Raw genomic sequence first — 124,853 nt, forward strand, 5'->3', positions numbered from 1 at the left:
TAGAAAGACTCTCATATATATATATATATATATATATATATATATATATATATATATATATATATATATATATATATATATATATATATATATATATATATATATATATATATATAAATCCCTTCATATATATATGTATATCGTTTAATTATTTTTTTGCCAATTTTGCCCTTACACAAACTTTCTCACCACATACTTCATTTGATACCTCAAGCACTTAATAATTTCATTTGATTTCTTCATATGCCAAAATGCAATAAAAGCGAAGAATAAAAAGACACGAATCAAACATATAATTGTCGTATTATTACATGATCAAAAGGTAATAACAACATGGCTATTGTGCAATTTTCTCTCTAGTAACCGAAAACCAAAAACGACGTTACCATGCTCGCCAGAGGAACCGAGATGTTGTCATCGACTATTCTATTCGGTAGCGATTCCACGAGTGTCGCCACAAATGCAACCAACGCAACTCTTTCTACTGTCGGAACCCACTCAAGTTGAATATATCCAAGGGCCACAAAGTAATAGAGCATTCTGAGTAAAAAAAATAATAATAATAACATTGAGTAATAAAAAAAATCGAAAAAATAACGGCAAAGGAAGACGAGAAATTGGATTTCGATATTTATACGCACCCGATAGAAACCAAGAAACCGAATAGAAACATAGAAATGCTACCAGCCAAACTCTTCTCTGGATTATACGGAATTTTTACGGAGCCAAATCTTCTTCCCATTATATCAGCAACGCCTACAGCTCAGCTAATTTAAAGTTCTTACGAAAGTATAGTTTTAAAAATAATAAAATAAAATAAAATATAGAAAAGGTATAATTACCATCGCCACCACACATCATCGCTAGTGAGATCATTCCAACGGGGGATTCACGCCAAAATAAAACCGCGCATAAAATCAATACAAGAACGTAGTAAAGAGGACCCTTGAGTAATTCTCTGTTAGAAAAAAATCGAACCCGAAAAAATTTATATGATTTCTCTTGTTACTATCACGAAATTCGACGATGATTTGTAATGATATATGTTAGAGAATTACTTACTCGGGTTTTCCCAGTCGACTAACTGATTTTGTGAGCCCTTCGTCGGTTGTAAAGGAAAGACCGTTCAACACGAGCCTTAAGCAATTTAACGAAGGCACTAAAGAAGCGAAGTAGCGGGCTCCAGCAGATGTGCTAATCTAAGATCAAATTTGTCAGCTGAAGTTTCTGATATAATAACATGACATTGTTAACATAATAGAAAATGCAGAATGCAAACAAAAAAAATAAAAATAATAAATAAATAAATTCAGCAGGTTACCTGAAGATCGGCCACGATGCTAAAAATAGCAACCCCGACAATATGTGGACTAGTTTACGGCTCAAGTTCTGTTAGGGAAAAAAAAAGTTGTTGTAATAAGCATTAGTTAGAAAATAAGCAGAGTAACCGATGTGGTTTTATCGGTTTTCAGGAGGTGTACAATGTGTGAAGTTTTATTATTCCAGTAGGATTTCTTGAATTATTGCTTGCATTAATGATAGTGAATATCATTTAAGGAAATCCGAGTAATCAAGAATTGAACAAAAAAATTATCGCCATTTGTGTTCGTTTCGTAGTGAAACTATTTCTATGATGTAATGATCCTATAAATTGATAATATTCGACATCCTTGATACATTCGACTGCTACACTAAACAACGTTACTTTAATTTATGAATTCCTCCATTAATACACCTTTTTAGAACATGATTTGAGTTTCTGTGAAAATACAAAATAGGGTAAATCACGGGCACCCCTGATGTAAGGTTAAATTACGAAAACCCCCCTCATATTTGGGTAATTACAACCACCCCTCCTCAACTATGAATCTTCTTAGACGTCCACCCTTGTGATATCAAACAGCGGAATCTTCTTCTAGATTATGTGGAATCTTCTCCTATTTGTACCAATTTTACCCTACCCGAACTCCACATTTTGAAACAAAATGATCTCAAGACGTGTCTTTTGGCTTGTAACTATTAGATTGTGGTGCGTCAGAAATTGAAACGAGTACAAACTAAAGAATATTTCACGGAATCTACAAGATTGTGTTGAATATGACACCATAACGGTGGACGTGGAAGAAGATTCGTAATCGAGGGAGGTTGTTGTAATTACCCAAACATGAGGGGTATTTTCGTAATTTGACATTACCTCGGGGTTTCTTCAAGAACAGTTTTCTTTTTCTTTTTTTTCCAGAATAGGATATGAAAATAGTATACAAAGAGGAGCTAAGAACAGAAATGGGGTAGGAATTAAACATTTAGAATAGTGACAAATTTACTGCTGAGAAAATACTAACTGTTAGATCTCTTTTGTGTTCCTTTATTTGCAGTCTGTCTTTCCACAGTTTCAAATAAATTTAAAAAAAAAACATCAAAAAGGGGGAATCTGCTTTTTACCCTATTTGGGTAAAAAATTATCATACATGCACATGGGGATTGGGGAAGGTACCTGTTCGATGATGTTGCGGCGCGTGAGGTTGTCGAAGGTGGAGACCAGAGCGTACGCGCCGCCGAAGACCAAGGCGGTGGCGCAGGCGTCCTGCAGCACGGGCCCGCCGTACGCGGCGGCGATTGGGCGGCGGCGGCGTAATCGACTGGGATTTATTCGAAGGAGAGTGGTGGTGGTGGAGGAGGGGGTGCGGCGGCGGCGGCGGTGGAGGAAGAGCGCGGAGGATAAGGCGGCTCCAGTGGCTGGTGCGCACAGTGGGCTCATTTTAGCGCTGCAGACCATCTCTCTGTTTCTCTCTCTCTCTTTCACACACGGCGAAAACTGTGTGTGTGAGAGAGATTTGATTTAAGTTACGGTGCGGTGGGGTATCTTACGGTACCATCTTTTTTGAGCTATTTCACATGTGGTACCGCAGGATAGAGTTACTGGGGTTACCAACATAGACATTTAATTACATTTTGTTCTGTGTCTCTCTATATGTTCCGATGAAAACTATGACAATTCCTAATTTGCATGTATATAATATCATGGGTTAATACAGTTTGCACCCCTAAAGTAAACTCTCTGTAACACTTACCCCTTAAAGTATCATTTGTAACACTTACCCCCTTCAAACACAATTTAATTTGTATTTTAAATTTTACTACCTTAAAAAAATTATGTTATTGAAAGGAATAACTAAAAGAATAATCAAATTATATAATTAAAAATATATGTTGAAAAATACAATATTTTAAAATTTAAAAATACTATCTTGCGTTGGATATTTATTCAATAAATAACATTTAAGTGTTGTTGGACCAATTAATCGAAAATACTCTATCGATAAGTTATAAGAAATCAATACATAACTAATAGAAATCTTAAGTATTTAAATTTATTTTAGTTCGCTATTTTTTTTAAATATATTTTCATTCATTATTAACCAATATTACTTTTTAATTTTTTTTCATTAATTAATTTTAGTTGCTTTTCAATTTTCTATGAACCGGTAATTATTAGATTGTTATGTTTATTATTTTTAAAATTTTAAAATATAAAAGGGCTAAATACAGTTTGCACCCTTAAACTATAACGGTGGTAACACTTACGGGCCATTTTTTTTCTACAACATATGGGCCAACTTTTTTGCAAACTAGGACACATTTTCAACATTTTTTACTACTACTATAATACGTCATTTAAAGTGACGCTTTTTAAGAAGCCGCCACGTGTAAGGTAATTCTGGGCCATTTTGTATTTTCTTTGAAGTAAAATATTGATGGAAAAATAAAAAATGTGGGCCCCACACGGTAAAAGAGGAATTGGAAGTGGTGGGTGGGTTTGGGGGTGAAGGGCCGAGGGGGTGTATGCTTTTTTTTTTTGATAAATAAATTGAGGGGGGGTTGGGGGGGGGGGGGGGGGGGGGGGGGTGGGGGTAGGTATGCTAATATAATTATTATTAAGAAAAGAAAAAATTTATACTCTTGTATTTTTTATTTTGCATTTATTTTATTTTGAATAAGAAACTAAAATTCCAAAATTATTATAATTTTAATTTTGAAATTATTTTGACAATATCAACATTTTTTTAATTTAAAAACTTGATATATTATAAATTTTCGAATAAATTTGGGAAACGTAACTTTAGAATATCTATAAAATTTTGAAAACTTCTACAATTTTGAAATAAAAACAGATATAATATACTTTTTCTAATATTTTTTAATTATTTTATAATTTCAGAATTATGGGTTTAAAGTTTAAAGAATATATTATTATTATTATTATTATTATTATTATTATTATTATTATTATTATTATTATTATTATTATTATTATTATTATTATTATTATTATTATTATTATTATTATAAAAGTTTTCACAATGTTTTGAAATTTTAGAATAATGGTGAAATTATGGAATTCGGAATTAGGGTCTAAAATAAAAAAAAACAATGTTTTGTAATTACTTATTACAAAATTATTAAGTAAAAAAATGCAAAAATGAATATATGTTTTACTTAATTATTTTTTTATTAGTTATTCAAAACAAATTAATTAAATAAACAAATTAAAAATGCTATAAAAAGGGTCCCACATATATCCTAACCCCCAAACCCCCATTCGGCTTCCTTACCCCCAAGGCCCAAACCCACCAACACCAACTCCTCTTTTACTGTGTCGGCCCACACATTTTTAATATTTCCATTAATATTTTACTTGAAAAAATACAAATGGCTCTTGACACGTGGCAGCTTTTTAAAAAGCGTCACTTTGAATGACGCATTATTGTAAAATTAAAAAAAATTGAAAATGTGTCCTAGTTTTCAAAAAAGTTGGCCCACCTATTGTAAAAAAATAAATGGCCCTAACACTTACCCCCTTAAAGTTACAAATGTAGCACTTACCCCCCTCATTAATGAATTTAAAGATATAACTTTGACTTTGAATGATGTGGCATTTTTTCTTCCCAAATTGTCCTTCTAGCCATTAAATAAATAATGAATATGTAATAATAAAAAATTCGGCAACTTTGCCAAAACTTAATTTTATTATTTCAATATTGTAAATTTATGAATGAAAAAAATTGAATTTTAGTTTATTTTTGTTTTACCTTGTGTTCATTTGTAGCTAATAAAAAGTTAACGATTATTCGAATTGTAATTATAATTTTATAGTTTATATAGTTATTTTAATGCGTATATGACTCTAATATAATCATCTCACTTTTTACTTTGAGAATCACAAAATGTATTCAAAAGTTAATAAGAAATTATAATTTAAACGTCTAAATATTTAAATATTATTTTATTAAAATTTATATTTAAGTAACTTAAATAAATTTTCAAATCAATAATTATTATAAAAAAATTGGCCATTTAAGTCTTGAATATTTTTTTCTTGCGAATGTTTAACGTATTTTATATATTTTTTAAAATATTGAGATTTTTATTTATATTAGGGTCTATAGTAATTAAAATGTGGAGTTAAACATAAATCAAAATATTTTTTTAATAATTATTATATTTTATAAATTTTAGTTTTTGATATAATATTGAAAATATTTTATTATATATGCACCAATATAATAGCTAGAAGGACAATTTGGGAAGAAAAAATGCCACATCATTCAAAGTCAAAGTTTATCATTAAATTCATTAATGAGGGGGGTAAGTGTTACACCACTATAGTTTAAGGGTGCAAAGTGTATTTAGCCCTAATATCATTATACCATACTTATTAACAAAAAAAAATATCTTTTTACGTTGTGACGCTAAGCTGGACTTGAACCTCTGAAAATTAATACAGTCAGAGAATTAGCAAAATTCTGTTAATTTATGACATTATTAAATTATTGAACTAATAATTTAATTAAATCGATGAAATTCCTTATCAAATCGCACACCAAGTGCAATAAATTGGGCATTTATATGAGGTAGTCTATAATTTAAAAAAAAAAATAATTCAGTCAATGAAATTCCTTATCAAATTTCACACTAGCTACAATAATTGGGCATTTATATGAGGTAATCTATAATTTTCAAAATTAATGCTTTATATATATATATATATATATATATATATATATATATATATATATATATATATATATATATATATATATATATATATATATATATATATATATATATATATATCTCGAAATAAATTGGATTAAATTATTATTTTTATCAAATTATTTATTATTTATTCAATAAATACAATACTTATTACATTGTATTAGATTTTTGGGATTATTTCACAAAAGTCCCCCATTAGACAAGTTCAATTACACTAGGTCCAAAAAAAATTCTCAATTTTAAGATAAATCCAAAACATCTTTTATTAATTAAAAAAAGTTAAAGTTTCACCATTATACCCTATAATTATTTATTCAACCCTAATTTTATTGCGTACAACCTCCTCTTACTCAAAAATAAAAAATAAAAATCACAGCCTCCACCGGAGAGAAATGTCTCCGCTGCTGGGATGGTAGCAGAGTGGTGGTCGGGAGGCACGAGATTCTGATTCAACCGTGGCCGCATCCGGATCTGGCGGAGGAAGAAAGAAAAAAAAAAAAACTAGAATGGCGTTGTGGAATTTAGTTAATCTGAAGGTGATTTACAATTTTTTGGGATGGATAGCTTTTGTGTGTGTGTGTGTAAATTCTTTTTCTTTTATACATTTGCAGGTATTAAGAAAGTTTGGATTAAAGAAATACGATCCGGGAAACGAAGGTTTTGATCCAAACAGGCATAATGCCGTTTTCCAAGTTCCAGATGCTTCAAAACCAGCAAATCATGTTGCAGTTGTTCTAAAGGTACATTAGACTAGGTTTTCTTAAAAACAGTTTCAAGATAATATAAATAATCTCTTTTTCGAATACTGTGTATATTCTGCTAATGTCTTAATTATGCTCTTCTCATCATTACTCATCAAGCAATGACCGAAAGTCTTTGATTACCAATACAAGCTGGATATATGCTTTACGACCGAGTCATTAGGCCCGCTGAAGTTGGTGTAACTGTTGCAATGAATTGTGTACATTATAGTGGTTTTCAATATTTCACATAAACTACTATAAAAATTTGTACAAGAATTATAGTGGTTTTCAATAATTTTTGTACAAATTTTTATACAACTCTATATACAGAGTGGTTTTATGTTGACATAGTTGATATATAGAGTGGTTTTCAAGTTTATATAGTTATTATACATAGTGGTTTTCATGTTATATAATTGTTATATAGAGTGATTTTTATGTTTCTATAGTTGTTTATACAGAATGGTTTTCATATTTATATAAAATGGTTTTTATTTAAAAAACTAGAAAGAAAATTAAAAAAAAATCATTTAAAAAAAAATTCGAAACTAAGAAAAAAAAACCATGAAAAAACGAAAAATAAATATAAAACTGTTTTTTTAAATTAAAATAAAAAAAAATGAAAAATATAATAAGAAAAAAAATAATTTAAAATAAAAAGCCGAAAATAAAGTAAAATAAAATAAAAATAAAATAATTACAAAATTTTCTTTTAAATCGAAATAAAAAAAACATTCAACAAAATAAAAAAGAAAAGGAAAAAAAAACTGAATTGGCGTGATGAGGGGAGTAATTTTTGGAGAAGATTTGGGTGTAGATTATGGTGTATTTCCTTTTAAATTAAATAATTACACTAATTAATAATTAGTGGGGGTATATATGGTTTTTCAGGCTCATTTGATTTATCTTAAACATCATTTATAAATAAATGATTTGTCAAAAATTAAAATTTCAATGAAGGGTGTTTGACATATAGCCCCTAGATTTTTACGGGAAAAAAAATTCTTTTAGTCTTAAAAAAGAAAATAAATAAACCGGGAATTTATTGAATCCCAAGTAAATCGTTCGCACTTGGTAATAGTTGAAGGAAACAAATATTTTGGAGGGAATTATTCAAAATAAAGCGCAGTCCACGTCATTGTTACCAGCGGCACGGCGGGGTTGGCGGCGGGAGTGTTATGATGGTGGTTGTGAGCGGTGGAGGAAATATTTTGCAATAAGCCTAAAGAAGCCCCTTTTTCCCTGATGGGCTTTTATTTTCATCCCATTATATGGCCCAATTTAATAGCTAGTTACATGAAACCCAATCCAAATTATAAACTAAGTTTTGATGTAAATTAGGACCCGTTTGGCTAAGATTATTTTATAAGCTCATAAGATGTATTAAGAGCTGATTAACTATTATATTTTATTTTTAAAATTAAGGGTAAATTTCACTTTTCCCCCTTGTACTTTGACTGAATATATTACTTTACCGTCTTGTATTCCCAATTGCATTGATTTGCCCCCTTGTACTTTGATTCGATATCACTTTACCCCATTTTACTCTCAATTCATCGATTTGCCCCTTATACTTTGGCTATATATCATTTTACCACCCTCTACTCTCAATTGCATCGATTGTCCCCTTGTATTTGAAAAATTGTCTCGATGTGGCCCTCGCCGTTAGTTTTAAGACCTTTGACCTTAACACCGTTTGATCTAAGTTTGAAAATTACAAAAAGACCACTCCTCTCATTTTAAATAATTATTAATAAAAAAAACTGTGGCTGGCGTCGTGGACTATGTTTTCTCGTTGTCTTGAAATTTTTATTATTTTATTTTTTGTTTCTTATTTTTATTTTTTTAATTTTTTTAATAATGATTTGAACTGGAGGGGTGTCATTTTAGTAATTTTCCGACTTAAATCAAACGGTGTTAAGCTCAAAGTTCTGAAAACTAACGGCAAGGGTCACTTTGAGACAATTTTTCAAGTACCGGGGGGTAAATCGATGAAATTGAGAGTAGAAAGGGGTAAAGTGATATCGAGCCAAAGTACAATGGGGCAAATCGATGAATTAAGAGTACAAGGGTGCAAATCGATGCAATTGAGAGTACAAGGGGGTAAAGTGATATCCAACCAAAGTACAAGGGGAAGTGGAATTTACCTTAAAATTAACTTTAAAAGTGTTTCGATAATGAACATATTTACTATTTTTATTAATTATAACATCTTAAATAAAAATGTGTGTAGAAATACTTATTATAAAAGATTATATTTATTTTTCAACAATTTTTTTTTTAAATAAGAATTTTTTTTTAAATTACTAAACACTTTGGAAGAGCTTATAAACTCTTTTTAACATCTTATAAACTTAGCAAAATAATGATATATATCTGTTTGAGAATTAAAAACTACACATTTGTAGGCATCTAAAATCACAACATAGTTACACTGCAAAATAATAAAACAAAATATCATTGGATTCATCAACCAATAACATCTAGCACGATGGTGATAATTAATTTAATTATTGTTTATTTTCCAAAAAAATAAATAAAAATAATTGTTGTTTAATTAGTTGTATCATTGGAATAACTATAGCATATTCTATTATGCTCCCCAACATGGGTTTAGTCAACAACAAATGAACCGTTGACTTCACAAGTTAATATACCAACAATCAATTACTTGAAATTTACAAACGCCTCATTTAATAAAGTTTGAAATATTAATTGTTGTGAAAACTTATCTCACATGCCCAAAAAATTAATTAAACTATATTTTACATTTTACGTGAAATTCAATGTCACAATCTAAGTTTGAATATATTTTTTTTTAATTTAATTTAATATATTACGTATATATTATGAGTAATAAATAAATGATGGATTAAAATTATGGAGTACTATATTGTAGTGCGAATGGAATTGGAATCACTAGAGCATATTCTCCCAATTATGGGCTTAGTTGACTTTACAAGTTGACACCATATAAAAATTAGCAAAATCAATATAATTTTTTTTAGCATAAAAAAAACTAAAATTCATTTTTTCCCAAGTTATTAATTGTGTGAGGTATTTATCGTGGAATTAATCCAAATATAAAATATGGAAAGTAGGTACAAATTTTATAATTTGTGTTTTAATTTTTAATTTTTTTTGTAATAAACACTTAAATATTATTTTGTAATTATTTTTTTGAAAAGTTTTGATCACTTAATTTTAATTATCTTCAAGTTGTTATATGAGTGTATTTATTTATTTATTTATTTTATTATTGCTTAAATTCACATGAATTTATGAGTTTTTCCCATCTCGGTACACCTCGTTAGCATGCGGGTGCGGCACACAATATAATTACCGGATTACATATATAAATGAATTCAACAGACGCGGTTTTCAATTTCAACTTCCATTAACGAACCAATTTCCAAAATCCCCAAATCCCCAAAATCCCTATTTTGTAATTTAGGTAGCCGAGGAGAGAGATGGACGGTGGCGATTCTCCGGGACAGGGAACAGTGACGTGTGGAACGTGGATTCGGCGGCCGGAGAATAAGCATTTGGTGGTGGTCGGTAAAACGACGCCGTCTTCTCTCGAGATATTCTCCTTTGATCCCGAGACCACCTCACTCTCTGCCTCTCCCAAGGTTAGGTTAATTTTAGTACTAATTTCTCTACTGTAGTAATTTCCCCCAAATTATCGTTATACATGCTTGATTTTTTTTTGGGTACTGTTTATGAAGGCTGTTCGGTTATATTCCGATAAATTTGAATTTTTGGAAGTCGATTAATCTCTAGAAGTTCAATTAGTAAGATATTGTATGACAAGGTAGGAATTGTTGAATTTATCGACGATATGTCGTATTTATGTGTGAGTTGTTTATGTATCTATTGCAGGCTAAGTATGAATTTGAAGAAGGGGTAATTCCGGTAACTATCTCGGTGCACCCCAATGGAGAAGAATTAGTTTGTTCAACCAGTGCTGGTGATTGCAAGTTAGTGGTTTTTTATATATTATATACATGAATATTTGTTGATACCCATTTCATTAAGCATCAAATTCCATGATCAAAACAATTATTAGTATCTGAATTATAGGATCAAACGGTTTGTTTTGCACCTTCATGTGTTGGAAAATAATTAAATTTAATATGTGAGAGCTATTGGACAGAAATTATACTGTATTAGGTAAGTGACGTAAATTGAATATTAAAGTTTTTTCAGGACTAGAATTACGTTTTCTGGATAATAAGGTAGAAATTATGTTGTTTGATGGATTCTCGGTCAGATATAGAGAACATGAATCCTATTATCTAAAATCCAACTTTGTGCTGCTGGTTCTGTATTAAGAATATCCGTAAGAGCATCTATTCGGCTTCGGCCAACATTTGTGACACGGGAGAAGCTGTCAACTGCTATATTATTTTGAAAGGAAAATGATTTTATTATTCATGTATTTGAGCCTAAGTTGGGTATTTGGGGTAAGGGGGGTTATGCGGATAATTTCCAGAGGTATTGGACCAAAACCGTTGGTATGCCCAGTTTTTTTAATGAATTTATAAGTGCAGTTTCGGGGCATAAATATCTAGTTCCTTATTAAAAATAATAAATAAAGTATTTAACTTGAAAATTATAAATCATGTTAGCTTATGCATACATTTTACAACAGTAATTACTATCTGATTTGTTTTTTCTTCCTTTCTCTTTTGCTTCTCTCTTGTTAAGAAATACGTTCAAATAGATAATTTTTTATCACAACTTTGTGTTCAGTTATTGATACCTGAGATATATACAAATTACAGATTGTTCGAGTTGAGTGATAAGGAAGACAAGATAAAACTTACTGCCAAAGAACAAATTCCGCTGCAGGGAATTGGCCTTCAAAAGTGCTTAGCTTTTAGTGTTGATGGGACTAGATTCTCTACTGGTGGAGCTGTAAGCTTTTATCATGACATCACTGCATATGAGTCTCTTCACTTATGATTATCTAGAAAGAGCTATGTAAATATTTACTATTAATCTTTCAATTTGAAGGATGGATGCCTTAGAATATTTGAGTGGCCAAGCATGCGCATCATCTTAGATGAACGAAGAGCTCACAAGTCGTTTCAAGACATGGATTTTAGGTAAAATGAGCTTTTAGTATAATTTTCGTTTATTTTGAGCAAATTTAAGTGAAAATTTAGTTAATTCTTTAATGTTCAAATCTTATGTATAGATTTACCGACATGATCTTATTCTTTATGTGAATGATTTAGCATGTGGTTCTGTTAGTAACAAAGTTGCTTTTTGAGAGGCTTAGTGGTTGTTCCATTTCCGTTCCTCGAGCGAACGAAATTGAACTCTTTTGCTGCCTTCTCCCAGTTGGTGCTTGTGTTTTCCCGTATGATGAACTCCTCTTGTTGAGCCTATTATCTCTGTTTTTTCAAGAGACCTCTTATTGGTTCTTTTCTTATGCATTCACTTTTAGAGAAAATCAGACTATCTGCCATGTGGTTTAATACGTTGGGTCTTCATATTGCTCTCTTTGCAGCTTGGACTCAGAATTTTTAGCTTCAACATCAACTGATGGTTCAGCGAGAATATGGAATACAAGTGATGGTACTCCAATTACAACCTTGACACGAAACTCTGTACGTTTCTGTTTATTCTTAAGTTCTGCATTTCACATTTCCTTATAATTGGGATTTCGATGTTCATCTTTTCTTTGATCATGTTGCAGGATGAGAAGATTGAACTTTGCCGATTCTCTAAAGATGGGACAAAACCATTTTTATTTTGCTCTGTTCAAAGAGGTATGCCGTGTTATAGCTTGGTTCATAGAAAATGCGGTCACATATGTGTTTTTATTGAAGAGTTATTTTCACTTTACAGGAGATAAACCACTGACGGTGGTTTGGGATATAAGCACCTGGAAAAAAGTTGGGCACAAGAGGTTACTTAGAAAGCCTGCTTCAATAATGTCTATTAGTTTGGACGGGAAATATCTTGCTCTGTAAGTGCTCAGCCAATTCTGGATCTCTTTTTTATTTCCTATCTGAAAATTGCTTTACTCTGTAAGCAAAAGTATGACTATGAGTTTACCTTTGATTTGTTTTCGTTTTAGATGTGACTAATTCTGGTAGATTTTCTGAGGCTTTAGTTAAACGGAGAATCCCGTCAGAGAGAAATTAATTGTATGCTAAGTTATTTACTGTGACGGCTTATTAGAAAAAATATATGGTTGACTGCATGATTTACTGCTCTATTTCATGATCAAAGGTACATGAAACGAAACATCTATACGTTTGTGGTGAAGAAAAGTTAGGATTAGTGTTCCTCGTTTATTCTTTAAGAGACTTGCTAGAATCAACTCGATTAAATAGAGTAAACTAAAAGCAACATCATCAGCTAAGTAGAGTGAGTGTGTCACTGACTGTAACGGGCGAATAGTTGATGAAATTAGAAACCTTTATTTATTTTTCTAAAAATAGGGGGACCAAGGATGGAGATATATGTGTTGTAGAAGTGAACAATATGGAGGTCCGCCACAGGAGTAAGAGGCTTCACTTGGGTTCTGATATCGAATCATTGGGTTTTTGTCCTACTGAAAGGTAAAATTTTGATAGTTCAACAATTTTCATTTTTGACGCATTATTTTCTGTTCGAAAGAAAAATAAATTCTCGTTTATTTTCATTTAATTTGAGAATGATGGTATATTAAATATTCTTCCTCGAATAATTTTCTCTGAATTTGCAGGGTAGTACTTACTACTTCTAAAGAATGGGGGGCAATGGTGACGAAACTGACTGTTCCTGCTGAGTGGAAAGGTCTTTCTATTCATCCAACTCCCCTCTCCGATTTCTTCCAATTGAATTTTAGACTAATGTTTTGATTAGCTCTCGTTTTTCGTATTTACTTGCGCAGAATGGCAGCTTTATTTACTACTCTTGGGAATGTTTTTGGCATCACTCGTTGCATTTTACATATTCTTCGAGAATTCTGATTCGTTCTGGAACTTTCCTCTCCCGAATAACCAAGCTGCAAGGCCCATAATCGAACCCTTTTTGGGCGATCCGCAATCTGATCAACATATTTGGGACCACGTGGACCTCTAAATTTATGTTCAATTTTTTTTCGGATACCTTTTTTAGTAGAGGTGAAGATCAAGGATTTTGTTTTTGGATTCAATAAACCTTATTTTAGTTTCTTTTCTTGACAGTAAAATTATTTTACTGATTAGAGAAATTTTACTTCTAGGGGTATTTTTATTTATTTTTTTTTATTTATTATTTTGGATGTTGCTGTGTAGTGGTGAAATTTGTAATTTTCTGTGTTCTCTTTCTGTTGTTTTAAAGGATTTTGTGTAATGTTTTCTACTGAATTTGATTAAGCTTGTTTGATTTCAGATTATTGTTTGAACTCGATTTGTTTATGTAACGAATCAAGTCTGGAAACATATTTTTGTTCTTTCGGCTCGAGCTCGAATTCGAAGATAAAATATTTACAAAAAAATCAAGATACATACAACAAATCGAATTTCGAGTAGAGTTGTTCAAGCTCGATTCAATTATCAAACACAACTTTTGATGGAGGTAAATTTGTGATCATTTACACGTGGCAACAGATGATTGATTCTAGCCATTGTGATATTTTACACCACACACGAAAATCAAAAATAAAAAATAAATTAAAATTAAAGAAAATAGAAAAAAGGAAATAAAATTAGAAAAGGCCACTTGTCGCTCATTAGACGGCGCAACATTTGAGAAGCGATCAAGCAAAAAGTTTAAATTCTTTTATTTATTATTTATTTATTTATTTATTTTTGTTTATTTATTACGTTACACGCCAAAAGCACCTAAGAAAATATCCCAAGTACTGAACTTACACACAGTGATAAATTATATATATAGTTTGATATACATATATAAATATATATATATAACACTCGTATATTTTGCTCCACCAAGCACACTGTTTCTCAATAATCAATGAATTGCCTTCAGAATCTCCCCAGGTTTTTTTAAATTTTTGTAAATATAAATATATAATTAAATATAATTTTTGATTTTGATTTTGTTTTTCTGCGCAGATCCTCAGCTATTCCTCTGCAAAATTTGAAATCCTATTCTGGAAGAAATCCTCCATGCCATGTGAATATACTGGTAAAACAAAAGGAAAATAGTATATATATATATATATATATATATATATATATATATATATATATATATATATATATATATATATATATATATATATATATATATATATATATATATATATATAATGTTGTAGTTACAGTGAATTATGACGATTCGTGTGATAACTGGGTAATGTTGATCCAATTTTGATTCAGGGGATAGTAAACGGCGTCGGTTCATCTCGGAACCGCATTGTTGTTGCTAAGGTATGAAGATCTCGGGTTGGACAAACGATTTTAATTTTAATTTTATTTTTCCCGAGTGATTTAATTTTCCTTCATTGAAGTTTTTAGATTCAGATTTTGTTCTTCAATTTTGTTTTTCCTTTTTTTTTTTAGTTAGATATTTTTAGTTTCAGTCTTATGTATTTCGATTGTATTTGTAATTTCTTTGTTTTTTGTAGCATATGTAAAATTATTTTGGTTCTAGCTCGAAACTACTACACGATTTTTTGTCCGCGAATTCTCTGCGTAACTGATTTTTTTTATGACATGATTTTTGTAGGCGGTGTCTGGTTCTGCACCGAGTGCGGAGAACCAGACTTCCAAAATGGACGAGAAATCGGATACATACAGCAATGACATGACTGTAGCTATGGGAGCTGGTAATGTGCACCATTTATTTATTAAACAGTCTTAAACGAAATAAACGACTATTTACTGCTTCGGATTTTTTATATTATAGTGCCGTTATATTCGACTTGGTCAGCTTAAAAACTGTAATTATTGTATCGGTTTTTGGATGTCTGGATGTAATTTTTGGAAGGGTGCTTCCGTGGATGTAATTACCATAAACAGTTGTGTTAATTCACATCTTAATTACCTTTGATTTACTTTCTTTTGGCTTTATAATCTAACTGTAATTATTTCTCGAACGCAGTCTTGACCTATAGGCATGAACTTGGAATAAACTATAACTTTATTCGACCGGACTTGATCGTGGGGTCATGCCTACAGGTAATAACCATTTCTTTAACTAAATGTTGCAAAGCATGTATATTCTTTTTTTTTTAAATTATTATTTTTAATTGTGATTATTTTGTGCTCGGATTTGTGACAGACTCCAGCGGATGTTGACAAGCTTCGCAGTGCTGGAGTGAAAACTATATTTTGCTTGCAGAAAGACTCGGATCTCGAGTATCCTAACAAATAAGTTTTTTAATAACTTTATTTTCGTTCTGATTTTCTTAACCGTTGGATCTTTTTATGAAATAATTCTGATATATCCTCTCAGTAGACATGCTCTTGGGAAATATAAACTTTTACAGATGCAACTGCATTTTTGTTTTAGCCCTTAATACAATTCTTCAGTTACTTTGGGGTTGATATCGGTGCCATTCGTGAATATGCCAACAGTTTTGATGACATTCAGCATGTGCGTGCTGAAATTAGGTTTGTGGCAGAATTATTTTATTATTTTTTTCAATTCTTTTGTATTTTATATGTATGTATTAATTAATCTATTTATAAATCAGGGATTTTGATGCATTTGATCTGCGAATGCGACTTCCAGCAGTGGTAAGTACACTGCACAAAGCCGTAGAGAGGAATGGAGGTGTGGCCTATATTCATTGCACCGCTGGTCTTGGAAGAGCTCCTGCAACTGCTGTACGCATAATCAAACCTTTCGATTTATTTCTATTTGCTCTTCTTATTTTTCTTTTTTAATTACTAAATTTCTGTCAAGTGCCCTTGCGGAGTCGAGCAAAAATTAAAAGCCTTTTTGCAAAATTTTTATTTGGTTGGGCAAAATATAACTTATGGTTGGATCATTTAGTTTCTTCAATCCGACACTATTGCTCGTTGCACTTTGAATTAATTATATGGTAAAAATGCAGTTGGCTTACATGTTTTGGATTCAAGGCTATACGCTCAAAGAAGCACACACATTACTCATGGTAATTTCTTACTTCCCCACTGTTTATCTGTATGCATGTCTATTTTGCTCATCATTATAAAATGATAGCAATTGATTCTTTCGTTTTCTGCCTCACAAATTGCCGATTTTCGTTATATAGTGAAGTCCTATAGTTTCATTCACCGGTTTCCTGGCATGTCTCATGAATTCCGAAGAACAAACATTACTAAGAATTAATTATTATTTTTTAATATGTTTTTGTCCGTTGTTTGCAGAGCAAGCGGTCATGCTTCCCGAAGTTGGATGCTATCAAAAGTGCAACTGCTGATATTGTGAGTCATGGTTTCCCTTACCCATTAATTGTACTTGAACTCTTGTTTAAAGAATCGAAATGAATGGTCTGGGTAACCAAAAAAAAAATCATCTTTGATAATTAGTTAATTTAAGTTTCCTTTTGTTTAAAAGCTTACAGGCCTTAAAAGGAAGCCTGTCAAATTCACATGGCGAGGCAATTGTTCAACAGTAGAAATTTCTGGACTCGACATTGGATGGGGTCAGGTAATTTATAATATAATACTTAACACTTGACAGTCATATCTTGGCCTTTAAAATTGTTTTATATGTCTGAATAAAATCCGATGTTATAGTTTGATATCTCGTAAAATTCTTAACAGAGAATACCTTTGTCGTATAATGAAGAAGAAGGTGCATGGATTCTCCACCGAAACTTGCCCGTGAGTGTATATATTTATATATATATATATATATATATATATATATATATATATATATATATATATGCGCATCTTGTCTTTTGTTTTGAATATGATTCGAGTGAGAATCTAAAAAGAACAGAACATAAATATTCAATTATTTAGCTCCGTTTTTCGTGGGCAGGAAGGGCATTACGAGTACAAGTACATTGTGAATGGCGAATGGGTGTGCAATGTTGACGAGCTCATTACTAATCCCAACAATGATGGCCATGTCAACAACTATGTTAAGGTACATCTCTCTTTTTTTTGTTTTTGTTTTTGTTTTTGTTTTTGTTTTTGTTTTTTACTCTTCAATTATAAGGTCTCGTTTCTATATTACCAATCTTGATCAAAATGTACGGCCAGCCACTCTTCAATTATAGGTTTCTTTTTTTCTATGATTTGACGAAGAAAATCTCTTATGTCGCATTTGGGTTTCAATAATTTGAATTTGATGAATTGATTTGAGCACAGAATTTAAACGTTACAACGGTTAACTAAAAACACTTTGATTTTGTGTAGGTTTTGGATGAAAACCCGAGTAGCAACAATGCTGCAATTAGGAGTAGATTAAGTGGTGACGACCCTGATCTTTCTGCCGACGAACGCATCATAATCAGACAGTTTCTTGATACTTGTCAAGATGAGGATTAATTGTGTGATTATTAGTTTTTTTTGTCATAAATATAATAAGCTGTAAAAGTTGTATAGGCATGTTTAGCTCACAATATAAGAAAATAACACCACATGTTATATAGCTAGCTGGTACTATTATAGCATAATCGCTAGTATCCTATTGACACTTTTAAGGTTTAATTAATAATAAATAATTAATAATAAAAAAAATGATGGTGTAGTTCTCTACATAGTTTTAATTTCACCTTGCACCATTGAAATGTAGCACTTTGCACCCCAAAAATAATTTATGGTACTTTACATTCTAAAAACATGTTTAATCGCTTAAATTGCACTCCACTTTATTTTCCAGCAAGAATTTCCATCATTGGCCTATTTTCTGATTGTCAATAGAGTCATTTTTGCTTGAAAATACATTTGCATAATGCATTTTGAATCCCGAAGGAAACAAAACAATTGAATACACAAAAATGACCGTGCTCATTATCATAAAATAAGTCAGATGACGGAAAATCATGGCCAGAAAATATACTAGAGTGCAGTTTGAATGATTAAGCATGTTTTGTGGATGAACAGTGTCAAAATAGTAAATTTCAAGGGTGCAAAGTGAAATTAATCCCAACCAAACGAGTCATAACTCGATTATATTGTCTATCAATTATAAAATTCAATCATAATTCTCAAACAAAGGCCAAAAATAAATATAACACATTAGTATAAATACATAATAATACACATCAACTTTAATCACAACCTAATATAGGCTAGCAATTTGAGGACTACAAAACACCAAAACTTCATCAATAACAGCCCTAAACTCATCCCCAAATAAAGATTCCTTCCCATCAAGCCTTTTCCCATAAGAAAGCCCCAACCTAGACTTAGCTTGCCTCAAATCACCGACACCCGAATTCGTATCGGGCCCCGCAAACCCCCCCATAACGGGGGCCAACGGGGGCCCGATCAAAAGCCCGTCGGCCCCAAACTGGGGCCCGCCTCGGGCGTAATCGAACAGGGCCGCCCCACTGCCTCCTACTTTAGGCAGAACGATCGGCCCGGTTTCGTCACCGGACTCTTCGGGCCAGTAGAAGAGGAATGCGTCGAACGTGTCGTAGTAGTCGTCCGTGCTTCGGTAGCCCTCGGGATTGAATGCACCAAATTTGAGTGATTTGTTGGTGTAGCCAATTATAACACATGGTCCTTTGAAGTCACATTTGGTGTGGAAATCTGTTGCACTAAATCCATCTATTGTGGCTTTGTAGCAGCATTTTAGTTCTTTGCCTAAGATCAAGATTTTCGAGATTATAAAATATCATTATCAAGATTTTGCACTCCTTAAAAAATTATATTTTTTTTGAATACCTTTCAAGAATGTTTTGGAGACGAGAGAAGGAGGGAATTGAAGGTCGATTTCGTCGTAATATTTGTGCTCTGGCTGTGAGCTTCTGCTTTTGCCAAAATCCCAATTAAAAAAGCTCTTTGTACATGACTTGTATGCAGAATTTGACACACAAAAGCAGCTCTTCAAGTTCATTTTTTGTAGCAGCTTATTCAAATTAAGTTGTAATAATAAGCTAAAAGCTGATAAAAATAAAAATCCTTTTGTGGGTGGATGGCATTTATCTATTTTGTTTCCTCATTATTGGGTGGTGGTGAATAAGGTGCCATTTTAATTGAGCAATCTAATGATTAAAAAAAAAAGAAAAAACACTAAAAATTGTCCTTTATATACTCGCATCAAAAGGTGAAATCAGTACTCGATCCTAGAATCTTACATCAATTTATTGCCTCGAAATCGGCTGAACTATATACATGCGGACAAACTCCTTCATATTGTCCTTAAATATATTCAAAAGCTATAGGAAAACAATTTATAGAGATTTTACTAAATAAATATGAAAATACTTATAAAAGTAATTGCTTCATCATTTCTATGTCAAATAAATATCTTAAAATTTACTAATATCTTGTTTAATTTTGAAGATAATTTATGAATAATTCGGTAAATTTATATAGGGTAAATAGCACTTAACCCCTTTGTGGTTTGGGCATTTTGCACATGACCCCCTTGTGGTTTGAAATTATGCACATAACCCCCTTGTGGTTTTGACATTTTGCACATGACCCCCTTATGGTATGAAATTAGGCACATAACCCCCTTGTGGTTTTGACATTTTGCACATGACCCCCTTATGGTATGAAATTAGCATATAATCCCCGTGAATAGAAAACTGGAAAAGACTAAATTACCCCTATCAAGTCAAAAGTTCTTGTTTTAATTTAAAAATAATTATTCTATAAAATAAAAAGCTTAATGTACTTTTTTGTAAAATGAGAAATATAATATATCATCGTATTTTTTTAAATTTTACAGCACAAAAGGTATATAATACTAGTTATTGCACGATTGACAATTTATTCGATTTTAAAAATCAATTTGAAAATCTTTAACATTTCATTAATTATGATTATTATATTACTGTTTTCTATATAATATATTATATTATATTTGTTATCGAACTTTAATTTTTTTAAGAAACAAAGTCTTTATTTTTTTTATGGAAAATTCGAAAAAATTTCTCTATAGTTGAAATGAAAATTAAATTAAAAAAAATATACATATGTGCTGTAAAATAGAAAAAAACACAATAATATATTATATTTTTATTTTACAAAAAAGTACATTAAGCTTTTCATTTTATAGAATAATTATTTTTAAATTAAAACAAGAAATTTTGACTTGATAGGGGCAATTTAGTCTTTTCAGTTTTCTTTTCAATGGGGTTATGTGTTAATTTCATACCATAAGGGGGTCATGTGCAAAATTTCAAAACCACAAGGGGGTTATGTGCCTAATTTCGTACCATAAGGGGGTCATGTGCAAAATGTCAAAACCATAAGGGGGTTATGTGCCTAATTTCAAACCACAAGGGGGTCATGTGCAAAATGCCCAAACCACAAGGGGGTTAAGTGCTATTTACCCATTTATATAATATTCGATCAATTTTTTCATTGATTTTAAGTGCTTTGTTTATAACTTCAACTTTGATATCAACAAAGCACCATATTGTCACATAAATGCTACACCAAATTGCTAAAGTATGTATAATAACATTTTCTATTTATTCTCACACAACAGTTATATTCATATGAATGTGTGGGTAAAAAGATTTATTTATTTAAAGTTATATTTCATCATACAACATATGTATGTCTTCTCAAATGGAATTGGAGTTAGCTTATTCACAACATATTTCGCCCCAATATAAAAGTACAATTCACAAAATTAATAAACAAATAGGGTAAATTATGTCCATGCGGAGGTACGGTCAGAAAAATCCCTTATATTTGAGTAATTACAACCACTTCCTCAACTATGAATCTTTTTACATGTTCATCTTTGCGATGTCAAAATTAGTGGAATATTGAACATTCTAGATTATGTGGAATATTTTACAGTTTGTATCTGTTTTACTCAATTTCAGCTCAACATGTTAAAACAAGATGATCATAATATGTGTCTCTTGGCTTGTAAATATCAGATTGTGTTGCATCTGAAACTGCATTTTTACACAAAACAAATACAAACTAGAGAATATTCCATGAAATCTAGAAGATTCCGTTGAATTTGGCAACACAAGGATGAACATGTAGGAAAATTTATAGTTGAGGGGTGGTTGTAATTACCCAAATATGAGGGTTCTTTTTGCAATTTGATATTACCTCAAGGGGTGACCATAATTAACCCTAAATAAATAAATATATAATTGGCATTTATTTATATCTTATGACAAAATAAAAAATATTTAATTTCAAAATTGTAGTATTGGGCCACCTTCCCTTCAGCGAGTTAACTCAATAGGGTTTATAATTGGAAATATAAACCCCAATTGCCCAAACACCCACACTGCACTTCTGCTCTCCCAACTCAACCTATTCTACCCAGGTAAAACTTTCTCAAATTCTCACTTCTCTCGTTGTTTGAATTCATGCTTCGTTCTTTTCAGAATGTGTTTCGCGCAATTTTTTTTGCTTTTAATTTTCGTTTCGTTTGTTCGAGTAATTTTCCCTGAATTGTAGCTCTTTTTTTTTTTTTTTGAATTTTAATTTTCCGTTTCTATGTGGTTAATTGTAAGAAATGATTGAACGTTTGAAGAGAACGAACGAAGGAAAATTCAAACTTCTTGTCATCTTAATTTTTTTTTTATGTAAATTTACAGCATCGGTAATTTTCGAGATGTTTTCTCAAGTTATTTTTTCTTGCTAATTTTCCTGCAAATTTTTTATATTTATTTTTATATTCATTGCATTTCTGCATTTTTGTGTATAATTTAGATCTTTGTAGCTATGGTTCTATGTTTTTATTTACTTTTATTTTTTGAAAATTTGCTAATTGGGTTAGAACAATGTCTCAATTGAGCTTATGTTTGAATTGTTTATAATTATTTCTTATTACATTTTCTAGATTTGCACCGTCGTAATTGCTGCATATTATATAAGCGATGCACGCGGCAAAGAGTTGTTGGGCCGGACAAGTATTTGCCACCGCTTCCAACAATGACTCGGCGGGGAAAAAGTCGAGGATTCGAAAGTCGAAAGAGGAGAGGAAATCGATGGTTGAATCTTTCATTAATAAGTAAATTTTCACTACACTCATTTCTCTTCGTTTACACCTTGTATGCATTCTGTTTAACTAGATACATAAACTCGGATTTGCTTTCAGATATCAGAAATCAAATAACGGGAATTTTCCATCCCTCAACCTGACCCACAAAGAAGTTGGTGGCTCGTTCTACACCGTACGAGAAATCGTTCGAGAGATAATTCAAGAAAATAGAGTGTTGGCTCCACCTAAATTGTCTCTAGAAGAAAACGGCCATTCCGGATTCCTCGAACAACACCCTCTTGGATCTATTTCTATAGAACCTGAAATCGATTTGTCGGCATCGGATATAATTCATATGGCTACACACGCTATGCCAAATAGTTATCAAATTACAAGTGAAGAATACATTTCTATGTCGAGCGTGCAGTACAATGGGTCGTACAATATGGAAGTGAACGATGAAGAAATCATTAAAGAAGTTGGCCAAGCTGTCGTAACAAATGTCGACCATCAAGAAAATAGTGACGTCATTCTTCAATATGAGCAATCTCACACAGAAAACGGACAGATAGTTGATAAAATCAATGAATTTGGGCAAAGAATTTATCGAGAATCGGAAGTTGCTGTGGAGATTCTTGATAGAGAGAACTATGGAGGCGAAGAGTTGGAAACATCACAAGCGAACGTGAAGTCTGATGTTGCTGTGGAGATTCTTGATAGAGAGAAATATGGAGACGAAGAGTTAGAAACATCACAAGCGAACGTGAAGTCTGATGTTGTGGTGGAGACATTTCCTTTGAGGCCCGTACTTCAGACAATTCTCACCATGGACGAAAAATCTGGTAACTTACACGAGACAGCTGGCACTTTGGAGAAGGGTGAGGAGAAGCTTCTAGAATCGACAGTGGAATCGAACGGAGAATACAATAATGAAAAAGTGGTGATAAATCTTCAACTCACGTCTCTGGAATCTTCAAACGATCAATCGGGTTCCAAAGTTAGTGTGCTTGATACAGTTGACAATGCAGATCTCGAGTCCAAGAACTCCTTACCCGATGGAACTAAGGTATTGTTTTCGTGTAAGGAGCATTTCATTTGTAATGTGCTCTTTTGTATTTCATCAAACTAGAGGTTTTATTCGTGCTAACTGGTTTTCCCTCCGCGGATAAGGGTTAGGGGTTAAAATTGGGACGGGGTTTTCGAATTCTGCCAATTCCGATCTGAATATTTCCGATTTTGGAGCAGTATTCATTCCAAAATCCAAAAGTTCGATTTCCGAGTTTCCGAACTTTTCTTTGGGAAGGAATTGGAATACATATTAATTTTAATTTTCGATCCGAATTTTAATTTCGAAAATATTTCCGAAAATAACACTTATAATATCAACATTATTATTAGTTTCTACTTTCAACGTTAAAAATAATGAAAATTTCGAATTTCACTGATTCCAATCCAAAAAATACCAATTTTTTATTAAGTTTGTTAATTCCAATTTCCGATTTGTTTTTTTGGGAAAAGAGTTGCAATTAGTTTTTCACTTTCCAAACAAATGGAATTTTCTGAAAGTGCTATTTCCAATCCGACGCGTCTGATTTCCACCCTAGTAAGGGTAGTTCTTTATTAAAGTTGTTACGGAAAATCGCATGTGATTGTTCATCGTCATTTTCTTCTGTCACATACTTTGCAGGCCAGCAGTTCTAAGGAATGTTTGATTTCCGAGAACTCAAGTGCACTTGGAAGGAAATCGAGCGATCAAGAAAAGAGCAATTTGCCCAAAGGAAAAAATCCCATGTTGGATAGAATCAATCTGTAAGCCTCACTATTCCTACTGTTTTTCTCTTGCACTATTTTTTTTGTCTTTCACTTTATTAATTTTTTTGCCATCTCGGATAAAATTCGATTTTTTATGCATTTTTGGCAGTGAAACCTGGGAAGGAACATCGAAGAAAGCTACTCGACCAGAAAATAATCCACTTCTAGCATTAGTAAAGGCGTTCATCACTTCTTTCGTGAAGTTTTGGACTGAATAAGGTTTCTTCGTCTTCTCCGTTTAACAAATCGTCTCATCTTAGAAAACGGTTAGTCTTCTTAGGTCATTTGATGTTTTATTCTGTTTTGTTCAAGTTGTAGTTTGTAATCCCTTAAAGTATGCATGTCTTCCGTGTGCTTGAGTTATCGAGACATTTATTTTCGATCATTTTTTTTAGAATTGTTTTAAGTATTCTTTGCTATCTTTTTTGTTGAAGAATACAATTAAAAATGTTTGTATAATAGTTCTTACTTCGTTCGAAATTTAAATTCTCTTTCGACATACTTTGAAAGTACTCGGTACACAAACCATATCGATACTAAGTTTGTTATATGATTAATGTGGAGCCAATTATTTTGTTCATGAATGATAAAATGGATATGCCAAGTTTTTATCAAAGTTTTGTTTGAACTGGAAACATTATGGTATACAATTAATGAAAGGGTAAATTACGGTTAACCCCTGAGGTAAGGTCAAATTACGAAAATCCTCCTCTTATTTGTGTTATTATAACCAACCCCCTCAACTATGAATTTTCTTACATTTTTACACACTTATGGTGTCAAATTCAATATAATCTTATAGATTCCGTGGAATGTTATCTAGTTCGTACTTGTTTTTGTAAAAATGTAGTTTATGATACACCACAATTCGATATTTACAAGCGAAGGAATACATTTTATGATTATGTTGTTTCAAAATGTGGAGCTCGAATGGGGGTAAGACCGGTACAAACTGGAAAATATTCTAAATAATCTTAAGATTTCACTAAATTCGACTCTGCAAGGGTGGACGTGTAAGAAGATTCATAGTTGAGGGGTGGTTGTAATTACTAAAATATAAGGAATTTTTTTTTTGTAATTTGTCCTTACCTCAGATGGCCGTAATTTACTTTTAATAAAAATGTGCTTCTTTTTGGACCTTTTGAATGTGCTGGTTTTGACTGATTTATAATTTATTACTTTGGTTGGTGAACAGAATTTTAATTTTTTTTCTTTTCAAAATAAATTATTTGAAAACATATTGGTATAGATATCCCACTAGAATTGATTATGACATTTTACCTGTTCTGCATTAATTTCTAATTAATTGTATATGTACAAAATAGTGCGCAGTACATAAACCTCCCATGAATGAATTATTCCATAAGTTTTTGGTAATTATAAAATAAAAAAATAATTTAACAAATAACATTTATTAATAAATGAAATACAAAACGGTTTTGTCTAGATTAGATGAAGAAATTATATTCAATCACGGATCCCTATAGTATAAGAAATAAAGATTCGGGCTATCTTTATTCTTCACTTGTGATCATCATAAGATAATACTTTTTAGACCCTCAATTTCGGAAGAATGTGATAAATGACGTTCGAGTTTTAATAATACTGTTTTGATGTTAACCACGATTTTTATTATTTTTTACTCAAAATTTTGTAAAGCCCGAAATAATATAGAATTTGTAGTTTTTTGAGTCAAATTTCTAATCGAACTTGAATTACCAAAATTGGATGTCGGGTGAGAAAAATATATGTTAATCAATGAACATTACCTACAACATTGATGTACTGAGTTATCTAAAATTCAAAATATGACTCATTTATGTATAATTTTGTCACGACATCCAATCTAGCTGATTAAATATGGATTAAAAAGCTAACCCAAAATACTACAGTTTTGATGTTTCGAATTTTGCCAAAATCAGGTTCGAAATCAAAACGGTATTATTAGAATTGAAACGATATTGAACATTTCATATTCTAAAAACTATTATGTATATTTAATCTTGCCCACTCTTACAACATCATACTCCTAAGTGAAAAATGTAAAAATAATGGATCAAAATGTAAAAATATTATTAAAGTAACCTTGACAAGAAATTAACAACCTAGTTGTCAGCTTAATCCAAGGATGAAGAGATAAATACAATTACCGAGGGGAAACATAATTTTGTTGGCACAATCATTGCACATGATTCGATGCAATTAAGAAAAAGGTAAATTACACCCACCTCCCCGAGTAAAAGTGTAATCACAAGAAACCCCTTCCTTTTAAGAAATTATATCCAGCCCCCTGTAGTTTGTAAATTTCTTACATCCATACCCTACAAAAGGGTATTAATGCAAGAAATCTACAAATTGTAGGGATGATTGTAATTATGAAAAAAAATTGAGCATTTTTTTTAATTGTAATTTATCCTTTAAAAAATTATCATGAAATTCACCACTACTTAATCAATTACTAGTAAACCCCACCACTATTTCACCTATAATAGGAGAAAAATTATTGTATTGAACCAAAATCATTATGGTATCACTATAAGTATGTAAACACAACATGGTGTTTAGCACGCAATATCAAATCTTTTTTTTTTTCTTTAAATAAACTTTTTTTTTCTTTTCTAAAAAAATATCAGTTACATTGGACGCTATATAATAAAATTATACATAAATGGATTACGTTTTAAATTTTAGATAACATAAAATATCAAATTCACGGGGCACTGTTCATCGGTTCATGTATATTTTTCTCACTAAACATTCAATCTTGCTACAAATTACGGATGTTGTGTTTTGCCAAAATTCAGCCTAAGAATTAGTCAAAATCACGTCTGAAATCGAAACATGTATTATTTCAAATTGGAAGGACTTGTCTCTTTCTTAATATGTGAAAAAACCAAAATTGTGGGTTTGGAATTGAAACCGTTATGCCAAGCCCCAAGGAGGCCAGCCCATTCTCAAAACCCAGCCCATTTACTTGGCTTGGCTAACCCTTTTTATTTTTTTAAGGGTAAATTACAAACACCCCCCTCAGGTATGGTAAAATTACAAAAACACCCCTTTTGTTTGGATAATTACAACCACCCCCTCAACTCCTCAAATTTAGTGGAATCGTCGAGATTATATGGAATATTATCACTTTTGTACCCGTTATATCCCAATTAAACTCTACATTATGAAGCAAGATGATCATAACATGTGATTTTTAGCTTGTATATATCAGTTTGTGGTGCATCGGAAACTGTATTTTTACACAAAACGAGTACAAACTAGAGCACATTCCACGGAATCTAGAGGATTGTGTTGAATTTGACACCATAAGGGTGGAGGTGTAAGAAAAAATCATAGTTGAAGGGGGTAGATGTAATTATCCAAACAAGAGGGGGGTTTTTGTAATTCGACCATACCTCAGGGGGGTGTTTGTAATTTACCCTTTTTTTAATGGTCAATTGCATCATACCCCTGAGGTAAGGTGAACTTACGAAAAAAAATTCTTATGTTTGGGTAATTACAACCATTTCCTTAACTATAAATTTTCCTACACTCCCATTCTTGTGGTGTTAAATTTAGTGGAATCTTCTAGATTATATGGAACATTCTCCATTTTGTACCCGTTTTACCCCGTTCGAGCTCCACATTTTGAAACAAGATGATCATAAGATGTGTCTCATAACTCGTACATATTATATTGCGGTGCATCAGAAACTGAATATTTTGCATAAAATGAGTACAAAATTGGAGAATATTGCACGAAAATTACAAGATTATGTTGAATTTGACACCATAAGGACGTGCGTATAAGAAAAAAATTATAGTTGAGGGTGGTTGTAATTATCAGAACATAAGGGGTCTTTTATAATTTACCCTTCCTTTTATTTATTATAGATGTATAAACTTTAGGAAAAATTACGACCACTCCCCTGAGGTATGACTAAATTACAAAAAAACCCCTCTTGTTTGGGTAATTACAACCACCCCTCCTTTTAAATATTTTTACGTAAAATTTATTTAATTCGATTAGTTACCGAACCAAAAAGTATATTTAGTTCGATAACCGGTATGAAATGTTGGTGTACCGAACCAAAAAGTATATTTAGTTCGGTAAACGGTATCAAATGTTAGGTGACTATTTATTGTTAGATCTATATCTCGAACAACAACTTAAGTCAAATAAAATGTTATTTATATAAAATATCTCAAACTATGTATTATAAATATTTGAAGTACATGCATGGAAATATAATAATATTATACTTGATAGAGATTTTGGTATACAATTTGAATTTATTAGAACAAAATGACGTAATTAATTGTTAATTATATGTCAATTTAAACATTTAATTTAAAATTGAATTACATAATATATATGATCCTAATAACAATTAATTAATTTAGGTAGGAAAATTAAAGTTATTTCCAAATCCAAGTTGCAGATCTCGAACTTTATTTTCATCAATAAAATTTTATCACATTTACTGAATATTTTAATTTGTCAATTTTATTTTAGTAATCCAATTGTTGGAGATCTATATATAACTACTAGAGCAAAACCAAAATTGGTACTTCATTTTTTATTTTATTTTAACTTTCTTACAAGCAAAATGAGTTTTGCTACGATGAAATACCTCATATTTTGTATCGTTTTATTAACAACATACCCTTTCCAAGCAGTCGCACAAGATATTCCGATTGTTGGGTGTCTAACGTTCAAAGTTCAAGTTCACGTGGTCAATAATCTCCCACCTAACTCTAATTTGAGATTGCATTGTGCGTCTGGAGACGACGATCTCGGGTTTCATAATATTACTGTGAACTCTGATTTCAAATGGAAATTCTGTAACGGCTTTTGGGGAAACACTTTATTCTTCTGCAATCTGTGGTGGGGCAATAAGAGTGTCGGGTTCGATGCTTATAAAAATGGAGGAAAGCCGAATTGCTTTCACGATTTAAAGGTTGGTGGTATTTATTACTGGGCAGTGAAGAGTGATGGTATTTATTCGTCCTGCGATATTCCTCCGAAAGCGTTGACTAAAATGTATGATTGGAAATAATAATAATAATAATAACAATCCAATGAGAGTGTCATCTCAATAATAAATTTTGAGGAGAATAGATCTGATTCTCGATAAATTAATAATTTCATTTAAATAATAAATTTCTCCAGTCCAGTTCTGATTGTGGAACACCGTGCTAAATTAATAACTAAGTTCACCATTCATCACATAATCTCCCAAAAAGAATTATAAAAAAAAAAAAAAGAAAAAGAAAGAAAGACACAAACCCTAATTAGTAATCTGGAAATAGCAACAAATGAATGACAAGAGAAAAAAATCTCTCTTATTTTTGTGTTTTACTATGCTGCTGAGACTTAGTAACCATATTAGTCATTTGTGGAGTGACGTAAGCCCTAAAACCACCACCACGCCCACATCCACCACGCGCTGCTCCTCCCATCCTACGGCTCCCTGATCTTGTGTTAGCCCTCTGCCAAGCATGTGAATTCATATTCGCCAGCGCGAAGGCCCGGCCCGTTCGCTCGTACGACCCTCGATTCCCCATTCTCTCCTCCGTTTCTCTCATCTCCTCCTCGAGAAACACCGCCAGCTCATCGCCAGCCTGTCCCGACGCCGAAGCCCTAATCGCCGCCCGCCCGTTGGAAAGTACATTCCGAGCCCCGGTGAAATCCCCGGCATCCGCCATTCTCTGAGCCTCCGCTATCCGGTCCGCCGCACTCAGTCGGTTCCTCTGCCTGTCGACCTCCAAATTCACTAGTGTTGCGTCCGTGGGCCCCGTCGGTCGAAGTATCTCGACATGGTCGCAATGTAGGTTTATTGTCTCGTTCGAGACGGCGTCTTTGTAAGAACATGCGACGTCCAAGAGGGACGTATTGCCACCGTTTATGAGTGCCGGGACCGATAAGTTGACGAGGAACTGCTTCTCCTCGTCTGCGTAGAGGTCTCCGACCTCGACAGTGCCTCGGGACCCGTGGTCGGAGACCTCGCTCACGTACCTTCCGGAGGGGATCGATTTGATCTCCACCAGAGGGGACGCTGATGTCAGCGTCAGGCGGAGGTCCTGAGTCACGACGCTCAGGATGCCGCCCAGACAGCTAGCGAATGCGTCCTGCACCGCCTCGTAGGACTCGATGAAGGAGAAGGTGCCTCCCGGCGACGAGTCGGCGACCGCGTGCATCATGGCCGGGTCGTGGTCGGTGCCGAAACCGAACGCGTGCACCGGACAGACGGACGGGAATCGAAAGGCCCGGGCGCCGCCGTCTCCACCGAAGTTGTATGAGTCGTTTCCGTCGGAGAGGAATATGACACTCGGTACAGGGTTCCGGTGACGTCTTTCTTCGAGGACTCGAGCTCCCATTTTAAGAGCTTCGGCGATGTTGGTGGCCCCATCCGCCGAGAGAGAGTTGACGGCGCGTTTGGCGTCAACTCGGCCCTGGTCCGTCATTCTCCGGAGAGGGAATATCCTGTGGGCCAGGGTCGAGAACGACACTATCGAGAGGCGGTCGGAGGAAGCCAAGTTGTCGATGACAAATTCGACGGCACGTTTAACAAGAGACAGCTTCGAGAAGTGCATGCTTCCGCTAACATCAAGGACCGCGACGAGGTCAATCGGCACCCGTTGGTGGATCTCCGGCATTGGTGGGGCCCGCACTCCGACGAGGACCGCAAATTGGGAGACGGACTCCGATGAGGTGACAGCCTGGCGCTCCGGGACGGTTTTGACGACGACGTTTTGTAGGGCGGCGGCAGTGGTGGTTGACGAGGAGGAGGCGGCAGCAATGGGCGGCAAGGGCTCGTCGTCGGAGAAACGAAGGGATTCTACAACGACGGGCCTCGGCGGCTGTGGTCGGGAAACATGAGATTGGGGTTTCGGCTGCATGATGAAGGGGAGGCTGTGCCACGTGGCACGGCAGATGGGGCAGAGGTGATTGCCGTGAGTGACACTTTTGCCGATGCAGGTGAAGTGAAAGGAGTGGGAGCACTCCGCCGTGAAGATGGCCTGCCCTTGCCCTGTTTCCACACTCCCTAAGCAAATTGCACATATTTTTTTCTGCAACCACAAATATAAAAAAATAACAAATTCTTTTTTTTAAAATCACCCAGACAACCTAAAATTAAGAAACATAACAAAAAAAAAATCACCAAGAAAACCTAAAATTAAGAACTATAAACTAATTGTATAAGAAAAAAAAGAAGAAGAAAATAATCACATACATCATCATCGGAAGAAGTCATGGTTGTTTTCTTGGGAAGAAGATAGGGTTTCTTGTGTTTTTTTAGGGTTCTTGCCGATGATTTATATGTTGAGTTGCTGCCCAGTTGCACGGATTAATTACGTGTTCCCCAAGCTTTTAAGTCTTTTATATTTCTTATTACTCCAAAAAAAAAAATTGAACGAAACCTAATTTATTGTGTTTCCTTTTACTTGCACCAAAAGGCGAAATCTCTCGCCCCAGGGTCGAGGCCGTCAGGATTCGAACCTTGCACCAACTTACAACCTCCGAAACCAGTTGAGCTAACGGGCTGTGTTTCTTTTTACTCTTTCTATCTTTCTTACACACAAACCCGAACAATCATCCGTTCGACTCATCAATCCAATTTAATTGAATATAATCAAAAACTAAAAAAAAACCCTTCACCATCACTTCTCAAATTACATATGAAAAATACTTTTAACAAAAATAACATATAAATAAAATAAAACCCAAATCATGCTTTCTTCTTTGCAAAAACAGTACTTTGCATTATCCATTCCCAGTTCCACCTGATCATCCATAAACATATATATATATATATATATATATATATTGATGATGCTAATTACTAGCTCACCTAGGGTGGTGTAGAAAATGAGCTGGGAGAGCAAAGCAGATCAGTAGCTTGACAACTTGATGATCCTGAGGTACCTGCGATCATAGAACACATGAACTAAGCCGGGGGTTGATCCGGCGGAAACCCCTCCGACGCTCAAGTCAGACGTGCTGATCATAGAAATAGTCCAGAGAATACGCGTTTTTGTATTGCTCAGTTAATAGGACGTACCTTAATAAAATGAGGAAAACCTCTATTTATATGTCGTTTATTGGGTTGGGTTTGCTTTGTTGGGCCCAAGCCTTACTTGAAGGTGTTTGGGCCTCGGTGATATTAGTCTTCGATATTGGACTCGTAGCCCAGTAGGTAAAGAAATTGTAGGCCCATTGGGTTGGCCCAATTAGGCATATCATTAAGCCCCCCACTCTCGAGTCGATGTGGGGGCCATGTTGTGATGGGTCTCAAATCGTGTCGAGAGTAAAAATTGGAGAAGTCGATCATTGGCGTATGGCCTAATGGTATGCGAAAACGCGTTGGAGCGTGTGTCGGAGGGGTGTGAATGCGCGTTGGCGCATAGCGCGACAAAGTTGCCGCAATATAAATTAATCGAGTCGTCGGTTTTGTCCCGCGACGATGTAGTAGCGATTTATCTCCTCGTGGGAGCTATCTTGTCGCGGGGTAATAGTGTTGATCGAGTTATCTCCTCGTGGGAGTTGTCTCGCGATAATGTAGTAGCACGGATCAAGTAATCTCCTCGTGGGAGTTGTCTCTGGGGTAATCGAGTTGATCGAGTTACGTCTTCGTGGAAGTTGTCTCACGATAATGTAGTAGCACGGAGCTAGTATTCTCCTCGTGGGAGTTGTTATTTTTCGACATTTTCAATGTTTTGACGCGTTGCTTGTATGTGTTTACATATAGCTTTCTGCGTGATGTACTTGATGAGGGGATCAGGCTCTCAAGATTTTTTTTTATATGGGGGTCGTGCCCCTTGTTAGACCTCGTGGGTCTTAAGTATGTTTGGACCGTGGCCACGTTTTAATGAATGACCCATCGAAAACAAGTAGATAAATTTGAGTAATCAAGCTGGCCAGGCTATATAGATTCTCATAATATCTCTAAGTGCTTCTAGGATTGTAATCGTGCTAACTTGAGCTTGCGATTATATGGTGAATTTCGGGCGAGTTGTCTCCTCATGGGAGTTGTCTTGAGCGAAGTTGTAGGAGCATTGGATGATGCGCGATTTAGGTGCGTGTGGATTGAGGTTGCTCTGAGCGAGTTGTCTCCTCGTGGGAGTTGTTTCGCAGCGAGTCTTATTATCGAGCGAGGTGGTTGCACGTGGGAGTTGCCTTGCAACGGATTTGTAATATCGAGCGAGTTAGCTCCTCGTGGGAGTTGTCCCGCTGCGGGTTGGGATACCGAGCGAGTTGTCTCCTCGTGGGAGTTATCTCGCTGTAGGTTGTAGTACTGAGCGAGTTGGCTCCTCGTGGGAGTAATCTCGCTGCGGATCATAGGATGGAGCGAGTGGTCTCCTCGTAGGAGTTATCTCGCTGTGGGTTCGTAGGACCGAGCGAGTTGGCTCCTCGTGGGAGTTTCCTCGCTGCGGATCGTAGGATGGAGCGAGTGGTCTCCTCGTAGGAGTTGTCTCGCTGTAGTTTTGAGACTAGAGGGGGTTAGCTCCTCGTGGGAGTTGTCCCACAACGGGCTATAGGACGGAGCGAATGGTCTCCTCGTGGGAGTTATCTCGCTATGGTTTCGTAGACCCGAGGGAGTTGGCTCCTCGTGGGAGTTGTCTCGCTGCGGGTTGTAGGACGGAGCGAGTTATCTCCTCGTGGGAGTTGTCTCGCTACGGGTTGTAGTTCCGAGCGAGTTGGCTCCTCGTGGGAGTTGTCTCGCAACGAGTGTGTAGGGCCGAGCGAGTTTGCTCCTCGTGGGAGTTATCTCGCTCTGGCGTTGAGACCCGAGGGAGTTGGCTCCTCGTGGGAGTTGCCTCGCAACGGGTTATAGGACAGAGCGAATGGTCTCCTCGTGGGAGTTATCTCGCTATGGTTTCGTAGACCCGAGGGAGTTGGCTCCTCGTGGGAGTTGTCTCGCTGCGGGTTGTAGGACGGAGCGAGTTATCTCCTCGTGGGAGTTGTCTCGCTTTGGTGTTGAGACCCGAGGAAGTTGGCTCCTCGTGGGAGTTACCTCGCAACGGGTGGTAGTACTGAGCGAGTTGGCTCCTCGTGGGAGTTGTCTCGCAAGCCCCCCACTCTCGAGACGATGTGGGAGCCAAGTCGAAAGGGGTACCGGATCGTATTGAGAGTAGATCGGTGATGTAGTCTTGCGTTAATCGTTGGCATGGCGTGGAGAAATAATATTTTTTTTTATTTTCCATTTGATAGCGAACGCAATTTGGTAGGTGCGTTAAAGAGCTCGCGCAATTTAGTGGAACGCGTTGAAATTCTCGTGCGATTTGATAAAGCGAGTCAAAATCTACGCGCAATTTGGTGGAGGGCGGTGAAAGTTGTGCCCAATTATATGGGAGCGCGCGCTCCAAGGAAGCCTAGGGAGGCGCGCGCGCGTGCATGGGAAGCCGCGCGCGCGTGCGAGGTACCTTTCTCTTTTTTTTTTTTTTTTTTTTTTTTTTTTTTTTTTTTTTTTTTTTCTCTCTTCTGACGCGCGCGTGCAGTGCACGCGCGCGCGTCAGGCGCGTGTATGCCACGCGCGCGTGCTGTGCACGCGCGCTTCCTTTTTTTTTTTTTTTTTTTTTTTTTGGCTGGCGCGCGTGCTGTGCACGCGCGCGCGTCTTGCGCGTGTATGCCACGCGCGCGTGCTGTGCACGCGCGCCTCTTGTCTTTTTTTTTTTTTTTTTTTTTTTTTTTTTTTTTTTTTTACCGCGCGTTCGCGCGGACCGATGCACCCTTGGGCGGAGCGCGCTGACGCGCGCGTTTTTCTTGTCTTTTTGTCCTTTTCTTTCTTTTGTCTTTTTTTGCTTCTTTTTCTTTCTTCTTTTGTCTTCTACTCTTTTTTGTTGTTTTTTTCTCTTTTCTTCTAATTCTCATCTTCTTTTTCTCTCTTTTTCCTATTTTCTTCTTCCTTCTTCTTTTTTCTTTCTTTCTTCTTCTAATTCTTCTTCTTTTACTCTCTTTTTTCTTCTTCTTGTTCTTGTATTTTTTTATCTTCTTCTGCGGTCTCGCATGCGCGATTTTACCCCCCCTTTTTTTTTTTTATTTGGCTGATATTCACCCCCTTGGGGATGTTCTATTTTTTGAGTAGGGAGATTATCCTCGTTCCTTGAGATGGGATATGCACCCCCTTGGGGATGTTCTATTTTTTGAGTAGGGAGATTATCCTCGTTCCTTGAGATGGGATGTGCACCCCCTTGGGGATGTTCTATTTTTTGAGTAGGGAGATTATCCTCGTTCCTTGAGATGGGATGTGCACCCCCTTGGGGATGTTCTATTTTTTGAGTAGGGAGATTATCCTCGTTCCTTGAGATGAGATGTGCACCCCCTTGGGGATGAAAGGTAAGGGTCATGCCCAACCTTAGGATGGAGATAACTGCCCACTGTAGGATAAGGCGCTCGAGACCTATGGTCTGAGGTGGATGCGCACGGTTGTGCCATTGGTTCGCGCGTGCGCGTCAGCCCCTTTTTTTTTTTCTGTTTTTGAAGTAGGGATGTGAAACACTTGATGGGATGTGAAACCCCTTGGGGTTGAAAGGTAAGTGGATGTACCACCCTTGAGATGAGATGCCCAACTTTAGGATGAGATAGCCCCCCATTTAGGATGAGGCGATCACGAACCATTGGGGTGAGAAGCCCAACCTTGGCGATATATGGTGCCACTGATTCAGTGGCAGCACGAGTTGAATCTTCCGTGATCATACGCTGAAGGTCTTCTTCGGTTATCTGAACCGTTCGAGAAGTAAGTAGAAATTGATCATGTTGAGGACCCAGTGGGGCCTCACGAGGAGGAGCGTTGGCTCCTGCTATGACGATGTATGGTGCCACTGCTTCAGTGGTAGCACAAGTTGAAGCTTCCGCGATTATACGCAGAAGGTCCTTATCGGTTATCTGAACCGTTAGAGGAGCAAGTAGAAGTTGATCTTGTTGAAGGTTCGGCGATCATATGCTGAAGGTCCTCTTCGGTTATCTGAACCGTTCGAGGGGGGCGGGAGTAGACCCCCAGAGAGTCGATGACCCATGGCGAATGAAATGTTTTGGGGGCACTGTGAACCCCAGGGAGTCGATAACCCTTGGCGAACAAAATATTTTGGGGGCAGATGTAAGCCCCCAGGGAGTCGATAACCCTTGGCGAGCGAAATATTTTGGGGGCAGATGTAAGCCCCCAGGGAGTCGATAACCCTTGGCGAGCGAAATGTTTTGGGGGCAGATGCGAGCCCCCAGGGAGTTGATAACCCTTGGCGAGCGAAATGTTTTGGGGGCAGATGTGAGCCCCCAGGGAGTCGATAACCCTTTCTAGTGTTGAAGGGCCTCCTCGGTTATTTGAACCATTCGAGGAGCAGGGAGTGGTGGATCGGCGAGTGGTGGGTCCCGAGGGGGGATCACCTGAACCTCGCGAGGCGGATCCATGGGATGGGGAGGAGGTGGCAAGCCAGAGCTTCCACGAGGTGGGAGGTCGTTAGCTGTGTCATTTTCTCTCCGAGCAGACGCCTCAGGAGGATCTTGTTGGCTACGTGATCTGGTTTGCATCGTTCCCACAGACGGCGCCAAAATGATGATGCTAATTACTAGCTCACCTAGGGTGGTGTAGAAAATGAGCTGGGAGAGCAAAGCAGATCAGTAGCTTGACAACTTGATGATCCTGAGGTACCTGCGATCATAGAACACATGAACTAAGCCGGGGGTTGATCCGGCGGAAACCCCTCCGACGCTCAAGTCAGACGTGCTGATCATAGAAATAGTCCAGAGAATACGCGTTTTTGTATTGCTCAGTTAATAGGACGTACCTTAATAAAATGAGGAAAACCTCTATTTATATGTCGTTTATTGGGTTGGGTTTGCTTTGTTGGGCCCAAGCCTTACTTGAAGGTGTTTGGGCCTCGGTGATATTAGTCTTCGATATTGGACTCGTAGCCCAGTAGGTAAAGAAATTGTAGGCCCATTGGGTTGGCCCAATTAGGCATATCATATATATATATATATGAAAAAAAATGGACATACTTTTTTCTGAAAACAAACCCTAATTCTCCTTCGGATCAATAGTCCCATCGTTGTTGTTGCTAAGTTGATCAGACTTGACAACCATAAGAGCCATACTTCGAGTCGAGTACGGGTTATAGCGACAACTCCGATCACGACTAAATCGCTCGACGGGTCCCGCTCCGGCGACCCTTTCCCCCTTGGTGGTTGCCCTTTGTGCGCCGTGCGAGCTTATACCGGACAATGCGTAGGCTCGTCCCTCTTGTTGATTTCCGCACTCCCCATTCTTCTCTCGGTCTCTCTCGTATCTTCTTCGAGCCACGCGCACAAAACATCCCCCGCTTAAGCCGAAGAAGAAGCGACAATGTCCGTTCTGCCCTTGGCTAGTAGATCCCGTGCTCCCGTTAGATCTCCCGTTTCCACCTTCTTTTGTGCCTCCGCAATGCTCTCCGCCGCACGGAGCCGGTTCCTCTGCCGATCGACCTCCAACTTCACCTTCATGTCGGAGGGCGAAACGGTCTTTACACGTCTTATCTCGACGCTCTCGATCTCCACTGACTCGTTCCAAGCGGCGTCCATGTAAGAGCACACGATGTCCAAAAGCGACGTGGTCCCCTCGGTTTCTTCGGTTGGGACCGATAAGTTGATGAGGAATTCTTTCTCTTCGTCCGCGTAGAGGTCGCCTACGTGGATTAGGGCTTTCGATCCTTGATCGGTGATTTCGCTCGTGTACCTTCCGGAAGGTATCGATTTCATCACCACTCCGTCCGACGCTGACCTCAGCGTCAGACGGAGACCCCGAGTCACCACACTTAATAAACCGCCGATGCAACTCGCGAATGCGCCTTGTACCATTTCGTACGACCCGATGAAGGAGAAAGTACCGCCCGACGCATCGGAAATCGCGTTCGACGTGACCGCATCGTGGTCCGTACCGAAACCGAACGAATGGACCGGAACGACAGTCTCTGTCAAGCGGGGCCCGCCATATCCTCCGTAGCAAGTGTCGCATCCGTCGGACAAGAATATGATGCTAGCGACGGGGTTCTTGTAACGCCGTTCTCCGAGAACACGCGATCCCTTCTGTTCTTGAGGCCCTCACCTATACTCGTGCCGCGCCGGTCGCCCAGAGCCAATCCACGGCGAGCTTAGCATCTCTCCGCCCGCTCTCCGTCATCCCGCGCAGACAGAACACTCTCTGGGCTCGACTGGAAAATGATACCACCGAGAGCCTATCACGCGGGCCCAATTGATCAATCACGAAATGCACGGCACGCTTTACGAGGCTCAACTTCTCTCCGCTCATGCTGCCGCTGACATCAAGAACCGTGACAAGGTCGATCGGGGCACGGAAATCGTCCAATAACGGGGGAGCCTTAAGCCCGATCAGGACCGTGAATTGAGGTACGGATTCCGAAGCGGCGACAGCAGGGCGCTCGGGTATGGCCTTGATAGTCACTTTCTGTAAGCCGACGGTCGAAGAAGAAGGAGGAGAAGCTTCTAGAAGGGGGTCGTCGTCGGAGAATTGAAGGGGCTCTTGTTCGAGTACAGATGAGGACTTGTATATGTTATTCTGAAGAACGTTAATCGTATTGGAAATCGGTTGGCAGAGAGGGCAAACTGGTAAATGATTGGCATTATTAGCAAAAGTGTTGTGAATGCAAATGAAGTGGAATGAGTGGGAGCATGCAGCTGTGAATGTGGCTTGGTTTGTTAGGCTTCCGTTGCAAACGCCGCATTTCTTCTGCGAAAACGAGAAATCGAAAACTATGTTAACGCGTTCGGTATGAACTAAATTAATCACAATGTTGTTAAATTTTTAGTTCAATCAAATTATACGAGAAATGTCGAAAACAACTACAAAATTCGAACGTGACAAAGCGTATGTATCTATAGCTTGCAATAGATGTAACATTTTTTCAAAACCAAAACCCTAATTAATTACGGATGATGAAGATATCTAAATTACTTTTGTGCCAATAAATCTAATTATATGAATCAGGGTTTCATGTGACAAATAATGAAAATGAAGTAAACCAGAAGAAAAGAAATTATGGCAAATATAATTTAAATACTGAGATTGAAGTGTGTGAATAACAAAAGTAAATCACAGGTAACTAATAAATAGTAATTAACAAATCACAACCCCAATAAAATAAAAAATAAAATAAATAAAAAAATAAAAATAAAAAAATAAAAAAAGAAGAATGAAGAAATGAGGACGTACATTTTCTGAAGAAGCCATGGCTTCGTCGTCTTCTGATGGTGTGGGTTTATTCTGACTGTGGGTTTTGCCGCTTCTGACTAACGCTTTTATATGTAACCCTAATAAGGCAATCTGTTGTAAATAGTATGGAATGGGTGGTTTCCTAACATAACCACTTGATGGTTTTCAACTTCCCACTAGTTTATTAACTTCCCATATCTATTATATGGTGTTAGTGGCGATGTAACTTCTACGTAACTTCCACCTGTAACTCCTTTGTAACTTCTCGGTGGTTACCACCTATATAAATGAGAAACACTCCCTCCCCACAAAACCCACAATTTTCTCTCTACGGATTCTTGTTCTTTGCATTCTCTCTTTCTCTCTTTGTCTTGTTATTTACATTCTTATGTATTTCCACAAACAGAAACCAAAGAGCTAGATAAATAGGCCATTTTACAACACGTTATCAGCACGAAGTGCTCGTTGTTATTGTGGAAAGACAATTGTTTATGGGGCGAGGATACTTGAAGAATTCGAGGTGCTCGTGGAAAGGTAATTGTTCGTGGGACAAGGTTACTTGCAGAACTTATGACCCAGGTTTATATGTGAAACGGTAATCTCGAAAAAATATATTATATTCTTCGTAATATTTGGATTTAAGTGTTTCAAATAAACTTTAATCTCCTTGAAATTTTGATTTCGTAAGAGATGGATGATAGATCTATTTAATGGCATGAAATATATGAATAAACTTTATGTTCAAGTCATTGCTTCATTTATGCCGTGGATGATTTGAAAATATGACCTGGTTGGCAGTCCTTATTCTGTGAATAGTATGATTAAAATGCCTTCATGTTTCATATAATAATTGCTCTGAGCATGTGAAATGATTTCTTGTTATCGGGCAAAAGTATTGGATGTTCAAGTATGAAATATTGTCATGAATTTTGCCGTCTCACTCATGCTATATGATTCTATGTATTTTGCTATATGTGATGATTCAATGTTTGAGATTCAAAGTGATGAAATCTGGTATATATTCTTTTGTCTCATGCTCTTAACGTATTATCACTTGTGCCCGATGTGATTGTATGAATTTTACATTATGGATATGTTTAGGTAATTGGTAATTAACTATCTCCGTCATTTCAAATTAGTTCGTGGAATTTGTATGAGATATATATACATGATAATTATGATTTATATCATGAGAAGTTATACGGTTTTGGTTATCTTTTATACTATATTAGAGCATGCTATATGTCTTTAATGTTTGGCAAATTTACATTGTCTTGATTGCATAAAGACTTTGGTCAATCTCTAATTCAGAATTCTCGATTGACGTATAGTTTATTTGTCATATGTAATTTTATGACATAAATATGGTAAGCAATATTTCGTTTGTCGTTATAGTTTATCGTATGAAATCCATGAGTGTGTATGAACATGCGGTGTATGAATTATTAGACCAGAAGTTCTAATATGTGCAAAATATTCATGAAATTGTTTATGGAGGTTACATTCCCATAAAACAATAATACTCCTTATTCTATTTGATTTGAGATGAAACACATGAGCAAACTCGAGTTTACCCAACTTAATGTATTTGGTGAAAGTTTTGTTGGTTGGAGAATGGATGTTAAGATCCATAAGCTTAGTGAGCAATTGAGAATGGTTGTTTTCGAGTATAATTTATTAGGTAAAGCCCAGAAGGCTGAGACTATGTTTCTGATTACGAGATAATTAGATGAAGTCCTTCGTTTGGACTATTCATCAAACGAGGATCCTCATAAAGAATGGGATACCCTGATTAGTCGTTTTAATTACCAAAAGACAATACACTTGCCCGAAGCAAGGAGCATGTGTTCATAAACGTTTTGCATATATGAACTTTAAAATCCGAATAGAGCTCAAAATCAGAACATATATATATGGTGGATCTGAGCATTGGTCGCGCACCTGTAGTGCGAGAAACTTTGGGGCTGGGGATGCAAATAATAATGCACCAGCATAGACTGAGTTGACATAGACAAATGTTTCAATGTATAGCCCGTCGCTCAGCTTCCGTACTTGGGCACATCTGACCAAATAACCTATGTTGGGATATGATTGAACATTGATTTCCTGAAATATGCATTATGTTCATTTTATGTCTCTAGTTTATTAGTTTATTGAATTTCAATCATCTTACTTCATATGCTCATGTTATGAACCATATTCATGTTTTGATTATGTCTAGTTTATGCTCTAGACCATATATTTATGCTCTAAGTTAATTATTATGTTATTCAGTGGTGTTTGATTGATGAATTTATTTAGTACCTGAAGTACTGAATATATATGATCAGATTTATATAACTCTATAGACATGACATGTGGGAATAAATGTCTGGCAGATAGTGCGACAACACATACTATCCTAAGAGATATGTCGTACTTAATTAATTTCATGTCTATTTGTAGCAAGACCTCTTTGATAACTAAATGAGGCATACAGAGTTTTGATAGATGGTTATGGTAATGTCCACATTATGTTATTTTATGGCACAATATTGCCCATTGAAGTAGCTCATTTTTTCTCCACGTTCCAGTAGAACGTTATTAAACTTTAAAGATATTTGAGCCAATGGTTATTATGTTGAAACCATTGAAGACAAGAAATCGAATATATGTGCATCATCTCTAACGTGTACGGCCAGAAGCGTACATTGGAAAAATTAAAGGAATTTTTCGACACGATTATATAGAACAACAATTTGTATGCCAGAAGCATAAGTTGTCGATTGCTCGAAATTAAGTAATTTGATTATATGTTAGCATACGCACATACATGTAATGATTCAATTCATTTCTTGGAGGTAATCCAAGTAGATATATCTGGACTATGTATCACCATCTTCAACTAAAATTAAGAACCTTAGACAGGCGATCTCTTACTCGCTCAAATTGCGGGCTGTCACTTTGATGAGACAGTCTTCCCGCCGTTAGGGGGAGGAAAGAACGTCCGCACTAACGTTCCTGAAGAACGGCGTGAAGTCGTGTGGGACGACCCCACAGTGTCTTATCAAGATCCCCTGCATCAGAGAATTGATACATAAATTAATAGATCATCCATACTAACGTTTCCGAAGAACGACGTGAAGTCGCGTGGGATAACAATATAGATTTTCAAGTAATGTCCATAGTAACGTTCCTGAAGAACGGCATGAAGTCATGTGGGACGACTACTAAATCTGCAAATAATGTCAACACTAATGTTCCTGAAGAACACCGTGAAGTCGTGTATGGAGAATAATGCTAGACTCATTCAATGGTTTGAAAAAGTGACGAGATCTCAAATAAGCCTGCAAGGATAGATGTCCTAGAAGGACAATTACGGGTAGGCCATCAATCCATGCTAACTAGTTTTGCCTCCCTTCTTAGGAGAGGGGGAGCGCAATGTGACCAAAGGATTCTCACCCCCGGAAGTGGATGAATGTCCAACAATCGAATCCGGTTAACACTAGTACAAATGGGATCCCACTTGATCCATCTCATAAACTAATTCCGGACTATGGATTCGTCCTGTAGACGAAGTCGGGGGACGCCTCGACATTAATATTCATTCCCGTGAATAGAAAAAACTCGGTTAGTTATTCATGCATGAACGAGATGTGGTATTGGGATGAAATGATCATCGATGATAAACTTCCCTACACAATAGCTACTGAATGTTTTAACGAGTGATGATATAAAACCTGGATCAATTGATAAGTGTAAACAAAGGGATGATGGCCGAAATGAAAACAAAAAGAATTCAAGTTGAATTTGATTCCTTAATAAAATGAAGAGTGTAGAGACCAGTAGTTCCTACACCTACTTGAATTTCACCTATGGGATATAAGTGAGTACTCACAAAGAAAAAAAAAATGAGATTGAGAGCCAGAAGACTCATAGCTCAATGAATGAAATGAGATTGGGAACCAGAAGATTCATCTCACAGCTTAAACGAGATTGGGAGCCAGGAGACTCATCTCATAGCTCAATCAATGAAATGAGATTGGGAACCAGAAGATTCATCTCATAGCTCAAACGAGATTGGGAGCCAGGAGACTCATCTCATAGCTCAATGAATGAACTGATTGGGAACCAGAAGATTCATCTCATAGCTTAAACGAGATTGGGAGCCAGGAGACTCATCTCGTAGCTCAACCAATGAAATGAGATTGGGAATCAAAAGATTCATCTCATAGCTCAAATGAGATTGGGAACCAGAAGATTCATCTCATAGCTCAAGCGAGATTGGGAGCCAGGAGACTCATCTCATAACTCAATAAATGAAATGAGATTGGGAACCAGAAGATTCATCTCATAAATTAAACAAGATTGGGAGCCAGAAGACTTATCTCATAGCTCGGCGAGATTGGGAGCCAGAAGACTCATCTCACAGTACAATGATTTAAGAGCAAATGAGATTGGGAGCTCGAAGACTCATCTCATAATTCAAGGATTTTCTCAACAACCTGAGATTGACTTTAACGAGGTATACTCTCTCATGATGAATGTATCTAATGTGAATCTAGATACAAGTATTTATATTAAATACGTGGTCACAAAGTATCTAATGGGAATCTAGATACAAGTATTTATATGAAAGTTCCAGAAGGACTTCGATTTCCCGAAGCAATTAGTTCCAGATCACAGAACATACCCTCTGTTGGGCTGAGACGTTCACTTTAATTATGACTAGAAATATTCCAGAAGAATATAGGACAATTGCCTAAGTGAACAATTGCTCGGAAGAGAATAGGTGAACAATAATTGGTTTTGATTGTTCCTATTACTACAGTTTATATTAAGGACATAAACTTGATTTAGAATAGAAGTCAAGTAAGAAAAACTCAATTGTTGAAAATTTGAGTTCAAGATCAAAGATCTAAAGAAGACTAATTTGTTGTCTCTACCGATTTCAAATTTATCATGTTAATTAGATTCTTGTCCATCAATCGAATACATCCAGAAGATGTTATGGATAAATATAAATTATCGAGTAATACCTACGGGAGTTCCACAATGGAATAGGACCATCAATTCATTTCGTCCCATGGAGGAGGACGATGAAGTGTTAGCACCAGAAGTGCAATATGTAAATGCAATATATGCATTATTATGCTTAACTCCATGTACTCGATATGATTTAGTTTTTTCGGTAAATTTATTAGATAGACTTATCTCACCTTACCGACACGCCCTATGCATCAATGAATGGGTGAAGCTTGTGGTTTATATTGGCATTGACTAGAAGTCATATCCACACAAAGCTCGTTCCCAATCCATGGTTTAGTATTGGGAAAATAGCTATTATGTCTTGGGGTTCTATGAAATGTACCTCAGTTGTCACTAGATCAAATCTTGCAGAAGTTTTTACTTCACGAGGTAGTGCGTGAATGCACATGGCCTGAAGCCATGATTAGGCATGTTCGATATTTCTGTGAATTGGCTACTACAAAAGATCCTAAGAGATTGTATTTAACTGCATTGAGCAAATGAAGACGAACTTCATTAAAGTGACAACTCCAAGAACATAGTTATGAGGTTTTCTTCAATCAACAATAATAAGAGCTCAAACAATAATGATCCAGTAGATCATGAAACATGATAACTACGCTGACTTATTTACTAAGTCTTCGCCTAAAGTCACTTTGGAAAAGTATGTTAAGGATGCTGACTTGCGTAGATTATACAAGCTCGCTCCCTTGTAGACAACAGGGGGAGTTAACGTGAGGGGGAGTACCCTGTAGGTACTTAGTGTCCAGAAGATACCCAGATGCCCTATTGTACTCTTCTTCCTTCGTGCGATGTTTATTTTTCCCAAAGGGTTTTCGTTAATCGCCAAGGTTTTAATGAGGCAACATATGTTGATTGAAAAGATTGTGCGTTGTACTCTTTTCCCTAACCGAGATTGTTTTTTCCCAATGGGTTTTATGACTCGGAAGGTTTTAACGAGGCAACACAAAAAGCACAATAGTGGTTTGATAGGAACCCAAGGGGGAGTGTTGTAAATAGTATGGAATGGGTGGTTTCCTAACATAACCACTTGATGGTTTTCAACTTCCCACTAGTTTATTAACTTCCCATATCTATTATATGGTGTTAGTGGCGATGTAACTTCTACGTAACTTCCACCTGTAACTCCTTTGTAACTTCTCGGTGGTTACCACCTATATAAATGAGAAACACTCCCTCCCCACAAAACCCACAATTTTCTCTCTACGGATTCTTGTTCTTTGCATTCTCTCTTTCTCTCTTTGTCTTGTTATTTACATTCTTATGTATTTCCACAAACAGAAACCAAAGAGCTAGATAAATAGGCCATTTTACAACACAATCTAGGTTTTTTTATTAGTATTTTTTATATTTTTCAAAATAAAAAAGGCAATCTAATTATTTAATGTGTGTTGCAAGAAAATTCGCCTCGAAATTTACGCGTAATGCCTGCCCCGCAAATAAACGAGGAGAGCATGGGTTCTATTTTTTACCCCCGAAAAACGAGCTCAGTTGAGTATCTATACCCGTCATGCATGGAAATCTATATTTTTTATTTTATTTTTTATATTTACATACTATAATATTACATCTAAAAATTAAAAATCTTTCAAAATCCTATTTCTTTATTTTTATTTTCTGTTTAGAATTTTCCAAATTCATATTACTGCTAGTAAACTTGAAGCATGACAAGAAAATTTAATTTTTTTTTAAATATAACGGGTTTCTTTGTCGGCGCGGATACACGTTAATGAAATGTGCACCCGTTGCAGGGGGGGACAACTGCGAGGAATGCCAAACCCGTCCCAAACCCGCCCATGAACATCCCTAATTTTTTTTACGTGTAAATGAATAAATAAAAAAAAAAAAAAAAAAAGTGAAAATAATAAAGGAAGGTAAATTGATACAAGTTACAACATCAATTGAATGCAGTAGAATTTTTTTTCTCAGATTTAAAGAGCAGCAAAACATAATCCCAATACAAAAAGTCAAACCTCAACCAAATCCCTCTTAAAAGTCAAAACAAAGGATCCTCAAAACAGAATCTAAAGAACAAAATGAACCAACATCAGCAAATCAAGAAACCCTAATTCTCCTCCTTAATAATAGGTACATCTATCTCAAGCTGCTCAGACTTGACAACCATAAGAGCCATACTTCGAGTCGAATACGGATTATACCTACCACCGTAACCGCCGCCTCCGCTCGATCTCTCGACGAGTGCCGCTCCGGCCACTTTTTTCCCTCTCGTCGTCGCCCTTTGTGCACCATGCGAGCTTATACCGGAGAGTGCATATGCTCGTCCCTCTTGTTGATATTGTTGCACACTCCCCATTCTTCTCTCCGTCTCTTTAATATCTTCTTCGAGCCACACGCACATATCGTCCCCCGCTTGAGCCGACGAAGATGCGACAATGTCCGTTCTACCCTTGGCTAGTAGATCCCGTGCCCCCATTAGATCCCCCGTTTCCGCCTTTATTTGAGCCTCCGCAATGCTCTCCGCCGCACGTAGACGATTCCTCTGCCGATCGACCTCCAACTTCACCTTCGAATCCGAGGGCGAAACGGTCTTTGAACGTCTTAACTCGGCGCTCTCGATCTCCACCGCCTCGTTCGACATGACATCCTTGTAAGAACACGCAATGTCCAAAAGCGACGTGGTCCCCCCGGTTTCTTCCCTTGGGACCGACAAGTTGATCAAGAATTCCTTCTCTTCGTCCGCGTAGAGGTCGCCTACGTTGATCGTGGCTTTGGATCCTTGCTCGGCGATTTCGCTCTTGTACCTTCCGGAAGGTATCGATTTCATCACCACTCCGTCCGACGCTGACCTCAGCGTCAGGCGGAGCCCTAGAGTAACCACGCTCAATAGACCGCCGATGCAGCTCGCGAAAGCGCCCTGCACCATTTCGTAAGACTCGATGAAGGAGAAAGTACCGCCCGACGCATCGGAAACCGCGTGCATTGTAACGGCATCGTGGTCCGTGCCGAAACCGAACGAGTGGACTGGAATAACAGTCTCCGCCTTCTCACGGGGCCATCCGCCGTTATTTCCTACGGGGTAAATCGAAGGAGGCAGTTGCGAAAAATACGAGCGGTTGTGAGAGTCGCATCCATCGGACAAGAACACGATGCTCGAGACGGGATTCTTGTACCGCCGTTCTCCGAGAACGCGCACTCCCTTCTTGAGGCCCTCGACTATATTCGTGCCGCCAATCGCCCACAGCGTATCGACGGCAAACTTAGCGTCTCTCTTGCCGCTCTCCGTCATTCCGCGCAGGCGGAATATCCTCTTGGCATGATCGGAGAAAGACACCACCGAGAGCCTGTCGCGCGACCCCAACTGATCGATCACGAAATGCATGGCTTGCTTTACGAGACTTAGCTTCGCTCCGGTCATGCTGCCGCTAATATCGAGAACCGTAACAAGGTCGATCGGGGCACGGAAATCCTCCGACAACGGAGGCGCCTTCAGCCCAATTAGGACCGTGAATTGAGGCACGGACTCCGAAGCGGCGACGGGTTCGCGCTCGGGTACGGCTTTGATTGTAACTTTCTGTAAGCCGACGGTTGACGATGAAGAAGAAGAAGGTTCTAGAAGGGGGTAGTCGTCGGAAAAATGAACGGACTCGGGTTCGAGTTTAGGGAGTACTACTTGCGGGGCTAACGGAGGAGCGACGAAAGGCGGGGAATTTCGAGGCAAGGGAGGAGAAGGTAAGTTGGATGTAAATTTGTATGTGGTATTCTGAATAGCATTTAGGGTTTTGGATATAGGTTGGCAGAGAGGGCAAACTGGGGGAGGATTTTTATTATCATTATTATTGTTATTATTAATAATATTATAATAAGAAAAAGGGTTGGAAATGCAGGTGAAGTGGAAGGAGTGGGAGCATGCATCAGGTGTGAAGGTGGCTTGTTTTGTTAGAAGGGTATCTCTGCAAATTCCGCATATTTTCTGCAAATCAAAACTGCATTAATTATATGTAAATATAAATGTAAGATTGAACAATAAATATATATTAAAGCAAAATAGTTTCGGTTTCGGTTTCGGTTTTTGCGACCAAACAATTTATCAGCTACTAATTAATTGAATTCGAACTTTTATGCTGTGGTGTGTGATGAATATAATGATGATTTAATTTTTTATTTTTTTTTAAATCAAAACCCTAATTGATACATACAGATGATGAAGCAGATGCAAATATAGTAGATCGATATATGAGAATATATGTAAATTACTTTTGTGCCAAAAAAATCTAATTCTTCATAAATCTTTATATACTATTAATTTCCAAGTAATAATGCATCTCAAATTTTCTAAAAACATAAAAATAAATTAAATAAATAATTAAAAAAAAAATAAGAGGTTTCATCGTGTGACAGATCCTAAAATAAATTAATTGGAAAATTAAAATGAAGTAAAACCATTAAAATATTGGAGATCGAACAAATGAAATTTCTGTAAATTTAATTTCAAATGTTGAGATTCATCCGAAACTATAAAGTAACAGAGATTATACTATATATGTATATATTTAAAAATAAATAAATAAAAAATAAATAAATAAATAAATAATAAATAAAGAAACAAAAGAGAAGAAGAAATGACTTACAGTTCCAGAAGAAGTCATGGTTTCGTCTTCTTCTGATCGTGTGGCCGTCGGTTTCTTGTGTTTTGTCTATTTATTCGTTTTTCGAAGCATCATTTAATAAATATTTATAATTGTTTTTTTTGTAAATATTAAATGAATTGTTTTGATTATCACTTTAATTTAACAATTTATTTTTCAAAAAATGATACTCCACTATTTTCATTTTGTAAAACCTAGTTATATTTAAGTATATATATTCTAATTTACTTTTTAAAAAACTTATGTTAGGAGCTGCAAGTAAATAATGTAATTTCTTTAATTTTGTGCATAGATTTTTTAACATTATTTATCTACCTTTTTTAAAATACATAGATTCGTTATAATATTAAGAGCGCGCAATCTGCGCTTATTTGATTAATTTTTAAAACAGAAATTATATCAATCACGAAGATATATTTTATTCGATAAAATATGAAGTTCGGCTCGAGTTCGATTTAAAAACAAATAATATAATATATATCCAAAAAATTAAGATGCTCGAGCTCAACTCGTCTCCGGCTCGACTCAATTCCGAGTCAGTTGCTCGCGTTTAGTACACTTGTGTTATATCGAATTCCGTTTTCGTACTACAAAAGAAACCACTTTCAACGATTGCATACGAAATTAAAACTATCCCAGAACATCACAACTGTCTGAAAGATGACAACAAAAATCAGTTTTGCAAAAATATATATTCTCTTAAAATCAAGAAAAGAAAATAAAATAAAAATCAAGAAACTCTAATTCTCCGGCTCCTTCTTAATAATCGGCTCAGCCTCGTCATCGCTAAGTTGCTCGGCCTTGACAACCATAAGAGCCATACTTTTAGTCGAATAAGGGCTGTATCGTCTTTCCGCTCCGGCCACTTTTTTCCCTTTCGTCGTCGCCCTTTGTGCACCGTGCGAACTCATACCCGCGAGTGCGTACGCTCGGCCCTCTTTATTGTATTGTTCGGCACTCCCCATTCTTCTCTCGGTCTCTTTCATATCTTCTTCGAGCCACACGCACATATCATCCCCCGCTTGAGCCGAAGAAGAACCGAGAATGTCCGTTCTACCCTTGGCTAGCAAATCACGCGCCCCGTTTACATCTCCGGATTCCGCCATCTTTTGAGCCTCCGCAATGCTCTCCGCCGCATGTAGCCGGTTCCTCTGCCGATCGACCTCCAGTTTCACCTTCGTGTCCGAGGGCGAACCCTTCCTTGCGCGTCTAATCTCGACGCTCTCGATCTCCACCGTCTCTTTCTCCGACACAACGTCAATGTAAGAACACACAATGTCCAAAAGAGACGTCTTTCGAATGGGGATGGATAAGTTGATCAAGAATTCCTTCTCTTCGTCAGCGTAGAGGTCGCCTACGTGGATCGTACCTTTCGATCCTTGATCGGCGATTTCGCTGGGGTACCTTCCGGAAGGTATCGATTTCATCACCACCCCGTTAGACCCTGACCTCAGCGACAACCGGAGCCCTTGAGTCACCACACTCAAAAGACCCCCGATACAGCTGGCAAAAGCGCCTTGCACCATCTCGTACGACTCGATGAAGGAGAAAGTACCGCCCGACGCATCGGATATCGCGTGCATTGTAACAGCATCGTGATCCGTGCCAAAACCAAATGCATGTACCGGAAAGAGTTCAATCTCTTGCTGATGTGGCAGTCTATTTGCGGGGTAGATCGAAGGCGGCAGTAGGTGGAAAAATGGGCGGTGGTTGCAGTTATCGATTCCGTCCGATAAGAACACGATACTCGCGACTGGATTCTTGTAACTCCGCTCTTCGAGAACCCGCGCTCCTTTCTTCAGGCCCTCGACTATATTGGTGTTGCCGATAACAACCAGTGAATTGACCGCCAGCTTGGCGCTCGCTCGGCCGGCTTCCGTCATTCTCGTCAAACGGAATATTCTCCACGCCTGATTGGAGAAAGATACTATCGAAAGCCGGTCGGAAGGGCCCAACTCATCGATCACGAAATTCACGGCCCGCTTTACGAGATCCAGCTTCGTTCCCTTCATGCTGCCACTAACATCAAGAACCGTGACGAGGTCGACGGGGGCCCCACGCTGAGAGGAAGCTGGTAACGGGGGCGCCTTCAGTCCTATCAGAACCGTGAATTGAGGCGCGGACTCCGAGGCGGCGAGCACGTCGCGCTCGGGTACGGCATTGATGGTCACTTTTTCTAAGCCGACGGTTGCTGTTGTTGTTGTAGAAGAAGGTTCGAGAAGGGGGTCGTCGTCGGAGAACTGAACGGGCTCGGGTTCGAGTTTAGGGATTTGCGGAGCCGACGGAGGAACGGAAGGCGGGGCGTTTGGCAACGGAGCATTGTAATTGGGAAGGGGTTGGCAAAGAGGGCAAATTGGGAAAGGGTTTGGGATAGCAAAAGTGTTTGTGATGCAGATGAAGTGGAATGAGTGGTGACACGTGGCAGTGAAGCTGCCTTGGCTTGTATTTATGCTTCCTAAGCAGATGCTGCATATTTTCTGCGATACACAAGTTGTATCTATATGTTACCATCAATTAAATGCAATGCATGCAGACATTGGGTAAATATCAAGCAAACTATTATGTTTTCATCTGCAAATTAATCACACTGTTATTAAACAAAAATACTAGTTCAATTATTTAATAATTTTTTTATTGGAGAAATTTCGAAAACAATATAATACGAAAGTTGAACTCGTATGCAGAATTAAAATGACAAAATTACCAACAAATCCCTAATTACATTTCAGAATCAAAACACTAATTTACTAATTAATTACAGACGATGAAGCAGATTCAAATAGGAGATTATGAAGATATCTAAATTACTTTTGTGCCAATAAATCTAATTCTTCATAATATATATACTCAGGGGCGGACCCAAGCCTTGTGTTGGGGGGGCACCCGCCCCTGCAGAAAAAAAATTTTTTACCTTTTTTTTTTTTTTTTTTTAATATTTTGGCTTATTTATGTATTAATTTATACACTTTAGCCCCCCCAAAGTTTAAATTTTATACCATTTTACCCCAAAACTTTTTTTTCGCCCCCCCACCCAAAACCCCCTGGGTCCGCCCCTGTATATACTACTCCCAACTAATAAACATCTTTAAAAAATAATAAATAATAAAAACAAAATTAGGGTTTCATGTGAGGGATAACTTCTGATATAAATATAATATGAAGATCAAAACTACAGAAAAGAAAAATCTGAAACAAAACAAATAAACAAACAAACAACCCCCAAAAATGAAACCCTAAACGCAATCACCAAGAAAGCGCGCGTGGGCACACGCGCACACACACACACACACACGCGCGCTTTATCACACCAGGAAAAAAAAAATTAAAAAATGAAAATAGGAGAGGAAGAAGAAGAAACGACGTACAGTTGCTGGAGAAGTCATTCTTCTTCTGAAAGGCTTTACGCTACAGATGGAAGCTTAATAGTAAATAATAATAAATTAATAATACTGTAATTCCTTTTAATTTAGGCTACAGGTATTTAAAGAGTTTACTTACGCTAGTGGTGGTATATTATATTACAGTGGGGCCCAGTTGCCTATTTAAATTATTAAATAATATATGAATCCGGATTAAAAATAAATGAATGACGTGGATATGTTAAGCAAGAGAGTGGGTGGTTAATGCTCTCCTAATTAATAGGTGTTTAAACTTACAATTCGAATGATTTTTTTTTATTATTATTACCTTTTTTATGAAGCTTTTTAAATTCGAACGAAGTTATGTATAGAATATGGATAGTTGGATACCACAATTGTGAAGGTTGGAAATAGTAAAATATATTGAATACTTAATTAATTTTTCGATAAGTATATAATATGTAATATATATTATATACTATGAATTTAGTATCGAAAATTTGAGATCTTTTTCGGAAATTCTGAAAAATTCAAATATATTTCCAATTCCAATCCAAAAGATATTTGGAAAAAAATAACAGGAAATCGGAATTTTGTGAATCGAAATAAAAAGAAATGTTCTAAAGTTGGAAAGTTTCGGATCAGAATCGGCTAAATTTATGAATTTGATTTCGAGCTGCACCCCTAGCTAGGATCAAAATATAATATAGGTTTACAAAAAGAGATACAAAAAAGCAAAATTCAAAAAAATTTGAAAATTCGAAAAAAATCAAGAAACTCTAATTCTCCGGCTCCTTCTTAATAATCGGCTTCGTCTCGTCGTCGCTAAGTTGCTCGGCTTTGACAACCATAAGAGCCATACTTTTAGTCGAATAAGGACTATATCGTCTTTCCGCTCCGACGACTTTTTTCCCTTTCGTCGTCGCCCTTTGTGCACCGTGCGAGCTCATACCCGAGAGTGCGTACGCTCGACCCTCTTTTTGATATTGTTCCGCACTCCCCATTCTTCTCTCGGTCTCTTTCATATCTTCTTCGAGCCACACGCACATATCATCCCCCGCTTGAGCCGAAGAAGAACCGAGAATGTCCGTTCTACCCTTGGCTAGCAAATCACGCGCCCCCGTTACATCTCCCATTTCCGCCATCTTTTGTGCCTCCGCAATGCTCTCCGCCGCATGTAGCCGGTTCCTCTGCCGATCGACCTCCAACTTCACCTTCGTGTCCGAGGGCGAAACGGTCTTTACACGTCTTATCTCGACGCTCTCGATCTCCACCGTCTCCTTCTCCGACACCACGTCAATGTAAGAACACACAATGTCCAAAAGCAACGTCTTCCGCGCGGCGACAGATAAATTGATCAAGAATTCTTTCTCTTCGTCCGCGTAGAGGTCGCCTACATTGATGAGGGCTTTCGACCCTCGATTGGTGATTTCGCTCGCGTACCTTCCGGAAGGTATCGATTTCATCACCACACCTTTTGAGGCTGACCTCAGCGACAAGTGGAGCCCACGAGTCACCACGCTCAAAAGACCGCCGATGCAGCTGGCGAACGCGCCCTGCACCATCTCGTACGACTCGATGAATGAGAAAGTACCTCCCGACGCATCGGAAATCGCGTGCATCGTAACCGGATCGTGGTCCGACCCAAAAGCGAACGAGTGGACAGGTATAGTCTCTACATTTTCGTGGGGCCCGCTATTATTTCCAGGGTAAATCGAAGGAGGCAATAAATGAAAATACGGGCCACGACCATTGTAGTGGTCGTTTCCGTCGGACAAGAACATGATGCTCGTGACCGGATTCTTGTAACGCCGTTCTTCGAGAACCCGCGAACCCTTTTTGAGGCCATCGACTATATTCGTGCCGCTACTTGTCAAGAGCGAGTCAACGGCGAGCTTGGCATCTCTTCGCCCACTCTCTGTCATTCTTGACAAACGGAATATTCTCCGAGCTTGATTGGAGAAAGATACTATCGAGAGTCGGTCAGAAGGGCCCAATTCATCGATCACGAAATTTACGGCCCGTTTAAGGAGATTCAGCTTTGTTCCGTGCATGCTGCGACTGACATCAAGAACCGTAACAAGGTCGACTGGGGCCCCGCGTTGAGAAGGAGGTAAAGGGGGCGCCTTTAGTCCGATTAGAACTGTGAATTGAGGTACCGATTTCGAAGCGACGAGCGCGTCGCACTCGGGTACGGCTTTGATGGTCACTTTCTGTAAGGCGACGGTTGAAGAAGACGAAGAAGAAGCTTCTAGAAGGGGGTCGTCATCGGAGAATTGAACGGCCTCTGGTTCGAGTTTAGGGCCGCCGTTCGACACGGGTAATTGATTAATCTACATTAGAAACAAACTAAATTTAATTTCAATATTGAGATTGGAGCGTCAAGATCAAAATTACAGAGATTGATCTCGAAACAAAAAAATAACAGGTGAATAAATAAATAAAATTATAAGTCATGGAATAAAAATAAAAATAAAATAATAAATAAAAAGAAGAAGAAATGACATTTAGGGTTTCTGAAGAAGCCATGGTTGTACTGTTTATGAGTTTTGCCGCTCCAGAATCTTATTTACATTTATAAAAAGAGGTTGTCTGGAAACCCTAAATGCATGTGATTTTTCCCGCTCATTTATAATTTCAAAAATAGTATATATCACTTAATTACATTTTACATTAATAAATTTTAAAAAAATCAACGATTTTGTTTCAACCAATATGAATGTAAATTTAACCTATGAAAACAGTATGTGATTTAATTATGTAAATAAATCCCTTAAAAGTTAAAAGCAATTGTGTATATATATAGATACATATTATTACTGTATGGATTTATTTATTTTTAATTGGCTAGAAAAAGAATAATCCTAAAAAAAACTTCATGTCTGAACCAAAAAAAAAATAAAGAAAAAGAAAAATGAAATAATTAGCAAAAAACTAAAATCAAGAAACTCTATTTCTTGTCATCCATTGTTTTGCTAACTTGCTGTGACTTGACCACCATATTTGCCATACTTGGTGTAGCATAAGGATCATAAGCTGCACCACCATAAGTTCCGCCACCGTAAGCTCCGCCAAAGCCACCACCAGAAGCTGCTGCACATTGTTGTGCACCGAAACCTCCGCCGAAGCCACCACCAGAAGCTGCACCAAAGCCTCCGCTGAAAACACTACTCGATGGTGCTGCACCAAAAACTCCGCCACCTCCAAAACCTCCGCTGAAAACATTACTCGATGGTGCTGCACCAAAAACTCCGTCACCAGATGGTGCTGCACCAAAAACTCCGCCACCAGATGGTGCTGCACCAAAAACTCCGTCACCAGATGCTGCTGCACCAAAAACTCCGCCACCAGATGGTGCTGCACCAATAAATCCGCCACCAAAAGCTCCACCACCAGAAGGTGCTGCACCAAAAGCTCCACCACCAAAAGGTGCTGCACCAAAAAGTCCGCCACCAGCAGGTGCTGCTGCACCAAAAGCTCCACCACCAGAAGGTGCTGCACCAAAAACGCTGCTTAAGCCGAAGCTAAAGTTGTTGTCGGTGGGTCCCGCTCCGGCCACCATTTTCCCCTTGGTCGTAGCCCTTTGCGCACCGTGCGCACTCATTCCCGCCAGAGCAAAAGCTCGTCCCTCTTGTTGATATTGCTGCACACTCCCCATTCTTCTCTCAGTCTCCTTCATATCAGCTCCAAGCCACGCGGACATACTATCCCCCGCTTGCCCCGCAGCCGAACCGAAAATCTCCGTTCTACCCTTAGACAGCGTACACCTCGCCCCAAATAAATCCCCCGTCTCCGCCATCTTTTGCGCCTCTGCTATGCTCTCCGCCGCACGCAGCCGGTTCCTCTGCCTATCCACCTCCAAATTCACAGCCATTTCCGAGGGCGAAACGGTCTTTACGCGTCTTATCTCGACCAGATCACACTCAATCTCCACCGCCTCTTTCGACACAATGTCTTTGTACGAACACGCAATGTCCAAAAGCGACGTCTTCCTCTCGGTTTCTTCTTCGTTGGGATTCAAAAGTGCGGGGACCGACAAGTTAATCAAGAATTCTTTCACTTCGTCGGCGTATAGGTCACCTATGTGGATTGTTCCTTTTGATTCTCCATCGGTGATTTCGCTCGAGTACCTTCCGGAAGGTATCGACTTGATCTCCACCCCATGCGATGCTGACCTCATCGACAGGCGGAGGCCTTGAGTCATCACACTCAATAGACCGCCGATGCAGCTCGCGAAAGCGTCTTGTACCATTTCGTACGACTGGATGAAGGAGAAAGTACCGCTCGACGCATCAGAAATCGCGTGCATTGTAACAGGATCGTGATCCGAACCAAAACCAAATGCATGAACAGGAATAGTTTCTATCTCACTGGGCCCACTGTTTTTTATGGGGAAAATAGAAGGTGGCAATAAACTTAAGTATACCGGAGGAGAACTTCTTGCATACCAGCCGCCATTGCAAGTGTCGTTTCCGTCGGACAAGAACACGATACTCGAGACGGGATTCTTGTAGCGCCGTTCTTCTAGAACCTGTGCTCCCTTCTTCAGGCCCTCGACTATATTAGTTTGGCCGCTCGCGCAGAGTGAATCGACCGCCAGCTTGGCGTTTCGTCTGCCGGCGTCTGTCATTCTGGACAAACGGAACATTCTCCGAGCCTGACAGTTGAAAGATACTATCGACAGCCTGTCAGAAGGGCCCAACTCATCGATCACGAAATTCACGGCCCGTTTGAGGAGGCTAAGCTTGTTCCCGTGCATGCTGCCGCTGACATCAAGAACCGTGACAAGGTCGATCGGGGCCCGCCGAGAGGAACGGGCTTCGGCGGATAACGGCGGTCCCTTTAATTTAACAAGCACTGTAAATAGAGATACCGACTCCGAAGCAGCGACCACTTGGCGCTCGGGAATGGCTTCGACGGTCACTTTCTGTAAGCCGACGGTCGAAGAAGAAGAAGAAGGTTCTAGAAGGGGGTCGTCGTCGGAGAATTGAAGGGGCTCTGATTCGAGTACAGGTCTGCATTCATCGATAACGGAACCAAACGGAGACGAAGGGAAATTAAAGGGGGATTGATTAATATTATTAGAGGGGGGATTATAGAAGTTGGGCATAGAGAAAGGAGGATTGTTCCATTTGGTTGAGCAAATAGGGCAAAATGGATTGAATTTGTTGATGGCAAAAGTGTTATTAATGCAGGTGAAGTGGAATGAGTGGGAGCACTCAGCTGTGTACATGGCTTGCCTTTCTAGGCTTCCTTTGCAGATACCACAGGTTGTCTTCTGCAAAAAAACAACAAAATTGAAAAACATTTAATTAGAATTTACTGTGAATAATAATTGAATTAATAACAGAGCAATTCAGAGATTGATTGAAATAACACACACACACACACACACATAGAGAGAGAGAGAGAGAGATTGGGGAAATAACTAAAACACACACACACACACACACACACACAGAGAGAGAGAGAGAGAGAGAGAGAGAGAGAGAGAGAGAGAGAGAGAGATTGGGGAAATAACTAAAACACACACACACACACACACACGCGCACGCAGAGAGAGAGAGAGAGGTAATGCAGAGATTGGGGAAAAAACTAAAACACACACACACATAGAGGTTATGCAGAGATTGAGGAAATAACTAAACACACACACAGAAGTAATTGTGTATATCGAATCAGAGAGAGGACAATTTATCAATAATTTTGTAGAGAAAGAAGTGGTGAAGATGATTCCTTTTTTTCAAAGCTAAAACCCTAATACAGATGAATGAATTAGCAGCGAAAACTAAAATTAGCAACAATAATAATTCTTACAGATGGTGAAGAATCCATAATGGTTGGTGTTCTTGTGATCTGTGTTTTCTTCTGTTTGTTTGAATGGTTTTTGTGCTTCAGAACTACGCTTAATAGGTGTGATTTTGATTTTGTGAAGTGGCATACAAATATATTTATATTTATACATGTATATATATATATATAGAGAGAGAGAGAGAGAGAGAGAGAGTGTGTTATGGAAACCGTGTTAATTAACGTGTTGCCTTATAAAAAGACTTCAGTAATTACAACCGTCCCCCCTGAGGTGAGGTATATTTACTAAATAACCCCTTATTTATTTATAATTACATATACTCCTTGAATTTTGTAAATGTCTTACAATATCACCCTTTTGTAGGGGTAGATATAAGAAATTTACAAACTTTAGGGGTCTGTATATAATTTCTAATAAATAAGGGGTCTTTTGTAAATTAACTTTATCCCAAGGAAGTGGTTGTAATTTAGCCAGGAGACTTTTAAGTCAATGAGATTTAGGATAATGGGTCCCGCCGGCCTTCTAGTTTTTTCTTCTTTTTTTTTTTTTGTATTTATGTAAAATTTAATTTTGTTTTTATTAATGCAAGTATTATTAGGAGTATTAAATTAGAGAAACTTCAAACCAATTTTTACAAGATATAAAAATTGTTTCTATTTCGGTTTCGATTAAATCCCCGATTTTTCACATTAGCTCGAACTACCCCGAAATTTTCATGACGCAAGTCCCGAGCTATATATATATATAACACAAGCGTCGACGAAGTTGTATGTTTTCGCGCGTCCCGTTAAAAAATGCTATTGGTGCTCGGAATCAATCATGAAGATACAGTTTATTCGATAAAATAGAAGTTTGGCTCGAGTTCGATTAAAATAACATATGTACCTTATTAAGCTACACAAGCTCACGCTCCTTGAGCTCGACTCGGTTGCTAATCATTATCATACTCGAATACATTTTTTGTAGTTCGATAAAAAGTCTAACAAACTTAAACAATCATCCGTTCGACTCAGCTCAATTCCTTTTTCGTGTAATGTACTTGTTATTCTTTTTGTATTATCATACATTTTACTCAATTTAAAACAACACTATATATTTTTATTGATACTCAAAATAAAAGGAGATTACTCACAAAATAACAACAGCAACAACAACAACAACAAGAACGAGGACAACGAGGACGACGAACATAACTGAATTCAACAACATCAGTCCTCGAAAAACACCCAAAAAAAAAAACAAATTAATAATTAGCAAACTCAAATCAAGAAAGGCTTTAATTTAATTTTTAGTATTAGTATCATCATCCTTTATGTTGAGTTGCTGGGACTTGAAAACCATATTAACCATATTCGGAGTCGAATAAGGATCATAAGCAGCCGATTGAGGAGCCGCAACACCGCCGAAGCTAAAGTTGTCGGTGGGCCCCGCTCCGGCAACCAATTTCCCTTTCGTCGTCGCCCTTTGTGTGCGGTGCGAGCTCATTCCCGAGAGCGCATAAGCTCGTCCCTCGTGTTGATATTGCTGCGCACTCCCCATTCGTCTCTCAGTCTCCATCATATCATCTCCGAGCCACGCACCGAACACATCCCCTGCTTGAGCCGAAGCGGAACTAAGAATGTCCGTTCTACCCTTCGCCAGTAGAGTCCTTGCCCCAAATAGATCTCCCGTTTCCGCCATCTTTTGAGCCTCCGCAATGCTCTCCGCCGCATGCAGCCGGTTCCTCTGCCTATCCACCTCCAAATTCACCGTCATATCCGAGGGCAAAACGGTCTTTAAACGTTTTATCTCCACTAGTTCACTTTCTATCTCCACCGTCTCTTTCGAGACGACGTCCCTGTAAGAACACACGATGTCCAAGAGCGACGTCTTTCTCTCGGTTTCTTCGGAATTTGGAAGTGCGGGGACCGATAAGTTGATGAGGAATTCTTTCTCCTCGTCGGCATAGAGGTCGCCAATGCTGATTACGCCTTGCGATCCTTGATCTATGATCTCGCTCGCGTACCTTCCGGAAGGTACCGATTTTATTTCCACTCCATGCGATGCTGACCTCAGCGTGAGACGGAGCCCCTGAGTCACCACGCTTAGTAGACCGCCGATGCAGCTCGCAAAAGCGTCTTGTACCATCTCGTAAGACTCGATGAAGGAGAAAGTACCGCCCGACGCATCGGAAATCGCGTGCATCGTGATTGGATCGTGGTCCGAACCGAAACCGAACGAATGAACCGGAATGGTTTCTATGTCTTGTGGTCCACTATTTCCGGGGTAAATAGAGGGCGGCAATAGGTTTAGGTATTCCGGTGGACCCTGTCTTGAATTTAAGGCGGTCCGAAAATACCAGCCGCCGCCGCCGTTGCAAGTGTCGTTTCCATCGGACAAGAATATGATGCTCGTGACCGGATTCTTGTAACGCCGTTCTCCAAGAACCTGCGATCCCTTCTTCAGCCCCTCGACTATATTGGTGTCGCCGTCAGCCGAGAGTGAATCAACGGCGAGCTTAGCGTCGTAGCGGCCGGTGTCCGTCATTCTGGTCAAATGGAATATTCTCCGAGCTCGGCTCGAGAAAGACACTATCGACAGCCTGTCGGAAGGGCCCAAGTTATCGATCACGAAATGTACGGCCCGCTTTAGGAGGTTCAGCTTTTTCCCATACATGCTGCCGCTGACATCAAGAACCGTGACAAGGTCGATCGGGGCCCGCTGAGAGGAACGGGCTTCGGATGATAAAGGTGGTGCCTTTAGTTTGAGGAGGACAGTGAATAGAGATACGGATTCCGAAGCGGAAATAGCACGGCGCTCGGGTATGGCTTTGACGGTCACTTTCTGTAAGCCAACGACGGTTGTTGAAGAAGGAGAAGCTTCTAGAAGGGGGTCGTCGTCGGAGAATTGAAGGGGCTCGGGTTCGAAGGATGAGGGAGAGTCTTCAGTGGACAACGGGGATCGATAAGGGCGATTGGGAAACGGAACGTTGAAAATGTTATCGGGAGCATTGGAAACGGGCGTAGGGAAAGGAAGATGATTCCATTTGGTTCGGCAGAGAGGGCAAACTTGAAGAGGACCGGTAGTATTAGCGAAAACGCAGCCGAAGTGGAACGAGTGGGAGCACACGGCCGTGAATATGGCTTGGCTTGTTAAGTTTCCAGAGCAAACGCCGCATGTCTTCTGCAGAAACAAGAAAAATCGAAACTACGACATTAGTATATATACGTACATATAGCTGCGAATAATCGGATTTCACTTGTTAGTACGTAAGATTTGAGCAATAACATAATGCAGAGATTATATCAAAGAACAAAACACACACACACACAAGAAAACAGAAGGACGAAAAATGCAGAAATTAGTTACATCTTGAGCTGCAGAACTCATGCTTTTCTTCTTCTAATGTAATATTCTTCTGAGAGACGGAACAGATAAACACGCACACATATATAAATATATGGAGAGAGAGAGAGAGAGAGAGAGAGAGAGAGAGAGAGAGAGAGAGAGAGAGAGAGAGAGAGAGAGAGAGAGAGAGAGAGAGAGAGAGAGAGAGAGAGAGAGAGAGAGAGAGAGAGAGAGAGAGAGGGAGAGAGAGGAATGGATCGGGTCCGGTTGCTTGTTCTGAGACGGAACAGGTAAAACACACACAAACACATATACATATGCAGAAGACAATCGAAACAGTTGACTTGTAATAAATCTGAGACTGAAGTCAATCTAGTTTGCTTCACTTGTAAGCAAATTTCTGTTGACATTATATATAATTGCAACTTGCAAGAACAGATCAAACCGTCGAAAACATTTGACTATCGTATATATACAATCTATCTCCACCCTTTGTTCGTCTATCTGCACGTCTACACCACCTCTTCAACACACCTATTATTATTATTATTTCCTTTGTTGCCTAAGTCAGCACTCTGCAAAAATTCCTGTATGTTTCCTTTTTTTACTTTCGGGATCGAAAAACGCTCGTCCCCCATTTCTATCTTGCAATCAATATACGGATAAACAATAACAATACTTGGGACAAAAATTTTAATAAATGGCTCGAAATTGTTACATCATTGACATATATAAATGTCCACAGAAACACATCTTGTATTGTTATTTATGGTCTGAAAGTAAAATGTTTTTTTCTTTTTTAAATGATTCAACACTATTAATTACTACAGGAATTTACTTACTTTCTACGTCGACAATATGAAATTTAAGCACAAATGACTAATTGTATCAACAATTTAAGATGTTATAAGCTAAATTAGAACCATAATAAATTGGCCAAGCATCTTACGGGCGTGATTGTAGACGGAGTCGAGAGCGCTTGGACGCCAACATTTTCCGATGAATATAAATGTTTCCCGGTGTACTGATATGCATCTTCAGTGTCGATGCCGAAGCTGTTGAACTGAAAATAAGTTTTTTTTCGATTATTTTTCGACACAAATTCGAAACTTACAAACAAATACGAGAGATTTTCATACATCATGCAAGAGTACAGAAGCAATTGAATTCAAACAACATCAAACCCTCAAGAACTTTATTTACGAACCAAACACAACAAACCATGAATACTTGGAGTATCCCACGAATTTACGATGAATGCCATTTAGCAGAAACTCGTATCAAGAAACTCTATTTTTCCTTTGTAGTAGTAGTATCGTCCGTCTTGCTAAGTTGTTGAGACTTGAAAACCATATTAGCCATACTCGGAGTTGAATATGGATCAAAACCAAAAGCAGGAGCAGATTGAAGAGCCGCAACACAGCTAAAGTTCTCGACGAGTCCCGCTCCGGCCACTTTTTTCCCTCTCGTCGTCGCCCTTTGCGTACCATGCGAACTCATTCCCGAGAGTGCGAAAGCTCGTCCCTCTCGTTGATATAGCTGCGCACTCCCCATTCTTCTCTCAGTCTCCATCATATCTTCTTCGAGCCAAGTGCCGAACACATCCCCTGCTTGAGCCGAAGCAGAACCAAGAATGACCGTTCTACCCTTCGCCAGTAGAGTCCTTGCCGCAAGTAGATCTCCCGTTTCCGCCATTTTTTGAGCCTCCGCTATGCTCTCTGCCGCATGCAGCCGATTCCTCTGCCTATCCACCTCCAAATTCACCGTCATATCCGAGGGCAAAACGGCCTTTAAACGTTTTATCTCCACTAGTTCACTTTCTATCTCGACCATCTCTTTCGAGACGACGTCCCTGTAAGAACACACGATGTCCAAAATAGACGTCTTTCTCTCGGTTTCTTCGGAATTTGGAAGTGCGGGGATCGATAAGTTGATGAGGAATTCTTTTTCTTCGTCGGCGTAGAGGTTGCCCACGTGGACCGTGCCTTTCGATCCTTGATCGGTGATCTCGCTCGCGTACCTTCCGGAAGGAATCGATTCGATTTCCCCTCCGTCCGACGCTGACCTCAGCGTCAGACGAAGCTCCTGAGTCACCACACTCGGTAAACCGCCAATGCAGCTCGCGAAAGCGTCCTGCACCATTTCGTAAGACTCGATGAAGGAGAAAGTACCGCCCGACGCATCGGAAATCGCGTGCATGGTAACTGAATCGTGGTCCGACCCGAAACCGAACGAATGGACCGGAATTCTTTCCATATCTTCCGGTCCACCACCACCCTCTCCGGGGTAAATAGAGCGCGGCAATAGATTTAGGTATTCCGGAGGACCATTTCCGAAATTCGAGTTTTGCCGAAAATACGAGCCGCCGCCGCCGCCATTGCATGTGTCGTTTCCATCGGACAAGAATATAATGCTCGTGACCGGATTCTCGTAACGCCTTTCCTCAAGAACCTGCGATCCTTTCTTCAGGCCTTGGACAATATCAGTGCCGCCACTTGCGTAGAGCGAATCAACGGCGAGCTTAGCATCGTAACGGCCGGTGTCCGTCATTCTGGTCAAACGGCATATTCTCCGAGCTTGGCTCGAGAAAGATACTATCGAGAGCCTGTCGTACGGGCCCAAGTTATTGATCACGAAATGTACGGCCCGCTTTACGAGGCTCAGCTTGTTCCAGGACATGCTGCCGCTGACATCAAGAACTGTGACAAGGCCGATCGGGGCTCGCTGAGAGGAAACAGCATCGGCTGATAACGGCGGTGCCTTTAGTTTAAGTAGGACCGTGAATAGAGATACGGGTTCGGAAGCCGAAATAGCATGGCGTTCGGGTATGGCTTCGACACTCACTTTCTGCAGCAAGCCGCCGCCTACGACGACGATTGAAGCTGAAGAAGGTTCTAGAAGGGGATCGTCGTCGTAGAATTCAAGGGGCTCCGGCATTGAAGCTTCTAGAAAAGGATCGTCGTCGTCGTCGGAGAATTCAAGGGACTCCCGTATTGAAGCTTCTAGAAAGGGATCGTCGTCGTCGTAGTACAATTCAAGGGGATGATAAACGTTAGTGTGAAAAACGTTGGAGTCGGAGTTGGGCTTCTTATAGAAAGGAAGATGGTTCCAATTGGTATAGCAGAGAGGGCAAAGTGAAAGAGGACTCGTATTACTATTTTTGTCGAAAATGCAGCCGAGGTGGAACGAGTGTGAGCACTCGGCTGTGAATACGGCTTCGCTTGTTATTCTTCTCGTGCAAACGCCGCATTCCTTCTGCAAAAAACAAGAAAACCGAAAAATAAAAATACATTAGTATATATAACAGCGGATAAGTTATAATCGATTTCGACTCGTAGTACGTAATAATCGATTTGAACAATAACATAACATCATCAAACAACAACAAAACACACACACACATGAAAAATGCAAAAAGTTAGTTACATCTTCAGCTGGAGAACTCATGATTCGGATCGTTTCGTTCCGAGTGAATGTATTATAAACGAGATGGAACAAATACGCGTATATATGTATCAGAAAACTCAGTTTACCTATATTACTAAGTCAGCACTACATTTACCTGCAAAAGTTTCTGTGTGTTTTGCTATTTTACCTCCTCTCTGGATCGATACCGATTCTATCAACTATTGCAATATAATCAATTGATATTCAATTAATCATGTTAGCAGAAAGTTAAAATCAAACCCACAGGTAGGTATAATTCGACTCATCAATTTAATTAGCAAGACATTATCACACAGAATACGAATAAATCCTAAAATAGTACATGCGCATATGTTGTTTACGAGTGATTGCGGTCACAATTAGTGGCAATGTATGTTGTTTCATTTATACACTACAAAGTATTCGGACAGATACTAAAGGAATTTATTTTACTTTCCACGTCGAAAATATGAAATTGAAGCACAAATCACTAATTATACCAACGTTTTCCGATGAATATCAGCAAATTAAACACCATTATTTTTCCGTGTACGGATACGCATCCTCAGTGTCGATCGAGGCCACCGTTAATTAAATTGGATCAGTGTACGAGCAAGCCGTGATGGATAGCAAAATTTGTTGAGCAGCCATAGCTTGCTGAAAATGACTTTTCCTTTCGTTATTATTCGATAATATCACACATCTTTGGACCCCGAATTTGAAAATTTCAAACAAACACCAGAGATTTACATACATCATACAACAGTACAGAAACAACTGAATTCAAACAACATCAAACCCTCAAGAACTTTATTTACGAACCAAACACAACAAACCATGAATACTCGGAGTATCCCACAAATTTATGATGAATGCCATTTAGCAGAACTCGAATCGAGAAACTTTATTTTTCCTTTGTAGTATTATTAGTCTCGTCCGTCTTGCTAAGTTGTTGAGACTTGAAAACCATATTAGCCATACTCGGAGTCGAATACGGATCGAAACCAAACGAAGGTGCAGCACCACCACCACCACCACCAGCAGGAGCAGATTGACGAGTCGCAACATCGCGGAAGCTAAGGCTCTCGGCAGATGCCGCTCCGGCCAACAACTTCCCTTTTGTCGTCGCCCTTTGCGTACCATGCGAACTCATTCCCGAGAGCGCATAAGCTCGTCCCTCTCGTTCATATAGCTGCACACTCCCCATTCTTCTCTCAGTCTCCATCATATCATCTCCGAGCCACGCACCGAACTCATCCCCTGCTTGAGCCGAAGCAGAACCTAGAATGTCGGTTCTACCCTTCGCCAGTACACTCCTTGCCCCAAATAGATCTCCCGTTTCCGCCATCTTCTGAGCCTCCGCTATGCTCTCCGCCGCATGCAGACGATTCCTCTGCCGATCGACCTCCAAATTCACCGTCATATCCGAGGGCGAAACCGTCTTTACACGTTTTATCTCCACTAGTTCACTTTCTATCTCCACCGTCTCTTTCGAGACAACGTCTCTGTAAGAACACACGATGTCCAAAAGAGACGTCTTTCTCTCGGTTTCGGAATTTGGAAGTGCGGGGACCGATAAGTTGATGAGGAATTCCTTCTCTTCGTCCGCGTAGAGGTCGCCCACGTGGACCGTGCCTTTCGATCCTTGATCGGTGATCTCGCTCGAGTATCTTCCGGAAGGTATCGATTTGATTTCCACTCCTTGCGATGCTGACCTCAGCGTCAGACGAAGCCCCTGAGTCACCACACTCAGTAAACCGCCAATGCAGCTCGCAAAAGCGTCCTGCACCATTTCGTAAGACTCGATGAAGGAGAAAGTACCGCCCGACGCATCGGAAATCGCGTGCATGGTAACAGGATCATGGTCTGAACCAAAACCGAACGAATGGACCGGAATGGTTTCCACCTCTTGCGGTCCACAACCATCTCCGGGGTAAATAGATGGCGGCAATAGATTTAGGTACTCCGGAGGATCCTGTCTGAAGTTCGAGTTCTGCTGAAAATACGAGCCGCCGCCGCCGTTGCAAGTGTCGTTTCCATCGGACAAGAATACGATGCTCGCGACCGGATTCCTGTAACGCCTTTCCTCAAGAACCTGCGATCCCTTCTTCAGGCCTTGGATGATGTTGGTGCCGCCCCTCGCGTAGAGCGAATCAACGGCGAGCTTGGCGTTTTCTCGGCCGGTGTCCGTCATTCTGGTCAAACGGAATATTCTCCGAGCTTGGGTCGAGAAAGATACTATCGACAGCCTGTCGGAAGGGCCCAAGTTATCGATCACGAAATGTACGGCCCGCTTTAGGAGACTCAGCTTGTTCCCGGACATGCTGCCGCTGACATCAAGAACCGTGACAAGGTCGATCGGGGCCCGCTGAGAGGAAAGAGCATCGGCTGATAACGATGGTGCCTTTAGTTTAAGGAGAACCGTGAATAGAGATACGGGTTCGGAAGCGGAAATAGCAGAGCGTTCGGGTATGGCCTTGACACTCACTTTCTGCAGCAAGCCGACGACGACGACAGAAGCTTCTAGAAGGGAGTCATCGTCGGAGAATTGAAGTGGCTCTGGTTCGATCATGGGGGGTGATCGTCGAGTGAACGAAGGCCGATTTTGATACGTAACGTTGAAAATGTTATCGGGAACGACGTTGGAAACAACGGGCATAGAGAAAGGAAGAAGGTTCCATTTGGTTTGGCAAAGAGGGCAAACTCGAAGAGGAGTGGCATTAGCAAAACCATTGTTGGTAACGCAGCCGAAGTGGAACGAGTGGGAGCACTCGGCCGTGAATATGGCTTGGCTTGTCAAGCTTCCCGCGCAAACGCCGCATGTCTTCTGCAGAAACAAGATAACCGAAAACAAAATACATAAGTTAATCGATTTCGACTCGTAGTACGTAATCGATTTGAATAATAAGATAACATCATCAAACAACAACAACAAAACACACGAAAAACGCAGAAAGTAATTACATCTTCAGCTGGAGAACTCATGATTTTCTTCGATATATCGATCTCTACTGATTCGGATCGTTTTGTTACGAGTGAATGTATTAATAATTTTCTTTTGAGATGGAACAACTACACACACACATATATGTAGTGTGTAACACGTCTCAGAAATTCTTGATTTATCCATATGAAATTCTTTGAAATAATCCACCTTGTTGCTTCAATTGTAAACAATTTGGAAAGACTGTTCCGAGTCAACTCAATTCCTTAATATAACTATTACATAACTTGCAAGAACAACTCAACCTTAATACTCTATACATATATATATGTTTTATCTCACATATGTAATAAACAAATGAAACCACCATCTTCAACAAACAATCATATTTACATTAAGAAAACTTAATTTAACCAGCACCTATTTCCTATATATTTAACTTGCATTTACACTCATTCTGATTCTATCAACCATTGCAATCAATTGAAGAACAGTTCAGAATCGGTGATATTCGATTAGTCGTGTTCGTACCGACAGCGGAGAGAACAATCGGACCACAATTATAATTCGTCTCGTCAATTTAGCAAGACGGCTGCACGTCACGAAATGCGTTATCGCACAGAAATACGAGTAAATAGCGAAATGGACAATCAGATGGTTCCAAAAACAGTACGAGCGCTCACGACATTCAGTCGCTACGAAAAAAAGAACTTATAAGTTGTTGTTTACGAGTGATTGCGGTCACAACTAGTGGCAATGTATGTTGTTTCATTTATACACTCCAAAGTATGTGAAATAAAATGAATTTTCGATTAATTTTATTCCGTAACATTACATTGTCTCACGCATCTTTGGACCCCGAATTCGAAAATATCAAACAAATACAGAGAGATTTTCATACATCATACAACAGTACAGAAACAACTGAATTCAAGCAACATCACACCCTCAAACAACTTTATTTACGAACCAAACACAACAAACCATGAAAAGTCGGAGTATCCCAACAAATTTACGATGAATACCATTGCAGAACCTCGAATCGAGAAACTCTATTTTCCCTTTGTAGTAGTAGTATCGTCCGACAGGCTAAGTTGTTGAGACTTGAAAACCATATTAGCCATATTCGGAGTTGCATACGGATCGAAACCAAAAGCAGGAGCAGACTGAAGAGCCGCAACACCGCCGAAGCTAAAGTTCTCGGCGGGGGGTGCCGCTCCGGCCACCAATTTCCCTTTCGTCGTCGCCCTTTGCGTACGATGCGAACTCATTCCCGAGAGCGCATAAGCTCGTCCCTCTCGTTCATATAGCTGCGCACTCCCCATTCTTCTCTCGGTCTCCATCATATCATCTCCGAGCCACGCACCGAACTCATCCCCTGCTTGAGCCGAAGCAGAACCAAGAATGACCGTTCTACCCTTCGCTAGTACACTCCTTGCCCCATATAGATCTCCCGTTTCCGCCATTTTTTGAGCCTCCGCTATACTCTCCGCCGCACGGAGCCGATTCCTCTGCCTATCCACCTCCAAATTCACCGTCATATCCGAGGGCGAAATGGTCATTAACCGTCGTATCTCGATCAGATCACACTCTATTTCCACCGTCTCTTTCGAGACGACGTCCCTGTAAGAACACACGATGTCCAATAGCGACGTCTTTCTCTCGGTTTCATCGGAATTCGGAAGTGCCGGGACAGATAAGTTGATGAGGAATTCTTTCTCCTCGTCCGCGTAGAGGTCGCCAATGCTGATTACGCCTTGCGATCCTTGATCGGTGATCTCGCTCGCGTACCTTCCGGAAGGTATCGATTCGATCTCCACACCGTGCGACGCTGACCTCAGCGTCAAACGGAGCCCCTGAGTCACCACGCTCAGTAAACCGCCAATGCAGCTCGCGAAAGCGTCCTGCACCATCTCGTACGACTCGATGAAGGAGAAAGTACCGCCCGACGCATCGGAAATCGCGTGCATGGTAACCGGATCGTGGTCCGACCCGAAACCGAACGAATGGACCGGAATTGTTTCCATCTCTTCCGCTCCACGAGCACCATCTCCGGGGTAAATAGACGGCGGCAATAGGTTTAGGTACCCCGGAGGATCCCGTCTGAAGTTCGTCGAGTTCCGCCGAATATACCCGCCGCCGCCGCCGTTGCAGGTGTCGTTTCCGTCGGACAAGAATATAATGCTCGTGACCGGATTCTTGTAACGCCGTTCTCCAAGAACCTGCGATCCCTTCCTCAGGCCCTCGACTATATTGGTGCCGCCGTCAACCGAGAGGGAATCAACGGCGAGCTTAGCGTCGCAACGGCCGGTTTCCGTCATCCTGGTCAAACGGAATATTCTCCGAGCTTGGTTCGAGAAAGATACTATCGACAGCCTGTCGGAAGGGCCCAAGTTATCGATCACGAAATGTACGGCCCGCTTTAGGAGGCTGAGCTTCTTCCCGTACATGCTGCCGCTGACGTCGAGAACCGTGACGAGGTCGATCGGGGCCCGCTGAGAGGATCGGGCTTCCGATGATAGCGGCGGCGCCTTTAGTTTGAGGAGGACTGTGAACGGAGATACGGATTCCGAAGCCGAGATTGCAGGGCGTTCGGGTATGGCTTTGATGTTGACTTTCTGCAGCAAGCCGACGAGTGAAGAAGATGAAGATGCTTCTAGAAGGGGATCGTCGTCGGAGAATCGAAGTGGCTCCGGTTCGATTACGGCGGATTGTCTGAACGGGGATCGATGATAATAAGTTGGAGAACTCATGTTTTTCTTCTTCCAACTGAATGTATTATTTTTTGGAGATGAACAAATACACATACATGTACATATATCATATATTATATATAGGATAAATTACAATCATCCCTGAAGTATAATTAAATTACGAAAAACCCCATTTATGTTTGGATAATTACAATCATTCCCTCAATTATGAATATTTTTACATATCCACCCTTGCGGTGTCAGATTTAGCGGAATTTTCTAGATTATATGGAATGTTCTCAATTTTGTACCCGTTTTATCCTATTCGAGCTCGACATTTTGAAGTTAGGTGATCATAATATGTGTTTTTTTGTTTGTATATATCAGATTGTGGTGCATCAGAAATTGCTATTTTGCACAAAGGGGTACAAACTAGAGAATATTTTACGGGATCTAGAAGATTATATTGAATTTGACACTATAAGGGTGAACGTGTAAGAAGATTCATAGTTAAAGAAGTATTTATAGTTATCCAAACATGAGAGATTTTTTCGTAATTTGACATACCTCGGGGTGGTTATAATTTACTCTATCAATATTTGCTCGAGAAGAAGAAGACTTTTGGAAGAGTTAGTTGGGGAAAATGGTAGTTGACTTGGAATGGTCTTTGAAATAGTCCACCGTTGCTTCACCTGTAAGCAATTTTCTTTTGACTTTTTCTTTTTCTTTCTTTTGTTGTAGTTTATCATTTCGTTGCAAGGACAACTCAACCATATCCAAAATGTGAAAAAAATACGTGTTTATCCCTCAAGTTTGTACTAATTTTATATTTAGTCACCCATGTTCACAAAAAACACAATTAGTCCCTTATGTTTACAAAATTCAACATTTTTAGTCATTTATATCAATTTTTCGTTAGTACTAACGGAATCAAGTGTATTTCCGTCACTACTTTAACTGATGAACTAATGGTAAATTGACGGAAATGACCAAAAGTGTTAAATTATTGAGACATGTGGGACCAAATGTGTTTTTTGTGTACAGAAGGGACCAAATATGAAGTCAATGCAAACTTGAGGGATGAAAACTGTAATTTTCCCTCCAATAATTATTATTGGGAAAAAATGCAGTTTGCATCCCTTAAGTTTTCACATATTTCATATTTGGTCCCTCATATTCATAAAAAATACATTTGGTCCCTTGTGTTTCAAAAGTTAAACACTTTTAGTCCTTTTTGTTAATTTTTTTTTTAGTATTAACGGAATCAAGTGTGTGCCCGTCACTACTTTAACTGACGAACTAACGGTAAATTGACGGAAATGACCAAAAATGTTAAATTATTGAAACATGAGGGACCAAATGTGTTTTTCGTGTACAGAAGGGACTAAATATGAAGTCAATGCAAACTTGATGGATGAAAACTGTAAATTTTCCTCCAATAATTATTATTGGAAAAAAACACAGTTTGCATCCCTGAAGTTTTCACTGGTTTCATATTTGGTCCCTCATATTCATAAAAAATACATTTGGTCCCTCGTGTTTCAAAAGTTAAAACACTTTTAGTCCTTTCTGTTAATTTTTTGTTAGTACTAACGGAATCAAGTGTGTGCATGTCACTACTTTAACTAACGAACTATCGTTAAATTGACGGAAATGACCAAAAGTGTTAAACTATTGAAACATGAAGGACCAAATGTGTTTTTTTGAACATAAAGGACTAAATGTGAAATGTGTGCAAACTTGATGGGTGAAAACTGTAATTTTTTCAATTATTATTATACATCACAAATATCCCTTAATACTATATATATGATTTATCTCATATTTCTCTTCATCAAACAATCATATTTACATCAAGAAAACTCAATTTACCAGCACCTATTTCCTATATTCACTAAGACACCACTGCATTTACTTGCATTTACACTCAATTCTGATTCTATCAACCATTGCAACCAATCGATGAGCTTCAGAATCGGTGATATTCAATCGATCGTGTTCGTATCGACGGCAGAAAGAAAAATCAAACCACAAGTAAAATTCGACTCGTCGATTTAGCAAGACAGTGCACAAACTAAAAAAATCTGCTCTTGCTACAAGTCACGAAATACATTATCACACAGAATACGAGCAAATCGCAAAATGGATAATCAGATGCAAAGATGGTTGCAAGAAGGTCTCCTAAAATAGTACGAGCGCTCACGACATTCAGTCGCTACGGAAAAGAACTTATAAGTTGTTTACGAGTGATTGTGGTCACAATTAGTGGCAATGTATGTTGTTTCATTTATACACTCCAAAGTATGTGAAAATGAATTTTCGATTAATTTTATTCCGTAATATTACATTGTCCAACACCTTTCGAACACGCATTCGAAACTTGAAAACAATCAACAGGCGGATACAACAGTACTGAAATTCAATAATATAAGGCCTCGAACCAAAAACGGCAAACCAGATGTGGGAGAAAAAGAAAACGACTAAAAACCGATCACAAAGCAAATTCAGATCAAGAAACTCTATTCTTCTTCCGAACTGGTCTCCTTCTTGATGCTGAGTAGCCGAGACTTTCGAACCATATTAGCTATACTGGGAGTCTCGTAGTCCGCTCCGCGAACCGTGTTTCCTCTCGACGTCTTCCTTTGGCTAGAGTGCGAACTCTTTACCGAGAGGGAATAAGCTCGTCCCACCCGCAGATACTGCTGTTGACTTCCCATTCTCGTTTCCGTTTCTTCCATATCGGTTTCGAGCCTAATGGAGAGATCGTCTCCCGCTTGCGCTGCTGCAGAACCGCGGAGATCGGTTCTCCTCTTCGCGAGCAAAGTACGTGCGCCTATTAGATTTCCTGCTTCCGCCATCTGTTGAGCCTCCGCGATGCTTTCTGCTGCACGGAGACGATTTCTCTGCCGATCGACCTCCAAGTTAACCGTCGCGTCCGAAGAGGATAAAAACTTCGGACGCTGTATCCGAACCGGTCGACACTCTATTTGGATCACCTCTCTCGAGACAACATCCGTGTAAGAGCAATCGATGTCCAAAAGTGATGTCTTTCTCTCGGTTTCCTCGGCAGGAACGACGGACAAATTGATCAAGAATTCTTTCTCCTCGTCTGCATACAGGTCGACGATGTCGACCACACCTTTCGATCCTCGGTAACTGATTTCATTTGCGTATCTTCCCGAAGAGATGGAACTAATCTCCACTCCTCGCGACGCTGATCGCAACGATAGACGAACCCCCTGAGCTACCACGCTCAGGAGACCGCCGATGCAGCTCGCAAACGCATCTTGAACCGTTTCGTACGACTCGATGAAGGAGAAAGTACCCCCCGACGCATCGGAAATCGCGTGCATCGTGATTGGATCGTGGTCCGAACCAAAACCAAACGAATGAACCGGAACGGTTTCTACGTGATCTTGCGGTCCTCTGTTTCCCGGGAAAATAGCGGGCGGCAATAGATTCAGGTATTCCGGAGGGGCCTGCCCTGAATTCGACGAGCCCCGACGAGTTGATTGATCGTTGCAAGTGTCGTTTCCGTCGGACAAGAATATGATGCTTGTTACCGGATTCTCGTGACGCCGTTCTTCAAGAACCTGCGATCCCTTCTTCAGGCCTTCGACTATGTTCGTCCCTCCGTCTGCTGAAAGCGAATCGACGGCGAGCTTAGCGTCGTAGCGGCCGGTGTCTGTCATCCTGGTCAAACGGAATATTCTCCGAGCTTGGCTCGAGAAGGATACTATCGACAGCCTGTCAGAAGGGCCCAAGTTATCGATCACGAAATGTACGGCCCGCTTTAGGAGGTTCAGCTTTTTCCCATACATGCTCCCACTGACATCAAGAACCGTGACAAGGTCGATCGGGGCCCGCTGAGAGGAACACGCATCAGTCGATAGTGAAGGAGCCTTTAGTCCAACAAGAACCGTAAATGGATGTACGGATTCTGAAGCCGCAACAGCCGAGCGTTCCGGAACGGCCTTGATATTCACTCTCCGTGAAGGCGGAGACGTGAAATCGGCAGTAGTAGTGGGGAGGGGTTCGTCGTCGGAGAATCGAAGAGGCTCTTGTTCAAGTACACGGCGTGGTGGGGAGTTTCGTCGCGGAAACGACTGACGTGCAGTATGAAACCAGTGTCGAGACTGGCGACTTTGAGACGACGGGCTGTGATAAACGTTCGTACTAGAAACGGGATTGGCGGGAGGAGGGCAAAGTGGGCAAACCGGAAGACGAATGCCGTTAGTAAAGTTTTTGCTGATGCAGCCGAAGTGGAAAGGGTGGGAGCACTCGGCCGTGAATATGGCTTGGCCGGTTAAGCTTCCCGAGCAAATGCCACATGTCATCTGCAAACGAGAAGTTGATCAAAATGGGAGTAATCGGCATATACGTACATGTAATCAATTTCAGTACTTGTAGTAAGATCGAATACAATAATAAAATGCAGAGATTGACGAAATACTATCGAAACACAAATCTTGTTCGGTCCATGATTTGATCAAGCAAAACAAAACACACACACAAGTAAGATGAAAGAACTCCGACAAATCGCGGAAAGTTACATCGTTAACCGGAGAACTCATGGATTTCTTCTTATACACTAATTACGGCCGCTTTGTTCTCGGGTTTTCCCACTTCGGAGTGAAGTTTTATTGTTCGGAGGTGGAGGAACGGGTTTCTTCCCATTGCTTACTCTAAAAAGACGAGTAGCGTGTAGCGTGTAGCGTGTAGAACTTCACATTTCAGAATCATTAATTTTTTCCATATAATACTTATTTACAGAACACTTGTGCAACGTTTCTTTGGACAACAGCGGTTGACTTTAACAAGTTTGAGAATCTTTTGAACTAGTCCGTTGCGTTTGCTTCACTCGTAAGCAAACCCGAATAGAAAACAAACCACCAACTCTACCAGAAAACGACGGCAACAAAAAAAAATCTCATATATTTTTGGCAAGTTGTTGCCAACTTGCAAGAACAACTTGTGATCGGGAGATGTCCCAAAAGAAGCTATATACGAGCAGATCAACGCAAAATTGTTTTCCCACATAAACGAACTGCTATATTATTTACGAACGGATAAGGTGGAAATCAGTTATTGTATTGTTTCAAATTATACACTGACAAGTGTTTGACATATAATCAGGATCACATTTTCAGAGAGGAGAAAGACCAACCGTAGCTCGACTGTGTCTTCCCATTTTTTTTTTTCGTTTCGAGCTGCTTATCTTCGTTTTTTTCTGAACTCTACGTCTCGTTTAAAGTATAGAGTAAGCTCTAATCACCTCAACGATAGGCGCCCGACACAACGGGCATTTCCCTCCTCCTCGAACCAAATCATTTGCACATCTGGAGCACGTGCACATGTGTCCACATCTGCGCCACGCGCGCGCACACGCACAAATTAGTGAAAACTTACGAACCAAAGAAATTAAAAGAAAAGACTCGATCTTTTTTTGGTGATATGAAATAAGATTTTCAAATCATCTCGACCTCCTTATTAGTAACATACCTGTACAATACGGCATCGATATGGTTATCGCAGCACACACAGCAGGTACCCTTTCTTACATTACACCATTTAGAACCATCCTCTGATATTCCGGAACCTTCTGCAAGTACAGATATGCATTAGAATTCAACTGCAGCCGAAACGATTAAATGCCAAAAAAAGACGAGTAGAATTATTATAATTAAAAAAAAAAAAGAAAAAACATCAGCGGCACGTTGTCGGTATTGCAGGCGGACCTTGGCCGCCAGTTGATTGGTTAAGAGCAGCCGAGACTTCTTGCCGGACCGAACGTTGGAGCTCCATTTGCATGTGCATGCAAGCTTCTAACATCTTTTGCATGTGATTCATACCTTCCTCGATTTTTACCATGTCCGTTCTCAGATCGCTAATCATCTCCCACTCCTGCTTAGAAAAGCATTGTCACATACACAAAAAGCCATTCAAAACAAGATACAAAATATCAGGAATTCGCGAGAGTCAACTCACGATTTCGTCACGACGGACATTTTGACGAGACCAACTCGAGTGGTACGAATCCTGATGCCAGAGGGATTGTGCCGGTGGTAACGGAGGAGTCGGTACTGCTGGTGATGGTATGCTACTAGTAGCATACCGATCCTCGTTCTGCTCGTAATTCTGTTGGTCGGCTTCCATCTCTGGCGATAGCGTACGAGGCGAGCTTCTATCGAGATCCCGATCGACAGGAGCCCTGCTTTGTCTTTCGACATACGATTGAATCAACTGATCCAAGCTCTCGCGAAAACCACTGTCGAGAAGATTCGAAACACTCCTCCTAAAAAAAAGCAACACTTAGATAAGTTAAAACACCGAAGATTGCCTGTTCACACGACAAAGAAAAGACGATAACCAACCTGCTTAGCAGTTCCCTAAGTTCCAAGGTGTACACACTATCGTCATTGGATTGGTGGGCCCCGGCAATCGTTGTAATAGATGGAATCGACTGCAACGTTCTTGGTGGGTCGGAAGGACTTTCTGAGCCAACATGACCTTCTTGCAGAGCAACACGATCTGGTATTCGATGATCACGAACGTCCTCGTGATTCTCATGTTGAACTCCATGTGAAGAAATTGTATTTCTCCAAAAATCGCTGCTGCTATCGTTAGATGTAGCAACTGGATTGCTGCTTGCTTGGCCGCGCACAATATTCTCCAATCTGGATCGGAACCCGCCCCTAAATGAAAGTGAACCATACTGCATAAATAACATCAAGCAATTTTTTTTTCTGTCGACATGTGCACGGCATGTAGTGTTTACGCAACCTTTAAAAACATTTCAGAAGCATGCGTATCTTCTTAACCGACGGTGAAAAAAATCCGATCGCTAATTATTTAATAGTAACAGAGGCAACTACGAACAATGTTGAATCGAAGTAAATCCGAGTTCGTCTCGCATTAGATAATACGCGTACCTCAAGCCAGAGACCGTGCGTCTCTGTCGTAACTGATTCAATTCACTAGCTGCTACCGAAAGCGGACTCTCTTCCTCAGCTGTCGTTTCGTTACTTAAGAATCTACCTCTAAGTAGTGACTGAAAAATCGAAATAAATAAAAATTGTGGGCTAAAGCTTATAAAAATGTAATAAATTTGGATGCAAGAATATATATATTTATACAACTACCTGATCGGGCAGACCTTCACGAACACGATCGACTTGAGATCGAGATCCATTATCTTGCTGAGCTGTCATCTGCATCCACTCCCTCGCGATCCTTACCCTCTCGCGCTCGGTTTCCCCGAGCCACTCAGCTCCAGGACTATCGTTATTCGTTTGCATACCATTAGATGAAGTATCGCTACTACCACTCTCCATCCACCGACGAACAATTTGTCGTACCCTCTCCCTCTCGACTTGTCCGAAATCCGGACGACTGGAATTCACGACTAGATTGTGGTGCTCGGCATTCGTATTAGAATCGGCAATTCTCTGCCGCCGCCGTAATCTCTCTCCCACCCTCCCCTGGCCTTGGTCCAGGGCGTGCTCGTCCTCCAACTGGCGCCACATCAGCAAAATAGACGAGGCACGGGTGCCGAGCCTCTCCGCATTCCCCTGATGCGCGGTGGGGACAGCGTGCAAGTCTGCAAGCGCCATCGACTCCGACTCGCGATTCCTCCTCCTCTCGATCAATTCGTGACCATTTGAAACCAAATTTACTGCCTACAAACAAAATCTAAAAACTCAGAATTGAATTATATGGTACGAATTCGGTTTATTCTATGCTACAGCGGGTAGATCTTTATCATGCATATACACACAAACCCGGTGTACGAATTCATGATTGATACGGAAAAAAAAAGGAAACGTATGTACCTAGCTCCCAACCTGTGTGCTCTTCGATTGCAATGTGCAATAGGGAAATGTAACAGAAAACCTAACTCTCCAAGTTACAACACGTAAACACCATATCAATATATATATATATATATATATATATATATATATATATATATATATATATATATATATATATAAATTATGATATTTTTTTGTAATGAAGGAACTCGGAGTCAAACAACCGACACACTCGTAAGTCACACTATTGAAAAAAGTTGATCGAAATGGGGACGAGGGAAATTCGGTCCTTGTCTTAATATTGGCTAATTTTGGGGAATTGAAACGTAGACGTATCTTGGACGATGATAACTGCAATCATGCAAATGCATGGATAGAAATAATATTGAAAAATCAAATCAATTTAAACACTTGATTTGAGATTATTGGGTACAAGTTTATTTCACCGTTCGATGAAGTTGCATTTTGCTCGAACTCGAGAATAATAAATTAATACAATTGGGATTAACAAAATTCAATTAATTTACCAACAAATTAAATTATTGAACTAATAATTTAATACATTTTTACCAAATTGGGGCCAAGAAGAATTATTATTTAAAGGAAATTGTTAGTTTATCGAGTGTTAATTTATTAAAAAAATTATTGTATAATTGTGTCGATTACTATTGAGACAAAAGCGTAGGGATAGAGAAACTATGCATGTTAGGTTTAGTACATCAATCATTCATACTTTTAATTTTTTGTCGACCCTGCATGCATGCATGCACACTTGTCTCCCCATGTTTTCTCATAATCATTTTTAGCAAGAAAACAATAAGCAAACTCCATCTCCAAGAAGCCAAAAATAATAAATTAATTAATTAAACATATAATATTTAATCACACACTTTTTTTCTCTTGGAATTATATAAGATGGGGCATGGACCCCAACCTCAAAATATCATTAGAGACTGTTTGGCTAATCTTATAAGCTGTCAAAAAGAGATAATAAATTCTTCAATTATTTTTGAAAAAATCTTAAAGTTTGAAAATATAAGTTGTTCGTACAACAAATAAAGTCTTTTTGAAAAGTACATCTACCCCGTGTTTTTACTTATGGTTTTATAATGAATAAAAACATTTTAAAAATTTATAATTATAAAAATAAGATGTAATAATTTATCAGCTCTTAAAACAAACATATAATCAAACGTACGAGTTGTATCAACTATTTAAAATAAATTTAACCGAACGAACCATTAGTTAATAACGATGGCTTATTTAGGAAGCATATCACTTATTATTCTTTTTCTTCTTTGAGAATGGAAACAAATCACATTGAAAGAAACAAATCAATCACATTGATAGAAACTTTTCTTGGAGTTTGATTGCTTATTAGATCAGAATCCTATGTTATTGATAGAATTTAATTCACACTGAAATTATTAAGGTTGAAAATTGGATTGTGTCATTGGGACATTGTATTTTAGCTACTCAGAAGGAATATTAATTTTTTTTATTTATTTTTTTTACAAAATGCCATTAGGATTTCTTGGATTGCCCTAAAGTTTCTTATTTTATATAGTGTAAATTACATTTATCCCTGAGGTATGATCAAATTACGACAAAACCCCTCTTGTTTGGGTAATTACAGTCACCCCTCATTTTAAATATTTTTACATAAAACTTATGTAATTCGGTTATTTACCAAACCAAATCGTATATTTAGTTCGGTAAACGGTATGAAATGTTGGTGTACCGAAATTTCGGTTCGGTTTAACCCAATGAACATTACTAAATTTACCTCTGGAGGGGTCTTTTTGTAAGATAATACATAGTTAAGGGGGTGACAATATTTACTCAAACATGAGGGGGGTTTTCGTAATTTGACCATAACTCAGGGGTGAGCGTAATTTGCCCTTTTATATATATAAAGATTTGTTAATATAGAGATTTTATTCTCTCAATAGTCTATACAAATATGATTATGCAGTCAAAACCAAATCCAAGTTAAATCTGGAATCAAATTGTAAAACTTATAAATTAAATTAATTCGAAATCTTCCTAATCTTGACTCAAGTCATCCAACAATCTTCAATGATAATATTCGTTTGGCTTGATTGATAGTAATATTGAAAATTTGCAATGGCCAAAGAGTACTACATAATATTTGTCATAGGTTACTACACAATATTTCTTATTCTACAATCAATTCTTTTCAAATCAATCACAATCGCACCGCAAGGTCCGCAACCAAATTGCGTGTTCACTCGAAAATGGGAGATTCGCATCGTGAATCGTCTCCCACTATACTCGATCGAGCCACTACAGCTGCATTGTGCGTCCAAAAATAAAGACCTCGGAAATCATACACTTGATGTATTCGAAGATTTATCATGGTCCTTCTGTGACAATATTTTCGGAAACACTTTATTCTTTTGCCATCTTAAGTGGAATTCGAATCTAGGCCCAAAACACAAAGCTTTTGATGTTTTTACATCGAAATGGTCGGCGAAATGTGTTAGTGGTGTATGCTATTGGTCTGCAAATGAAGATGGTATACATTTTTCGGGCAACGATCCACCGAATCATTGGCAAAAAATATATGATTGGGATAATAGTACCGATCTGCAAGAATTCTAATATTATGCGTCGATAAATTCTTTTAATAGACAATATTTTTTTTTAATATACCAATATTGTTTTTTTCAATAGAAAATACTATTAATTACCATGCAATAAAAATGGAAGAAACATTATGGTATGTGTTAAATTTTTTGAATATCCATTTGTCTACCAAGAAAGATAAGAAAGCCCGGGCCCAACCAAATTTGGTCCAATAACAATATTTCGGGCCATTATATGGGCCGGGTTACAAAAATTGAATTGTATCCATTTTTATCAACAAAATTATGATTCTAGAACAATATTATTCATTTTGAAATAATCAAACACAAAATTATGCTTCACATTCGTTTGTTGTTTACCGAAAGCGAATTCAACAGCAAACAACACACAGTAAACAGCAAACGAATCTGAAATATGAATGCAACGGTAGAGGAGTGTGCAACGGCGTACGAGCATTCGATAAAGAGAGAAGAGAGAGTAACTATTAAAAATTATCAGTTTGGACTCTAACCTATATAAGATTGAAATAAGGTCTCTCGTCAGTTATCCATAATCATAAAAATCGAACTTTCACCATGTTGACTCCGATTTTTCATTTTTTTGACTTGGTAACAAGTATTTCATTCAAAAATTATAATTTCGATTTTTTTTATATCTCAAATTTCTAAACAGTAATTATAATTAGTTTTTCAGTTTCGAAAAAATAATGTTCTAAGCCCGATTTTATCCATCTTATTTATACCCTACCGAAAGGTAATGTTTAGTATAAAATTGTGATTTCTCCTATAATTAAAAAAATAAACTAATTATTTAAAAAAAAACTCGAAACATTTTGATTTAGCCTTAATTATTAATTTTGTGTTCACAATTTACAATATAAGTTTATAAAATAATTAAATACATTTTAATTTTCTGTGATTATTTTTTAGTAAGTGAGCTGTAGATTTCATTTAAAAAGGAAAAAGAAAATAAAAGGAGCGCCACATATTTAGTAGTTTTTTATTTCAATTTATTTTCAATTAGCGCCAAACAGTGAAAACTTGAAAATTTTCAGAGGGAGAAAATCAAAAGTTTCATCTTATCTAATCTCCACCGTCCGTGGACTTAACAATCGACGGTTTATCTCTCGATCCTCGTCTACCAAACTCCACCAATAATATCTCAGCACCCTTTCCTATATAAACAGCCCCAACTATTCCACATTTCTCATCGCATCACCAATTTCTCTCTCTAAACGCAAAATTCGTCAAATCCCCAACCCAAATTTTCTCTCTCTAGAAATGGCACCAAAGGCGGCAGAGAAGAAACCGGCGGAGAAGAAGCCCGCCGCCGAGAAGGCTCCAGCAGCGGAGAAAGCCCCGGCGGAGAAGAAGCCCAAGGCAGGGAAGAAACTCCCGAAGGACGTCGGCGGCGCCGCCGCCGGAGAGAAGAAGAAGAAGCGGACGAAGAAGAGCGTCGAGACGTACAAGATCTACATATTCAAGGTGCTGAAGCAGGTCCACCCAGACATCGGGATCTCGAGCAAGGCCATGGGAATCATGAACAGCTTCATCAACGACATCTTCGAGAAATTGGCCCAGGAGGCGGCGCGTCTGGCTAGGTACAACAAGAAGCCCACCATCACTTCCCGGGAGATCCAGACCGCCGTCCGATTGGTGCTTCCCGGCGAGTTGGCCAAGCACGCCGTTTCTGAAGGTACCAAGGCCGTCACCAAATTCACTAGCTCTTGAATGAAAAGCGTTTGTTAGGGTTTGACTTTTGTTGTTCTGAGTATCTAGGGTTTCGAATTAGGGTTTCCTGTTCCATTGTTGTTTGATGTAAAGGATTCTAAATTTGGTAATACTTGATGTTTGAATTCAATTTTATTGATGTTTTATTGTACTGCCATTTGACAATCAAATTGAGGCTTACATTTTATCTAATTTGTTATTCCTGATGAGAAAATTTATCATACATCTCAATTGCTCTGTTCTTTGACAAAACCCTAATTACCAATATCCCAATATTTGTTTTGTTTTTTAATTCCAGTTTTTTTTTACACAAGTGATCTAAGTTTGTAAATGTAATAGATCTCTCTCTCGTGTAATTGGGTAATTGGCACTTTGCACCCTCGAATTACATAGTTTTGGTACTTTGCACCCTTAAATTAAAACAATAACACTTTGCACCCTCTAATTAGAGTTAACTTTGCATTTTGCACCCTACTACATATTTGGCTGGAAAAGTGACCTGCAGCCAGTTTCGTAACAGTTAAAAGAGGGGCACCGTTGTCTTTCTCATTTCTCAAAAACTGGATTTCTCTTGACTGCCAAAAATTGTCATATTGCTGAGGTTTAATTTAGCATTATGATTTATGAGAATTGACATTGAAAATCAAATCCGGTGTGTGTGAACCAAAAACAGAGAAAAACAAATACTCAAATATATGAATATGCTCATTTGGCCCCTAGTTGTTATAATTTAGATTTTCTCCCATACCGTACCTCTGGATTTTCTTCTTCTTCCTCCTCGATCTGTCGGAATTCACTGGAATCACTGAGCATCCTTCTCTATCTATATATGTGTGTGTGGAAATATATATATAGCCGGCGTCGGAGGAGGAGAAAGTACGGCGGATGGTTTGGGCAAAAGAGTCTGTCTGGAATACGACAAATCCTTCGTTGGTGGTGACGGAAATCAACAGCGGTCTTGGTTGGAGACTTGAGAAGTATAAGGAGGTTGATGGTTTCGGGGTATCAGACGACAGCGGTTGAGGATGCAGCCACGGCGGAGGAGGAAAAGTTAAAGGGTCTAGTAAAGATATTTTTTAACAACGGAGGAAGAGGTTTCGACGGGAAAGGGGGTGAGGAAACTGTTAGAACCGGTTGCAGGTCACTTTTCCAGCCAAATATGTAGTAGGGTGCAAAGTGCCAAGCAAAATTGTAATTGAAGGGTGCAAAGTGCTATTATTTTAATTTAAGTGTGCAAAGTGCCAAAACTATGTAATTCGAGGGTGCAAAGTGCCAATTACCCCGTGTAATTTCTGTCTTTTGAATTGAATGAAAAGGGGGGCAGTATGGTCATTACCTCACGAGTACACGAACATTTGCTTCGTAACTGTATGTGAAATTTGATGCTACAGAGGTGAATACTGCAAGTTTGTCAATTGATCATTTGTTACTTATACGATTCAACGAAAATGTTGATCCCGATATCGAATTATTTGCAAAATCTTTAGCAATGACTTGCAAACTATTTGGCAAAATGTGCTGCATCATATAGGTCTGTCTCTTAAGTTAGTTTCATAAACACAACACTACTGCAGCGGTGTAAAACAGCTGGGACGTAACATATATACGGTTTGGGTTCGGGTTTTTGGATATCATCTGGTTGATATAAACAGTTTCATCTGGTTGATATAAACAGTTTCAGAATGGGTGGATTTGACCATTGTTTAGTACCACGACCCCGGAATTAGTGATTTGACATAATGAAAAAAAATATTAATATTTTGAGAGCAGAATGTTCTATCTCTCTCGTAAATTGAATGAAAAGGCTTCGGAACTGTATGTGAAATTTGATGCTAAAGAGGTGACTACTGCAAGTTTGTCAATTGATCATTTGTTACTTATAAGATTCAACGAAAATGTTGATCCCGATATCATATTGTTTGCAAAATCTTTAGCAATTACTTGCAAACTATTTGGCAAAATGTGCTGCATCATATTGGTCTCTTAAGTTAGTTTCATGAACACGACACTACTGCACCGTTTGGGTTTGGGTTTTCGGATATCATTTGGTTGATATAAACAGTTTTGGAATGGGTGGGGATTTGACCATTGTTTAGTACTACGACTCCGGAATAAATGATTAGAAATAATGAGAATGTTCTCGTGAGGCTAATCTCGAGCCGCCATGACCAACTGCAATGGAATTCGACATACTGCCAAGCAAATGAAGAGTGCTCGTTGAATTCGCGAACCTAAGCCGGTATACTCAAAAATTATATACAATTAGGCCAACAGTTATACAACAGAATCGTGCAAACACGGAATCTTCACCTTTTTCTGAAAATACAACATCTTGCTATATATGTTGTTCATTGTCTCTGTCAATATCAAACTGAAACGGAGACGATGAACATATATTGCGAAAAATTGCCCCATGCACTAGAGATATTCAGCACTGTATCAAAGGTAAGCACCATAGACCGAACATAACAAAAATTAAACGGCACTCGTATCAATGGTAAGCACTTACTCAGGCCAACAATTTTACAAGAACATAGAACCAATAACACGAACCTCTGAGTTCAGACAACAAACGAAGGATTTTTTTTGGTTCAAACCATTCTCGAAAAGTTGCAATCGAAAAATAATTCAATCACCGTTACAAGTTCATATCACAGATTATTTCATCAATCATTAAACAATGGAAATTAAACAACAGCCAATTGAGAATTTAAATTCAACAATAGTTGCAATCTGCAATGTATAACAATCAGAAGCAAGATCAATAGAACATAACCCAAAGAAGTAATTCATTACCACATAAAACCATACATCATCATTTCTTCATATCTAAAAAAGCCCTAATTTACATACTCCTACCAAACCCTAATTTAACCTACAAACAACTTTTAAAAAAGAACAGTAACGGAGAAATAAAATCGAAACCCTAGAAAAAGTTACACCCTTCAAGAGCTGGTGAATTTGGTGACGGCCTTGGTACCTTCAGAAACGGCGTGCTTGGCCAACTCGCCGGGAAGCACCAATCGGACGGCGGTTTGGATTTCCCGAGAAGTGATGGTGGGCTTCTTGTTGTACCTAGCCAGACGCGCCGCCTCCTGGGCCAATTTCTCGAAGATGTCGTTGATGAAGCTGTTCATGATTCCCATGGCCTTGCTCGAGATCCCGATGTCCGGGTGGACCTGCTTCAGCACCTTGAAGATGTAGATCTTGTACGTCTCCACGCTCTTCTTCGTCCGCTTCTTCTTCTTCTCTCCGGCGGCGGCGCCGCCCACGTCCTTGGGGAGCTTCTTCCCTGCCTTGGGCTTCTTCTCCGCCGGAGCTTTCTCCGCCGCGGGGGCCTTCTCGGCCGCGGGCTTCTTCTCCGCCGGTTTCTTCTCTGCCGCCTTCGGTGCCATTTCTAGAGAGAGAAAATTTGGGTTGGGTATTTGAAGAATTTAACTTGTACTTTGGTTGTGAGATGAGAAGAGAGAGTGGGCTGGGGCGGTTTATATAGGAAAAGGGCTGAAGTATTATTGGTCGAATTAATTTGACGCGGATCGCTACTGTAAGCCGTTGATGAGATGTGTATTGTGCGGTGAAGATTGTTTCGTTCGAATTGATTTGGGCCTTTTTTGGATTCTTTAGTTAAATATTTCAAATTTTCATTCTGGCGCTAGGTGTTACATTTTCTTATTAAAAAAAAAGCTAAAATTATAGAAATTCGATAACTTAATTCTCAATTAGTTAATACGATATTGTTAGTTTCGACTCGGGGACAACGTGCTAAAGTAAAAAAAAAAAATGCTAAAATTATTGATGATACATATTTGAAAATTCATATAAACACCATTTAATATATAAATTAGTAATTTTTTTTTGATACATAGTCATGTTTAAATATTCTTATAGACCACATCTAATGTATAAATTAATAAATGGGAGCATTGTGGATTCATACCAACTCAGCTTCGTGTAAGACATGATTTATCGTCGGAGATACGGGGTCGTGCTTGCTTTGACCACAAAAATCTGGTCAAAGTGTGTATAGGTTGTGAACTTGTGACAATATCCGGATTTGATTTACCTGGCGCTCATATGTATCCGACTATGTATTCTTATACAAAATACAATAATATGAATTCTCAATTCGTCCTTTACACATAGTGAGCTTGTAATTAGACCTATAATAACGAATAAAATACATTCTTATCATCTTTGCTCAATCAACGAAAAAATTATCTATAATTATAGTTCGTTTATGAGCTTCATTTCAAGAAGCAAGATATATAATCAAACTTCTCCCTTTCACTAGTTTTCATACGGTTCTCAATTACATGCTTGTTAAGAATTTTTTTAAGATTCGTTACATTGTTTCATGCGACCGTTCAAAAGATATACAACGTTAATTGATAATACAATTACATCGTTATATTAGTTATCGGGTGCTTTTCACTTGTTACAGTTCATAATAAATCAATTGATTCATTGATTGTACAATATCGAATGTAATTTGTCGTCGTGTTTGCATTAACATCAATAGTACGAAGCTAACATTGCAAGTTTCATTGCATCTAAAATATTTATCGTCTATGGTTCAACTATCTAAACGACTTTCATAAAATTGACTAGACAACAATAATACATTTTAAATTGAGCGATATATTCATTAAAATATTAATAATAGTTCCATAAATTTGTAAAATATTTATTTATCGATAATATTATATAAGAGACATATGCCTCGTTTGCTTGCTACTATTAGGTTATGTTGACTAAATAGTAGGAGTTAGTAAGATGTTTAGTTGATAAGATTCAATACTATTGAAGCCCGCTACTAAACTCGAAGCCCGCAATTAAGTGCTACTACGTCATGAAATTAGTAACACCCCTCCCCCATGGATTAATTTTGTACGCGGTGACTAAAACGGAAAATTACAATTTTATCCGTTAAAACAATAACTTAATTTTGTTAAATAAAAGACTTTACACAATTTACATATAATAATAGAATCTAACAAATTTAATACAACTTATAATTTAAAGAACCAAATAAATTATTAACTAATTAATTAGTTAACCAGTAGGGAATTAATCCGGTCTAATCAACATAAGTAAGCACTAGGGGTGCAAGTTGGAACGGATTTTCCAATTTCCGCCGGTTCCGATCCGAAAAGTTCCGATTTTGGAACAACTTTTTTCATTCCGACTTCCGAAATTTCAATTTCCAAATTTTTCCGATTTTTTTTGGACTGGAATTGGAATTATATAAAATAAATTTGTAATTTCCGATTTCCGATCCGATTTAATTCCGAAATTAATTCCGAAAAATTCCGATTTTTTTCCGAAAAAATACACCTATAAATAGTATATATTATATAATACTTATTTTCCGAAAAATACACCTATAAGTTTTGTTTTAGGATTTTGACATAATGAATTTTTGTTAGAAGTTTTATTGGATATTATGTTGTGTTTATTTTTATTTATTTTTTTGAGCTGAAATTTACTAGTTATTAGTTTTACTTTTATCGACGTGGATGCTCTTATTTTCGAAAAATTATGAACATTTTAGAAAATTTCGGTTAAGTTTTGAAATTTTAAAGCTTATGTGATTTCCGATTTTTTTCCGAAATTCCGAAATTTCCGGACCTTTTGGAATTTGAATGAATTTTTAGATTCCGAAAATTTTGGAATTGGAATAGGAATTGATTTTGTACTTCCAAAATTTTTGGAAATTTTCCTAAAGGGCTAATTCCGATCGGATCCATCCGACTGTCACCCCTAGTAAGCACTATTCAGTTAATTGGCGTTTAATCAAGTGAGCCCAAAGCCCGTATTTAGTATGGGCCGGGCCCAAATAAACGTTCAATCACAGCTGATTTACAGTAAAAAAAAAAAGCCCAATATCGACAAACCCACACACACTTGCATAAAAAAAATCATATCTCAGATTTTTCAACTCCTGCTTCTCTCTCTCTAGATTTCAAATGCTCTGACCATCTCTAAGCTATATACATTATCTCTCTACATATACATTACCATACTTGCATACACGCATTAGATACACAGCAATGGAAGGAAATAAATCAGCGTACAGCGCGGCGTCGCCCGAGGAGCAGCTGAATCATTCGCCGCCGCCTCCAGGTTTTCCTTATCTCGAATTTATTTGCAATTTCTGTGAAGATCTGTGGTGCTGGATCTGTTTGATTTGACATGAATTTGATTCGATTTGAATTTTTGTGTGTTTCCGTTAGCTGTTTCATGGTTTCACTAGCGTGAATTTAGAACACGTACTTTGGTTTATTGCTTTCGTTGTGTGTGTGTGTGTGTGTGTGTGCGTGTTTTGGTGTTGTACCTAGAAACCCTTGAAATTTGTGATTATTTATGTTTATGTGTGAAATTGGATGCTGAATTTTAGTTATTTAATGCAGTTTCACGGAAATAAATTGTGAGTTCATTTTCATAAATTAATGCAGTTTATAGTTTCTAAACATGAACACAGATTTGAACATACTGTAAGAGTGGAAACATGTCTCCAAAATTGAGTAAATATTTACTTTTTTGTGATGTCCACCAATCGTATGCTTATTTCCATAACTGTAATGGCGCGATGACACCTGTAATACTGCACAAATGCCTTTTCAAAGGACAGCTATTAGAACCACCAACCAAAAGTTTGTCTCAATTAAAAATGCGATGGGGGGTGGGGAAGAGCAACTTTATAATCATTAGACATACTGTCGCATTCTTATTGCTGGATGAGTTATTAATTGGATTAAGACTTTTGAGTTTTGACTTTATTAATGTCGGGCGAAAAAAGAATCTTTAACTGCCTTATTTCTTATCACAAGTCTTTGAGGTGTTACTGTTTTGCCCGATGTAATTTGACCTGTGAGGATGATCTGAAAAAGTGGTTGCTAATAGTTGATTTGAGAACAGTCGATATTATTCATTTGAAAATACAATATTCATCCTAAAAACATAAACGGAAAGTAAACAAAAAAAACTTAGGCATGGTTATGATTTTGGGAGTGTAATGCCTTTCACGAACACGGACCATCGTCCGTGGTCTAGAATAGGGGGTATAATCAACAGCTGAGGTGGAATGTTAAATTGTTTACTAGGAGAAATTTTAAAAGTAACATTTGCAATCTGTCACAATTATCTCCGAGTGATTGTTGAATGGTTCTGGACAATGCAATAAAAGTATTGGAACATTATTTGTTGGAGTTACCTGAGTTGTTCCCATAACTAGCCCTTTTAGATATATGCATGTATATTGTTAGTTACAAGTGCATCATAATATGTGATTACCTTCTAAATTGGCATGATTTATTGATCAAAGTCCTGGATCGACGACTAGTTAAATATTATCCGATTAACGACGCTAATGCAATCGCATATATCAGGGGAGCTCGTTGGTATATCTCATTTTTATTTTATTATAGACTGCAACTATCTTTTCCGCTATTCAGTTTCCATTTCTTTAAAAAAACATAATGTGTGTTATATGCAACGAAGGCTCAAAGGTTACGATGAAATATGTTTACTTTTACTCAATAAGTGGGTACAGAGTTTATTATTCTCTGATTTACTGCTCCTAGTTGTATTTTGTACGTTTTGTATCTATCTTTAAAGTTCTTCTTGTTGTTATTGGACAGACAATGAAGAGAAGACCACTCACCTCAGGTTCCTTTTATCAAATGCTGAAGCTGGTTCTGTAATAGGAAAAGGTGGTGCAACAATCAATGATATTCAGTCACAATCTGGAGCTCGTGTCCAGTTGTCACGCAATTTTGAGTATTTCCCTGGCACATCTGATAGGATTATCATGGTCTCTGGAACAATTGATGACGTATTGAAGGCAGTTAATCTCATTCTGTCTAAATTGCTAGATGAGGTAAGAAGATTCTATGAACATCTTTGGAATGGGTTTTTTTTTTGTTTTTTTTGTTTTTGGTTTTTGTGTGTGTGTGTGAGTGTAATTTTTACTCAAGGTAATTGTTTTCTGCATTGTGTTAGTTTTATCCTGAGGATGGTGGTGAAACCGATCCCCAATCGAAGATTAGACTGGTTGTTCCGAATAGCTCGTGTGGTGGAATAATTGGGAAGGGTGGATCCATCATAAGGTTAGCATTTTATTTCTATCTCTGCTTGTTTTTGGGTGTGTGGCCTCTTATTATTAATTGCAAAATTTACGGAAGAAAGAAAATTCAAGCAATATATAGCATCCCAGCGATTATTATCATAGTTGATGTAGCTGTTTCTTGTTTTGTTATGATCTTATTGTGGCATATTTATGCATAGATAGATTTAGTGAATTGAAAATGGCCTGTTCGTTCAGCACTCATTTACTCCATAGTGTTTCCTAAGTATATCTATATTTCACCTTAGCTTTTGTTTGTAGAATTCTTTTTGGTGCATTTGGGAGGATTTGAGGTTCGGTTTCAATTTCACAATAACAAATACATTGAGGTTGTTTGGATTGAGTCATTTGACAATGGATTTTAAATCTTTAGCTCTCGTTTTGTTGGATTTGAAATCCTTCCCATTTGGAGTCATTTCAAATCCTTATCATTTAGAATCATTTAGAATCTATTCAATTAAAACCATCCGATCTAAATGAAGCCTTAGGTGCCTGTTCTTGATGAGAATGCTTCCAAAGCATTGCCTGAATAGGTAGCTCTCATTTATCTAAATCTTCAAGATTCCTTGTCATAATTTATAGGTCAAAGAACTCAGTATCAAATTTAGGTTACGTTGTTGTATAATTTGTAGAATTGCAATGCATGACCCTTTCCTCATTTTCTACAGTGTGAATTCTCTGCCATTCTATTTTCAAGTGTCCTAAATAGACCTTGCTGGCTAAGCCTTTTTGTTTTTTCTTTGAATCCAATATTCCAATTGATCACAAGAAATAGATAATCGGGAGGTTCTGTGATTGGTCAATATGATAAGTAAAGCTGAAATGTGATGATACCTGAAATTTACGTTTGACACTTTAACTTGCATATTGATATTTCTAGTCTTCTGCAGATAAATTAGCTTATATAGACGATTGAGTAGGTAAATGCATATAGATTAATCATTTCAATTTTATTTAATTTTATTGCCGTCTAAATTATTTTGAACAGATCGTTGATGGAAGAATCCAGTGCTAGCATTAAGATATCTTCTCAGGACACCTATTACCCTGGCTTGCATGATAGGTTGGTGACAGTGTCTGGTTCTTTGGGAGAGCAGATGCGGGCGGTTGAGCTGATCTTACTGAAACTGGTTGAGGATCAATATTATCATCAATCTGCACATGCTCCATTTCCTTATCCAGGTAACTCGATGTTATTATTTAATATTTAGAATATCGGACAAATATTTTCTTTATACCCACATGCCTCTAAAGAATGTGAGTTACAATTTCATCTAACCAGTCTGTAATGCACGTCATTAATATAATGGCCAACTCCTCCTTGATACCGAACTCCGCACCATTGATGAGTAAGTCATGGATCTAATCATTAATAAGAACAAATGATGCTCCTCGATTCACGAAGTTAGGTTCTTCATTTCTTGAAGATTTGTTAATGTAATAGTTAGACTAAGCACTTTAGAGATATACTTTTTCCTTTGAAAATAGTATGCTTTTTCCGCATCATTTTCGGACACTTCATTATTGTAAATTTTCTTTTAATATACATAACATAAGATGTAGCTGGCTAGGATTAGATGCCTCTAGTTGTTAGAGTAAAATGTTCGGTTACCGATTCATCACATTGTGATGAGATTGAGAACCTTGAAAGTACGTAAAAGAAACTATGCTACTTATTTGCTAACTGAAAAAAATTGTGATGTTTTTTGGAAAGTAAAATTTAATGATTAATGAGGTACATATGTTATTATTAGAAATTTTAACTGTTTCCTCAGAGTTAAATATTGAGGCATTTGTTATAATTCCCATTTCCAGCGGTTGCATACAATGGGATGAACTACGGACCGAATGCCCCCGGACCAAAGTATCAGAACAACAGGTCGCCCAACAAGGTCCGTTATCATATTTAATGGTTTTGATAAAGTAGTTTCTTCGTTCTGAACTAAGCTATCTTATTTTTGCTTTTGCTTATTTGAATATTCATGAATGTATATGCGCTTGGAAGAAGTATATTCGACTTACATTATCCAGTTTGGACAAGTGGTTATGAATCTACGCTGTACCCTCTAATGAACTTCCGAGTGAATTCCAATGGTTCTCTTTTCAGATTATCTTGGAATAAACTAGTCGATCTTTAACGTTTTATTGCAAATGAATCTTAACGTAGAAATCCCCCAGGGTTTAATAGCAAAACCATAATTTTGGCGATTTATATGTAATCTGTTTGATGAAAGCTTAATGCCATCCATTTTTTTTTTCGGAATTGCTTTAGTTCCCCAATTATTTTCGATTTTCTCAAAAAAAAAAATGATGGGTTGAATTTACGAAATGTAAGTGCAAATGTGCAGCCACAGGAGGACAGAAGCAGTTCGATTACTATTGGCATTGCTGATGAACACATTGGAATAGTTGTTGGTCGTGGTGGAAGGAATATTATGGAATTGAGTCAGGTCCGTATTGTAGAAATATAATTTTTTTTTTAAATTATTAATTTTTTTTCGTCTGGTTCGTTTGATTTACCAACCCTGTGATTCTCTTACTTGCACAGCTTAGCGGAGCTAGGATTAAGATATCCGAGAGGGGTGATTTCATGTCGGGGACATCAGACAGGTAATATAGCCAAACGACTATTTCGAAGTTTTATGCCTTGAATTTAATTTAAAACGCAATTAATTCGTAAACTCCTTAATCTTTGTTATTGCAGGAAAGTTACGATCACAGGTTCTCAAAGATCAATCCATATGGCGGAGTCCATGATATCGGAGAAAATCGCTTCAGTTGCTGAGAGAGAATGAGTAGTTTCCTCAATTTGTTATTTATTATAAATCTTTGTTAAGATATATATTCAGCATTCGGAAACTCGAGATTTTGACAAAGGGACTGATGAAAGAAAGGATATTCGTTTAATTTAAGGGCGCGTTTGGACTATCTAAATTTTTGCAGGAAATGTTTTTATCAATTTACGTTGTATTTGGGGCGGGGCGAAAAAGAATTTGATTCGTTTTGTATACTGTTGTATTTCGCTATGGCTGAACTATTTATTAACATGACTAAACAGGTGATCTTTTTTTTTTTCTTTTTAATTAAATTTATTTATGTTTGATTTGGTTATATTTTCGAGTGAGTTGCTTTTATGTTGATTCATTATTTTGTTTTCCATATCTGCTTAGATTTATTCATAAACGCATTGGAAAATATTCAATTGTTAACAAGTTGTTGAAATTAAAAGGTCTTTTTGGAGTTTACTTCTAAGGATCCGGTTGGCTAAGCTTATTTTAAAGATCTGATAAGCTATTTTTCAAAGTTGATAAGTTGTTACTTTTTATTTTTATAACTAAATTTTAAATTTTTTATATAATGAGCTTATAAGATATCTTTACTTATAAGAGATCTTTTTAAAAATCTTAATTTTTTGGAATTATTAAGATTTCTTTTTAAAGTATTACCGAACACTTAAAATGAGTTTATTATAAGCGTCTAAATATCTTATAAGTTATTTTTAACAATTTATAAATTTTTTTTTAACAACTTATAAGCTTATAATGTTAGTGGAAAAAAGTTATTATTACAATTTAAAAATTACAAAACACTACTAATTGTGAATATTAAGATAAATCAGACCGAAAAAACGAAATTAATAGTTTTTAAATTTGATACTCCATTTTTATTTTTTTTAGAATTTTCCAATACTTAAAGGACCGGTTGGCAAATTAAAATATATACTCGACTGATTTTAACTTTCCGCTTTCACTCTTTTGCTCTCCAAAACCCTAACCCAGCATCAGCAAACCCTTGAAAGAACTTCGCTCCATATCCAGAGAAAAACAGCTCCAATGGCTGTAAGTTATTCCTCTTATTTTCTTCTACTTATGTGTTTTTAGTGTGCGCGCGTGTATTTGTGTGCGCGTGTGTGTGTATCTGTGAGATAAATTCAAAACAGGCGAGGCTCAATTTTGAAAACGGAAGGCGAATTTTTTTTTCGAATTATTGATATATGTGCGTGTGCGTGTGTGTGTGTGTGTATCTGCTTATTTTTCGTTTTTTTCTTTCTAAATTTCCTTAATATTAAGATTATATATTTTGACTGAATCGAATTACTGATATGTGGGAATGGCTAAACTTGAGGGGTTTGATGGTGGTTATCCAATACCTGTTGCTTTCGTGTTAGGGTTCTTCAGTTCTGTGTAAACGGGTCAATTTTAATGTCGAAGAACATATAGATATTTTAATTTTTAGCTATATGCGTACGTGCGGGTTTTTCGTTTATGTTGTTTTATTATTTTTCCTGCATTTTCCTTGTGAAAGATTAAAGACCAGTCGAAACCATTGCCCTTTGATATCTAGGTTGTAGAATTGCAGTCACCAATTATAATATATCTTTTGAGTGAATAATAAAATTTGTTGGCCGGAGTAATACTACTAGCATCAAAACTGAAAAGTAGGTGTTCGTTTATATGCTTCACAGTGGTGGTGGTAGTACGAGCATGCTTGAGTTCCTTTGTTTTATACCTAAAGCATGATTTCTTAATCAAATCACGTGAATTCTACTTCTTGCCAAACGTACCGAGTTTAAATGCTGTAATGTATAGGCTTACACCCACAAAATTTGATTGCGTTGATTTGTTTTTTTTTTTTTCTTTCTCAGAATTATCAGTTGCTGATTTCTGAAAATAATTCTAATTTTGATATTGCAGACTGTACCAGTTAACCCTAAGCCTTTCTTGAACAATTTGACCGGGAAACCTGTGATGGTAAAACTCAAATGGGGAATGGAATACAAAGGTATTGAGTTTCCTAAGATCCATTACAAGATTTTATGTTCTGTTGCATTATTTGTACTTTCGCCTAATTCTCATAAGTTGCGATATTTCATTTTCTGCTTTTGGCTTCATTTTCAGGTTTTCTTGTTTCCGTGGATTCATACATGAACTTACAGGTACCTGTTACAAAAGTTATGCAATCTGTGATTTATTCACTACGTGGTTATGTCAAAATGCTGAAGGACAATATTTTGTGAACTTTGAGTTTCAAATTACTTCTTTTGATAATTTGTCATAAAATTTGTAATGCAATTCAACACCCTTTCGTGCTATAAAATATATCTAGTTATTCTGTTCCATAAAAAAAATACGTTGAAGTTTGAGCGTTTAGATGGAACCGTTCACCTGTCCTTGTGTATCACTAGATAATGTTTGAAACTTTGGATATAACTAACTATCTATTCTCGTATTTTACTAAATGGTATGAAATTATTCAACTGAAACGAGACGCCGCGGAGTCTAAAGGAGCGAGTACATAGTATATGAATGTAGAAGTGGCAAATGGTGTTTATTTTTTTAATAATATTACATTTTTCTATAACGTGATTAATTATATATTTTGGCAGCTTGCAAACGCCGAGGAATATATTGACGGGAAATGCACTGGAAGTCTTGGAGAGATCTTGATCAGGTTATTAATCAGCCTAATGACTTTGTTATTAATATTCCTCTCACAATCATGATCAGCAAATCATATTTAATTAAAAAAAAATAGGGTTATGTTGTTTGCATGACTAGATTAAACCATTGTTATGTTCAATTCTGGACTCTGACCCTGCAGTGCTTTATGTTATGTTTGTCGATCGACGTTATAATTAAACAAAAGGTGCAATGGTTACTAATAATTTCTAGTGCGAGGCCATAAAATTAGGTTTTGCATTTGAGTTAGCAAGGAAACATAGATGATTCAAATGATTATATTTCTCAATCTCTCGGTTTTGATATTTCAAGAAGTGAGACTTTAAATACGTAGCATTAGTGGCTAATAATTGCGATTGAGAAGTCCCTTAGCCGCATTAATTTTTTGATTTGTTATCCAGAGATTGGAGAATTTGAAGTAACCTGTTGAAACTCCTTTTAGATCAAGAAAAGTTGCCATAATTTTTCTTAACAATTTTTGAAATTTTTCGATTATTTATTTCTTTCTTTGAGATTTTATTGATAAAATCATGTACTTATCTGCAGATGCAACAATGTTCTTTATCTTCGTGGTGTGCCGGAGGATGAAGAAATAGAAGAAGCCGATCAAGACTAGTAGGGGTTGGTTGCGTTTCGTATCTTTTAGTACTGAAACTAAAAGAGGCTCGTCGTTATTTGCATGCTTGTATTATTTCCAAAAGTATACCTTCTAGCTATAAATCTGTCCTAATTCACTTTTTCAATTCTTGTAATGAATGTATTATGACTGTTTGATAGTTATTGCTTTGATAGTAGTTGGGTTGTGTGGATTTGGATATTAAAGTAGGATTTTCGTGGTAACTATTATAATTTATTTGCTTAACTTTTATCTGGAAAATAAATACTAACCAGATTTATTTTTAAAATAATATTGTAGTAAAAAAATTCATTATACTAATTAACTCAATCAGAAACATATGAAGATTCTTTAATTGATAGGCCCATTTTACTAACTGATAGGCCCATTATATTAACTTATAGGCCCATTTTACTAATTGAGAGGCCCATATTGTGAACTGATAGACCCATTTTCCCATTTCGTTTAGCAAAATTTCATGTCTAAATAATCTTTTATTCGTTGTTTATACGAATGTGATAAAATCCCCAAAATTAAAATTATTTTTCATTTTGTAAAAAAAATTGTATTCAATTAGATATATAAAGAACAATTACACTGAGTCCCCAAATTTTTAACTTTGCATATAAAAAACATGCATACAACTCCACTTAAAATATGACAAGATCATAATCTGGAAATTAAATAAAATCGCAGAACTAGTGTCTAATGCAGTTATCCCTTAATCAAGAAACTTAGTTCACCAAACAAATTCATAACGGTACGTGCTACCACCACCACCACCTCCGAAATAATCTACTTTGTCCTAACAACCTATTTCAATATTTAATGTCTGTTTAAATTACTCGAAAAGCTCAGTGCAATCACAATTGCACTGACAATGAGCTTTTACCTTATGCAACTGTATTTTAGAGTAAGTATTTTCTGTGGCAATTCAAGAAAAGTCTATTTCGCACATATACAGATCCCTATTTTGAAGCTCACTGAGAGAATCAGGACCCAAAGAAACATGAAGTAGAGCCAACCCCTAGAAACCGTCGAGGCAGCCTTTCCTGGAAGTGCGCTAAAACTAGAGTCCATATTGGCTGAAAAGCCAAAAGAAAGAACGATGTTGAAATTCTCATGCTTGCCCAACAATTGGTCTCCCCCACGACCATCGGTTATCTGAATAATGCCAGCTGTAACATGAACGGAACTCGAGGGTTGCGATAGAGAATTGAGACGGAGAGCTGCATCTTTTAAAGGGAATTCCGAAGCAAAGGCTGGTGGAGCTGGGATTTTTCCCAACATTTGACTTGCCTGTTTCATAAACGGGTACTTGTAATCTGTGACATATGAGATAAACCAAGTCAGATCTCTCAACAATACTTCAAAAAAAAAAAAAAATCAAATAATTTACAAATGAGTAAGTACCAGATTCATATTTCGCAGAGTCTAGATTATCAGATGATGATGCAGAACTGTTGTCGTTGTTGTTGTTGTTGTCAACTTGTTCACTCGGTAGATTGCATTGCTCAGTTCCATTATCCAGTTCCTGGCGTAAAAAAAAAAAAAAAATAGAACCGAGTCAAGAGTACTGTGCTTTAGTGAGCTCAGAAATACATCTACGACATTCAAGTGTAACAATTATTACCTCTTGAAGAAGCAACGTTTGATCAGAAACAAGGTCCTCATTTTCAAGAATCATCGAAGAATCAAACATAAAGTGGTCCGAGTTGTCATTGTTGGCGTCAAAGAATGAAAGGTACTCCTCCATGTCAAAAGGAGAGTTATTAGTTTCAACAGGATTTGATAAATCATTAGTTTCAATGTGTCCTTCATCAGCTTCAATGTAACCTCCATTGCCGTATTGAAGGTCCACCGAAGAATCCCGTAATGGTTCATCGAGCAAGTAATCAAATTCATCAGAAATTACGGACTTGCTGGATTCACCGATGTATTCATGCTTGACTGCTCTCACTTCCATATCATACGGAACGGGCAAATCACATAAGTATTTATCTTCAAGTTGCTCTTGTTCGTAACATTGTTCACCTGCAATCGACACGGGCATTGGGGCGTCATTTGGAGACTCTGCAGAATCTTCAACAAAGCTGCTATCTGCAGAGTGGATCGTCAATGGAAGGGGAGAAACTTCGGATGCAATATCTGATCCAAGAATCTGGCAAAAAGAAATAGATAATTTCATCAACAAAGTACGAACATACAACCAACAAACGGACTATAGATCCTATCTTCCAATAAAGCAATGAGGCTAGCTGCAGTAATCCATATAGAGTTCCAAACTTCTTTCCATATTTCAATGAACAATTGGCATATTGCCTACGACTGAGTTTAAAAGGCAAATGATAATAGAGTCATAAGTGACAAAGAAATTAAACGGTGAGAGCACAAACCTGCTCAAGATCATGACCATCCAAGTAAATATCATCACCAAAGTCAACCTCCTCTGCACTCTCCAATTTTGGAGCCCACTCCTCATCCTCCCATTCCTCTTCCATAAATGGAGCCCCATACTGTTCACCATTCTTCGGCCCTGAACCACTCTTCTGAAACACTCGGCAAAGAACAAATGCATCCTTTTGCACCAAAATACACCAAGTTTAGTAAAGATCGAGATTCTGTAACACATTTCCTCCAAACCAGTTCCCATGTCATGATAATTACAATGATCACGAATTATTATTGCAATGGAAGTTACTTTAGTGCTGATAAAAGTAACATCAATGACTTCCATCAAATTGAAATATTATCTCAAGTGAAAATCAAGAAAAAAAATTCATATATTTCCTTTTCTTTTGGTTTATTGATTCATGAGAACTTGTTCCAAACTTCCAACATACACATCCAAGAAGTCAGTCACCATGCAATCATTACACGAAAAATTACGTTTATTCGGCGTCATTCTTAGCAATTCTATTAACTAAAAATACGACATAGGGTATAGATGAAAGAATCATGCAACCCTCACCTGGACAATGCCAGCTTTCTCCAATTCCATATCGATAAGTCTGTACTCATGCATTACCCAATTACTTCTTAAGCCCTTTGGAGCACGACCACTATGATAAACGAGAGTTTTCTTCATACCCACAACTTGGGTTCTATGGTAGACAGCCCTATCCTTTCCAGTTGTCTTCCAATATCCTTTCTCAGTCGCTCGATTCGTCCTTGATCCATTACCGTACTTCTTATCCAGCACACTGAAGAAATACCACTCCAAATCTCTACTCCTCAGCTTCGAAAAGCCTAAAACCGCACCACAGTTAGTATAAAATTCATTTCAAATTCAGAGATAAAGAAGAAAAAAACCCATGTGTGTTAAACACGTGAGCAAGTAAATCATCCATCCAAGCAACGAAATTAACGGGTAAGGTGTATGAAGAAAGTGATAACCATATCTCCATTTATTCAGTGGTAATTCGTAAACGATAAAATCCCAACTCAAATTCTCAAGTACAGAAATGCAACCAACAAAACCCATTATTCGGAAAATCAGATCTATTATTTGCTCCCAACAACCTTCAACTTGCTACCCTTAATTCGATATCTAAATCGAGATTCACTAGCAAAACCAACATAAACATTAAAAAAAAAAAGATAATTAAAAAAAACCCACAACTAACAGCAACAAAATTACATACCAACTAGCAAATTCTGCAAGAAAAAAATCGAACTGAACAAGAACAAACAAAATAGCCATATAATTTCATTACTCCAAAAACCCTAAATTAATTAATACTGAATTATATACATACTAGGAAGATCCCATGGCTCGGCTTTGTAAATATCGATCTCAGAAATGGCATCGAAGCGAAAACCTCTGCCGCAGACTTTTCGCCTCAAATAGTATCGGACCAATTCCTCGTCCGTCGGGTGGAACCGGAAACCCGGCGCCAGCAGACCCGACGATTTCTTCTTTCCGGCGTTAGATTCCATTTCCATACATAAAATCGATTCAGATTTTTTTTGAATTTGAAAAAAATAAGAAAAAAAAATTAGGTTTTTCTTTTGAGGTTTTTGGGGGTGAGGTGATTAATTAATGAGGTAGGAGAAGTAGAGGAAAAGTGAACATTGTTAATTAATTAATTATATATATATATATATATATATAATGATTTAAAATATTTGATTATTTATATTATTATTTTAATAAGAAAGATCTGGATAATCCGGATTGGGGTTTGGTCAACACGGGTACAAACCCGTTTGGAAGAATTTTGAGGGCCAAATTTCAATTAATTAATTAAAATCTTGCTTAAATAAATATAATTAATTAACCTAAATTAAGTGAGTTTTAAAAATATGCTAGTATTATTATTAATAAAAATCAATTTCCAGTATGTAAAACTAAATGATTTTGCTTAGAAAAAAATTGGAATGTTATTTAAAAATAATTATGACTAATTACTAGTTAGTGTAAAAAACCATTAATTAGCATTTAAAGAAATCCGGGTTCGGGTTCGGGTTCAAAAGCCGCCAATTAAAGAGAATATAGACCGGCAATTTCGAGGCGGGTGTGATATTTCCAGAGAAACTTTTTCGTTACCAGACAAACTTCTTCTTCCGTGTGTTGTACCTTGTTCTTCAACTGTGGTACATTGGTGTGGCAATAGCAATATTGTAGTTGAACACGGCAACCGCATCATTTTTTTGGTGGCGTAATCACAGCCGTTGAAATATTGAAAGTTTTTTCTTTTTCTTATTGTTTTTCCTTTTCTTTGTGTGTGTGGTTTGACTAACGCCAAGTAATAGGAAACCATTACCACAAAATAATTTGTTTTTTTTAAGTTGGTGGAAGAATGTTCTAGAATGTTACATATTTCTAATTTTTCCATCTTCTTAGGTAAGTCACACCTCATGTGATTTTAATTAATAATTAACATTTGATCCGTAAAAATTAAAAGAGTGTGGTATCTAACGATCCACATTTGATTTTCATGTCGATATTTTTTAGATAGAGTTTTTTTTTAATATATAATTCATTGTTGATTTAATACATTTCGTATGATTTGCGGAATTTACTCGGTGCATATCGATTCATTTATAAAAGAAAAATAACAATAATAATAAATAATTAATACTTGGGAGGATGAGGATAATTCTTGATAAGTTGGAGGGATATTCTACGGTACATTTATCTTTAGGACTTGTTTGGACTTCAATAAATTACTTTGATTTCAAGTTTTGAACAATAATATCTATTTTAGAAATGTGTTCTATAGCGTGTAGCATTTATCATGTCTAAAATTTTAGAAATTTACAATTATGTATATAGAGGACTTGTTGGATTTAAAATAGGCTGCGGCTATACGCAATACTAATTACACTTGTGCAAGACCAAATTAAAGAAAAATTCTAAAAGATTCCATTTTATTAAGATGAAATGGCAAATATACCTATAAATTAAATTGGCTTTTGTTTGCTCATGCAAGACCAAATAACAAATAATAAAAAAATATGAAACAACTAAATTTCGACATTAAGGTGTCGAATATATGTCCATAAATTCGACACCTTAATGTCGAAATTTAGTAAATTTTGGACTAATTTGCTAACAGTTAAATTTCGACACTAAGGTGTCGATTTTGTACTCCAAAATCGACATCTCAATGTCGATTTTTACCTATCAAATTCGACATGTACATGTCGAAATATGAAACAACTAAATTTCGACATTAAGGTGTCGAATATATGTCCATAAATTCGACACCTTAATGTCGAAATTTAGTATATTTGGACTAATTTACTAACAATTAAATTTCGACACTAAGGTGTCGATTTTGTACTAAAAAATCGACATCTCAATGTCGATTTTTGCCTATAAAATTCGACATGTACATGTCGACTGCGTCTGCGCGGAATGTTTTTTGGAAAAACGATATTCTAGCTAAAAAAACACATAAATGCATAATTTCTTGGATTATTCTACCATAGATTCTTCTATTTTGATGTTTTATGACTGCATACTTGCCATCTTTGTAAGATTTGTTGAGTTTTGATGATTTTGAATGTTTAGGTTTTGTGGGTTTATAGATGAGGAAGAAGAAAGGTTTTGATGGAGAAGATGAGAGTTGGTCTTGTGGTTTTGTGATAGGGTTTTTTTTGTTTTTGAATTTTTGGTATTGCACATTTGAAATTTTCTATTTTTTTAACAAGTAAGGATATTATAGTATTTATACATTGAAAAATTTAATTTGGTCTTGCACAAGTGAAATTAGTCTTGCATATAACCGCAGCCTTTAAAATATTCTTGATAATTATTTGTTACAACCAATCCTTCAGATAAAGTCAAATTACAAAAAAAAAAAAAACCCTTATATTTAAGTAATTACAACCATCAACCGATTATGTATTGTGTTGCATGTTCACCCTTACGGTATTAAATTTACCTACTAAATGAACCGGCATACATATAAATAGAAGAGTTTCCAATTTATTAAGAAATTGTGCAATGACCGATCGCAACTTCTACCTAATCGATAACATGGTAGTTACACTCGCGAGATATCGCGATACGGTACGGTCCCAATTGAAACGATACGACTAGAACTCTGTGTCGGCTATGTTTAAATATCGGTAAATATCGCGACTCGCGAGATATCGCATCGTATTGCTATATCACGATACGATACGATATTTACGATATTAGTCAAAATACTTTAAAAAAACAAAAAAAAAAAAGAAATATTTACAGTTTCAGGGCTAAAAAACGGATTTCAAAATAATCCTTCAAATTCACAACTCTAATCCACCTTTCTCACTTCAATTTCTTCAAAAAATATCACAATATGATAACCCTAACTCAATTTTTATAGATTCTTTTTTTTTTTCTTGCGATTCAAGTGCGAATTTATGAGTGATAGATTAGTCTTTTAGAAATTATGAGTAATATATTAGTCTTTTAAAAGTTATGAGTGATAGATTAGTCTTTTAAAAATTAGGGATTCGAATTTGAACTTTGTTGACGTTATTTTAAAAACAACTATGACTTTTTTCCTGTTTTATGATGCAATTTGAAATTTAAAACTTGATTTGACTTTAAAATATTAAATTTAACATGTTTATAGTATTTCTGTTATGTAAAAATATATAGTTTATTATTTTTAATAATTGGTTAAATATCATACGATACGATACGAGGAGAAAAACAATACATCGATATTTTCCGATTCGATAACCATGATCGATAATATTCCATTCTTGGAGTGCACCACCATAAGAAATTTAGAAAATTGTCAAACTTCAATTCGAACCAAAAAAATGTCGATTCGAAAAAAAAAAAAAAAGGCATACTCGACGAATTCACCCTCCTTACCAACACTAAAAACTACATTATTTAAATACTCATCTCCCGCCCTAAACACGTTTTCTCAAATCCTCGTTTTCTCTGGTCAACAAGTCAACACGAGATTGAAGATAGTTGATAATGGCTTGAGCTCTCATCACTTCAATCTTCAAACTCTCCCTGTCCATCGAAACATTCATCATTTCCTTCTCCAAATTATTAATAAATTTTAAATACCCAGGTGGGACCGACTTCTCGAGATTCGAAGAGTCGAACTTGTTGTTCTCATTGGGCGGTTCCTCAAATAAGGGAAATTCCAAAGAAACAACTTTTTTCGTCATCATCATATTCAATGTTGTGGCCGGAGGAGGATCTTGGCTTGTGGTGGTGGAATCTTCCGACCCGTTTGAGATTGGATCCTCGAGTTTCGACCGCTTTGTTGGGGATAGGGTTAGCGGATCCGGACCGTCCGACCTCTCGCGTTTGCATGTGAAAGGAATGGTTGTGGTGGCGGGCCCCATTGCTATGCGGAGAGGCTGAGTTTCCTGTTACCAAAGAGAGAGGGTTTCTATAATACAATGATTTACGGAGAAAACGAAATACAAGGACGTACGAAGAGAAATGGAATATACTAAGGAATATTCTGCATCAAGATTCAAAAGAGTAACATAGTAATTAACAAGCACTCACCACTCGTCACCGCTAGTCCTTCAAACCCGTTTATAGACAACATAAAGAACAAATGAGAGGCACTCAAATCCCATACCGAGCAAATAATTACATCGAGCCCATATTCGTTTTGTAGAAATCGTTTATTGTCGAACCTATTTCATCCTAATTCATAGCCAACGTAGCATTCTTTTAGACCGAAGATGCATCTCGGTTTTTCTTCCATGCATATTGGAGATTAATCGCACTTTTATACGGGAAGAAAAGTAGTAACACGTAAAATCCATGAAACCCAATTTGAATTAGTTTTGCGACAAGAACTATGATTTAAAATTTAATAAATGCACAAAACCCGATTGAATATTCTCCAAAGATAATGATCCCGAAATTCTTTAACACTTGCATGCATAAATTCCTTTTAGGGGTTATCACATTTAGCACCCTTGTGTTTAGTCTAATTGTTAAAAAAACTCCCCGTGTATAAATACTAGCAAAAATTCCCTTTCTTTTATAACACGTGTTGACGTATAACACATGCGGATTAAATGCAATAAAGCCGTTTCTTTTATCTCATTTTTAATTAATTTCTGAATACAACTTTACGAAGAAAAAAAATTGGAAAAAAAAAAATGGGCACGCACAAATCCTATAAATGAACTGCGTACCACAGGAGAAGTGGATCGAATCTATTAAAGAAGAAAGAAACCTGATCGAGAACTCGTGCTTCATCTCCGTTCGCCACATCATCATCAGGTTCTCCACCGGGGACCACAAGCGCCATATCATCATCATCGTCCCATTCCTCTTCGACGAAAGGGGCATACCGGTTCCCATTAGGCGGTCCTAGCCCACTCTTCTGGAAGATTCTACACAGCACAAATGCCTCCTTTTTTTTCCAAACAAAAAAATTAATCGAACTTCAGAAAAAAATGTAAAAAAAAAAAAATTAAAAAATTCAAAATATCCAGACCTGTGAAACACCAGCTATTTCCAATTCGGAATCGCAGAGCCTATACTCGTGCATAACCCAATTTGTTCTCTTGCCATCTGGCGCTCGACCGCTGTGGAAAACGAGGGTTTTCTTCATTCCTATAGTTTGGTCTTTATGGCGAACGTATCTATCTTTTCCGGTGGCTTTCCAGTACCCTTGTCCGGTGGCTCGATTCAGGCGGGACCCGTTTCCGTATTTTCGATCCACGGGGCTGAAAAAGTACCATTCTAGGTCTCTACTCTTCGTAGACGAGTACTCTAGTACAAGCCAACACCGCATAAAAAAAGGGACTTGTATTAATTTTCGAATAAAGAACGACGAAATATAAGAAATGGTTATTTATATCCATTTGCTGATTACTACAATACTTCGCGGCGTACACATGTCATAAAAATCGCATCTTTAACCTTAATTTCGTTTCCATTTTTAGTACGAAGTCAACACAATAAGCACTCGACATTAAGTAGTTAACAGAACAACTTTTGAATCAAATCGAAAGTAACGAACTCATTAAACATGCGAATGCAAATAAAACAAAAAACACGTAAATCTCTATCCTGAGTTTATGCAACAATCCATCTTTCACCATATCCATATTTTCCGGTTATATCTCTTCTTTAACCTTAATTTACTTCTCACACACGCGCGAGCAGTTACCCTAAGCAGAGACAAACAAACTGGAGTTGAACCAAACATCATAAAAGGGGCAAAAGAAAAATAAATAAAAATAATCATAAATAAATAAATAATCATTAAATAAATTAAAAAAAAAAAAATAGAAGAACACATGAATCAACCAAACAATTAAATCAATTAAAAAAAATCCCACATCAACCAACCAAACCATTAGATCATCTCATTCTCATGCATACCAAAATAACATAAATAAACAAATATAAAAAAAAAAAAAAAAAAAAAAAAAAAATGGAAATGAATGTGAATTTTCAATAAACCATGACTTGAATTAATATATACTATTTATTAATTATGAATTAAATATTAAAAGATATACCAGCAATCTCCCATGGCTCAGATTTGTAGACGTCAATTTCAGAAACAGCTTCAAATCGAAACGGCTTCCGACAAGCTTTCCTCCTCAAATAATACCTAACCAGTTCCTCATCAGTCGGATGAAACCTAAAACCAGGTGCCAGACAAGTCGCCGCCGCCGCCGCCACCTCATGTCCCATTTCCGCACAAATTAATAAAATTTTAAAAAAAACTAATAAAAAAAACCTAGACGACGATCCCACAAAAACTCAACACATCATCAAGGAAGATCCCAGATGCAGAAAAAGCAAAAAATTAAGAAAAAAAAAATAATGTTAGAAGATTAGCAGGAGGCACGCAAAGGTTTATTCAATTAATCAAGAGGCGAATTGAAACGAAAAGAAATGAAAAATTGGGGATTTATTGATAAGTGGAGTTGGGGTTGGGGTTTGGTTTTTGGCCATGGGTTAAGAAATGTTTGGGGAGTGTGGGTAATGGATGCTTGCTTGACACGGAAATCGAAAAAAATGAAACAAACACAGAGGAAGAAGGAACAGTGTTTTGGGCTTAGCTGTATTTCATTTCTTTGTTGATAATCTTTGACGATGGGCTTTTTTATTTTATTTTATTTTATTTTATTCTATTTTATTTGTTTTTAGGTACTTTTTAACTTAATGAAATCTCTATTCCTCGAGGATAACGACTACCCTTTTCTTTTTCCTTTTTTTTTTTTTTTACTAAAATGGAAAAAAAAAATCATTTTTATTACTATTTACTTCTTGAATTAATTTTTGAATATATACTTGGGCATTGAAAATTATTAGTGAAAATCACCTCCTTATGTTTTTTCCTAAATTCTAGTTTATCTTATGTTTTTTCGCGAAATTATGGATTAAACTGTACGTGAATCGACTACGATGTTTGTGTAGTAGATTTATTAATCGATTAAAGTTGATTAAAATATTAAAGCGTGTATGAGAACTAAAAACAATAAATCGACTATAAGAAAAACATAGTTTATTCGACTATAGTCGTAAATTGTTACACACTAAAATCGATAGTAGAAAAACAAAGTGCATCGAACGGATGGAAGAAGCCTTGCCACACGATGAGTTGGTCGAGGCAAATTTTTTTATGTGCAGACTGTGGCGCCTTGACGTTAGTGAAGGTATTTGATGTCCAGACGGTGGTGTCTCAACGAGATCGTCGGTGAGGAGGAAGTGATTCAGATCTAGAGTAAAGAGGAATGAGTATGATTTTTGTTTCGAGATCCTCTTCCTATTAATGAAATGGTCGTTTTTTTTTTTTTTGCCCCCTTTTATTTTAATTGAGTCGGAATGCGTTTTATTTCGGAAATTGGCCAATATGATTTTTGTTTAGTTTTTTTTGCTTTTTATAATGTTTTTGTTTGTGATTATAGGCATGTGAATTGTGATCATTTGGAAAATAATCTAGAGTTATTGTCCAAAAAGAATATATAAAGAATTTATATTCTTTTTTAGGAAATTATGTAAATATTATTGTTTATTATATTAAAATTTAAGTCCTTTATAGAAAAGATATTAATTTTGCTTGCAAAGTTGCAATATATAGTAGTACTAATTGACAAATTGGATACGTAAATTTGTAACAGAGATTCTTTTATAAAAGATTACAAGTTCTTAATTTCTAGTATTTTTTATTTTTTATTCTACAATTATTATATTATAATTCAAGTACCTCAATTCTATTATAAGGCCAATCATGTTTAATTTCATTGAAATTAATAAATTTATATAATTAAATAAATCAAATTCGACCCCTTTTTTTAAATATTTTTTTAATGTAATTAAAAGTTAATAAAGTTGAGTAAGCAGAATTCCTTGACTTTTCTTGCAAAACAAACAAGACTTAAGAAAATTTCCACGTGGGAATATGAATATAAATATTAAATAATAAATAGTAGTGGTATCAGATTGCTTAAGCTATCTGCTACAGTTCCCTTTAAAGGAAATGACTTTTGGCATAAAATAATACCCATAAATAGTTAAAAAGTTTCAAACACAATCCAAACAAGACTTTCCAGTTTATAGATCTATATAACTTCTTGTTGAATATTTATCATTTATTATTTATTATTTTATTTTCGTGTAAACATTGTAAAACAAAAATTATTTGGATCAGAATTTTCCAATTTTGGAACAATATTTTTCAATCCAAATCCGAAATTCCAAGTTTCGAATTTTCCGAAATTATTTGGATCGGGATTGGAGTATATATGAGATTCAGATTTTCGATTTGATTTTATATTCAAAAAATAATCCAAAATTCCACTATTTTCCCGAATATTATACTTAAAATACCAATATTATTATGTATTTTAAATTTTAGGTGATTGAACTCCGCCCGCCTCTTCAGATCCGATTTTTTTTGTTTTGTTTCGAAAACAAGTTTTTTCATTCCAATTTCTGAAATTCCGATTTCGATTTGTTCCGTTTCTTTTGGAATGAAACCCCGAACTAGCTTTTTGCTCCGAAAAAAAAAATTCTTCGAAAAGACTAATTTCAATCCGATCCATCCGATTTACACCCATACTCAGCGCGAGATTGGTCTTGCTTCCATAAAAACCCACTTACCTATTTCAAATAAGTGATACAATATAGTTTGCTATCATTAGTTAGATACAAAAGGGTGCATCACATCATGCCGTATACAACAACATAAGATATATAATTAAAAAATATTTTAAGAATAAAATAAATTAGTTTAATTATTCAATTAAAATTGGAAAATAAAATAATAGAGATTACATTCTACATGGAATGAATGTAATAAAGTTTATGAGTGCAAGTAAAGCAATTCAATTGCCCGTTCGTTAAGAAACCTCTATATTGCGGGTCCTTTTTTGCTTCAATTTACGAAAAGACGCTTTTGCCCTTTCCGTCTTCCATGCATGAATATTTATATATTAAAATATCATTTCTTTTATTCCAAAAAAGAAATGGATAAGTCCCAAAATCGGCACGTGCGTACCATTAGTCAAACATGCTTGTGGTTTGACAAGAATACCCTTTAGTGTCCATCACGTATTACTTTTGGAAAAAGGTGCTCTAATTTATCACGAAATCTCGCCACATAACCAAAATTGTTCATTCTTATTTATTTAAATAAATAAATAGAATGCATTTTTTTTTTATATAGAAATTCATATTTTGAATATACTAAATAAATTGATTGTAGTGTAGTATTTAATCATAATTTTGCACACACCGATGAAGGTCCAAGTATAATATAGAACACATCATTTTAGATATTTTAATGAATTATGAGAATTTATTTTAATGTAAACATTCAGAATTCTAATTTAAAAAAATATATATATTAAGGACATTCTTTTCCAGTTTACCATAATGATAATAATATGATTCTTTTATGAGTGTATTCATATGATAGCTACAATTAAAATTATTTAGTGACACTATTAAGTTTCTAAATTAACAATTGGCCCAATAATAATAATATCGCATGTACCTAGTTGGGCCAAATTATTTGTGCTCGAGAGACGGGCCGGGCCAATTATGGGCCCAATATTGTAAAATGACATTGGTGCCGCTGCTATGGAAAATGTATGGAAAATGTATTTTTCATCCTTTAAATTTGCACCGATTTCATATTTAGTCCTCCATGTTCACAAAAAATACATTTTTGTCCCTTATGTTTTAAAAATTCAACACTTTTAGTTTAATGAATTCAAGCTTGTGTCCACGGCTGCCGCTTTATCGACGAACTAACGATAAATTGACGGAAATGACCAAAATTGTTAACTTACTGAATCATGGGGACCAAATGTGTTTTTTGTGAGCATGTAGACTAAATATGAAATTGATGCAAACTTGATGAATGAAAACCGTAATTTTCTCGAAAATGTATTATACATATTGTCAAGTATATACCATTATTAAACCAACCCTCAGTAAGAGAGTTGATATCTAGCATTCTAGTCTCTACTACTAAGAAAAGAGGTCTAAGTTTCAAGTCCTCCTCTCGACAATTTGCTATTCACTTAACAACGATCGCTAGGTCGAGTTTGCCATACATAGGTAGCCTAGTATTTTTTACGTCTCTCATATAATTTGTATATGTTTACGTAATGCACGTATAGAGGTTGGTGTGAATTGGTTTTATCTATCCTACACCCGGTGAAGGTTACACCGGGTGATTTTTTACCGTTGATCTACACATACCAATGTGGGTGTGTGTGTTTGTGTGTATATGAATGGTAAAGATCTACCTGGTGTATTTCACCCGATGTAGGATCTCAAAAGCCGTGTGAATTTCGTCATTACCACTTATTATTATTAATTTTTTTTTAATCAAATTCGTCAAATTAAAATTCATCCCTCTATAAAGATTCAAAATTTATACAGAAAACTCCAAAAACAAAACAATGCCGCGAAAAATTTGTATTGACCCAAAAAAACGTCATCAGGTGGGTACCCACACGCTCCAGCTGCCGGCGCGTGTACAATCAAATATACAGACGTCTCAGTGAAATTCAGACATTTGTACTTGATTCATCACACAAAACCCAACTCTCCCACACCTATTAACCCTAATTTGAAAACATTTGTATGTATTATCTTCAGTTTCTTGATTGCAACGAATATATAGGTTTTAAATTAACAAATTAATTAATTAACGAATGTGGTGTAAAATTAAAGTAAGTATGATTAACTACGATTACTCATTCAAGGTGTTGTTGATCGGCGACTCTGGTGTGGGAAAGAGCAGTCTTTTGCTCAGCTTCATTTCCAACTGCCACCACTTTTCTCAAGATCTCTCCCCAACTATTGGTCTGTGTGTGTGTGTGTTTTTTGTTGGTTTTTATGGTGTTTTTGGTTATGGGTTGTTCTTGTTTCTGTTATATATGATCCATGATCTCTCTCTCTCTCTCTCTCTCTCTCTCTCTCTCTCTCTCTCTCTCTCTCTCTCTCTCTCTCTCTCTCTCTCTCTCTCTCACACACACACACACACACACAGAGACATGTTAATTTGAGCTGATTCAGTGCTCTGTTTCTTTTTTTTGGGATGGAAAATTAAGTGCTCTGTTTAAAAAACATGATTTCTTGATTTTGTAACAGTTAAAAAAAAAAACTGATAATTTGATTTTAATTAATCTGATCATCAAAATCCAATAATCAGGAGTGGACTTCAAGATAAAGCTGCTAACTACTGCTGGAAAAACACTCAAACTCACAATTTGGGACACAGGTAATTAACTAACTCCTACCTAGTTACCGATTAGTTATCGCTACGACTGGATTAGAGAATATGTCGTTAGTTAGGCGTTTCCGCAATTAGTTACTACATTGGTTTCTTTTGCTCATTTGATCGGGATTCGCCAATTAATTATTGTTCGTTAATATTACGGTGCAGCTGGGCAGGAAAGATTCGGTACATTGACAAGTTCGTATTACAGAGGAGCACATGGAATCATCCTCGGTACAATATTGCAACTTCTACATTTTTTTTATGTGTGTAAATTACGGGGACTCCATGAGGTAAGACTAATATTCCTGTGTGGTATTGTTAATTACAAATATCTCCCTGAGCTATTTCTCTCCGTCTTACAATTACACCCTAAGGAGTTATGGGTAACGGAATCTTGAAGATTCCATGAAATATTCCTTATGAATTTCCAAATCTACCCGAGGGGTAAATGTAGTATACTCATAGGGGGTAACTGTAATATAATAATTTTTTCTTACCACAGGGTACGCGTACTTTACCGGTAGTTTGTTTGTTTAATGAAAAGGTAATTTAAACAACTCATTCATTCTGTTAGGGTTTATAATGTTAGGGTTTATAACGAGTTGTTCGTTTTAGGGGTATTTGTGATTAGGACTATGACATGGATTTGTAAGTTATTTAGTCTTAGCTCAGCGGTATTAATTTACCCTTTTATTTATTTATTTAAAAGTAGTCATATTAAAATTGTACTTGCTAATTGGATTAAAATCGGAACCTTTTTTTCTTTTCTTTTCTTTTTTAAAGTTTACGATGTAACAAGAAGAGAAACCTTTACAAATCTATCCAATACATGGACGAAAGAACTCCAGCGTTACTCCACAGATCCCGATTGTGTCAAGATACTAGTCGGAAATAAAGTCGATAGGGTAAGTTTCATAACTTCAATATTTTTTTTAATTAAAAATATTAATCCAAGCTTGCATTGATTTATTTATTTAAAAGTCTAATTTATTTAAGGTAACTAAATTTTGATAATTTATTTTTCAGGATAGTGAGAGAGCTGTTAGTAGGGAGGAAGGAATCGCTCTGGCGCGAGAGCACAAGTGTTTGTTTTTCGAATGTAGCGCCAAAACTCAGGCAAACGTAAAGCAATGTTTTAAAGAACTCACCGTTAAGGTATATATATATATATATATATATATATATATATATATATATATACACACACACACATATATCGGTTTTAATATTGTTTAGGATCGTAATTATTAAGGGTAATTAAATTAGCTAATTTTGAATTAATGATGAATTAACAGATAATGGAGGTACCGAGTCTGCTGGAGAAAGGTTCGATGCCTGTAAAAAATCAAATTTCAAAGCGAAAACAAGTTTACGAGGCGCATCGTAAAGACAGCTGTTGTTCATAGTCGAAGAACCGACTGATGAATTTTTGCTTTTTCGAGTTTTTATTACATGTATGTATTCTTTTGAATCTTGTCACATCTTTTTGATCATGTAAATTTGCAGTTCTGTAAGTAACACAAGTAAATCAAGGGGGAAATAGACCACAGTTACATATAAAATGCAAATAGTCAATAGATGTTACTTTGGGTAAATTACAACCATCTCCCTGAGGTAAAGGGTAATTACGAACAACCTCAACTGTTTGAGAAATTACAAATAGACCCCTGAAGTTTGTAAATTTCTTACATCCACCCCTATAAAAGGGTGTTAATGTAAGTAATATACAAATTGTAGGGGTGGATGTAATCATGAAAAAAATGAGAGGTTTTTTTTTTCAAAAGTAGACCTTATTGGTTGTAATTCACCCTAAATCCGTGGAGAATCTTAAGGGCCTTGTTTGGAATTATCAATAGGTATTAGTACGTTGATTTCGATCCGAGAAACGACGACTTTCGATTCACACGATTTTTTTTGATCGAATTTAGTATTACTCTTTCGATTACGAAACAAATTGGTTTTATTTTTCTGACACTACAAATTTCCTCGATTTTTTTGGAACTAATCTAGAATTATTTTTTCAATTACTAAATAAATTAATTTTTTTTTTTCCGAAAGCAAAAAATTTTGTTCCATTCCTATACTTTCAAAGTTCACCCCTACGGCATAGTGTACTTTACGTCTCTTGTATGACTTGCAAGTTTATTCAGTGCAACTATACGGTTGTATACAAGTTCCTTCATTACAAAAATAAAAAAAAAAGAAAAAAACTCACCCCTATATATATATATATATATATATATATATATATATATTATTTATTCTTCTAGCTAGGCTCAATTGATTTATTTTTTCTTTTTATTTCATCTAAATTCATATTGTTGAAGAAGTTGGATTGCATTGAACTTGTCGCAGCAGCCCCTGTTTTTCTGTCTGAAATTCGAGAACAACAATGTTCAGGTGTCAAACATTGTTTGATCCGGTCATATAATCCCACATTTATTAATCAATTAATTATCCGTACTTTGAACCAATCAACCAAACAGAACCCAGAGATAACAAATGACGCCAAAAATATAGCATAGATTTCGTCGAATCAAGTTAACATCCATAACAAACCCAAACCCCCCCGCCTGCAACAACACTTTTCTCACTCAGACATTTCCACAAACACATGGTGTGCATACATTAATTACCCCTTCTTATGAAACACCGCTTTGCATTTTCACAAACACGTAGTGTGCTCGACGACCATGGCTTCCTTAAACCCCACTCGGCGGCCGAGAATCGCCGGAGTTTCGATATTTCTCGTCGCTCTTCTTCTTCTTCTTGCCGGAGTAAACTGTGCCGACGTCTACTATGAATGGATTGTTACGTCCGAATTAACGGCCGTTTCTCCAATGGCGTATAATCAGCCTGTACGTATATATACATATAATATATGTATATATTTATAGCTCTGTTGATTTAATTTTTTTTTTTTTTTGTTTGCAGGTTATCAAAATCAACGGAATATTCCCCGGCCCCCTCATCAATGCAACAACAAACGACGTCGTATTTGTTAATGTCTTCAACAATATGGATGAGCCTTTACTCTTCACATGGTATGTATTGTAGTATTCAGTTTTATTGGAATCGACTCAGAATTGACCGCAGTCGAATTATAATATACATAATTTGTTTTATTATTATAATTTTTTTTTGGTGGTGTTGAAGGAATGGGATACAACAAAGGCTAAACTCGTGGCAAGACGGGGTATCGGGGACAAACTGTCCGATCGAGCCCGGAACAAATTGGACTTACGCTTTCCAGACAAAGGACCAAATCGGAAGCTTCACCTATTTCCCCTCGTTGAACTTCCATAAGGCCGCAGGAGGATACGGGCCCCTCCGAGTCAACAATCGCCACGTCATCCGCGTACCTTTCCCTACTCCGGAAGCCGAATTCGATCTTCTTATCGGCGATTGGATCGAGGACTCTTACAAGGTAATATTAAACAATGACATTACGCTTATTTTTTCGTCATGTTCTATTTTCGTGATCTTTAATTCGTCGAGCTTACTTTCTGCATTGTGCGATATACATACATACATACATATAGCGTGCTCGACTAGGGTTGGCATGGAAACCTCGAGTTTACCCCGGTGTGATGTTGATGAATGGAAAAGTACCTTACGGTACCCCGTATTCCATATCTTATGAATCTTTCAACGTCACGAAAGGTAATTATTTAAAAATAAATAGTCGTTAAAATATTCACTTTTTTTTTTGAGTTCTTTAATCTAGTGTCTCTAATGTACCGATATTCGATTCGTATATAGGGAAGACTTACCGGTTTAGAATATCGAACGTGGGAACTCAATTGAGTTTCAACTTCCGAATTAAAAAACATACGATGGTTCTTGTCGAAACGGAAGGTTCTTACACGGATCAAATCGTTTTGGATTCTCTAGACGTGCACGTTGGCCAATCGTATTCGGTTCTCGTTACGGCCAATCAAGACGAAGCCGATTATTACATCGTTGCCACTCCAAAATTTTACAAGACTATTGGCCCTAATGACCCCCTTGTAGCCAAAGGGATACTACACTACGAAAACTCCGTTTCGACCGTCCAAAATCCCGTTCCCCACGGACCCGATCCTTTCGACGTAGATTTTTCGATTAATCAAGCTAAATCTATCAGGTAAATCAGTATTACATTGTTAATCCCACATGATAAATTAATAATACTTAATGAATAATACTTTACATTGTTGTGTGTGCAAGAGTAGGTGGAATATGAGTGTCGGTGCGGCTAGGCCGAATCCGCAAGGCACTTTTAACGTGACAAACGTGACTGTATCTCAGACGTTTGTTCTTCATGGATCGATGGCTCTGATTAATCACTCACCGAACTATGTGGTGAATAATGTCGCGTACCTAACTCCGAGTACCCCGTTGAAACTTGCGGATCATTTCAAAAATGGGTCCGGTGTTTACCAGCTCGATCGGTTTCCTGTTGACTCGGTCAACCGTGTTGCATCGTACGGTGTTTCTGTTGTGACGGGAGTGCATAAAGGGTGGTTGGAGATTGTGTTCAAGAATGATCTTCTTTATGAGATGGATTCTTGGCATTTGGATGGCTTCGGATTTTATGTCGTCGGGTAAGGGTATTTTCGGCATTTTTCTTCGATTCCAATTTCTGATTTGATTCTTATTTGGAAAAATATTCTACTGAAAATTACAATATAGGTGGCCACAAAGTGGAACGGACTTGAAATTAGTTTTTCACTTAAAAAAGATTTTTTTTTTCAAAAGTGCAAATTCCGACCCAATCTTTCCAATATGAACCCCTACTATCAACCATCATTTTACGATAAATTATCTAATCGTACAAATAACTAACGAAGCAGCATAAATTATGCCACCAACTATCATTCTATGATTAATTAATTATCTAATCACATAAACGACAGGTTCGGCGATGGAGAATGGACCGTTGGATCGCGAAAAACGTACAACCTATACGATCCGGTCGTTCGATCAACGGTTCAAGTGTATCCAGGTAAATGGACGGCTGTCTACGTGTTTCTCGACAATCCAGGTATGTGGAATTTGAGATCACAGAATCTGGTGCATTGGTATATGGGCCAAGAACTCTACATACGGGTCCACGACAATGACCCTAACCCGGCTAAGGAGCGGGCCCCGCCTCAAAACCTCCTCCGTTGTGGTCAGTACCTCAAAAAGAAAAAAAAAAAAAAAATTCGTATGGAAATACATATTTTTTTTTCGTTAACGTGCTTTAAAATCGAGTTTTTTTTTTTTTTTTTTTTGAATACAGGAATTTTTGATGATGCTTCAGCTCCAGTAGTGAGTCCACCAGCTCCTGAGTCAGGGTTGTGACAAACAGATATTCTGCTGATTTCTATTTATTAATTTAATTTAAATGTTTTTTTTATACTTATGTAGATGTATTATTTTTCTTGGACATGTCTCTAAATCGGGATTTTGACTATTTAAAATTATTATTTTTTCCTTGTGTATTTATTTATTTAATTTGATTAATTTATTTTATTAGTACATCTTTTAATATAATCGTGTTTGTAAAATATTTATCGACCTATATATTTATGGTAGGATACAATACGAGTTAAATGGATTTCTTAAATTAATTAGCTACAATTCTTTCCTTGTGTAAAATATTTATCGACCATTAATTTTTATTATTATGAAATACATGGAAAATATTTCCCAATATTAAAGTATTGTGAATTGATAAAATATTGGAAAAGATTCCGAACGGATCCGTAATAAATTAAAATTCTTATTTATTCTGAAGTAAGTTGTAATTATTCCATATTTGTTTATTTAACACAATTTTCACGTGCTTATATATTCAACTCCCAACGATGTAAACAAACATCATCTTCAACAATTGACTATTACGAAAAATAAATAAAATGAGTTCTTTAAATTTTTTCAAAATTTTCTTGCTATTTCTTGTAATAGAAGCTAACATTCCCAACCGATTCGCACAAGGAGCATGTGGCGCTACAGTGAGGCGCACGAGCCACGTCGTTAATAATCTAACTCCGGATACTCCGCAGTTGGATCTGCATTGCTATTCGAAGAACGACGACTTCACAAATATCACACTTTCTATCGGCGAAGAATTTAAATGGACTTTTTGCACGAATTTTTTGCCGACCACTTTATACGCTTGTCACCTTTGGTGGTTTCCTAAAGAGAAATCATTCGATGCTTACAAGGAGAGACTTTTCAAATGGACGACTGAAAATCTGTACTGGATAGCAAAACCTGATGGTATTTATTTCGGTGATGCAAATCATGTTCAAAATCCCGAGAAGAAATTTGATTGGGAGGGCTAGAAATACGTAATACGATTATGTTGATTACCGAGTTTATTATTTATGATAAAAAGTAGGGCTGGGACTGGGTTGGGTCGGTCGATTACCAGCCTAAAAACCGACCCATCCGTCAAACCATTTTTGCTCAAATTTGAAAACCGTTGCCGACCCAACCTTTGTGGGTCGGTTGATGGTTGGCAACCGAATATTTGGTTCCGGAATGGGTCGGTTGATGGTTTATACCTGCCACCTAGTTCATGAAAAAAAAAATCAAATTTTGGAGTAAAAATATCCAAATTTTGCGTACTGCCACGGTGCAATCATCATTTATCAGTTCAAAATAATTAATAACAATTTAACGAAAAAATATAATTAAGAAATTCAAAGTAATTTCAAACATGCACAAGAGATTTAGTGAAGTTTTGTGGGCTTTTTGTTTAAGCTTGGACATAAAGAAATTGGTTGAAGATTTAGGTCAATTTTTTTTCCTTTGTTGATTGTTTTAAAATTTAGAAGACTAATTATTTTGATAATTTCAATAACCACTTAAGAAAATACCGCCTTTATTTTATATTTTTAATAAAAATTTAATAGTATAGTTGGATAACCGATAATTATCGGTCAACCAACTTTTGATAATATTAGAAACCACCAACCGACCCATTATAGATGGGTTGGTTGAAATTTTCGACCCGATCCAATGGGTCGGTTAAAAATTGATTATCCGCCTAAAAATATGGTCGGTAATGGGTCAGTTGGTGGATAAAAACCAACCCAGTCCCAGCCCTAATAAAAAGCATTGTTTTCTTTTGGCATTCCATTTTTTTTAGTGATTTTGTTTTAGTTGATGTTGACCAAGACCTAGGGCTGGCAATCGAGCTATGTGAGCCGAGTTTGGGTCGGTTCAAGCTCACATACTATTGTTATTATATGCTCAAGCTCATATAGTACTGGGCCTCACTAGTATAGGCTCAAGTTCGGCTCATATATTTTTTCGGGTTTCGGGTTTATATCGAGCCCCATTACTATATAACTACAATGAGTAAATTTTTTTTATTAAAACAAGTGATAAAATAAGACCGAAAGAAGTAAAAAAAATAGTAAGGCCTCGTTCGATTACTTATATTGGATTAGGTTGGATTACATGAGATTGAATTAACTCTCTACTGACTAATTAATTTTTTAGTTAGTAGCATGTTCGGTTTCTAAGATTAGATTTTCTATTAAATTTGTTACAATCAGTTAGTATATATGAATTGTCTATAAAACCACTAAGTTTACAATAATAAAATATGATTTTAAGGATGAAATCGTATTTTTCCTTTTTAGTCACCACCTATTAAATTAATCTCAGGGGGAGATGTGCTACTAATTTAATCAAATAATAACATTTAATAGCGGACTTTAATTTTAGTAGCGGATTTGAAAAATGTGAATCTTACCATCCGGACGTGTTATTAGCCCCTACTATTTAGTCAGTAGAACTTTATAGCACCGAACGAGCCCTAACTCTAATTATTGGAAACATTTTTTTATTATCAAATCTCGGTGATAAATTAGGAATTGAATTTCGATGGGTATGTTGTATTTGATTCCTATTTATCTTACTGCCACCGCACCACTTAATTCCTTTTATTTTAACTTTTTTCTTTGCAAAATAAAATAATCATATACAGTCGTAGCTTGTATGTTGAGTCATAGCATGAAACTAATAAATATATTATATATTTTATCATTAACCTAATCGGTCGGGCCTTATTGTGGTTGATCCATAGTAGGTTCAAACTCGGCTCGTAAATAAATCGAGTTTAGTAAAATTGCTCAAACTCGTCTCGACTCATATTATATAATCGGACCAAGCCATCGGGCTTCGGTTAAGCCCGGCTCAATTACCGGTCCTACCAAGACCAAAGAAAATTTTGAACAATCTTTAAGGAAATTTAGTGTAATTATACCTAATTTCAAGACATCCATAATTCAAATTCAAATTCAAATTCAAATTCAAATTCAAATTCAAATTCAAATTCATGGGGATAATATTATGAAATAAGTTGTAATTATTTCATAGAATCACGTTTGTTTGTTCAACTCTTCATATATTCCACATATGCTATGAATCACAATTTTCTTTTTCTAGCAAGTTTAAGAATCTGATTGGTTCATGAATTTTAAAATAAAGAAAATGGAAATACAAAAGAAAATGAAATCAATGACTTTTGAAATTCTTATTGTGATTGGTTCCTAAGAAAAATAGTGATAAAAATGAATACGTAGAAAATTACTTTCCTTTGTTTTGTTTGTTTCAGGGAGGTCGGCGTTGAGTCGGCTGTAGTGATTGCAGGTGTTGTGGCGGCGGAGGTCGGAGTTGAGTCGGCGGTGGAGGTTGGTACTGTTGAGTCGGCGGTGAAGGGCAGCGTGGAGAGGCGGCGGCGGAGTTCGGAGTGGCAGCGGAGGTCGGCGGTGGAAGGCTGATGGTGGTGGGAGGCGGCAGCGAACATGGTCTTCTGGTGGATATTTGGGCGCTGGGATGTGTGGTGTCGGAGATGATCACCGGATCTCCGGCGAGGAGGTGGTGGAAGGCTGAGCTGTTGACAATGTTGGAAAATCGACGGTGGTAGAAGTGGCGGCACATAAACGATGGCGAATAGTTGAACAAAAAGTAATTTATAAAAATCCACGTAAACGTAAAAAATAATTTAGGAGAAAAATGGTTTTTCCTGATTTTTAGTTAAAACAGTTTTCCTCGTTTTCTCCCAATTACTTACACAGTATTTTACCTTTAAACCAAACAGGAAAATTAAATTACTCGGAAATTTCACCTTTTTACTTACTATTTTACCTAAACCAATCAAACCAATCAGACCCTAATTAATATATAACGCCTATAAATATAAACTTCCGATGATGAAAAAACCACCACCTTCAACAAATCACTATAACCAAAAAAGAAAAAAAAATAATGAGTTTCACAATTTTTAAAAATTTCTTGCTATTTCTTGTAATAGAAGCTAACATCCCCCACCGATTTGCGGAAGGAGGATGTGGCGCTACAGTGAGGCGCACGATCCACGTCGTTAATAAGCTAACTCCGGATACTCCGCAGTTGGATGTGCATTGCTATTCGAAAGACAACGATTTTGGAAATCACACACTCTCAATCGGCCAAGAATTTAAATGGACTTTTTGCACGAATTTTTTCCCGACCACTTTATACGCTTGTCACATTTGGTGGTTCCCAAAAGAGAAATCATTCGATGCTTACAAGGATACACTATTCAAATCGACGACCGAAGATCTTTTCTGGATAGCAAAGCCTGATGGTATTTATTTCGGTGATGCAAATCATATTCAAAATCCCGAGAAAAAATATGATTGGGAGGGTTAGAAATATGTAATACGATTATGTTGATTACCGAGTTTATTATCGATGAAAAATAAAATATTGTATTCTTTTGGCAATATTCCTTTTTTGTTTAAGTGATTTTTTTTTTTAAAGTTGATGTTGACCAAGACCAAAGAGAAACTTGAACGATCTTTAAATTCAAAGGAAATTTAGTGTAATCTAATTTCAAGACATCCATTATAAATCCATGTATTACCTTATCTCAAATTCAAATTCATGGGAATAATATTATGAAATAAGTTGTAATTATTTCACTAATCACGTTTGTTTATTCAACTTTCCATATATTACACATGTGCTATGAATCACAATTTTCATTTGCTAGCAAGTTTAATATTTATAACGCCTATAAATATAAACTTCCAATGATGAATAAAACCACCACCTTCAACAAATCACCATAACCAATAAAAAAATAATAAAAATAATGAGTTTCAGAATTTATAAAATTTTCTTGCTATTTCTTGTAATACAAGCTTGCATTCCCGACCGATTTGCGGAAGGATGTAGTATTTTTTCGTCGAAGCGCACAGTTCACATCGTCAATGATCTACCTCGGGATACTCCGCAGTTGGAATTGCATTGCTATTCGAAAGACGACGATTTGGGAAATCACACACTTTCGATCGGCCAAGAATTTCAATGGAGTTTTTGTCCGAATGTGTTGCCTACAACTTTGTTTGCTTGTCATCTGTGGTGGTTTCCGAAAGAAAAAGCGTTCGACGCTTTTAAGGAAAACATTTTTAAACTAAGGACCGAAGCACTTTACTGGATAGCAAAGAGTGATGGTATTTATTTTGCCGATGGAATTGATTATCCGGAAGCTTCTAGTAAAAAATATGATTGGAACAAATAGAAATACACAATTTGTACGATGTTGATTACCGATATGTAGTATTTGCGCGAAATAAAACGATGACACAATATTATCTTCTTCTTCTTCTTCATTTATTTTTATTTTTTAGTGATTAATTAATATGTTTATCTATCATAGGTGGTGCTTGCAAAAGCTTATTTGAAAGTAGAAAAGTTAGTAATTGTGAGTTAAATTGGTTTTTTATTTCTAAAAGTTTGGTGTTCGCAAATGTACTGGAAAATCGATTCAAATGAAAAAAAAAATCAACGGGTGCTTTTAAAAATACAGTTTAAAGTAACTTATTTGAAAGAAGCAAAATCACAAGTTGATGTTACGAACACCTAACACATTTTTAGCCAAAAAAAAGTTCAGAATCTATATCTAATTTTCCTTTTGTGGATTGTAAATTTCGAGATCAATTAAATATATTTAAATCCATGAACGATGAGAATAATTAATTTATTTTAGCAAATCAGTTAAATTATGCACATATATAAATTGAACATATTCTGTAAATTGTTCCATATATTAGTCTAATTAATCAATAAATATTAATTATATCAATCAATTCCTCCATATATTTCTACAAATTCAGTCTTAATTTAATTTAGCAAGCCACCCCAAATGCTTATAAATGTGCCAAATAAAATACTAAGACAAGTATAAAAGCCCTAATGTTATTATTTGTCTTCATAGAAGGGAATATTCTGCAGCATCAATTTGCGATGTTTTTTCACGATTTAGTGCACGGTTCAAATCGATAATAGTCTACCTCCAAACTCGGCACCGTTGAAACTGCATTGTTGGTCGAAAGACGACGATTTTGGATACCACACACTTGATGTTGGCAACAACTTTGAATGGAGTTTTTGCGCGTGTTACTGGGAAGCAAAGAGTGATTGTATAAAATTCTACACCTGATGAAATACACAGTGTAATTTTAAATATTGTAGATGTACATAAACTATTTTGACCAATTAACATGTTACACTATAATAGTACTTTGTTGACTAGTCAACACAACAAAAAAGAACAATACATAATAAAAAAATATTATTGTGCTTGTCGGTCAACACAAAAAATAAATTTAGAAAGAACTCACAAAAAAAATTGAACAATCTGATTTTGAATGAAAAATTGCACTACTGAATTTTGAACAATCAACATCAGTGTAAACTATTTCTCTTTTGTGATATATTCAATTTTAGATTTTGAATTTTTGGTCCACTATCTTCGATTTTGGGATCACTTATATAATATATATTCATGATTTCAATTCTCTCAATAATTTAAAAAATATTATTTCGTGTATTATCAAAATAAAATTTCAAATGTCAATTAAATCTATATACGTATTATCAAAATTTTCATTTTGTCAAATCAAATGCTTATTATAAATTGAGCATCCAAAGATGAATTAATTAAATCACAATTACTACAAATATACTTATGAGTTACTACACCATGATAAAACTCCTCTTTATAGTGTTTCTCTCTCTAGAAATTAACATTCTTCGAAATAAATTCGCGGAGGGATGTTTTTTGTCTCCGAAGCGCACGGTTCATATCATTAGTAATCTACCGACAAACTCTTCGAAACTGAAACTGCATTGTTGGTCGAAAGACGACGAGTTGGGTTATCATACACTTGAACCCGCCCAGGAATTTAAATGGAGTTTTTGCGGGAGTTTCTGGGGTGATACTTAATTTGCTTGTCATTTCTGGTGGGGA

The 124,853-nt window shown here is 37.1% G+C and overlaps 24 protein-coding genes and 1 non-coding gene across 32 annotated transcripts; 8 read left to right on the top strand and 17 right to left on the bottom strand.

Annotated features, from left to right (window-relative positions):
* Window positions 1–200: 200 nt before the first annotated feature.
* VTE5 (phytol kinase 1 VTE5) lies at window positions 201–2,939 on the bottom strand. Its single transcript, XM_012979344.2, has 6 exons — window positions 2,495–2,939; window positions 1,322–1,389; window positions 1,063–1,194; window positions 843–958; window positions 642–756; window positions 201–540 (listed from the first exon to the last, which is right to left on the bottom strand). Exons 1-6 carry the CDS (start codon window positions 2,774–2,776, stop codon window positions 357–359), a joined length of 897 nt encoding a protein of 298 aa, XP_012834798.2. The 5' UTR covers window positions 2,777–2,939; the 3' UTR covers window positions 201–356.
* Window positions 2,940–10,094: 7,155 nt separating this feature from the next.
* On the top strand, window positions 10,095–14,173 carry PHF1 (phosphate transporter traffic facilitator1). Its single transcript, XM_012979343.2, has 10 exons — window positions 10,095–10,432; window positions 10,683–10,780; window positions 11,588–11,720; window positions 11,820–11,911; window positions 12,319–12,418; window positions 12,508–12,580; window positions 12,660–12,780; window positions 13,259–13,378; window positions 13,525–13,595; window positions 13,693–14,173. Exons 1-10 carry the CDS (start codon window positions 10,271–10,273, stop codon window positions 13,881–13,883), a joined length of 1,161 nt encoding a protein of 386 aa, XP_012834797.1. The 5' UTR covers window positions 10,095–10,270; the 3' UTR covers window positions 13,884–14,173.
* Window positions 14,174–14,543: 370 nt separating this feature from the next.
* On the top strand, window positions 14,544–18,430 carry SEX4 (dual specificity protein phosphatase (DsPTP1) family protein). The gene is made up of 14 exons (XM_012979342.2): window positions 14,544–14,785; window positions 14,861–14,933; window positions 15,128–15,178; window positions 15,477–15,576; window positions 15,852–15,928; window positions 16,032–16,108; window positions 16,283–16,363; window positions 16,447–16,579; window positions 16,810–16,869; window positions 17,105–17,161; window positions 17,295–17,387; window positions 17,504–17,563; window positions 17,727–17,834; window positions 18,107–18,430. The coding sequence occupies exons 1-14, from the start codon at window positions 14,760–14,762 to the stop codon at window positions 18,236–18,238; spliced, it is 1,128 nt and encodes a 375-aa protein (XP_012834796.2). The 5' UTR covers window positions 14,544–14,759; the 3' UTR covers window positions 18,239–18,430.
* A 467-nt stretch (window positions 18,431–18,897) lies between these two features.
* LOC105955413 (TLDc domain protein) lies at window positions 18,898–19,871 on the bottom strand. Its single transcript, XM_012979127.2, has 2 exons — window positions 19,583–19,871; window positions 18,898–19,501 (listed from the first exon to the last, which is right to left on the bottom strand). The coding sequence occupies exons 1-2, from the start codon at window positions 19,752–19,754 to the stop codon at window positions 18,975–18,977; spliced, it is 699 nt and encodes a 232-aa protein (XP_012834581.2). The 5' UTR covers window positions 19,755–19,871; the 3' UTR covers window positions 18,898–18,974.
* A 2,162-nt stretch (window positions 19,872–22,033) lies between these two features.
* On the top strand, window positions 22,034–25,118 carry LOC105955589 (DNA binding protein). The gene is made up of 5 exons (XM_012979341.2): window positions 22,034–22,166; window positions 22,686–22,856; window positions 22,944–23,892; window positions 24,514–24,635; window positions 24,748–25,118. The coding sequence occupies exons 2-5, from the start codon at window positions 22,723–22,725 to the stop codon at window positions 24,854–24,856; spliced, it is 1,314 nt and encodes a 437-aa protein (XP_012834795.2). The 5' UTR covers window positions 22,034–22,166; window positions 22,686–22,722; the 3' UTR covers window positions 24,857–25,118.
* A 4,672-nt stretch (window positions 25,119–29,790) lies between these two features.
* Window positions 29,791–31,989, bottom strand: LOC105955412 (E3 ubiquitin-protein ligase WAV3). The gene is made up of 2 exons (XM_012979126.2): window positions 31,865–31,989; window positions 29,791–31,700 (listed from the first exon to the last, which is right to left on the bottom strand). Exons 1-2 carry the CDS (start codon window positions 31,883–31,885, stop codon window positions 29,973–29,975), a joined length of 1,749 nt encoding a protein of 582 aa, XP_012834580.2. The 5' UTR covers window positions 31,886–31,989; the 3' UTR covers window positions 29,791–29,972.
* A 5,656-nt stretch (window positions 31,990–37,645) lies between these two features.
* Window positions 37,646–43,021, bottom strand: LOC105955411 (E3 ubiquitin-protein ligase WAV3). The gene is made up of 5 exons (XR_016031620.1): window positions 43,004–43,021; window positions 42,829–42,888; window positions 41,774–41,938; window positions 39,833–39,943; window positions 37,646–39,349 (listed from the first exon to the last, which is right to left on the bottom strand). It is a non-coding gene; the product is annotated as an E3 ubiquitin-protein ligase WAV3 (transcript).
* A 3,694-nt stretch (window positions 43,022–46,715) lies between these two features.
* Window positions 46,716–49,467, bottom strand: LOC105955340 (E3 ubiquitin-protein ligase WAV3). Its single transcript, XM_088819110.1, has 2 exons — window positions 49,450–49,467; window positions 46,716–48,791 (listed from the first exon to the last, which is right to left on the bottom strand). Exons 1-2 carry the CDS (start codon window positions 49,465–49,467, stop codon window positions 46,926–46,928), a joined length of 1,884 nt encoding a protein of 627 aa, XP_088675236.1. The 3' UTR covers window positions 46,716–46,925.
* A 549-nt stretch (window positions 49,468–50,016) lies between these two features.
* Window positions 50,017–53,057, bottom strand: LOC105955588 (E3 ubiquitin-protein ligase WAV3). Its single transcript, XM_012979340.2, has 2 exons — window positions 52,833–53,057; window positions 50,017–51,944 (listed from the first exon to the last, which is right to left on the bottom strand). Exons 1-2 carry the CDS (start codon window positions 52,848–52,850, stop codon window positions 50,208–50,210), a joined length of 1,755 nt encoding a protein of 584 aa, XP_012834794.2. The 5' UTR covers window positions 52,851–53,057; the 3' UTR covers window positions 50,017–50,207.
* A 537-nt stretch (window positions 53,058–53,594) lies between these two features.
* On the bottom strand, window positions 53,595–55,355 carry LOC105955339 (E3 ubiquitin-protein ligase WAV3). The gene is made up of 2 exons (XM_012979055.2): window positions 55,332–55,355; window positions 53,595–55,159 (listed from the first exon to the last, which is right to left on the bottom strand). The coding sequence occupies exons 1-2, from the start codon at window positions 55,353–55,355 to the stop codon at window positions 53,606–53,608; spliced, it is 1,578 nt and encodes a 525-aa protein (XP_012834509.1). The 3' UTR covers window positions 53,595–53,605.
* Window positions 55,356–55,574: 219 nt separating this feature from the next.
* Window positions 55,575–58,802, bottom strand: LOC105955587 (E3 ubiquitin-protein ligase WAV3-like). 7 transcript variants are annotated; one of them, XM_088820064.1, is made up of 3 exons: window positions 58,644–58,800; window positions 56,336–58,104; window positions 55,575–56,305 (listed from the first exon to the last, which is right to left on the bottom strand). In XM_088820064.1, the coding sequence occupies exons 1-3, from the start codon at window positions 58,659–58,661 to the stop codon at window positions 55,777–55,779; spliced, it is 2,316 nt and encodes a 771-aa protein (XP_088676190.1). In that variant the 5' UTR covers window positions 58,662–58,800; the 3' UTR covers window positions 55,575–55,776. The 7 variants fall into 7 exon arrangements, with proteins under 7 accessions (XP_088676190.1, XP_088676195.1, XP_088676193.1 ...); XM_088820069.1 differs by having other exon boundaries at window positions 55,575–56,027; window positions 56,175–58,104; XM_088820067.1 differs by having other exon boundaries at window positions 55,575–56,027; window positions 56,145–58,104.
* A 912-nt stretch (window positions 58,803–59,714) lies between these two features.
* LOC105955338 (E3 ubiquitin-protein ligase WAV3) lies at window positions 59,715–62,119 on the bottom strand. The gene is made up of 2 exons (XM_088820070.1): window positions 61,987–62,119; window positions 59,715–61,800 (listed from the first exon to the last, which is right to left on the bottom strand). Exons 1-2 carry the CDS (start codon window positions 62,005–62,007, stop codon window positions 59,920–59,922), a joined length of 1,902 nt encoding a protein of 633 aa, XP_088676196.1. The 5' UTR covers window positions 62,008–62,119; the 3' UTR covers window positions 59,715–59,919.
* An 894-nt stretch (window positions 62,120–63,013) lies between these two features.
* Window positions 63,014–65,412, bottom strand: LOC105955337 (hypothetical protein). Its single transcript, XM_012979053.2, has 2 exons — window positions 65,392–65,412; window positions 63,014–65,220 (listed from the first exon to the last, which is right to left on the bottom strand). Exons 1-2 carry the CDS (start codon window positions 65,410–65,412, stop codon window positions 63,256–63,258), a joined length of 1,986 nt encoding a protein of 661 aa, XP_012834507.1. The 3' UTR covers window positions 63,014–63,255.
* Window positions 65,413–66,026: 614 nt separating this feature from the next.
* Window positions 66,027–68,564, bottom strand: LOC105955586 (E3 ubiquitin-protein ligase WAV3). The gene is made up of 2 exons (XM_088820071.1): window positions 68,356–68,564; window positions 66,027–68,218 (listed from the first exon to the last, which is right to left on the bottom strand). Exons 1-2 carry the CDS (start codon window positions 68,374–68,376, stop codon window positions 66,296–66,298), a joined length of 1,944 nt encoding a protein of 647 aa, XP_088676197.1. The 5' UTR covers window positions 68,377–68,564; the 3' UTR covers window positions 66,027–66,295.
* A 560-nt stretch (window positions 68,565–69,124) lies between these two features.
* Window positions 69,125–71,135, bottom strand: LOC105955336 (E3 ubiquitin-protein ligase WAV3). The gene has a single exon (XM_012979051.2). The coding sequence runs from the start codon at window positions 71,086–71,088 to the stop codon at window positions 69,388–69,390; it is 1,701 nt and encodes a 566-aa protein (XP_012834505.2). The 5' UTR covers window positions 71,089–71,135; the 3' UTR covers window positions 69,125–69,387.
* A 2,202-nt stretch (window positions 71,136–73,337) lies between these two features.
* Window positions 73,338–76,283, bottom strand: LOC148770317 (E3 ubiquitin-protein ligase WAV3-like). The gene is made up of 2 exons (XM_088820072.1): window positions 76,196–76,283; window positions 73,338–75,365 (listed from the first exon to the last, which is right to left on the bottom strand). Exons 1-2 carry the CDS (start codon window positions 76,217–76,219, stop codon window positions 73,548–73,550), a joined length of 1,842 nt encoding a protein of 613 aa, XP_088676198.1. The 5' UTR covers window positions 76,220–76,283; the 3' UTR covers window positions 73,338–73,547.
* LOC105955335 (uncharacterized) lies at window positions 76,277–78,958 on the bottom strand. Of its 2 annotated transcripts, none has more exons than XM_088820074.1 (8): window positions 78,861–78,958; window positions 78,171–78,707; window positions 77,961–78,079; window positions 77,403–77,723; window positions 77,017–77,323; window positions 76,767–76,932; window positions 76,531–76,627; window positions 76,277–76,394 (listed from the first exon to the last, which is right to left on the bottom strand). In XM_088820074.1, exons 2-8 carry the CDS (start codon window positions 78,639–78,641, stop codon window positions 76,277–76,279), a joined length of 1,599 nt encoding a protein of 532 aa, XP_088676200.1. In that variant the 5' UTR covers window positions 78,642–78,707; window positions 78,861–78,958. The 2 variants fall into 2 exon arrangements, with proteins under 2 accessions (XP_088676200.1, XP_088676199.1); XM_088820073.1 differs by having other exon boundaries at window positions 76,531–76,630.
* A 3,685-nt stretch (window positions 78,959–82,643) lies between these two features.
* On the top strand, window positions 82,644–83,374 carry LOC105955585 (histone H2B). The gene has a single exon (XM_012979336.2). It carries the CDS (start codon window positions 82,733–82,735, stop codon window positions 83,180–83,182), a length of 450 nt encoding a protein of 149 aa, XP_012834790.1. The 5' UTR covers window positions 82,644–82,732; the 3' UTR covers window positions 83,183–83,374.
* A 2,580-nt stretch (window positions 83,375–85,954) lies between these two features.
* LOC105955583 (histone H2B) lies at window positions 85,955–86,660 on the bottom strand. Its single transcript, XM_012979335.2, has one exon. The coding sequence runs from the start codon at window positions 86,575–86,577 to the stop codon at window positions 86,128–86,130; it is 450 nt and encodes a 149-aa protein (XP_012834789.1). The 5' UTR covers window positions 86,578–86,660; the 3' UTR covers window positions 85,955–86,127.
* Window positions 86,661–89,080: 2,420 nt separating this feature from the next.
* BTR1L (binding to TOMV RNA 1L (long form)) lies at window positions 89,081–94,418 on the top strand. Its single transcript, XM_012979334.2, has 8 exons — window positions 89,081–89,305; window positions 90,823–91,061; window positions 91,184–91,290; window positions 92,296–92,489; window positions 93,123–93,199; window positions 93,656–93,757; window positions 93,856–93,917; window positions 94,012–94,418. Exons 1-8 carry the CDS (start codon window positions 89,233–89,235, stop codon window positions 94,100–94,102), a joined length of 945 nt encoding a protein of 314 aa, XP_012834788.2. The 5' UTR covers window positions 89,081–89,232; the 3' UTR covers window positions 94,103–94,418.
* Window positions 94,419–95,019: 601 nt separating this feature from the next.
* RUXF (small nuclear ribonucleoprotein F) lies at window positions 95,020–97,560 on the top strand. The gene is made up of 5 exons (XM_012979333.2): window positions 95,020–95,146; window positions 96,002–96,089; window positions 96,206–96,243; window positions 96,694–96,758; window positions 97,313–97,560. Exons 1-5 carry the CDS (start codon window positions 95,141–95,143, stop codon window positions 97,380–97,382), a joined length of 267 nt encoding a protein of 88 aa, XP_012834787.1. The 5' UTR covers window positions 95,020–95,140; the 3' UTR covers window positions 97,383–97,560.
* Window positions 97,561–98,081: 521 nt separating this feature from the next.
* LOC105955580 (NAC domain-containing protein 53) lies at window positions 98,082–101,485 on the bottom strand. Its single transcript, XM_012979332.2, has 6 exons — window positions 101,141–101,485; window positions 100,354–100,631; window positions 99,779–99,961; window positions 99,016–99,543; window positions 98,796–98,916; window positions 98,082–98,707 (listed from the first exon to the last, which is right to left on the bottom strand). Exons 1-6 carry the CDS (start codon window positions 101,325–101,327, stop codon window positions 98,328–98,330), a joined length of 1,677 nt encoding a protein of 558 aa, XP_012834786.2. The 5' UTR covers window positions 101,328–101,485; the 3' UTR covers window positions 98,082–98,327.
* A 3,061-nt stretch (window positions 101,486–104,546) lies between these two features.
* LOC105955579 (NAC domain containing protein 52) lies at window positions 104,547–107,970 on the bottom strand. The gene is made up of 4 exons (XM_012979331.2): window positions 107,343–107,970; window positions 106,310–106,587; window positions 106,046–106,225; window positions 104,547–105,215 (listed from the first exon to the last, which is right to left on the bottom strand). Exons 1-4 carry the CDS (start codon window positions 107,518–107,520, stop codon window positions 104,742–104,744), a joined length of 1,110 nt encoding a protein of 369 aa, XP_012834785.2. The 5' UTR covers window positions 107,521–107,970; the 3' UTR covers window positions 104,547–104,741.
* A 3,894-nt stretch (window positions 107,971–111,864) lies between these two features.
* Window positions 111,865–114,168, top strand: LOC105955409 (ras-related protein RABC2a). The gene is made up of 6 exons (XM_012979124.2): window positions 111,865–112,152; window positions 112,502–112,570; window positions 112,736–112,801; window positions 113,354–113,475; window positions 113,597–113,725; window positions 113,866–114,168. Exons 1-6 carry the CDS (start codon window positions 112,002–112,004, stop codon window positions 113,974–113,976), a joined length of 648 nt encoding a protein of 215 aa, XP_012834578.2. The 5' UTR covers window positions 111,865–112,001; the 3' UTR covers window positions 113,977–114,168.
* Window positions 114,169–114,848: 680 nt separating this feature from the next.
* Window positions 114,849–118,048, top strand: LOC105955578 (monocopper oxidase-like protein SKU5). Its single transcript, XM_012979330.2, has 8 exons — window positions 114,849–115,428; window positions 115,505–115,614; window positions 115,727–115,997; window positions 116,113–116,233; window positions 116,333–116,696; window positions 116,785–117,156; window positions 117,469–117,725; window positions 117,837–118,048. Exons 1-8 carry the CDS (start codon window positions 115,264–115,266, stop codon window positions 117,896–117,898), a joined length of 1,722 nt encoding a protein of 573 aa, XP_012834784.2. The 5' UTR covers window positions 114,849–115,263; the 3' UTR covers window positions 117,899–118,048.
* Window positions 118,049–124,853: the final 6,805 nt, after the last annotated feature.

Source organism: Erythranthe guttata, chromosome 6, assembly GCF_056151865.1.
Source record: "Erythranthe guttata isolate IM_541 chromosome 6, IM_541, whole genome shotgun sequence".
Taxonomy (NCBI): domain Eukaryota; kingdom Viridiplantae; phylum Streptophyta; class Magnoliopsida; order Lamiales; family Phrymaceae; genus Erythranthe; species Erythranthe guttata.

What these genes read in the sequence shown, in the direction of transcription:
- VTE5 (XM_012979344.2), bottom strand. Translation starts at nt 2,776, where the DNA reads ATGGTCTGCAGCGCTAAAATGAGCCCACTGTGCGCACCAGCCACTGGA. An exon ending in GCCGCAACATCATCGAACAG is followed by an intron (nt 1,390 to 2,494) that starts GTACCTTCCCCA and finishes TTTCCCTAACAG; the next exon opens with AACTTGAGCCGTAAACTAGT. An exon ending in GGTTTCTTGGTTTCTATCGG is followed by an intron (nt 541 to 641) that starts GTGCGTATAAAT and finishes TTTTTTACTCAG; the next exon opens with AATGCTCTATTACTTTGTGG.
- PHF1 (XM_012979343.2), top strand. Translation starts at nt 10,271, where the DNA reads ATGGACGGTGGCGATTCTCCGGGACAGGGAACAGTGACGTGTGGAACG. An exon ending in CACTCTCTGCCTCTCCCAAG is followed by an intron (nt 10,433 to 10,682) that starts GTTAGGTTAATT and finishes TATCTATTGCAG; the next exon opens with GCTAAGTATGAATTTGAAGA. An exon ending in ACCAGTGCTGGTGATTGCAA is followed by an intron (nt 10,781 to 11,587) that starts GTTAGTGGTTTT and finishes TACAAATTACAG; the next exon opens with ATTGTTCGAGTTGAGTGATA.
- SEX4 (XM_012979342.2), top strand. Translation starts at nt 14,760, where the DNA reads ATGAATTGCCTTCAGAATCTCCCCAG. An exon ending in TCGACATTGGATGGGGTCAG is followed by an intron (nt 17,388 to 17,503) that starts GTAATTTATAAT and finishes AATTCTTAACAG; the next exon opens with AGAATACCTTTGTCGTATAA. An exon ending in TTCTCCACCGAAACTTGCCC is followed by an intron (nt 17,564 to 17,726) that starts GTGAGTGTATAT and finishes TTTCGTGGGCAG; the next exon opens with GAAGGGCATTACGAGTACAA.
- LOC105955413 (XM_012979127.2), bottom strand. Translation starts at nt 19,754, where the DNA reads ATGAACTTGAAGAGCTGCTTTTGTGTGTCAAATTCTGCATACAAGTCA. An exon ending in CTCCAAAACATTCTTGAAAG is followed by an intron (nt 19,502 to 19,582) that starts GTATTCAAAAAA and finishes TCTTGATCTTAG; the next exon opens with GCAAAGAACTAAAATGCTGC.
- LOC105955589 (XM_012979341.2), top strand. Translation starts at nt 22,723, where the DNA reads ATGCACGCGGCAAAGAGTTGTTGGGCCGGACAAGTATTTGCCACCGCT. An exon ending in CCTTACCCGATGGAACTAAG is followed by an intron (nt 23,893 to 24,513) that starts GTATTGTTTTCG and finishes CATACTTTGCAG; the next exon opens with GCCAGCAGTTCTAAGGAATG. An exon ending in ATGTTGGATAGAATCAATCT is followed by an intron (nt 24,636 to 24,747) that starts GTAAGCCTCACT and finishes CATTTTTGGCAG; the next exon opens with TGAAACCTGGGAAGGAACAT.
- LOC105955412 (XM_012979126.2), bottom strand. Translation starts at nt 31,885, where the DNA reads ATGACTTCTTCCGATGATGAT. An exon ending in TGACTTCTTCCGATGATGAT is followed by an intron (nt 31,701 to 31,864) that starts GTATGTGATTAT and finishes TTGTGGTTGCAG; the next exon opens with AAAAAAATATGTGCAATTTG.
- LOC105955339 (XM_012979055.2), bottom strand. Translation starts at nt 55,355, where the DNA reads ATGGCTTCTTCAGAAACCCTAAAT. An exon ending in CTTCTTCAGAAACCCTAAAT is followed by an intron (nt 55,160 to 55,331) that starts GTCATTTCTTCT and finishes TTTCTAATGTAG; the next exon opens with ATTAATCAATTACCCGTGTC.
- LOC105955338 (XM_088820070.1), bottom strand. Translation starts at nt 62,007, where the DNA reads ATGAGTTCTGCAGCTCAAGAT. An exon ending in TGAGTTCTGCAGCTCAAGAT is followed by an intron (nt 61,801 to 61,986) that starts GTAACTAATTTC and finishes TTGTTTCTGCAG; the next exon opens with AAGACATGCGGCGTTTGCTC.
- LOC105955337 (XM_012979053.2), bottom strand. Translation starts at nt 65,412, where the DNA reads ATGAGTTCTCCAGCTGAAGAT. An exon ending in TGAGTTCTCCAGCTGAAGAT is followed by an intron (nt 65,221 to 65,391) that starts GTAACTAACTTT and finishes TGTTTTTTGCAG; the next exon opens with AAGGAATGCGGCGTTTGCAC.
- LOC105955586 (XM_088820071.1), bottom strand. Translation starts at nt 68,376, where the DNA reads ATGAGTTCTCCAGCTGAAGAT. An exon ending in TGAGTTCTCCAGCTGAAGAT is followed by an intron (nt 68,219 to 68,355) that starts GTAATTACTTTC and finishes TTGTTTCTGCAG; the next exon opens with AAGACATGCGGCGTTTGCGC.
- LOC105955336 (XM_012979051.2), bottom strand. Translation starts at nt 71,088, where the DNA reads ATGAGTTCTCCAACTTATTATCATCGATCCCCGTTCAGACAATCCGCC.
- LOC148770317 (XM_088820072.1), bottom strand. Translation starts at nt 76,219, where the DNA reads ATGGGAAGACACAGTCGAGCTACG. An exon ending in GAAGACACAGTCGAGCTACG is followed by an intron (nt 75,366 to 76,195) that starts GTTGGTCTTTCT and finishes TCTCGTTTGCAG; the next exon opens with ATGACATGTGGCATTTGCTC.
- LOC105955335 (XM_088820073.1), bottom strand. Translation starts at nt 78,641, where the DNA reads ATGGCGCTTGCAGACTTGCACGCTGTCCCCACCGCGCATCAGGGGAAT. An exon ending in GTGAAGGTCTGCCCGATCAG is followed by an intron (nt 78,080 to 78,170) that starts GTAGTTGTATAA and finishes TCGATTTTTCAG; the next exon opens with TCACTACTTAGAGGTAGATT. An exon ending in ATCGATGCCGTATTGTACAG is followed by an intron (nt 76,395 to 76,530) that starts GTATGTTACTAA and finishes CGCGTGGCGCAG; the next exon opens with ATGTGGACACATGTGCACGT.
- LOC105955585 (XM_012979336.2), top strand. Translation starts at nt 82,733, where the DNA reads ATGGCACCAAAGGCGGCAGAGAAGAAACCGGCGGAGAAGAAGCCCGCC.
- LOC105955583 (XM_012979335.2), bottom strand. Translation starts at nt 86,577, where the DNA reads ATGGCACCGAAGGCGGCAGAGAAGAAACCGGCGGAGAAGAAGCCCGCG.
- BTR1L (XM_012979334.2), top strand. Translation starts at nt 89,233, where the DNA reads ATGGAAGGAAATAAATCAGCGTACAGCGCGGCGTCGCCCGAGGAGCAG. An exon ending in TGCTCCATTTCCTTATCCAG is followed by an intron (nt 92,490 to 93,122) that starts GTAACTCGATGT and finishes TCCCATTTCCAG; the next exon opens with CGGTTGCATACAATGGGATG. An exon ending in ACAACAGGTCGCCCAACAAG is followed by an intron (nt 93,200 to 93,655) that starts GTCCGTTATCAT and finishes GCAAATGTGCAG; the next exon opens with CCACAGGAGGACAGAAGCAG.
- RUXF (XM_012979333.2), top strand. An exon ending in ATTCATACATGAACTTACAG is followed by an intron (nt 96,244 to 96,693) that starts GTACCTGTTACA and finishes ATATTTTGGCAG; the next exon opens with CTTGCAAACGCCGAGGAATA. An exon ending in CTTGGAGAGATCTTGATCAG is followed by an intron (nt 96,759 to 97,312) that starts GTTATTAATCAG and finishes ACTTATCTGCAG; the next exon opens with ATGCAACAATGTTCTTTATC.
- LOC105955580 (XM_012979332.2), bottom strand. Translation starts at nt 101,327, where the DNA reads ATGGAAATGGAATCTAACGCCGGAAAGAAGAAATCGTCGGGTCTGCTG. An exon ending in CGAGCCATGGGATCTTCCTA is followed by an intron (nt 100,632 to 101,140) that starts GTATGTATATAA and finishes GTGCGGTTTTAG; the next exon opens with GCTTTTCGAAGCTGAGGAGT. An exon ending in AGAAAGCTGGCATTGTCCAG is followed by an intron (nt 99,962 to 100,353) that starts GTGAGGGTTGCA and finishes TTGGTGCAAAAG; the next exon opens with GATGCATTTGTTCTTTGCCG.
- LOC105955579 (XM_012979331.2), bottom strand. Translation starts at nt 107,520, where the DNA reads ATGGGACATGAGGTGGCGGCGGCGGCGGCGACTTGTCTGGCACCTGGT. An exon ending in TGAGCCATGGGAGATTGCTG is followed by an intron (nt 106,588 to 107,342) that starts GTATATCTTTTA and finishes GGCTTGTACTAG; the next exon opens with AGTACTCGTCTACGAAGAGT. An exon ending in AAGCACGAGTTCTCGATCAG is followed by an intron (nt 105,216 to 106,045) that starts GTTTCTTTCTTC and finishes CTTTGGTAACAG; the next exon opens with GAAACTCAGCCTCTCCGCAT.
- LOC105955409 (XM_012979124.2), top strand. Translation starts at nt 112,002, where the DNA reads ATGTGGTGTAAAATTAAAGTAAGTATGATTAACTACGATTACTCATTC. An exon ending in AGCACATGGAATCATCCTCG is followed by an intron (nt 112,802 to 113,353) that starts GTACAATATTGC and finishes TCTTTTTTAAAG; the next exon opens with TTTACGATGTAACAAGAAGA. An exon ending in TTAAAGAACTCACCGTTAAG is followed by an intron (nt 113,726 to 113,865) that starts GTATATATATAT and finishes ATGAATTAACAG; the next exon opens with ATAATGGAGGTACCGAGTCT.
- LOC105955578 (XM_012979330.2), top strand. Translation starts at nt 115,264, where the DNA reads ATGGCTTCCTTAAACCCCACTCGGCGGCCGAGAATCGCCGGAGTTTCG. An exon ending in GGATCGAGGACTCTTACAAG is followed by an intron (nt 115,998 to 116,112) that starts GTAATATTAAAC and finishes ACATACATATAG; the next exon opens with CGTGCTCGACTAGGGTTGGC. An exon ending in TTCGGATTTTATGTCGTCGG is followed by an intron (nt 117,157 to 117,468) that starts GTAAGGGTATTT and finishes CATAAACGACAG; the next exon opens with GTTCGGCGATGGAGAATGGA.